This window comes from Triticum aestivum, chromosome 7D, assembly GCF_018294505.1.
Source record: "Triticum aestivum cultivar Chinese Spring chromosome 7D, IWGSC CS RefSeq v2.1, whole genome shotgun sequence".
Classification (NCBI taxonomy): domain Eukaryota; kingdom Viridiplantae; phylum Streptophyta; class Magnoliopsida; order Poales; family Poaceae; genus Triticum; species Triticum aestivum.
In genome coordinates, this window is record NC_057814.1 from 535947780 (window position 1) to 536091958 (window position 144179).

General features: G+C 46.5%; 1 protein-coding gene across 13 annotated transcripts; it reads left to right on the plus strand.

The window, feature by feature from the left end:
- The first annotated feature begins 24493 nt into the window (after window positions 1–24493).
- On the plus strand, window positions 24494–73522 carry LOC123164386 (uncharacterized). Of its 13 annotated transcripts, none has more exons than XR_006482367.1 (8): window positions 24496–24956; window positions 25026–25142; window positions 27034–27112; window positions 27191–27355; window positions 32832–32997; window positions 71236–71355; window positions 71448–71644; window positions 73039–73522. XR_006482367.1 is itself a non-coding variant. In XM_044581829.1 (5 exons), exons 1-4 carry the CDS (start codon window positions 24852–24854, stop codon window positions 27196–27198), a joined length of 309 nt encoding a protein of 102 aa, XP_044437764.1. In that variant the 5' UTR covers window positions 24500–24851; the 3' UTR covers window positions 27199–27355; window positions 55817–56279. The 13 variants fall into 13 exon arrangements, 1 of the variants encoding a protein (XP_044437764.1); XR_006482368.1 differs by having other exon boundaries at window positions 71476–71644; XR_006482366.1 differs by having other exon boundaries at window positions 24494–24956; window positions 32600–32997; window positions 71236–71644.
- Window positions 73523–144179: the final 70657 nt, after the last annotated feature.

The window sequence follows — 144179 nt, forward strand, 5'->3', positions numbered from 1 at the left end:
CGGAGGCACACCGCCCCTACTACTCCCACCGCTGGCCAGGCCATCCCTCTACTCACCCACACCCCCTGTTATTCTGCGGCGACGGCAGCTCACACCGCAGCCGAACGAGTGAACCTCATACTCCTCTACACGTGGGCATCCACTGCGCGTCTTCCCCGGCTTCGCGTCGTCCCTTCCTAGGCCTCGTCGTCGTCCACCACCATGGGCTCTCGGCGCGTCGTGGTCACGTGGTCAAGGAACGACTTCCATCGGACTGGACTGTACGTGGAGAGGCTGACAGCTGGGTCCACGGCCGCAGCAAGGAAGCGCCTCCTTATTACACGGAAAATAATTATTCCTCCACCTGACAGCTGGGACCCACCGGACGGGCCACTGTATTTCGCGAAAAAAACGTTTCCCCCCTGACTGCTGGGACCCACCAGCTACATCTTCGCACGCAAGGAAGTGCATCCGAGAAAACAAAACGATTCGCCCCCCTGACTGCTGGGACCCACCAGCTACATCTTCGCACGCAAGGAAGTGCGTCCGGGCAAAAAAATGATTCGCCCCCTGACTGCTGGGACCCACCATCTACATCTTCGCACGCAAGGAAGTGCCTGACTATCGGGACCCACCTGGTCGAAGCGTACGCAGCTTTGTCATTCTAGTCGCGAACGTGTACGTACATACTGGTGGATGTAGAGGCGCGCACGTGTCGTAGTAGAGGCGCACACGTAGCATGTACATGTACATACAGCGGCCAGTGTGCAAGAAAGAAATTACGGCCACGTACATACATACGGGCGGGGTCTCGGACGCCTACTCGCGCATATGTACGGCCAGGGCTCGTGTACATGGCTGGCTTGGAATGGAGAAACAACGTCGTCGTCGTGTTCATGGGGAGCCAACCGGGTGGGTCGGAACGGAATGCGTCGTCGTGTTCATCAGGAGGGCTTGGACAGAACAAGCGATGGAAACGAGGCATGGCGTACCGCAGAACGGAGTAAACGGCCTTGTGTTCGACCGGCCACGTTCGAAACGGGATCATGTTCATCGGGAGGGGTCTGGCGTACCGCAAAACGGATGAAACGGACTTGTGTTCGACCTCCTACGGTCTAAACGGGGTCTTGTTGATCAGGAGGGGTGCAGCACGGATGAAGGACTTCTGTCGCAAACGAGGCCTTTCATCAGGACCGTGCGTACCCAACACGATTTGTCATCTCCACCATGCTCCTCGCATCCACGGGCTCTGTCATCCTGTGACGCCCCCGATTTGACCGTACACTAATCATGCACGCAAATGTGTACGACCACGATCAGGGACTCACGGGAAGATATCACAACACAACTCTAAAACATAAATAAGTCATACAAGCATTATAATACAAGCCAGGGGCCTCGAGGGCTCGAATACAAGTGCTCGATCATAGACGAGTCAGCGGAAGCAACAATATCTGAGTACAGACATAAGTTAAACAAGTTTGCCTTAAGAAGGCTAGCACAAAAGTAGCAACGATCGAAAAGGCAAGGCCTCCTGCCTGGGACCTCCTAACTACTCCTGGTCGTCGTCAGCGGCCTGCACGTAGTAGTAGGCACCTCCAGTGTCGTAGGTGTCGTCGTCGACGGTGGCGTCTGGCTCCTGAACTCCAACATCTGATTGCGACAATCCGATATAGAAAGGGGAAAAGAGGGAGAAAAGCAACCGTGAGTACTCATCCAAAGTACTCGCAAGCAAGGAGCTACACTACATATGCATGGGTATATGTGTAAAGAGGCATATCAGTGGACTGAACTGCAGAATGCCGGAATAAGAGGGGGATAGCTAGTCCTGTCGAAGACTAAGCTTCTGGACATCTCCATCTTGCAGCATGTAGAAGAGAGTAGATTGAAGTCCTCCAAGTAGCATCGCATAGCATAATCCTACCCGGCGATCCCCTCCTCGTCACCCTGTTAGAGAGCGATCACCGGGTTGTATCTGGCACTTGGAAGGGTGTATTTTATTCAGTATCCAGTTCTAGTTGTCATAAGCTCAAGGTACAACTCCGGGTCGTCCTTTTACCGAGGGACACGGCTATTCGAATAGATAAACTTCCCTGCAGGGGTGCACCACATAACCCAACACGCTCGATCCCAATTGGCCGGACACACTTTTCTGGGTCATGCCCGGCCTCGTAAGATCAACGCGTCGCAGCCCCACCTAAGCACAACAGAGCGGTCAGCACGCCGGTCTAATCCTAAGCGCGCAGGGGTCTGGGCCCATCGCCCTATGCACACCTGCACGTTGCGAACGCGGCCGCGAGCAGACCTAGCAACCCACACGATCACGGCGGTTACGTCAAAGCGGTCCAACACGGCGCGCGCCACTCAGTCGCTGACGTCACGAGGGCTTCGGCTGATACCACGACGCCGGGATACCCATAACTACTCCCGCGTAGATGGCTAGTGCGTATAGACCAAATGGCCAGACTCAGATCAAATACCAAGATCTCGTTAAGCGTGTTAAGTATCCGCGAACGCCGACCAGGGCCAGGCCCACCTCTTACCTAGGCGGTCTCAACCTGCCCTGTCGCTCCGCCACAAAGATCCACTTGCGGGTACTCCTACGAGCCGACCCGACTTTAGTCATCACATGTGTCATGTATATAGTATATAAGTATATACCCGCGATCACCGCCCAGGTGATCACGGCCCGATAGTGTAGCACAGCAGACGGACAAGAATGTAGGGCCACTGATGGAAATCTAGCATCCTATACTAAGCATGTAGGATTGCAGGTAAAGGTATCAACAGTAGTAGCAAGGATAGGCTATGCATCAGAATAGGATATCGAAAAGCAGTAACATGCTACACTACTCTAATGCAAGCAGTATAGAGGAGAGTAGGCGATATCTGGTGATCAAGGGGGGGGCTTGCCTGGTTGCTCTGGCAAGTAGGAGGGGTCGTCGACTCCGTAGTCGAACTGGGCAGCAGCAGTGTCGGTCTCGTAGTCTACCGGAGAGAAGAGGGGGAAGAAACAGTAAATACAATGCAAACATAAGCATGACGATGCGTGACATGACAATGAGCGGTGCTAGGGGTGTCCTAACGCGACAGTAGGTGGTACCGGTGAAGGGGGGGACATCCGGGAAAGTATTCCCGATGTTTTGCGTTTTCGGACAGACGGACCGGAGGGGGAAAGTTGCTAGTTCGATAGGTTAGGGAGGTGTGGTGGATGAACGGACTGCGTATTCGGATTCGTCTCGTCGTTCTGAGCAACTTTCATATAGAAAACATTTTCATCCGAGTTACGGTTTAAAAGATATGAATTTTCAAAGTTTATTTGAATTTCTGGAATTATTTATATTAAGCAAAAATGAATTATGACGTCAGCATGAGGCAATGCTGACGTCAGCAGGTCAACAGGTCGGCTGACCAGTCAAACCAGACAGGTGGGTCCAGTGGGACCCACCTGTCATTCACTATTTAGGTTAATTAGGGTTTAGCTAATTAATTATTATTTAATTAAATTAAACAGGATTAATTAACTTAATTAATTTATTTATTTAATTAATGAATTAATTAAAATTATTTTTATTTCTTTATTTATTTATTTATTAATTTTTATTAATTAATTTAGTATTATCTTTCTTATTATTAATATTTTATTTATTTAATTATTTATTAATTAGTTTTTTGTTTATTATTATCATTATTATTATTATTACTATTATTTATTTATTTATATTTTAATTTTATTTATTTATTTTTATTAGTAAACGTTCTGGCGCTGGGGGCCCGTTTGTCATTGGGCCAGGGGGTCGGGCCCAGTGGCCAGTAGCTCAGGTGGGGCTAGGCCCACCTGGCGGTGGCCCAGAGGGGCGAGGCCCACTGGCAGTGGCCCAGAGGGCACTGCGGCTACGGGCGCAACGGCGTAACGGCGTCGGGCGTCCGCCCGAACGGGACGGCGAGGGGGCGCGGCGGACGAAGGCCGTCGGGGCGCGCGCGGGCGAGGCTCGCCGGCCGGAGCAGCGCCGCAGCAGGGGACGGGCAGAGGCGGCCACGCGCGGCCACGGGCGCGTACGGGGGCGAGGTGCGGGGCGAAGCCAGAGGCCAACGCCGGTGGGAGGCAACGGCGGCGCGGCTCGCGCGGGCGCGCGTCGGTGCGGTCGGGCGTGGGGAAGAAGCTGCGAGGGGGGGGCGCGGTCGAGGCTATGGGCCTGCCCGCGACGGCGAGGGCGCGAGGACGAGGGGGGGCAGGCGGGGCGTGGCCGATGCTGGCGCGCGGTCGGGGCGCGCGCGGGCGAAGGCCGTGCGGGCGCGCGTGCGTGGCCAGGCGCGGCGGGGCGCGTCTGGGCGCGCCGGAGCGCGAGCGGGGCGGCGGTGACCGAGGGGAGAGGGGCGGGCGACGGAGGCCGGTGGCCTCACCGTGGGATGCAGGGTCACGGCAGTGGGGGTCGAGGGGGAGACGGGGGCGACGGCGATGCGGTGTCGAGGCGCAGGCCGGCGAGGAGGAGGAGGCAGGCCGGCGATGCAGTGCTCCGGCGAGGCGAGGGCGCGGGGTCGAGCGCGACGGCGACGGCGACGGCCTCCTCCTCGATCCAGATCGGGGGGGCAGGGGAGGGAGGTGAGATATTTCGGGGGGGAGAGCGAGTGGGTAGGCTGTCGGTGGGGGGGAGGGGATAAGGTGAGGGGGGTTGGGCCGGCCGGCTGGGCCTGGGGTGGCCCAGTTGGGCCATGTCCAGTGGGGGGGGCTTTTGTTCCCTTTTTTTTGTTCTTTTTTCTGTTTTGTTTTGCATTTTCTTTTATTTGTTTTCTTTCACCCTTTTAACCCATTTTAAAATACTTAGGCATTTTCTTAAAAGGAGTTTTCTCCACAATAATTACCAGTGTATTATTTGGCACCCATGGAACATTTTTGTTTAAACTTTTGAAAACTTTTATTTTTCACTTTAATTATATTTGAAGTTTGAATTAGGAGTTTGAAAGAAAGGTGATTCCAATGTGATCAAGCCCTGTTTAGCAACGTGATTAGCTTAATCACAGAGAGTTACTGTAGCATGATTCTCGGGGTGTTACAAATCTCCTCCACTACAAGAAATCTCGTCCCGAGATTTAGGAGGTAGAAGGAAACAGTGTGGGGTATTCTTCGCGCAGACGATCCTCTCGTTCCCAGGTGGCCTCATCTTCAGAATGGTGCGACCACTGGACTTTGAGAAACTTGATCGCCTTCTGACGTGTGTGTCGTTCAGCTTGGTCGAGAATTCGGACCGGATGCTCCTTATAGGAGAGGTCTTGCTGCAATTCGAGCACTTCGTGATCCACAGCTCGGATTGGATCCTTGAAGCAACGGCGGAGCTGTGACACATGGAACACATCGTGAACCTGAGAAAGGTTCGGCGGTAGCTCCAGTTGGTATGCCACTTTTCCACGCCTTTCGAGAATAGTGAATGGGCCAATATAGCGAGGAGCTAGTTTGCCCTTGATCCCGAAGCGGTGAGCACCCTTCATAGGTGTGACTCGAAGATAAGCCTTTTCGCCAGGTTGATAGACCATGTCTTTATGATGACGGTCATACTGACTCTTCTGACGTGACTGAGCAGTCTTGAGATTCTCGCGAATAATGCGGACTTGTTCTTCGGCATCTTGGATAATATCCGGACCGAAGAGTGGACGTTCCCCAGTTTCTGACCAGTTCAGGGGGGTTCGGCACTTTCGTCCATATAACACTTCGAAGGGGGCCATCTTCAGACTAGCTTGATAGCTATTATTATAAGAGAACTCAGCATACGGGAGAGATTCCTCCCATTTCTTGCCGAAGGAAATAACGCAAGCTCGAAGCATGTCTTCGAGAACTTGATTGACGCGTTCAACTTGTCCTTGCGATTGAGGATGAAACGCAGTACTGAATGACAGATGAGTTCCCATTGCTTCTTGGAAACTTGCCCAGAATCTTGAAGTGAATAAGCTGCCACGGTCTGAGCTGATAACCAATGGAATACCGTGGAGTGAAACAATCCTGGACATATAGAGCGTTGCCAACTGGCTAGCAGTGATCGTTTCTTTGACCGCCAGAAAATGTGCAACTTTGGAAAGCCGGTCAATGACGACAAGAATAGCATCATTACCTTTCTGCGATTTGGGAAATCCAGTGACGAAGTCCATCTCAACATGGTCCCATTTCCATTCAGGAATAGAGATAGGTTGCAGAGTTCCAGCAGGCCTTTGATGTTCTGCTTTGATACGACGGCAAACGTCACACTCAGCAACATAACGAGCAATGTCTTGCTTCATATTAGTCCACCAGAATCTTTGACGGATGTCTTGGTACATCTTTGTACTACCCGGATGGATACTTAGAGGCGTATCATGAGCTTCTTTCATAACTTCCTGTGTCATATCCAGGTTTTTCTCTGTACATGGCACCACTAGGCGGCCCTTGAAGTATAGGGTGCCATCTTCAGAAATGGTGAAGAATGAGGGCTTTCCTCCTGCGAGGTAGCGCTTAATCTTGTAGGCTTCAGAGTCATACTTCTGTAGCCTTTTGATGCTGTCCTCGAGATCTGGTTTAGCAACTAGGGTATTGAGGGAACCCTGGGTAACAACGTGGAGGTTCACCTTGCCAAATTGTTTAGGAGGGGGAGCGAGTGCACCCGGAGGAACAATATGGAGGTTCAGCTTCCTGAATTCTTCAACAAGCGAGGGCTGAACTTTATGAACCTGGAGGTGGTTGCAGTAAGACTTGCGGCTCAAGGCATCAGCCATTACATTAGCCTTGCCTGGCGTATAGGAAATACCCAAGTCAAAGTCTGCAACAAGCTCCATCCATCTCTGCTGACGGAGGTTCAGATCTGGTTGAGTAAACAGATACTTCAGACTTTGGTGGTCGGTGAAGATCTCGCAACGATTACCGAGAAGGTAATGTCGCCACTGCTTCAGCGCATGAATGACAGCAGCAAGTTCGAGGTCGTGAACTGGGTAGTTCTCTTCGTGAGGGCGCAATTGTCGAGAGGCATAAGCAATCACTTTGCGGTCTTGCATTAGGACACAGCCTAACCCTTGACGGGAAGCGTCGCAGTAAATGACGAAGTCCTTCTTAGTATCAGGTGGAGCTAGAACTGGGGCAGAAGTCAACTTGTCTTTGAGTGCCTGGAAACTTTCCTGACATTTGTCTGTCCATTGGAACTTGACACCCTTATGCAACAGGTTAGTCAGAGGCCTGGCGATCTTAGAGAAGTTCTCGACGAATCGACGGCAATAGCTGGCGAGACCGAGAAAACTTCTGACTTGCTTAACGTTCTTGGGAGGAGTCCAATCAAGAATAGCCTGAACTCGCTCGGGGTTGACGGCAATACCATCCTTAGAGATGACATGCCCCAGATAGGTTACTTCCGGTAGCCAGAATTCACATTTAGAGAACTTGGCATATAGTTGATGTTCTCGTAGTTTTTCCAGCACAAGTCGAAGATGTTCAGCATGTTCTTCTTCGTTCTTGGAAAATATCAGGATATCATCCAGATAAACCACGACGAACTTGTCGAGGTAATCCATGAATATGTAGTTCATCAGACGAGAGAAGGTGGCTGGAGCATTGGTTAAACCGAAAGACATGACGGTGTACTCGTATGAACCATAGCGAGTCACGAAGGCGGTCTTTGGGATATCCTCTTCGCGAACACGGATCTGGTGGTAGCCCAACCTCAAGTCGAGCTTAGAGAACACTGACGAACCCGCCAGTTGATCATACAGATCATTGATCCGAGGAAGAGGGTATTTATTCTGAATGGTAGCTTGGTTTATAGGACGGTAGTCTTGAACTAACCGGTTTGTTCCGTCCTTCTTCTTGACAAAGAGAGAAGGTGCTCCCCAAGGAGAGCAACTTGGGCGAATGAATCCTTTGCGAAGAGACTTGTCGATTTCCTCCTTAAGCTCAAGGAGTTCATGCGGCGGCATTTTGTAGGGTCGCTTGGCTATAGGAGTGGTGCCTGGTTTCAAGTCGATGATGAATTCGACAGCTCTAGCAGGGGGAATCCCTGGAAGTTCTTCAGGGAAGACGTCGAGGAATTCACGCACGACGGGAATGTTTTCAATGCCCTCGAGTGGTGCAGCGTTCAATGCATTCAATGCATAGAGCCTTGCCTCGGCATTTTGCACCAGATGGGCTTGGTAAGTAACTATCTCATCTGAAGGGTGTAGCAGATGGACGGTCTTAGTGGTGCAAACGATTGAAGCAGTATGCGCTTTTAACCAATTCATTCCCAGAATGAGATCAATGCTACAGGACTTCAGTACGATGGGAGAGACAAGAAATTCCAGTCCTTCAATTTCAACAGTAACATCGCGACTAACCATAGAGGTTTGACATTGGCCCGCAGGGGTGTGTACCACTAGCGGAGTGTTTATCTCTTCGTAATGAATGCCATGCAGGAATGCAAATTCTGCTGATATGAATGAATGGGATGCTCCTGTATCAAATAAAACGGATGCTGGTACTGAATTTACGAGGAGTGTACCCATCACAGTAGCAGGCTGGTCTTGAGCTTCGCTGAGATCAACGTGGTTGGCATGAGCACGACCATAAGACTTAGCATTGTTGTTGCGGGGCTGGTTGTTACCACGGCCAGCTGCTGGAAGGGCCAGTTGATTCTGGTTCTGATAGCAGTTCCTGGCAAAGTGACCCGGTTGACCACACTTGAAGCACAGACCATTATCGGGAGTGGGAACAGGAGCCCCAGGTGGGGGAGCTGGTAGCTTTGACTGCTTAGATGGTGGAGGAGGCAGACGCGGTGCAGCATAAGATTTCCTGGGAGCAGGTGCATTTGGACGATACATGCTGTTTGGGATCCATATCTTACGCTTCTGGGAGGGCGAGCCCGAAGATGAGCCCGTGTCACGGTTGCGCCTCTGAGAGCTCTGGTATTCCTGCAGACCAGTCTCGACATTGATGGCCTTATTCACCAAGGTGGCGAAATCAGCAAAGTCATGCACTAGAAGTGCGAGCTTGATGTCAGCTTGAAGGCCATCACGGAACTTCTCCTGTCTGCGTGCATCAGTTGCAATGTCTTCTTCAGCATAGCGGGACAAGTCCAGAAACTCCCGCTGATAAGCTTCAACAGTTTTGTTGCCTTGGGTGAGGTTGCGGAACTCACGCTTCTTCCGGTCCATGACTCCCTGAGGAATGAAGCGGGCACGGAAAGCAGCTTGGAAGTCTGGCCAGGTGATGATTGTTCCAGCTGGCAGAGTACGCCTGTGGCTGTCCCACCATTGAGCTGCGGGTCCCTTCAAGAAGAAGGAAGCAAAATTGACATAGCTGGCAGGGGCTACATCAGCAGACTCCATCTCATAGGTGATGTCACGGAGCCAGTCATCAGCATCCAGAGGCTGAGTTGAGCTGCGGTAGATGGTTGGGTTGAGGCGTATGAAATCTTGAAGAGTCACTTGGGCTGGCTGCTGGTTCATATTGGGGCGAGGAAACTGAGCCATCATATTTTCCATGAATTGGCGGTTCAGTTCGAACTGTTGGATCATACCAGCCATGTACTCAGGTGGTGGTGGGGCATCGCCACCGCGACCACGACCACCTGGTCTAACCATCCTGCTAATATATAACAGGGGTAGTTCAGCATTGAGAAAATTTGCAATGACAAGAATCATTCATGATGAAACATGCATAATTGAAAGGAGCACGATAGCTACTGCATAGTAGTCGGCATAACTTACAAAAGGGGTCATGCATAGAGTTCAGTACATAGAGTTCAGTACATGGACTAAAACATCATAGGCGGCACACAGGCTCGCGACGACTGAAACTAATACTACCATCAAGCCTACATCAGTCCCAAGAGGTACTGTGGAGGTAATCGTAGCCCGACAGCTGGTAGTGAGGCAACGGATAGCCCTCCACGTCAGCAGACTGGGGGCCGCGGATACTCAGGTGTAGAGCCCGACGCTCAGGTGGCAGAAGAGGACCAAGTGCGGGAGAGTAGCCTCCCACCTCTGGCCAACCGACACCGTGGGGCATCACGGTCCTGGCTGGGTAGATCGCAGTACGCGGTACCTGTCCAGACCGGACAAAGGGGTGCAGCAGCGTCAGAGCACGGTAAAGGTGCTGACGGGTGGTGTACATCTCATGGCGAAGAGCTCGGTTAGCTCGATCCAGCCCATCAGCATGCAGAACCAGGTGCTGATGGTAGAAGGGCTCTCGGGTGACAGTGGAGTAGGCAGCAGTATAGTATCCCTCCGCACCAGCATCAGAGGCGATAGCAATGTGCCTGAAAGGGGAGGTGTCCAACTCCCGATACTCTCCACGAAGACGTGTCAGAGCAGCATAGGCAGCATCGTGGACAGCCATATCGATGGTCACACCAACACCATGTGCGGTGTGCAGCACAGTAGTGGAGTCATACTCCCGAGAGTAGAGGTGGACGATGGCACGGTACTGCTCCTGGTTAAAGTCCTGGTACTCCTCGTAGACTGTGAATTCAGGGTGCCAGCGATAACCCAGATAGGTCATCATCTCAGCTAGCACCGCAGGTGATCCCGAGGCACCAATGGCCGTCGTGTGGCGCACGACCTGCCTCGAGGGTTCCATCTGAAAGCAAAGACGTTTCAAAGGAGTCAAATGACAGTGTGTGAATTGTTCAAAATACTATTCTAAGAAACAACTATGGCTTATCCATCTTAGGGGTGAACGCGGTCACGGGATCCTAGTGTTAGAGTTAGTAAATTCGTTTAACCCGAGTAGAAGAGAGTTCAGAGTCCCAGAGTAAAGGTCGAGGAGTAAAAGATCCTAGTACCACCCAATGGCGATGTGGGCCCATAAGCCGCACAGCCATGTTAGTAAAAGTTTTTGCAATGACTAGACTCGACTTCGGCCAAGGAGTGTGGAAGGGGGGTTCCTACAGGCAGTCGGCTCTGATACCAACTTGTGACGCCCCCGATTTGACCGTACACTAATCATGCACGCAAATGTGTACGACCACGATCAGGGACTCACGGGAAGATATCACAACACAACTCTAAAACATAAATAAGTCATACACGCATTATAATACAAGCCAGGGGCCTCGAGGGCTCGAATACAAGTGCTCGATCATAGACGAGTCAGCGGAAGCAACAATATGTGAGTACAGACATAAGTTAAACAAGTTTGCCTTAAGAAGGCTAGCACAAAAGTAGCAACGATCGAAAAGGCAAGGCCTCCTGCCTGGGACCTCCTAACTACTCCTGGTCGTCGTCAGCGGCCTGCACGTAGTAGTAGGCACCTCCAGTGCCGTGGGAGTCGTCGTCGACGGTGGCGTCTGGCTCCTGAACTCCAACATCTGATTGCGACAATCCGATATAGAAAGGGGAAAAGAGGGAGAAAAGCAACCGTGAGTACTCATCCAAAGTACTCGCAAGCAAGGAGCTACACTACATATGCATGGGTATATGTGTAAAGAGGCATATCAGTGGACTGAACTGCAGAATGCCGGAATAAGAGGGGGATAGCTAGTCCTGTCGAAGACTAAGCTTCTGGACATCTCCATCTTGCAGCATGTAGAAGAGAGTAGATTGAAGTCCTCCAAGTAGCATCGCATAGCATAATCCTACCCGGCGATCCCCTCCTCGTCACCCTGTTAGAGAGCGATCACCGGGTTGTATCTGGCACTTAGAAGGGTGTATTTTATTCAGTATCCAGTTCTAGTTGTCATAAGCTCAAGGTACAACTCCGGGTTGTCCTTTTACCGAGGGACACGGCTATTCGAATAGATAAACTTCCCTGCAGGGGTGCACCACATAACCCAACACGCTCGATCCCAATTGGCCGGACACACTTTTCTGGGTCATGCCCGGCCTCGTAAGATCAACGCGTCGCAGCCCCACCTAAGCACAACAGAGCGGTCAGCACGCCGGTCTAATCCTAAGCGCGCAGGGGTCTGGGCCCATCGCCCTATGCACACCTGCACGTTGCGAACGCGGCCGCGAGCAGACCTAGCAACCCACACGATCACGGCGGTTACGTCAAAGCGGTCCAACACGGCGCGCCCCACTCAGTCGCTGACGTCACGAGGGCTTCGGCTGATACCACGACGCCGGGATACCCATAACTACTCCCGCGTAGATGGCTAGTGCGTATAGACCAAATGGCCAGACTCAGATCAAATACCAAGATCTCGTTAAGCGTGTTAAGTATCCGCGAACGCCGACCAGGGCCAGGCCCACCTCTTACCTAGGCGGTCTCAACCTGCCCTGTCGCTCCGCCACAAAGATCCACTTGCGGGTACTCCTACGAGCCGACCCGACTTTAGTCATCACATGTGTCATGTATATAGTATATAAGTATATACCCGCGATCACCGCCCAGGTGATCACGGCCCGATAGCGTAGCACAGCAGACGGACAAGAATGTAGGGCCACTGATGGAAATCTAGCATCCTATACTAAGCATGTAGGATTGCAGGTAAAGGTATCAACAGTAGTAGCAAGGATAGGCTATGCATCAGAATAGGATATCGAAAAGCAGTAACATGCTACACTACTCTAATGCAAGCAGTATAGAGGAGAGTAGGCGATATATGGTGATCAAGGGGGGGCTTACCTGGTTGCTCTGGCAAGTAGGAGGGGTCGTCAACTCCGTAGTCGAACTGGGCAGCAGCAGTGTCGGTCTCGTAGTCTACCGGAGAGAAGAGGGGGAAGAAACAGTAAATACAATGCAAACATAAGCATGACGATGCGTGACATGACAATGAGCGGTGCTAGGGGTGTCCTAACGCGACAGTAGGTGGTACCGGTGAAGGGGGGGACATCCGGGAAAGTATTCCCGATGTTTTGCGTTTTCGGACAGACGGACCGGAGGGGGAAAGTTGCTAGTTCGATAGGTTAGGGAGGTGTGGTGGATGAACGGACTGCGTATTCGGATTCGTCTCGTCGTTCTGAGCAACTTTCATATAGAAAACATTTTCATCCGAGTTACGGTTTAAAAGATATGAATTTTCAAAGTTTATTTGAATTTCTGGAATTATTTATATTAAGCAAAAATGAATTATGACGTCAGCATGAGGCAATGCTGACGTCAGCAGGTCAACAGGTCGGCTGACCAGTCAAACCAGACAGGTGGGTCCAGTGGGACCCACCTGTCATTCACTATTTAGGTTAATTAGGGTTTAGCTAATTAATTATTATTTAATTAAATTAAACAGGATTAATTAACTTAATTAATTTATTTATTTAATTAATGAATTAATTAAAATTATTTTTATTTCTTTATTTATTTATTTATTAATTTTTATTAATTAATTTAGTATTATTTTCTTATTATTAATATTTTATTTATTTTAATTATTTATTAATTAGTTTTTTGTTTTATTATTATCATTATTATTATTATTACTATTATTTATTTATTTATATTTTAATTTTATTTATTTATTTTTATTAGTAAACGTTCTGGCGCTGGGGGCCCGTTTGTCATTGGGCCAGGGGGTCGGGCCCAGTGGCCAGTAGCTCAGGTGGGGCTAGGCCCACCTGGCGGTGGCCCAGAGGGGCGAGGCCCACTGGCAGTGGCCTAGAGGGCACTGCGGCTACGGGCGCAACGGCGTAACGGCGTCGGGCGTCCGCCCGAACGGGACGGCGAGGGGGCGCGGCGGACGAAGGCCGTCGGGGCGCGCGCGGGCGAGGCTCGCCGGCTGGAGCAGCGCCGCAGCAGGGGACGGGCAGAGGCGGCCACGCGCGGCCACGGGCGCGTACGGGGGCGAGGTGCGGGGCGAAGCCAGAGGCCAACGCCGGTGGGAGGCAACGGCGGCGCGGCTCGCGCGGGCGCGCGTCGGTGCGGTCGGGCGTGGGGAAGAAGCTTCGAGGGGGGGCGCGGTCGAGGCTATGGGCCTGCCCGCGACGGCGAAGGCGCGAGGACGAGGGGGGCAGGCGGGGCGTGGCCGATGCTGGCGCGCGGTCGGGGCGCGTGCGGGCGAAGGCCGTGCGGGCGCGCGTGCGTGGCCAGGCGCGGCGGGGCGCGTCTGGGCGCGCCGGAGCGCGAGCGGGGCGGCGGTGACCGAGGGGAGAGGGGCGGGCGACGGAGGCCGGTGGCCTCACCGTGGGATGCAGGGTCACGGCAGTGGGGGTCGAGGGGGAGACGGGGGGCGACGGCGATGCGGTGTCGAGGCGCAGGCCGGCAAGGAGGAGGAGGCAGGCCGGCGATGCAGTGCTCCGGCGAGGCGAGGGCGCGGGGTCGAGCGCGACGGCGACGGCGACGGCCTCCTCCTCGATCCAGATCGGGGGGCAGGGGAGGGAGGTGAGATATTTCGGGGGGGAGAGCGAGTGGGTAGGCTGTCGGTGGGGGGGGAGGGGATAAGGTGAGGGGGGTTGGGCCGGCCGGCTGGGCCTGGGGTGGCCCAGTTGGGCCATGTCCAGTGGGGGGGGCTTTTGTTCCCTTTTTTTTTACTGTTTTGTTTTTTGTTTTCTCTTATTTGTTTATTTTTTTTTGTTTTATTTCATTTAAAAGTATTTAGACATTTTATAAAAATGTGATTTCTCCACCATAATTACCAGTGTATTATTTAGAACCCACTGGAACATTTTTGTTTAAACTTTTGAAAACTTTTATTTTTCACTTTAATTATATTTGAAGTTTGAATTAGGAGTTTGAAAGAAAGGTGATTCCAATGTGATCAAGCCCTGTTTAGCAACGTGATTAGCTTAATCACAGAGAGTTACTGTAGCATGATTCTCGGGGTGTTACAATCCACCGGCGACCTCCTCCAGCCTCCACCTGCCACTGTTCATTCACGGGCTCCTGTTCATCCAGCCTCCACCGCGCGCTACTCCATCGGCTAATGTTCAACCACCCCTCTCCACGGGCTCCTGTTCAACCACCCCTCCACGGGCTACTGTTCATCCACCCCTCCACCATCTACTGTTCATCCAGCCCTCCACGGGGTCGTCCTGTTCATCCAGCCCTCCACGGGGTCCTGTTCATCCAGCCCCAACCGGCTCGATCGATCGGGGTCCTCTTCATCCAGAGGCAACGCCACGGGGTCCTGTTCATCCACCCCCACCGCTCACTGTTCATCCAACCCCCCCCCCCCCCCGCAACGCTCACTGTTCATCCAGAGGCAGCATCGATCGGCTTCAGTTAGCAGTAGTAGCGAAGGAATCGCTCGATCGGGTTCAGTTAACAGCCATCAATCGATCACTCGGGTTCAGTAACACATAGCCTGCAGTGCAATCGCCCGGGTTCAGTTAGAGCCCAACGCCTCGCTCGGGTTCAGTTAGAGCCAACGCCTCGCACACACGCGCGTACGTGTACGAGAGAAACGCGCATCGCTCGGCCCCCAACCACCCACCGTAACCCGGAACTCGCCGAAATTTTCCTCGCCCTCGCTTCTACCACGGTTTTTTCCGTCATGGACGGCCCAAAGAATGTCATGCAGTTGCGTCTCCGGCCCGCCCAGGACAAAAAGCCCATTTTTCTGTCATGATTTGTTGTCATAAAAGTAGGAGCCCGCCACATCTATGATGATACTGGGTTCGTCACAATTATCGTCATAGAAGTGTCATAAGTATGACAGAAAAAAATTCGTTCGGGCCAAAATGTCACGGATGTGTCTTTTTTTGTAGTGAGTTGATTTATCAGCCATTTGCAAAGATATTTCAGTAGGTGTCAACTTATTCATTTCAAGTCTACGGTATAAAGAGAGAGGTATAACACTAACACCGGCTCCAAGATCACATAAGGCAGTTTTAACATAGTTTCTTTTAATGGAGCATGGTTTAGTTGGTACCCCTGGATCTCCTAGTTTCTTAGGTGTTCCACCTTTAAAAGTATAATTAGCAAGCATGGTGGAAATTTCAGCTTCCGGTATCTTTCTTTTATTCGTAATAATATCCTTCATATATTTAGCATAAGGATTTACTATAAGCATATCAGTTAAGCGCATACGTAAGAAGATAGGTCTAATCATTTCAACAAAGCGCGCAAAATCCTCATCATCCTTTTTCTTGGATGGTTTAGGAGGAAAAGGCATGGGTTTCTGAACCCATGGTTCTCTTTCTTTACCATGTTTCCTAGCGAAAAAATCTCTCTTATCATAACGTTGATTCTTTGATTGTGTGTTATCAAGATCAACAGCAGGTTCAATCTCTACATCATCATTATTGCTAGGTTGAGCATCAACACGAACATTATCATTAACATTATCACTAGGTTCATGTTCATCACCAGATTGTGTTTCAACATCAGAAATAGAAATATCATTAGGATTCTCAGGTGTGTCTACAATAAGTTCACTAGAAGCATGCAAAGCCCTATCATTTTTCTTTTTCTTCTTTTTAGAAGGACTAGATGCATCTAAATTATTTCTCTGAGAATCTTGCCCAATTCTCTTAGGGTGGCCTTCAGGATACAAAGGTTCCTAAGTCATTTTACCAGTTCTAGTAGCCACTCTAACAGCAAAGTCATGTTTATTGTTTAATTCATCGAGCAAATCACTTTGAGCCTTAATTACTTGTTCTGCTTGAGTGGTAACCATAGAAGCATATTTACTAATGAGTTTAAGTTCATCTTTAACTCTAGCCATATAATCACTCAAGCGTCCAATCATGTAAGAATTACTCTTTAATTCTCTACCAACATAAGCATTGAAGTTTTCTTGCCTAGCCATAAAGTCATCAAATTCATCTAAACATTGGCTAGGGAAGTTAGTGGACGAGATTTCAACTTTATCATATCTACAGAGAGAATTTACCTTTACTACCTGTGTCGGGTTATTAAGACAATGTGTTTCTTCAACAGGTGGTAGATTAAGACCATGTATTTCTTCAATAGGAGGTAAATTCTTAACATCTTTAGCTTTAATACCTTTTTCTTTCATAGACCTCTTTGCCTCTTGCATATCTTCAGGACTGAGAAATAGAACACCCCTCTTCTTTGGAGTCGGTTTAGGAATAGGCTCAGGAGTTGGCTCAATTGGCTGAGGAATTGGCTTAGGAAGAGTCCAATTATTTTCATTAGTCAACGTATTATTCAATAGCAATTCAGCTTGATCGACCATTCTTTCCCTGAAAACACAACCAGCACTACAAGGATTCCGGTCTATTGCAACAAAAAATATTGCTACAACTATCTTTTGTTGCAATAAAATGCTATATCACCACAAAATTCCAGTTCATGGTAATAGGATCTACATATTGCCACAATTTCGTTTCATCGCGCTAAGTCCTTGTTTTGTTGCAATATAGAAGCCATCTATTGCCACAAGCTGCATTGGCGTTGTAATATGGTAGTGATATTGCGACAGTTTGTTCCGTTGCATGAATTGGTCATCTTGTTGCAATAAAGGCTAGGTATTGCAACAAAGTACATCTTTGTGGTAATATTTAGACATATATTGCAACAACTCTGACATGTGGCGCTAGTCATGGATACTATTGCAACAAAGCATGTATTGGTTGTAATAGGGTGACTTTTTGCCTCACCTTCGTTGCGTTGCAATAACTATTACATATTGCGACAAATTGAGCATTCATGGTAATACGTACAAACATAATGCAACAATCCTCTAGTGTTGCCAAAAAAGGGAGTAGGATAGTGCAACGGTATTCTCGACAGCGCTCCTAATTTTTTTTCCTTTATTTATTATACTATTTAGCATGATCTGATTAAAGGGGCGTACTAGTTTACAGAGGTATTAAGACATTAGGTACCACAACTTGCACCCAAGTTACATTTTAGTCACATATCTTGCAAAGTGGGCATCGGTGGTACCACGACTTGGAGGAAGGCTCGCTTACGCATGTGTGAAGCGTTGCACACTCGCGGACGCCCTTCACTTTAGGGTTTCTTGCACCGCCAGGGTCTCCTCCACTCGCCCTACTGACCTCCCCCGGTAGCAAGGTCGTCCTCGGCACCAGAAAGACGGCAAGCTCAGGGCCCTTCTCACAAAGGTGAGTCATGAGAACTGAGCAACAAATCCTCACATTCTCTTCCTAATTTTTCTGTATCTGCTTGATGTGATGGTATGTATTTATGTGTGCTTTTAATAAAAAAAGGAGATTCAATATAAATTATGTGTTAAACAGAGAAATTGAGCAAGGCTGCATACTAGCTATTTTTAAACACTCCCAGGTTCCATTTAAACAGCTCTTCAACCACCAATTGAGCAGCATAACAACTGTATCCCAGCCTAATTTCCAGCAAGAATTCATCAGCAGATCAACAACACTACATCAAGATTTTAGTAGGATATAACAAACCATCTCAATTTCCAGCAAGAATTCATCAGCAGATCAACAACACTACATCAAGATTTTAGTAGGATATAACAAACCATCTCAGCGAGATATATAACACGTGTTTCAAAATTACAACACACAAGTTTCAGCGGCCGTACTTGTATAGATTGTATCTCATGTATCAAAATGACAGCACACGCGTGTATCTTCTTGTAGTCCAGCCCAAATCTCGGATCACCTTCCTTACTTTTCTGAGATTTGTAGGAATGTAGTGACCCTTTGGCAACACCTGCGTGAACATCTGCAGAAGTAAGTCACATGCTCTATTGGTCATCCCAGACACGCACTTGATTTGGTAAAGCTTCACAATGAAAGATAACTTCGTGAAATCCTTGCAACCTGGGTACAACTATTTTTTTGCCTCTTTCAATAGTTCGAAGAAGACCTTAGTTGTTGCATTTGGCTCCTGGTTCCTTTCATCACCGCTAGAATCATCCACATGAATGGCTCCCACACCTTCACCAATGTTTGCATTGCTTTGCATGTTTGTGCCCCTTATGAGAGTATTGAGCATGTCACATACCCCAGCACCATCATCTACAGCGTCTTCATTATCAGAATCTTCAGACATGCTTCCCTCATCCGATTGTTCACCATGGTATATCCAGTGAGTGTAGGTTGGATCCATCCCATTGAACAGCAAGTCACTATGAACATCCCTTTTCTTTTTCTGAACAATATTGAGACATCTCCTACATGGGCATGGGACTGTTGAGTCTGGGTGAGCACCATCGAAGGCAAAATTCAAGAAATCATTCATGCCAGTTTGCCACTCAACAGAATCTCTTTCCCTGTCCATCCAGCTCTTATCTCGTGTCATTTTTGCCTTACCGTAAAGCCAGTCCTGTTAAACAAACATAACAGCTGCTTTAGTAGCTGCATTACAGTCAATAGCATTACTAGATGCATTACAAGACAAGACAACAGGGATACATACATACCAGTATTACTGTCACATGGTAAAGCAAAATTTATCTATACATTGTAAAGCAAAATTTGGTTGATGGAAGAAGAAATAGTATTACTGTCACATGGTAGTATATGTGACATGAGGGTAAATAAGTTCAGTTTAGTAGTTGGCTACATAATGCAAAAACAGAAATTCAGAGAGAGACAGTGAAGAGATCACGGCTCAAAAGTTTTAACTGCTATTAACTTTGGCAATAACCTTACTTTAAATGATAGGGTTATATCTGACTATCACATCTTTAACCATTTGCAGGGTCATGTATCAGTAGAACAGCATAAAAAGTATATTATCTCTTATGACAATCATAGTAATTAGTAACTTCAAAATAATTTTCAGTAAGTAACACATGTTGGTTTCCAGAGCTGTAATGCTCTATATTGCATTGCAATTTCAGTATATAAAAGTTTAGTCGCATAAACAACCTGCATAACAAGGACCCAAAACTAATTTCATAGTATCAGTTTCATATACTCAAACATAATCGTTCTACATATATGCACTCACATGACCTTCCAAGTGTCTTGATTATTTGCGGAACTTTCTTTTTGTCACAGTTGGTGTTTTCCTGGGTTTTTTTAGTTGACAACTAGTTGTGATGTTATATGTAGTTAAGAAATATCAACCCAAGTATGGCACTGTCTTTGAGAAGAGTACTGAAGCCTGGAGTTATTACAGGAGATGCAGCAGCTCAATTCGTTTGGGTTCAGAATCATTGCGGTTGATGCAGATAAGAAGGGCGGAACAGGTGGCGCGGCTGATGCTAGACCTCCTGTGCTCAACAAACAAATGAATAGTACAGGTGTTTTTGGGTCCAATCCTGAAGGAGGGTTCTAATCAAGATTCTGAGTGCCCGGCTGTAGGACCTAGTTGGCAAGCATCTCATACTGACTACTGAGCGAGCTTCGGAGGAAAGATGCCAAGGTACTGCCTTGCAAAGACCTGAGGTGTTCCATCAAGTTGGACAACTGGGATCGTATCAAGGGAAACAAGCTCTCACTGCCAAGAACTAATTGGTCAGGACATATCAGTTATTTGTTTTGCAGTAATGTATTAGGTGGAGCAATTTAATTAGCTTGGCTAACTTGGTACAGTATGTTGCCTAGGCCACAAGTATGTTGATTAGTGTTTCATGTTAAGATGCCCATTTATAGCGTTGTCGATTTAAGTGTAAATCATGAAAGGGAAAATTTGCCATTTGCTTTGTTTGTCCACCACCTGCATCATGATCTGCTCTTCTGCTCAAGAACATAGCATACCTTTATGCTACTGACCTCCACGAATGTGTGGTTCTACATACCAATAAAACAGCAAGCAAGGGAAAATCAGTCTGCTACTTTCAACCTAAAATCAGCATCCTTATGTTGTATGTATAGCACAGTACTAATGCCCATGTGATGCTGCACTTGCAATGAAAAAAACAGAGGGAAACATGAGGGGATAATCATACTATTGTTGTTCTGGAGGTATTAGCCACAAGTCAGTCGAGCTCGATGGTCGCAAGGGAGGCAGGCGAGCCAGTCCGGGCGGCGCTGAGCAAAGGGGCGGTTGACCAGGGGAGAGCTACTGCAGGGCGTCTGATCCAGCTGAGATCCAGCGAGAGCTGCTGCAGGATCGACCAGCCGAGATCCAGGGAGGAGGAGGCCGACGGGCGGAAGGCGCCGAGCGGCGGGTGGCGGAGCAAGGTTAGAGGGAGAGGGGAGCGGCAGGGAGGCGCTGGCGTGGGCTGCTTCGTCGCGCCGCCATGATGTGGCTGCTGGATGCGGCCAGCGCTCGGGTCGCGCGGCGGCGGAACAGGGATCGAGGTACGACTCGGGTCGCTATGGTTTTTTTAAGGACCAGGGTCCGGCGCATGAAAAAGAAAGAGGAAAAGGATCGTGGGAAAAAAGGAGCGAAAAAAGGATCGAAGGAAAGGGAGGAGGAGATCTCGCGCGGCGCAACCCACCAGACAGACGAGGGCGTCTGATCCATCGCGCGGACGCGGACGCGCTCCACCAGATAGCGTATATTACTTTTTTTTAATGTCTGATAGCGTATAGTATTACTTAAATATGTCCAGGCAAAAAAATTTACTAAAATATGTGATCGACGTAGCCCTTCTTTTTTTGTTTGAAAGAAGATAGTAATTCTATCAAACTTTGATTATCTGCAACTTGTAAACCACAAATCCAAATGACCTCATTATTTTTGAATTTTTTTAAATTAAACTAATTTTTATATAGTAATTTGGTTGCATACTTTTACCTACTTAAGCAGTGTAGGTAGCATATGTCGGCCAACAATTGACACGTATCAACATCCTGCACCACCCATGTGATCACTAACATCGCCTTCGATGATCGGGTCGCCCTCGACGACCGATTCGACTCTGGTCGCGGCTCCGTCGAAAGCTTCCAATACCGTGCGCTCCATTCCCGAGCCCTCCGTCCATCTACCCAGGAGTCGTTGCAATAAATCAGTATAAATAAGAAATATACAAATATGCAAATTTTTGACATATCCCAACCTAAGGCGACAGGGCTCGTTCGCCCCCTTGCGTGTGGATCCGAAGTAGGACAGATCCGACAGGGAAAGCGTTGGGATGCAGGGTTGTTTAATTTACATAGGTGAATCTCTATGCTTATCATTTGAACAAAAGCGGCATAATTATGTTGACCTGCTCTGGTGTGGGCAAACCCTCGACGGATTGTCCGGTAAAATGAAAGATACTGAGATCACCCCATCTCAAGATCGGAATGTAAGATCGAGACTGATATAGATCGACCGTCTCATCAACCCTTCCCATCAGTACTTATGTTTCGAGACAAGAGTATAACCTAATAGTTTTAAAGTGAGGGTCGCATGAGGTTTCTGTGACATGTAGTTCAGACCTGGCCAAATTTTTCCTGCTTTGACCGACAGTTGACCAAGGCACAAATTTTTGACATATCCCAACCTAAGTGTAGATCCATGATGAAACAACACCTTCCTAATTGGCTGCGGGTGGTTGGCGGACCGGGATTGCGGCGGAGGGGTTGAACCACCGTGGTACATACCCAGTCCGTTCACTGGTTGACGGTGAAGGCGTCCATGGACGTCGTGTTCCTCCCACTCCTTCCATCTTACTCTCGGTGAAAACTTGATCTTCGGACCGGACGGTGGCGACGTTCGTGGTCGTGCCCTTCCTGGAGGCATCGTCTTTGAGTCCTCGGTACAGCATCTCCGTCGCACATCTTCCAAGATGATCGCTCCTCGCGCTGGTGATCTCCGTTTGCTCTAACCGGATCCCTTTTTTGGACATCTTATAGGTGCTTGGTAGTCGTTGAGGTTGTGTGCCGGTGCCCGTCATTCATGTATCTTGCCTTGGGTGTGTGTGGCGTCCGTTTGTATCGGTTGCTTCGATGTATGTGATGGTTGTTTTACAATATAAACATGGTCTTCCTTGGATTGGATTATATTGGATCAGCGTCGTCCTCGCACTAGAAGCACCGATGAGTTGGTAGCTCGAGAGAGCTAGTTACGGTTAGATAGCTAGATCAGTTAGCTAGGGTTTGCTAGTTGAAAAATGCCGAATATATGTGGTGGCATTGGATTATGTTGGATCGGCATCGTCCTCACACTAGAAGCCCCGGTGAGTTGGTAACCCAGGAGCGCTGGTTACGGTTAGCTAGGGTATGCTCGTTGGGAAATGCCAAATATATTGGCGTGAAGACCTCAGGGCAGCGGTGTAGACCATGTGCCACACGCAGTATGACTCGAAGGGGCGATGCAGCGGCAGCGCGAGTGTCGATGCAGCCGGAGGGACCATGTGCCACGAGGCTACGATCCGAATGGGTTATGCAGTGGCGGCGGGCGAGCCGGTGCAGTCATGGGGAACCACGGGGCGGTGGCAGCCCGATGCTCGATCGATGGAGGGGCGCATTGTACTAGGGAGAGTCTTCACGAGACCTGCGGAGGCGCGCGCCACCGACGGGCCAGATCAGCCGCACGGCGTAGATGAGGCAGATCATGGGTGGCCGGGCCCGCGCGAGGTCGACGACGCCGCTTGGTGGAGGCGGGGGTGGCGGCGAAGTCCAAGATGAAGCCGACTACGATGGATGGCGTCGGACGACGTGCAGACGAGCGTGTCAGCTCGGGCAGCAAGGCTCGAGTGACCAAAGCAGCAGTCGCGCCCGAGCTGAGGCAGCTGGCGAGCAGGACGCAGCTGGCGAGCCCAATGCATCCGGCTATCCTATATTTCCAATCCAATCATGATACTTAACATGATTAACATGATGATCCCCTATCTATGTGTGTATAAACTACTTGATCTAGGACAGAGATGATGATAAGATAGATGAGCTATGGCTCTATTCTCCCCATATGTGTGAAAACCACAACACCTTCCATGGAGACAATCTATATATGTTTTTGGTGTAGGTATTTTCATGCGAGGTTCTAGTATGCCCTGATAGGGGATAGCTACTATTTCTGCCATGTGATTCTCACAACGCCAATCTTTCCCTTGCGAGGTTCTACTTTGGCATGGTCATCGGGTCTTCCTTGGATTGGATTATATGGATCGGCATTGTCCTCGCACTAGAAGCCCGGGTGAGTTGGCAGCCCGGGAGCGACAAATTGTCAAGATTGGATCTGAGCTCTCTCGTTCGGGTTCCTCGGTCCTCACGGTGTCATGTCGGCGTCGACACTACGAACCACACCGACCAGAGTCCATCGAACGAACACTACCTCAGGTTATTCCTTTCTCCCAAATCTCCTCCTTATAGATGTGCATCGCAGCACCTACAGGCGAGCGAAAGCGGCGTCCTGGAGGAGGCGACACTCGGAGAGGCCGGGGATGAAACCGGCGAGGTCCTTGTAGTCGGTGAGCGTGGCCCAGATGGCCTCGAGCGACGCGCCGACCCGCACCCGCGCGTGCACCAGCCGCTGGTTCTTCTTCGCCGGCAGCTTCCGCACCTTCTCTCGAACCCGTACCGCTCATCCGGTCATCCCACTACAAAAAACATGTTAATCCATGATGAAATTGTGATGACATTGCCAGAAACTGCATTATTTATGATGATTTTTCTGGTTCGTCGCAAAATCCGTCATATATAAGCAACATGAGGATGGCACCCCAAATCATAGACCCATCATGACAGACAAAGAGAGACCGTCACCATAATCGTCATGGTTCGAACAATTAGTTCCGTTCTTACACACCATTTAGGCCGTGATGGATGGATGGTGCTGACGTGGCAATCCAGCGAGAGGAAGAACTTGCGATGTGATTGGTGGAGCGAGCTAACCCACGGATCACAAATCCAGACCGTCTACTCTTCCGTGATCCAATGGCAAGCAGTCAACTCCTATGTAGATCTCCGCCAGCTTCTTCCTTCCCCTTTGTCCGCCCCGACTTCCCTGATCTCGCCGTCCTCCTCTTTCAGATCCTCCCCCTCCCCATCCACGACCGCGCGACCTCCCCATCCATGGCCATCTGCCCCTATGCATCCCGCAACCGCCGCGGCGACATCCTCGTCCCCAGAGGCGGGGACTTCCCTTAAGGCGAACCTAGTGCACGTGGCGCCGGTACCGTTGATGCGGGTCGGGCGGCGGTCAGATCTGCCACGGCCAGAACCGGCGTCCTCTTCCTCCCTATCCAGCTTCCTCCCATGGCTGAGAAGAGGGCTTCGTCAAGGATCCCATGACGGAGGTCAACGTGGGAGGCTGCTTCCTCCGATCCCAGATCGACCATCCGTCGATGGAGGCCATGAGAGCCACGTGGGCACACACATGGCTGCGCTTCAAGGTCAACCCTCGCCCATCCTTTCTCTTCGATTTGATTTGATCTCCTCCCCTGATTTCCTTCGCCACGCAGCTGCAGCTCGATAGATGCAGGGACGCCGCCATGGAACAGTCAGGGCCTCCCTTCTCTTCCCGTTTAGTCCGATCCGCCACTGCCAGCCATTTCCGGCGCCCTTGCACCAAAGCGGTGGTAAGGCCACGACCCTTCCTTCCTCCTTGCAGCGTTTTAGCCCCCCCACCCTTCCTATAGCTAACAAACTAGTTTGCTTTAACGATCCTATCATATCCTATCCATGGAGTAGCTTGGATTTGGTTTCAGTTTACTATGTACATGCAGGGATGGTTGGTTTCAGAGATGGTCTAGGCCCTATTTTTTCAGCTGTAACAAAATCATCAACTGAGCTAGCTTTCAACCCTTTTTTGCCATGGTTTTGGGTTGGTCCTGCTTACGCCAAATTGATCCATTGGCTTGGTTCAGTTTATATAGAGCTCTCCATGCCCAAGAATAAGAAAATCTTGCTGCCAATCTGATGCTACAATTGTGTCTTTTTTACTGTTATATTATCTGTGCCACTGAACATTCAAACTTTAACCTTTGCTTGTGTAAAATCAGACTTTCTTCTATTGTGAATGGAGTGTTTGGTTGTTGTGCTGGAAAAGTAGTTCATTCATCGCTCATTTGACATGTGCAAGCAATGTGTACAGACTGCATTTAGATTCCAACCCAACTAGATTATAGTTTAAGCGTTTTAGACCAAGCCATCTTGGTTTGGCGGCCATGGGGAGACGAGGAGGAGGGGCAGCAGGAGGCGGTGGACGACATGGCCATGGCAGTGCCCCCTTTCCGTCGTAGAACTACCACGCTGACTGCCGCTGTGCATCACATTTGTATGTAATCAAGTCTATACTCATGTGAGGCATATCTAGTCACTCTCGCCTCCGGCAGGGATGCAATAGCCTCACCTTCATACTACAGCAACCCAGGGGCGGATCCGGCATAGGTATATGACAAAAAGTACTGCGTACATGCTTGAGTTCAGACTTCAGAGAGTACGCGGAGTGAGTTAACAACTCAGTTTCAGTCCAGATAAACTAGTCTAAGCAAGCCAACAGTTCACCAATCCCCTCCAAAGTTCCAATTTGAAATTGCATTCATGTGTAGCTTCTGTTTGGATTTAGAGATGTATCTTTGTAAATAGAACTGTCCTGATGTAATTGATTCCATTAATAAAAGAATAACAAATGAATTTTTTAAAAGCAAATGTAGGTGGAAACGGAAAAAAAAGAGTTGATGTTAGGGTGAATTTTTTAACACCCAAAGCTGAATTCTTGGATCCGCCACTGCAACAACCCCGGGGATGCAACATGCCCCCTCGCTGGCGGTGGTGGCGGCACTCATGCCGAGCTGAGAGACGGTCGACCTGCTGTCATCAATGCCGTCACGGCCTCGGCCACGGTGACCACAGCCATAGCGGCCACGGCCACGACCACGACTAATTTATTTTTGTATTTTGGAGTGTCCCACATTTGGTGTAAATAGTACCAAGTTTTCCTTTTCACTATGTAAAATATTACCAAGCTAATACCAGAACCACTGTCCGGACTTCTTAAAAGCGTATGTGCCTATACTAAAGCATACTGCCACATTCAGCTTATTTAACCTTGGCAGTTTGCTTACCACATTCGGGCTAGGTTACTGCATCTGTATGTATTGGGAGTAGCCCTGTCAGGATGGGCTCTAATTGGTGTGTCATGTGTATGCCTCACAACTTTAGTATACACTTGATTACATTTTATTGATGTACACATATATATGCTCCGTTTGATCTTTGAAGCCTAGCTTTCAATTTCTAAATCAAAATTGTAGACATATGTTATGCTAAAAGACTTCTGTTCTGCATGCTTTTGTTCTGCACGCTATAACACAATTTGATTTCATTTAATCTTTGAAGCCTAGCTTAGTTTTGCTTACAACAGCTTCAGTATAGACTTGAATAGATATTTTTCCGGTTACTTTTTTATGCCTGCTTTAAGTATCGTGTTTCTTCTGAAATTGACTCAAATTATGGTATTACGTACAGAAGGGCACAATGATGAATTCAACGCAAGATCCTACTGGTGATCCAACAGATGGGAGCCCAACAGACGCAAACACATCAGGTGATTATGTCATATGCTTGCGAACTTGTCAGATTTGTTTGCTTACTTGCATTGCTGAAAGTGCACTTCTATTTGCAGATGCCTAAGAAAAGGACTGGCAAATAAAATAGGAATCCAAACTTGCAAAATTCTCTTTTACAGAACGCTAGTACTACTGGGACTCTATGTACAAGGCACAATGTAATTGCTCCAAATACGCTCATACAAGTTGCAACAATGAATACTCGAATGTTTCGAGCAATGGTAAGTCACAAGCTTGGTTTGTCTTCATGTTGGCCTTTATTTGATACGTTAATGGCCTTCATAATGTGCAATCATCTACTTGCTTGCACTATTGTACTTTTTTTGTTGCTGAAGCACATACAGTAGGGAAGCTAGAAATAGAACAGTTTTCTCACCATTAGAAATTGTGAACTTGTGCCAGCATGTAGTTGTTTCGGAGAAATTTAGTATCTCTTACATATATTGTCATGACCCATTCGCACATAAAACTCTATAATATAAAAGTTAGTATTCATGTGTTTTCCGCATTGTTTTTTAGTATCTCTTAGGCTCTGACTCATGTCATTCCATCATTTCTTTATTGACATCAAGTTCCTCTTTGTCTTAGTTGATAGCATCAACACTATAACTTAAAAACATGTCAATCTCCCTCGGACCAACATTTTTCCATCCCTGGAAAATGGCTAAACCATCACAGATGACTGCAAGCGACGAATCTATCACCAAGTATACTAAAGCTTTGACAAAACACAGGAAATGCAAACCTAGGAATTAATACCAACAAAAGTAGGTACACACATTTTATCATTGCTTCTGGCAAATCCCCCTCTCACTTCATTTCAAGAGTGTGAATCACACAAATATGTGAAAATGATAGGTGATTTCTCTTGGACAAAAATCATGTCTTTCGAGCATCACCCAAGGTTTTTTTTGATTCATCCCCATAGGTTGAATTTAAAAGAAAGGATAAACTCGCAAATATGTAGAACATTCAGATGATAGAACAAGATGCGACCTATATCATACGAGACATTTGAAATCTACTAAAAAATACTCGCTTCATTGTCGATTCCATTTCCACCTTTCAAACTAAAACTAGATAGAAATATTTGGGTTATTCCACCATCCACTTCATTCCATTCCCGTCGTCTGTCCCAATCTCGCATCTTGGCACAACACAACAGTAATTCATACCAGCCACGTTGGGGACCGGGGCATGTCGCAAAGCCGGTGGATGACCTGGCAGAGATAGCTAATTGTTTTTTGAAAAAATAATGAAACTGACGCGGTTGTATGCGAATATTTATAGAATTTATCAAGAACATTCTACATGATTGTAATGATAAATAAACACTTGTTTAAAACATTGTTACACCCCTTTCATGAAATCAGCATAAAAATCTATAACAAACATAGGTGAAATGCTTGTAATACTCATGTCAAACAATTTCTGCATGAAAAACCAACATGTCTCTACGCGGTCCATTATTAGATATACATGAGTTGTTCTCCTTGGTAACAATACATGGAATTTTTTATCATGCGGCAGCTATGAATTTTCAATACACTAGTATACACTAGTCTAACTTGAGTTGCTTACTTAAATTGATAGGATTTCCTATCTTATGGCATCTTAAATGTTTCTAAGAATTTGGTGATTGAGATATTGTGGCAAATATGTTCCCTCGTGTAATAACACAAGAGAACCGTCAGATTTTGGTTTGATGCTTCTTCACCAATTTATTAGCATGATTCACTAATCATGATTTTTACAGTCAACCTTTTCCACACACCTAGTGTAGCTAATTAACCAATGTTCACATATTTGTTCCATACAAGCTTAATTACTTTTGCATCTTACAATTTTAAGGTCTTTGGGATTGTAACTAACATCTTTAGAGGAATGTCTCTTCACTGCGAAATCCACCATTCAACCAAAAACTTCTGTTGAGGTTGTCTAGATTGGTAAAGGGAAGCATAATATGACTGGATTTGTACAGGAAACATCCAAAACAAAAAAAGGTCTATCGGTTTCTAGACACATGCCTAAAGGCATAAAAAATCAAAGCTTGCTACAAAATACATAGTCAACACCTTAAACAGGTGATCTAATTAAGGACAAGTAAGGTGGAGTTATTAATTTTGGGAAGCTGTTTGGCGTCGTTTGCTTGCAAGATGGTGGCGCTCAGAGATGGAGTTATTAATTACCTTGTATATCTAGTGCCTCCCATAAAAAAACCTCAAGATGGAAGCTCACTGAAGGCACTCAATATTTCAATTTTATGACTGATGATGAAGTGGTCAGTGCAATCATCTATCCTTAATAACAGCGTACGGGGCTCCAACCCTCATCCACAGCCAAAATAAACAAAGGTCGATCGATTTCCGCCAACATGCCTAAAGGCATAAATTGTTCCATGCTTGCTAGAAAATTAATAGTCAACGCCTAAATAGGTAATTGCAAGAGAAATAGGGAGATTAAATGATCTATTTTGGGAAGCTGTTTGGCCCCGTTGGCTTGCAGGAGATGCACTTAGAGGAGTCAAAAGACATCTACACAACCAACAATTACCTTGTATATCTAGTACCTACTACAAAAAAAATTCTCAAGAAGGAATCTCACTAAAGTCACTCTCTATTCCTACTCTATCACAGCGTATGAAGCAGCAAGTGCGTTCTATTTGTCCTTAATAACAACGTACTAGGATCCATCCCTCCTCCACCAACTGCAAATATGTGTTTACATCTATTCTCATAAAATCATTCGCACATAAAACTCTATAATATCAAAGTTGGTATTCATTTATTTTTCCCAATGTTTTCGGGTATCCAGTAGGCTCTAACTTATATTATACCGTCATTCCTTTATTAACTACTACATAGTCCCATCAACATCAAGTTCCTGGCTATCTTAGATGATTGCATCAAACATGTCAATATCCCTTAGAACTACCATTTTCCTTCCCTAGTAGATGGCTAAACCATCGTAGATGACTCCGAGCAATGAATATATCATCAAGAATACTAGAACTTTGACAAAAGACATGAAATGCAAACATAGGGTTTAATTACAACAAAAAAGGTACCCATTTTATCATTGCTTCTAGCAAACCCCCTCTAACTTTATTTCAAGAGTGTGAATCACACTAATATTTGAAAATGCTAGTTGATGTCACTTGGGCCAGAAATCATCTCTCTCGAGCATTGCCCAAGGTTTTTTCAATATCGTCACCCTAAGTTCAATTTAAAACAAACGATGAACTCGGAAATATGGAGAACGTTTGGATGACAGAACAGGACGCGACCCATATCATACGAGACAATTGAGATCTACTAAAAAATAACAGCCAAATTTTAGTTTGATGAATCTTCACCAATTTTTTAGCATGATTCACTTCATGATTGTACAATCAACCTTTTCCACATACCTAGTGTTGCCAATTAACCAACATTCTCATATTTGTTTCATACATCACAACTATATGAGCTGAATTACTTTTTAACATTTCAAGTTTTAAGATATTTGGGCTTTTAACTAACTCTCTAGAGGAATGTGTCTTCACTCTGAAATCCACCATTGGACCCAAAACATGTGTTGAGCTTGTTGGGATTGGTAAATGGAAGCATGATTTGACTGGATTTTTTCAGGTCACATCCAAAACAAACAAAGCTCTATCGGTTTCCGCAAACACGCCTAAAGGCATAAAAATGTTCCATTTTCTCTACAAAAGACATATTCAACGCCTTAACAGGTGATTTCATGAGAATTAAGGTGATGTTATCTATCTTTGGAAGCCGTTTGGCCCCACTTACTTGCAAGATGGCGGAGCTTAGAGCAGTCAAAAGACGCCCGCACAACAAAGAATTACCTTCTATATATAGTGTCTGCTATCAAAAATTTCCCAAGATGGAAGCTCACTAAAGGCACTCACTATTTTGATCCTATCACTGATGATGAAGTGCTCGGTGCAATCCATCTATCCTTAATAATAGCGTACGAGGCTCCAACCCTCCTCCGCCAACTTCAAATATGTGTTTTACATCTATTTTCATTAACTCATTGACACATAAAACTCTATAGTATCAAAGTTAGTATTCATGTGTTTTTCAGATTATTTTTTATTATCTCCTAGAGTCCGACTCATGTCAGTCCTTCATTTTTTATTCACTACTACATTGTTCCTTCTACATCAAGTTCCTCTTTGTCTTAGTTGATACCATCAAAGCTATAACTTACAAACATGTCAATCTCCCTCAGAACAATAATTTTTTGATCCCCATAGAGGGCTAAACCATTCTAGATGACTCCATGCGATGAATCTATCACCAAATATTCTAAAGCTTTGACAAGAGACTTGGAATGCAAACGTTGGGTTTAATTCCAAAAAAAGATGTACAATTTTTTTATCATATCTTCAAGCAGACCCCCACTAACTTAATTTCAAGAGTGTGAATCACTCAAATATGTTAAAATGGTATGTGACGTCTGTTGGCTGAAGATCATGTCTTTCGAGCATCACCCAAGGGTTTTTCGATATCTTCACCCTAGGTTGAATTTAAAATAATGGATGAACTCAGAAATTTGGAGAAAATTCGGATGACAGAACATGACGCGGCCCATATGATACGTGGTAACTGAGATGTACTCAAAATTACTCGCTCCACTATCGTTTCCATTTCCACCTTCCAAACTAAAACTAGATCAAAATCCTAGGTTCACTCCACCATCTGTCGCATTCCATCCCCTTTATCTAATCTAATCTCGCATCTTGGCATAACACAACCGTAAGTCATACCTGCTGCGTCAGGGACCCGAGTATCTCCAAAAGTCGATGGATAACCAGTCAGAGATAGATAATTGTTTTTGAGAAAATAATGTAATCAACGAGGTTGTATATGAATATTTATGGAATTTGTCCAGAACATTCTACATGATTGTAGCAAGGAATAAACACTTGTTTAAAACATTGTTACGTATATTTCATGAAAATAGGATAGATAATCTATAACAAACGTAGGTGAAATACTTGTAATAGCCATGTGAAACCACTTCGGCTTGACAAATCAACAGGACTGTGCGCGGTTCATTATAAGATATACATGAGTTGTTCTTTTTTGTAACTACATATGGACTTTATTATCACGCGACCGCTATGACTTATCAATGCACTAGTAAACGCTATTCTAACTTGAGTTGCTTACTTGAGTTTATGGTATTTCTTATCATATGTCATCTTAAATGTTGCAAAGAATTTGTTCATTGAGACATCAAGCCAAATATGTTCCTTGGTGTAACAACACAAGATAACAACAAATTTTAGTTTGATGCCTCTTCACCAATTTATTAGCATGATTCACTAATCATGATCGTACAATCAACCTTTTCCACACACCTAGTGTTGCCAATTAACTAACGTTCACATATTTGTTTCATACATCACGACTATATGAGCTGAATTACTTTTTCATATTTCAATTTTTAAGGTCTTTGGGCTTTGAACTAACATCTTTAGAGGAATGTGTCATCACTCCGAAATCTACCATTCGACCAAAAAGTTCTGCTGAGGTTATTGGGATTGGTAAAGTGAAGCATGGTTTGACAAGATTAGTTTAGGACACATCCAAATCAACCAAAGGTTCCATGGTTGCTACAAAAGACATAGTCAACGCCTTAACATGTGATTTTAGGAGAACTAATGCGAAGTTATCTATTCAGGGAAGTTGTTTGGCCCCGTTTGCTTGCAAGATGTGACGCTCATGGCAGCCACGCCCCCACAACCAAGAATTGACTTGTATATCCAGTGCGTGCTATAGAAAAAATCTCAAGATGGAAGATCATCGAAGGCACTCAATATTTATATTCTACGACTGATGCAGAAGTGGTCAGTGCAATCCATCTATCCTTGATAACAGCGTACAAGGCTCCAACCCTCATCTGCCAACTTTAAATATGTGTTTTACATCTATTTTAATGACTCATTGGAACATAAAACTCTATAATATCAAAGTTAGTATTCATATGATTTTCGCATTGTTTTTGAGTATCTCGGAAGCTCTGACTCATGTCATTCCATCATTTCTTTATTCACTACTACATTGATCCTTCTACATCAAGTTCATCTTTGTCTTAGTTGATAGCATCAATGCTATAACTTACAAACATGTCAATCTCCCTCGGACCAACAAATTTCCTTCCCTGGTAGATGGCTAGACCGTTGTCGATGACTCCAAGGGATGACTCTATCACCAAGGTGCAAACCTAGGGTTTAATTCCAACAAAAATAGGAACACGCATTTTATCATTGATTCTAGCACACCCCCTCTAACTTCATTTCAAGACTATGAATCACACAAATATGTGAAAATGGTAGGTGATGTCTCTTGGCCAAAAATCATGTCTTTCGAGCATCACCCAAGTTTTTTTTCGATATCATCACCCTAGGATTTTTTAGATGATGAACTCAGAAATATGGAAAACATTCGGATGAATGAATGGGACATAACCCATATCATATGAGACAACTAAGATCTTCTCAAAAATACTCACTCCATTGTCGTTTCCATTTCCACCTTGCAAATTTAAACTAGATAAAAATCCTATGCTTATTCTACCCTCCGCCGCATTCCATCCCTGTCGTATGGCCCAATCTTGCATTGGGACAACACAACATAAGTCATACCGGCCGCATCGGGGACCCGAGCGCCATCCAAAGCCGGTGGATGACCCAACGTACATAGCTAATTGTTACCGAAAAAGTAATGAAACCACTTCATCGTATGCGTATATTTATGGAATTTCCCAGAACATTCTACAGGATAGTAGCAAGGAATACACACTAGTTTAAAACATGATTACACCCCTTTCATGAAAATTGGATAGAAATCTATAACAAACAATAGTTAAATACTTGTAATACTCATGTGAAACCACGCTTGCTTGACAAACCTACATGTCTCTGCTTTGTAACTATACATAGACATTTTATAAGGCAACAACAATGAATTATCCATACACTAGTATAACTTGAGTTGCTTACCGAATTTAATTGTATTTCCTATCATATGACATCTTAAATGTTGCTACGAATTTGGTGATTGAGATGATGAGGCAAATATGTTGCCTGGTGTAATAACACAAGAGAGCTACTTCAGTTTGATGCTTCTTTAGTAATTTATTAGCATGATTCACTAATCATGGTTGTATAGCCAACATTTTCCAACTTGAAGTGTTGCCAATTAACTGACAACCGCACATTTGTTTCATACATCAGGACTATATGAGCTGAATTACTTTTATATATTTCAGGTTTTAAGGTCTTTGGGCTCCAACGTAACATCTTTATAGGAACATATCTTCCATTATTGGACCCAAAAACTTTTGTTGAGGTTGTTGGGATTGGTAAAGGGAAGCATAATTTAATTAGATTTTGTTCAAGACTCATGCAAAACAAACAAAGGTCTATTAGTTTCAGCCAACATGACAAAAGGCATAAATTGTTCCATGCTTGCTAGAAAAGATGTAACCAACGCCTTAGCAGGTGATTTCAGGAGAACTAAGGCGAAGTTAAATGATCAATTTTGGGAAGCTGTTTGGCCCTATTTTCTTGCAAGAGGGTGGCACTCAAAGCATCCAAAAGACGTCCAGCATCCAAGAAATACCTTGTATATATAGTGCATCCTAAGAAAAATTCTCAAGAAGGAAGCTCGCTAAAGTCACTCACTATTATGATTCTATCACTGTGAAGTGGCCAGTGCATTCTATCTATTCTTAGTAACAACTGACTAGCTTCCACCCTCTCACTTGCAAACTTGTAAACCCCCCTCTCACTTCATTTCAAGAGTGTGGATCACACAAAAATGTGAAAATGATAGGTGATGTCTCTTGGACAAAAATCATATCCTTTGAGCATCACCAATGGTTTTTTAATTCATCGCCATAGGCTGAATTTAAAATAAAGGATGAACTCGCAAATATGGAAAACATTTGGATGACATAATAGGATGCAACCCATATCAAACGAGATAATTGAAATGTACTGAAAAATACTCACTCCATTGTCGTTTCCATTTCCACCTTCCAAATTAAAACTGGATAGAAACTCTAGGGTTATTCCACCATCCGCCGCATTCCATCCCTATTGTCTGGCCCAATCTTGCATCTTGGCACAACAAAACGGTAAGTCGGACCAGCCACATTGGGGACCCGAGCATCTCACCAAGCCAGTGCATGACCTGGCGGAGATAACTAACTGTTTTTGAAAAGATAATGAAACCGACGTGGTTGTATGCAAATATTTATGGAATTTATCCAGAACTTTCAACATGATTGTACTGAGGAATAAACACTTGTTTAAAACATTGTTACATCCCTTTCATGAAACTAGGATAAAAATCTATAACAAACATAGGTGAAATGCTTGTTATAGTCATGTGAAACAACTTCTCCATGACAAACTAACACTGTCTCTACGCGGTTCATTATTCGATATCCATGAGTTATTCTCCTTTGTAACTATACATGGACTTTTTTACCATGCGACAGCTGTGAATTTTCAATACACTAGTATACACTAGTGTAACTTGAGTTGCTTACTTAATTTGATAGTATTTCCTATCATATGACATCTTAAATGTCTCTATGAATTTGGTGATTGAGATATCTAGGCAAATATATCCCCTCATGTACTAACACAAGAGAACTGTCAAAATTAGTTTGATACTTCTTCACTAATTCATTAGCATGATTCACAAATCATGATTTTTACAGTTAACCTTTTGCACACACCTAGTGTTGCTAATTAACCAATGTTCGCATATTTGTTTGATACATCAAGGCTATATGAGCTTAATTACTTTTGCATCTTACAATTTTAAGATCTTTGGGCTTGGAACTAACATCTTTACAGGAATGTCTCTTCATCGTGAAATCCACCATTCGACTAAAAACTTCTATTGAGCTTGTCGTTATTGGTAAAGGGAAGTATAATATGACTGGATTTGTACAGGACACATCCAAAACAAACAAAGGTCTATCGGTTTCCGCTACTTCTTGAGCTTGAGTTGGTTTTTCCCTTGGAGAGGAAAGGGTGATGCAGCAAAGTAGAGATAAGTATTAACCTCAGTTGAGAACCAAGGTATCAATCCAGTAGGAGGAACATACAAGTTATCAATGGTTGCACCTACACAAACAAACAAATACTTGCACCCAACGCAATAAAGGGGTTATCAATCCCTTCACGGTTAGTTGCAAGGATGAGATCTGAGATACAAAAGATAAGTAAAAGATCAAAATAAGATAAAGGTAAATAAATTGCGGCAAGGTATTTTTGGGTTATTGAATTTGTAGATCTAAAAATAATATGATAAAAGATGGACCCAGGGGCCATAGTTTTCACTAGAGGCTTCTCTCTTGAAAGAAAGTATATGCTGGGTAAACTAATTACTGTTGAGCATTTGACAGAAAAGCGCATAGTTATGACAATCTCTAAGGCAATGATCATGAATATAGGCATCACGTCCGTGACAAGTAGACCGACTCCTGCCTGCATCTACGACTATTATTCCACACATCTACCGCTATCCAGCATGCAACTAGTGTATTAAGTTAACAAGAACGGAGTAACACCTTAAGCAAAATGACATGATGTAGAGGGATAGGAAACTATATAAATACCTGTCATGTCCCTTTCTATCACTGGGAATAAGCACCGCAAGACTGAACCCATTAAAAAGCACTGCTCCCATGGCAAGAAAAATCAATCTAGTTGGCCAAACTAAATCAATAGACCAGAGAGAAACACAAAGCTATATTAATTATGCATAAAAGAGTTCAGAGAAGACTTAAATAATATTCATAAATAATCTGATCATAAACCCACAATTAATCGGATCTCAACAAAGGCACCGCAAAAGAAGATTACATCGACTAGATCTCCAAGAACATCGAGGAGAACATTGTATTGAAGATCATAGCGAGAGAAGAAGCCATGTAGCTACTAGCTATGGACCCGTAGGTCCGTGGTAAAATACTCACACGTCATCGGAAGGGCAACAAGGTTGATGTAGAAGCCCTCCATGGTCGAATCCTCCTTCGGCAGGGTACCGAAAAGGCCTCCAGATGGGATTTCACGAGGACAGAAACTTGCGGAGGAGGAAAAGTATTTTGGTGTGCCCTCTGGTCTACGAGGAATATTTGGGTATTTATAGATGAAGAATTATGGTTAGAGGAGCGACGAGGGGCCCACAAGCATGGGGGCACGCCCCCTAGGGCTTGCCCCCTAAGCTTGTCATCGCCTCGTGGCCCATCTGGCCTCCTCTCGAAGCTTCCAGGGTGTGTTGTGGTCCAAGAAAAATCGTCAAAAAGTTTCATTCCATTTGGACTCCATTTGGTATTGATTTTTTGTAAAGGCAAAAATAAGGAAAAAACCGCAACTGGCACTTGGCACTAGGTTAATAGGTTAGTCCCAAAAAATGATATAAAATAGCATAATAATTCATATAAAACACCCAGAGATGGATAATATAATAGCATGGAACAATAAAAAAATTATAAATACGTTGGAGACGTATCAAGCATCCCCAAGCTTGATGGCATGTTCGAGTTGCACTTTCTGACTTATACTTCATGCATGTGTGCTTGTGTGCTAAGCAGGATCTGCATATATGGGTTGTTATGGCCACCATGTAAAGCTTTGATCGTAGCCGTTTTCTTTGCATGTCGTCTAGTTTGAAATTGTGCATGGTGTGGTTACATATCCTTATGCTTTTATGATTGCATGCATGTCGAGTCGTATTCGTGGTTGCCAATGTCCTTGATAGAAACCATGAATATTTCCTTGTATACACTGAGGTCTATCCTTGTACTCTTGGGTATATCAGACAGATTTAATAGCAAGATATTTTTACCTGACATGTTGCGCTGGTCACACATGTCAATACTGTATGTAAGTTTATGTCTTAAATCTCAGTCGTTGATACAAAAAATGAACAACCACTATAATTTAATCTATGTGGACAGACATAATCGCTTGTTTGTCTTTCTTTAATAATAATATAAAATAGATAGATGTGCCGTCACTCCAAATTCCACCACTGAACCCAAAATAAATAGTTGAGGTTGTTGGGAACGAAAGCATGCTTTGACTGGATTTGTTCAGGACACAACCAAAATAAACAAAGGTCTATTAGTTTCCGCCGACATGCCTAAAGGCATAAATTGTTCCATGCTTGCTACAAAATTAATAGTCAATGCCTAAATAGGTAATTTCGGGAGAAGTAAGGAGAAGTTAAATGATCTATTTGGGAAGTTGTTTGGCCCCGTTTGCTTGCAAGAGGTGGACTTAGAGTAGTCAAAAGACATATGCACAGCCAAGAATTACCTTGCATATCAAGCACCTACTATAAAAAAAATTCTCAACAAGGAATCTCACCAAAGGCACTCTCTATTTCTATTCTATCACTGAGTATGAAGCGGCAAGTGCATTCTATTTGTCCTCAATAACAACGTACTAGGCGCCACCCCTCCTCCACTAGCTCCAAATATGTGTTTACATCTATTTTCGTGAACTCGTTGGTACATAAAACTCTAATGTCAAAGTTGGTATTAATTTGTTTTCCCCAATGTTTTCGGGTATCCGGTAGGCTCTGACTTATATTATTCCGTCATTCCTTTATTAACTACTACATAGTCTCATCTACATAAAATTCCTGGTTATCTTAGAGAATAGCATCAAACATGTCAATATCCCTCGGAACTACCATTTTCCTTCCCTAGTAGATGGCTAAACCATCGTAGATAACTTCGAGATATGAATATATCATCAAGTATGCTAGAACTTTGACAAAAGACATGAAATGCAAACGTAGGGTTTAATTACAACAAAAAGAGGTACACCCATTTTATCATTGCTTCTTGCAAACCCCCTCTAACTTTATTTCAAGAGTGTGAATCACACTAATATGTGAAAATGGTAGGTGATGTCTCTTGGGCCAAAAATCATCTCTCTCGAGCATCGTCCAAGGATTTTTTGATATCATCACCCTAGGTTGAATTTCAAATAAACGGTGAACTCCGAAATATTGAGGACATTTGGATGACAAAACAGGACGCAACCCATATCATACGAGACAATTGAGATCTACTAAAAAATAACATCCAAATTTTAGTTTGATGAATCTTCACCATTTTTTAGCATGATTCCCTTCATGATTATACAATAAAACTTTTCTGCACGCCTAGTGTTGCCGATTAACCAACATTCTGATATTTGGTTCATACATCATGACCATATGAGCTGAATTACTTTTTAATATTTCATGTTTTAACTAACATCTCTGGAATGCACCATTGGACCAAAAACATTTGTTGAGCTCGTTAGGTTTGGTAAAGGGAAGCATGATTTGACTAGATTTGTAGATGACACATCCAAAACAAACAAAGGTCTATCGGTTTCTGCAAACGCGCCTAAAGGCATAAAAATGTTCCATTTTTGCTACAAAAGACATATTCAATGCCTTAAGAGGTGATTTCAGGAAAAGTAAGGCAAAGTTATCTATCTTTGGAAGCTCTTTAGCCCCACTTACTTGCATGATGGCGGCGCTTAGAGCAACCAAAAGACGTCTGCACAACCAAGAATTACCTTGTAAATTTCGTACCTGCTATAAAAAATTCTCAAGATGGAAGTTCACTGAAGGCACTCACTATTTTGATCTTATCACTGATGATGAAGTGGTCAGTGCAATCCATCTATCCTTAATAATGGAATACAAGGCTCCAACCCTCCTCCGCCAACTTCAAATATGTGTTTTACATCTATTTTCATGAACTCATTGGCACATAAAACTATCTAATATCAAAGCTAGTATTCATGTGTTTTTCGCATTATTTTTGAGTACCTCCTAGACTCCGACTCATGTCATTCCTTCATTTTTTTATTCACTACTACATTGTTCCTTCTACATCAAGTTCCTCTTTGTCTTAGTTGATAGCATCAACGCTATAACTTACAAACATGTCAATCTCCCTCGGAACAATAATTTTTTGTCCCCCATAGAGAGCTAAACCATTGTTGATGACTCAAAGCGATGAATCTATCACCAAATATACTAAAGCTTTGACAAGAGACATGAAATGCAAACATAGGGTTTAATTCCAAAAAAATATGTACACAAATTTTATCATATCTTCTAGCAAACCCCCACTAACTTCATTTCAAGAGTGTGTTTCACGCAGATATGCTAAAATGGTAGGTGATGTCTGTTGGCTGAAAAGCATGTCTTTCGAGCATCACCCAAGGTTTTTTCGATATCATCAGCCTAGGTTGAATTTAAAATAAAGGATGAACTTAGAAATTTGGAGAACATTCGGATGATAAAACAAGACACGACCCATATGATATGAGATAACTGAGATCTACTCAAAAATACTCACTCCATTGTCGGTTCCATTTCAACCTTCCAAACAAAAACTAGACTGAAATCTTAGGGTTATTCCACCATCTGCCGCATTCCATCCCCTTTGTCTGACCCAATCTCACATCTTGACACAACACAACGGTAAGTCATACGAGCCGCATCGAGACCCGAGACCTCCAAAAGTCGGTGGATGGCCAGCCGGAGATAGCTAATTGTTTTTGAAAAAATAATGAACTCAACGCGGTTGTATGTGAATATTTATGGAATTTTTCCAGAACATTCTACATGATTGTAGCGAGGAATAAACACTTGTTTAAAACATTTTTACTTCCATTTCATGAAACCAGGATAAAAAATCTATAACAAACGAAGGTGAAATACCTGTAATAGTCATGCGAAATCACCTCGGCTTGACAAGTCAACATGTCTCTACGCGGTTCATTATAAGATATACATGAGTTGTTCTTCTTTGTAACTACACATGATTGTACAATCAACCTTTTCCACACACCTAGTGTTGCCAATTAACTAACTTTCTCATATTTGTTTCATACATCATGACTATATGAGCTGAATTGCTTTTTCATATTTCAAGTTTTAAGGTCTTTGCGCTCTGAACTAACATCTTTAGGAATGTGTCTTCACTCCAAATTCTACCATTCGACTAAAAAGTTATGCTGAGGTTGTTGGGATTGGTAAAGGGAAGCATGATTTGACAAAATTTGTTCAGGACACGTCCAAAACAACCAAAGGTCTATCTATGTCCCCAAACATGCCTAAATGCATAAAAATGTTCCATGCATGCTACAAAAGACATAGGCAACTCCTTAACATGTGATTACAGGAGAAGTAAGGTGAAGATATCTATTCTGGGAGGCTGTTTGGCCCCAATTGGTATCAAGATGTGACACTCGTAGCAGCCATAAGATGCCTGCACGACCAAGAATTACCTTGTATATCTGGTGCTTGGTATAAAAATACTAAAGATGGAAGATCATCGAAGGCACTCAATATTTCCATTCTATGACTGATGCAGAAGTGGTCAGTGCAATCCATCTATCCTTAATAACAGCGTACAAGGCTCCAACCCCTATCCGCCAACTTTAAATATGTGTTTTGCATATATTTTCAGGACTCGTTGGTACATAAAACTATATAATATAAAAGTTAGTATTCATGTGTTTTTCGCATTGTTTTTGAGTATCTCATCGGCTTTGACTCATGGCACTCCATCATTTCTGTATTGACTACTACATTTTTTCTTCTACATCAAGATGCTCTTTGTCTTAGTTGATAGCATCAATGCTATAACTTACAAACATGCCAATCTCCCTTGGACGAACAATTTTCCTTCCCTGGCTGATGGCTAAACCATCGTCGATGACTCCAAGCGACGAATCTATCACCAAGGTGCAAACCTAGGGTTTAATTCGAACAAAAATAGGTACACGCATTTATCATTGATTCTAGCAAACCCGGCTAACTTCATTTCAAGAATGTGAGTCACAAAATATGTGAAAATGGTAGGTGATGTCTCTTGGCCAAAAATCATGTCTTTCGAGCATCACCCTAGGTTTATTTTTTAAAAGGGTGAACTCGAAAATATGGAGAACATTCAGATGAATGAATGGGACACGACCCATATCATGCGAGACAACTAAGATCTACTCAATAATACTCGCTCCATTGTCGTTTCCGTTTCCACCTCCAAATTAAAACTGGATCAAAATCCTATGCTTATTCCACCCTCTGCCACATTCCATCCCCGTCGTCTGGCCCAATCTTGCATCTTGCATTGGCACAACACAACGGTAAGTCATACCAGCTGCATCGGGGATCCTAGCGCCTTCCAAAGCCGATGGATGACCCGACGTAGATAGCTAATTGTATTAGAAAAAGTAATGAAACCACTTGGTTGTATGGGGATATTTATGGAATTTGCCCAGAACATTGTACATGATTGTAGCAAGGAATAGACACTGAAAACATTATCACATCCCTTTCATGAAAATAAGATAGAAATCTATAACAAACATGAGAGAAATACTTGTAATATTGATGTGAAACCACGTCTGCTTGACAAACCTACATGTCTCTCCTTTGTAACTATACATATACATTTTATAATGGCAGCAACAATGAATTATCCATACACTAGTATAACTTTCGTTGCTTACCAAATTTAATTCTATTTCCTATCATATGACATCTTAGATTTTGCTATGAATTTGGTGATTGAGATGACGAGGCAAATATGTTGCCTGGTGTAATAACACAAGAGAACAACTTCAGTTCGATGCTTCTTCAGTAATTTATTAGCAAGGTTCACAAATCATGATTGTATAGCGAACCTTTTCCCACACGAAGTGTTGCCAATTAACCAACAATCACACATTTGTTTCATACATCACGGCTATATGAATTACTTTTATATATTTGAGGTTTTAAAGTCTTTGGGCTCCAACCTAACATCTTTAGAGGAACATTTCTTCACTCTCAAATCCATTATTCGACCAATAACTTTTGTTGAGGTCTTTGGGATTGGTAAAGGAAGTATAATTTAGCTATATTTGTTCAAGACACATGTAAAACAAACAAAGGTCTATCATTTTCCACCAATATGCCAAAAGGTATAAATTGTTCCATGCTTGATCGAAAAGATGTAGCCAACGCCTTAACAGGTGATTTTAGGAGAACTAAGGTGATTTAAATGATCAATTTTGGGAAGCTGTTTGGCCCTGTTTGCTTGCAAGAGGGTGGCACTAAGAGCAGCCAAAAGACGTCCAGCATCCAAGAATTACCTTGTATATCTAGTGCCTCCTAACAAAAATTCTCAAGAAGGAAGCTCACTAAAGGCACTCACTCTTTTGATTCTATCACTATGAAGTGGCCAGTGCATTATATCTGTTCTTAGTAACAACTTCCTAGGTTCCACCCATGCCGCACCAACTTAAAATATGTGTTTTGCCTCTATTTTCATGAACTGAGTTGCTCATAAAAATCTATCATATCAAATTTGGTATTCATGTGTTTTTCGCAATGTTTTTGTGTATCTAGTACACTCCGACTCATGTCATTCCACCATTCCTTTGTTGAATACTACATAGTTCCATCTACATAAGGTTCCTCTGTGTCTTAATTAGCTGATAGCATCAATGCAATAACTTAAAAACAAGCCAATCTCCCTTGGAAAATGAATTTTCCTTCCCTAGTAAATGCTGTAACCATCGTAGGTGTCTCGAAGCGACGAATCTATCACCAAGTATAATAAAACTATGATAAGAGACATGCAATGCCAACATACGGTATAATTCCAACAAAAAGTGGTGCATAAATTTTATCATGGCTTCTAGCAAACCCCCCTCTAAATTTATTTGAAGAGTGTGTGTCGGTGCACAAAAGAGGGGTCCTATTTTGTACCCCTTTACTTGTGCGTGGGCAGTTGGAGCCGCGCCTGCGGCCACACTTAGCGGGGCAGAGGAAGGGAGCAAAGCCACAAGGAAACCAGAGCAACACCAAGCCATAAACTTGAAGAGCAGAAGGGCAAGGTGAACTCCCCCGGCAAGGCCCTTGCCGGGGCGGCCTCCAAAGCCCCGGCAAGAACCTTGCCGGGGAAACTTGCCCAACGCCAGCAGGGCTGCCACCCTTGAGCCTAAGAGTTTCGACGCCCTCAACCACATTGGAACCAAAGCTCGGGACGCGCCTCCGTGGTGGCATGCAGATCTTCATGAAGACCAAGAACATGCAAGACTAGATGAGTATCAGAAGACGAAGATCCTCGGCAGGATCCTTGCCAAGGATACCAAAGAGACCCACCCCTGGCAAGATCCTTGCCGGGGACGCCCACGACGCCGCGGAAAGACCCTTGCCGGGGCCCCGGCAAGACCCTTGCCGAAGACATCCGTGGGGCCGCAGCCAGGCCCACATCTGCCAAAACTCCACCGCCGTTCCCATGCAGCGGCCAGCCCACCAACTAGGCGAGCACCTGCGTGCCAACATCCGGCCTCTAGGCCAACTTAGCAAGCACCTATGTGGTGGCATGCAGTTCTTCGTGAAGAATCTGCCACTGCACCAACTCAGCAGCCAGCCAGCCAGCGTGGCGCTACACGCCTCGTCAGCTCGGACGCGCGTCGAAGCCAGGCGAGGCAGCGACAACTGGGACGAGCTTCCTTGCCGTCCCCGATAAAGCAAGAAGGGCATGTCGGCAGCGCATTAAAATGCGTTTGTCCCATGGTGCCAGGAGATAGACTCGACTACTGTACAACTTTCCACCTCCTGTGTGCCACTGTGGCATCCCCTTTTTGACTATAAAAGGAGGCCCGCGGCGTACTGAGGAAGGATTCGGATCTTTTGGACTAGACACACACCGTAGCTAGTTCAAGAACTCAAGAACACTCAAATATACACCAAAGCAGGACTAGGGTATTACGCATCCTCGCGGCCCGAACCTAGGTAAATCTTGTTGTGCTAGCTACTGGACCCGCTCTTTGCACAACCTCGTGCTTGCCAACCGGAGAAGGGATCCCCGTGATCCCATAGGTGTCGTTTCCCCCGACATCTTTGGCGCGCCAGGTAGGGGGTGTAGTTGTGAGAATCTGGCCTAGCAGTTAGTATAGCAGTTCTTCATCACCATGGCTCCCAAGAAGAAGATGATCACGGCGATCGGTTCATCTGGAGCCGAACGTCCCGCACCACTACGGGCGAGCGATGAGGCAGTCATGGACGGAGGCCGAGGCACGGCCCGCGAACACCCACATTGCTCTGGCAGCCAAAGCCTGGCAAGCGGCGTCATTCGTGCACGAGACAACGAGCCGCACGCCACCAAATCCGAAGACGGAGCCGTGCCCCCCGCAGGCGGCGCGGGGCCCTCCAAGGGCGGCGTCGTGCCACCTGCAGGCGGCACAACGACTTCGAAGACGCCTGCGCCTACGCCCGCAACGCGCTCTTCTCAGGTTGTGCGTGACGAGCCACGCCACCACGCTAGTGACCCCGGGCCCCGCCGCGGGAAGAGTCCTATGCATCATTCACGGGAAGTAGAAGACCAGCATGCGCGCCGAGGCGCTGGCAAAAATGGCGCGCAGCCGCAAGGCCGTGATAGAGCTCCTTCTAACGTGGTTAGAAGTCAGAGTGCGTCATGGTCCACGCAGCTTTCGCCGCCACCCACGCCAGCAGAAGCTTTGGCGCACGCGCAGTTGCTCCTGGACTTCCCTCTTGCTGCGAAAAAGCTCGACAAGTGGAGGGTGACCATTCGAAGCCTCGTCAGCGTCGCCAGCAAAGACGAGCCGCGACCGGCTACGCTCTCAGGCCGACGCTCTGTCGAGCCACCGCATGCCAGTGGTGGAAGGACCGGAGGTGCTGCAGCCACGGTGCACTCTCCCCTCCACACCAGTTACCGCGCGTGCCGGTCCGTCGAGACGACACTTGTGATAACATTTCCATAGCATGGTCCGACCCACGGACCCACCGGGATTAGCGCCAAGTTCTTAGGGAGCGAGCCCATGAAGACGCTCAAACCACCATCGAGCAACGGCGCGACGTGCGCCATCAGTCAGATAGGCGGGCGGGGCCCACTATGGACCACCCAGCACCGGGGGGCTCTTGTGGCCTACCTTACAAGGTGGGTTGCCCAGCCTTTACCCGTGAGCTGCGGCAGTTCGAGGGGCCCACTCACCGCACGTTCAAGCCTGACGTCGGTGAGAAGTACAACGGCAAGACTCACCCGTCAGAGTTCCTTAGCATCTACACCATTGCGATGCAAGATGCCGGAGCTCATGATGACACGGTGCTTGCCAATTACTTCCCATTAGCACTTAAACCAAACATCATGTCATGGTTGATGCACTTGCCAGTGGATTCTATTTCTTCTTGGTCGGATTTGTGCCATGAGTTTGTTGGCGCCTTTATGGGAGGCCACCAAGCTCATGGCCAGGCAAGCGACTTGCATATCATCCCCCAGAAAGAAGGCGAGAACATGTGCAAGTACATACAAAGGTTCAGCCGAGTGCAAGACAACATCCTGGATGTTAATCCCGCTGCTATCATCATCGCATTCCATCAAAATGTGCGTAATCGCAAGATGCGTGAAGAGCTGACGATGAACAAGGTCAAGGATGTGGCGGAACTCTATTGTATAGCCGATAGATGTGCTCGGGCTGAAGAGGGAAGGAAGTACCCCGGCGAATATGCCAGTGCGGAAACCGACTCATCAGACGAGGATGCCATCGCCCCGGCAAAGAAGGGCCGATGCCGCAATAGGAAGCGCAAGGGCAAGGCCGTGCTTGCCGTCAAGGGATCCGACGACACCGGCGCTGCCAAGAAGACCAAGGCAGACGACCACGGCAAGGAAGCTCCCGGGTGCGCCGCCTGCTGGGCCTTGGCGGCTGGAGGATCCATCACACCAAGGGCCACGACCTCCAGAACTGCCGACAAGTCGAGCAGCTCGCAGAGAAGCAGAAAGCCGAATATGAAAGGCGGGACAAGGAGAAGGGCCAAGATGGTGCTGAGGGAACCGGGAAGAAGCGTGGCGGCCAAGTAGGCCGCCGCGGCAAAGATAATCAACAAGAAAGGCCCGCTGCATCTCCACCTTCTTATGTCCCTTGCTCCCCCAGCCGTTATGGCGCCTAAATCTACCAAGGGCAAGGGAGTGGCCAAGGACACCGGAGCGGCGGAGCCGCCGGAGAGCGCGTTGGCGGCGCAGCGGATGCAACTGGCCTGCTTCCCCTCGAGTGTCGACGTGTTCGAGCTCCGGAAGGCCTTCAAACCCCTGTGGGGGTGCAAGATGGGGGGGAGAAGACGGGGCATCCATCCACGCGTGTCATCCCCGCCAATTGTGTCGAGGCCGCCCCAAATCGGTATCCAATCTTCGTTGACTACTTCTCTTGTGGCCTCTGCCCCCCTTCTCTGATTTCTTCAACGACGTCATGCACACCTATGGCTTCCACCTTTTGGATTTTACTCCAAACGCCGTGGCATGCATGGCTCTTTTCGCGCACCTCTGTGAGGGCTTCGCCGGGTGCATCCCAACACGACGCTCTTCCGCCACTACTTCTCCCCTCGGATCCAACCGGGGGGCGCCATCTCCGGTTGCATCACCTGGATCCCACGGTCCAAGGGGGCGTACCCGGAGGGCGCCACGAAGGAGAGGTGGGAAGAATGGCGGGGCCGCTGGGGTGCTGGATTGAAGAGAAGGACCCTCCGGACTTTTGCCGGGTCCGCGACGCGCCGCCTGTTCGCCGAGGCGACTGGAGCGACGTCGACATCAACGAAGAGAAGCTCACGATCGCCACCACCAGGACCCTTCGTCTCACCAAGGTCGGGCTCACCCTCGAGATGATCGGGGCGGATTTCATCCGCCGCCGAATCGCTCCTCTGCATAACAAGGGGAGGCCGGCCTGGCTCTTCACGAACGCCGCCGACATCATGAGGCTTCGCCCCGGCCTCAACCATAATTTCACGGTGATGGGGCATGCTCACTTTTGCCAGCGGCTCTTCCACCTCGACGTGAACCGCCATGGCGAGGTCGAGCGGACCGGCAAGGCTGCGAGGGCCGCCGTGAAGGCCAGTAAGGTCGCCAAGGGGCCCTTGTTCAAGTTGCCGGCAGGAGTGGTTCCACTGAGCAACAACTCTCGCCGGACCAAGATCATCGCTATGATGCCGGACTTCAACACGCATGGCCTCGATCCGAGCTGGGTCGAGCCGGAGGAGATTCAGGTGCAGGAGTTGTTCGACACCTTGCACGAGGGGTACGTTACCATGGAGCCGCGGCTTGTCCAGGACACCACCCAGGCGGAGCTGGACTACAACGCCGCCAGGGCGATGGAGGCGAAGCTCGTCGAGGAGGCCGGCAGCGCCGGTGGCGTGGAGGACAAGGCTGCGGTGGAAGCGGAGGAGAAGGAGCTCGCCTAGTGGGTGGAGGCCGCTGGGGAGGTCAGCAGCGCCGACACCGGGGATCCTCTCATCGAGGATGTGGTCGACGAGTCGTCGTCGGAGGAGGCCGAGGCTGTTGAGCCTTCGGCCATGGGGAGAGGGCGAGTCCTGCGGCGGGCCACCTCCGGCGAGCCGGTCCGGCCCAACAAGGCCGCGCAGCGGCCAAAGGCTCCGGAGGAGTCCGCGTGTCAGACGAGGGCCGCGGCGGCGAAGAAGGTGGTGGAGGATGCGGTGGCGAAGAAGAAAGCGTGTGCCTCCTCTTCATCCAAGCGCGTCCAGACTCCGCCCTCCTCCCCTCCTTCGGCGGACGTCGACACGGGGGTCACCTTCGACTTCGGGTCTCTTAGCCTGAGAAGGAAGAGGAAGGCAACAGAGGAGGAGGTGGATGACGAGTAAGTATCTTGTTCCTTTTTTTCTTTGTCATCTCTGTCTCCTCAATCTGTGCCGCTCGTATTGACTTGTTTTCACCTTTGCAGGGATGCGGAGACGCTGGCCCAGAGGGCGAAGAGGGCCAAGGTCTCGGCGGGTGGCCAGCCCCCGGCGGGTACTTCGAGGGCGCCATTGGTGGTGTTGAGCAGCCAGGACTGCAGCCCCCGGCACAGCCCCCAGCGTGAGTTCACCACTCACCCCTCGTTGATGTGTGTTGGGGGCCTGATCTCTTGGCGCTGACCTTTGCCATGGTCGCAGGAGGAGGACAGCGGCAGGAGGAGCCGCAGAGGGCTACCCCCAACACGCCGCCCCCATTGACCACACCGCCCCGGGGGGCATCCCCGGCAAGGGCACCAAGTGTCGAGCCCATGCACATGGAGGAGGAGGAGAACTCGGGCGCCGGTGGCACTGCCTTGGCACCAGATGTTGGCGGAGAGGGGGCATCTGCTTCCCAGCCTGGCACCGGTAAGCTGTTTGCCTTTCGTTTCTGCTCTTTTTCTTTTTCTTCTGGGTCTTGGTCTCAGCCTTGCCCCATCCCCTCCTTGGCGTCCAGATCCCTCCTCGGCGGGCCCAGAGGACATAGACACCGTCATTGAGGACGTCGCCAAGGCCACCGCGGTGGATGCCGAGAAGGTTGCCGCCGAGGAGGCCGCCAAGGCGTCTACCGGGGAGGCCGGCGAGGCTGCTGCCGAGGAGGAGACGGTCGACGACCAGCCTTCCTCCTCCGCTGGCTCTGGCTCTGGCAAGTATCTAAGGGTGAGCGACGATCTGTTCGTCCACCTTCCTGGCGCGTCGAGCACCAGGGCACCCGTCGAGGGAGAGGTGTTTGACGACGAAGTGCTTGCCGCCGCTGGGCTCGAGGTCGTCGACAAGCCGAGCGCTGGTGGCGACGGCTCCCAGGAGGAGCGGCTCCTCCACCGCGCCCGCCTGGACAAGGCCAAGTCCAGGATGGCAGTGGCGGAGAAGGCGGAGGCGGAACTCTAGGTGTGCGTCGCCGAGGCGCAGACTTGGTTTCGCCAAGCCTGCGAAGAGCTGAAGACCCCCCAGGGCGAGCTGGACAAGTGCGAGGTGGAGCTCACCATGCAGCGGTCCGACATCGAGAAGGCCCAAGAGACGGCGGAGAACATGGCCGCCGCAACCGAGGCTGCTCGGACCCAGCACCAGGCAGCGCTGAACTCCCAGGAGGAGGATCTTGCCAAACGCGAGGCGGACATCGACGCCGAACTCCACGCCCAGGACGAGGAGGTGGAGAAAATTGTCGCGCAGCGGACCCAAGAGCTGGAGCAGAGGCACAGGGAGGCGCTCGATGCCCAGGCTCTGGTTCATGCCGGCAAGGTGAAGGAGCTGGAGGACGAGCGGGACGGGCTGAAGGACCAGACCCTGCAGTTGGCCGAGGAGAAGAACACGCTCAACGGTGCCCTGGCGGAGGCGCAAGGCACTGTCCTTGGCAAGGCTGAGCAGCTCTCCAAAGCCAACGACTCCATCAAGGACCTGAAGATGAAGCTGGAGGGCCTTGAGGGGATTCTCTCGGAGACCAAGGCCCGGGAAGGGACCCTGGCCAAGGAGCTGGAGACCGAGAAGCAGCTGCGGAAGAACGAGACCGCCTACCACAAAGATTTCATGGATGGTCAGAACCGCTGGGTCGGCCTTCTCGTGGACGTCGCCGGCAGGATCACCGTGCAGCTTGCTACCATGGGGATGCCAAACGTGAGGTACGCCCCAGAGCGCAGCGGGACTACCAACGCTAAGCTGACCCTGTTCTTCGAGGGTGTTCTCGGGGCCCTGGAGCAGTTTCACTCCAACATTGCGGCTTTATTGGCCGACGGGAACCGAAGGCTCTGCCGGGGTGCCATGACCAAGGTCCTCACCAAGGTGGCGTACTGGAAACCCACCCTTGACTTCGATGCCGCGCTGGAGAGCCTGCCGGAGGGTACTGACCTCGTGCCGCTCAAGGAGCGTATCAAGCCCATCATCAGCCTCATCGACGGAATTCAAAGGGTGGAGGGCCAGCGCCGGGACTAGGCACCCCGTTTCTTATCGCCGCTGCAGGTTCATGACCAAGACAATTTCTATCTTTAGTTAGAACCGCAGCAACAATTTGATGTAATATAACTCTGCAGTACTTTTGGATCAGTGCATGTTATTTCCCTGTTCAATTTCTTTCTCTGTATGTCCACCCTACGTTAATCGGGTAGGCTTGCCGGCGCGTAACCCAGGGTGGCGTCTTGAGGACGGATCCTCAATGGCCTCCCAGGTGTGCTTGCTGCCGCGCGAACCACCTTACTGCCCTTAACGCGCCCGCTCGTACTGTCGAGCTTGACTCGAGTCAGAATCGAGAGCGTTGCCAGTTGCAGAAGGCTACCCTGCTACTTTCGCCGCCGCCGCTTGAGTTGTCGAGCGGACTCAAAACAGAACAAGGGCGTTGCCAACCGTTGGAGGGCCCCTTTGCGTACAGGTTTTCCATACAAAGGACGAGATCTTCGAGGGGGATAACCTTATATAGAAAGGAAAGAATTAAAGTTTGGCGTGACTTAGCTTTTCTGTCGTGCACGGGCGTCCATCGCATCTGTAGGTGCTGCCGTTTTCTCCTGGTCTTCTTCTTCTTAGGAGCCATGGCGACGAAGAACCGCTAGGCCAACTGCTGGACCAGATTTTCACAATTGCGCCCCCTACCTGGCACGCCAAAGATGTCGGTGAGAAACGGCACCTATGGGATCACAGGAATCCCTACTACGGTTGTAGGGGCGCGGGGTTGTGAGAAGAGCAGGATCAACAATCAGCACAAGGATCGTTTACCCAGGTTCAGGCCGCAAGGATGCGTAATACCCCAGTCCTGCTTTGGTGGATGTATTTCAGAGAGTTCTTGAGCTCTCGAACTAGCTATGGGGGCTGCGTAGTCCAAAAGAGCCGAATCCCTCTCCAGTATGCCATGGGCCTCCTTTTATAGTCAAAAGGGGCTGCCACAGTGGCACACAGGAGGTGGAAAGGCGTACAGTGCTACGAGCTTATCGCTCGTATTACAGGACAAGGCGCATTTAATGCGTCGCTTAGGTGTCCCTTTGCTTTACCGGGGACGGGGGCGAGGCCCGTCCCGTCCGCTACAGCTCCGTCCCGCTTCGACACGCGCCCAGGCCAGCAGTGTGTGCGGTGCCATGTAGGCAGGCAGGCAGCTGAGGTGGCGCGGTGGTAGGATCTTCACGAAGATTTGCATGCCACCACGCAGGTGTTTAGCTGAGTTGGCCTGGAAGCTGCATGTTGCCACACAGGTGCCTGCCCAGCTGGTTGGGTTGGCAGCTGCATGCGAATAGTGGCGAGGTCTTGACTGATGCGGGCCTAGCTGTGGCCCCGCTGATGCCCTCGGCAAGGGTCTTGCCGGGGCCCCGGCAAGGGTCTTGCCGCGGCGTCGTAGTCGTCCCCAGCAAGGATCTTGCCGGGGGCCTTGTGGTTTTCCTCGGCAAGGATCTTGCTGAGGGTGGTCGTCTTCTGGTCCTCACCTAATCACATATGTTCATGATCTTGACGAAGATCTGCATGCCACTACAGAGGTGCCTCCCGAGCCCTGGGTCCAATCGTAGTTGTTGGTGATGTTGTAACCCTTGGGCTCAAGGGTGGCTCACTCCGTTGGCGTTGGGCAAGTTGCCCCGGCAAGGCTCTTGCCGGGGCCGCGGAGGTCGCCCCGGTAAGGGTCTTGCCGGGGGAGTCCACCTCGCCCTCTTGCTCTTTGGTGTTGCTGGTCTTGGCATTGCCTTGTTTGTCTTGTGCCTTCGTCTTCTCTCCGGCTCCCCTCCTCTGCCCTGCTACGTGCGGTCGTGGCGCGTGGCTCTAACTGCCCGTGCACAAGTAAAGGGGTCAAAAGGAGAGCCCCTACTTTTGTACACCGACAAGTTGAGGCATGTAATGGAAATGCTAGAGATTGTAATAAATTCATGAAATCAATAAAGTTCATGTGTCATGATTTCATACGTTGAATTTTACGAGTTGTTACTCTATGAAGAAAGATTTTGGCCATTTTCGAGGATATGAGAAATATTGTCTATGGAAGAATTTGTGCATTTCAAGGGTGGTAATACCCTGTGAGGACACTTGACCCCTGGAAAAGATAATGACATTCACGGAGTGGACTTCAGACAAAGTAAGTACAAGTTTTATCTCGATATGTGGGATACCCCAAGAATATGAAGGGATGAAGTACTATTGGATATAAAGGAGGTATAATGTTGGTAATATGGAGCAATTGTAACCCCAGGATGAGTTAAAGCTATAAATGTGATGTGGTGGGCCTATAACCCACAGGCTCCAGGACCTGCCAAGAAGCAAGCACACTCTTGCTGAAGGAAAAACCCTGGAAGAAGTTACGACTTTATCAACAGACGATCTTATAGGAGTTATGCAAAACCTGGGAGTTGTGAAGAAACGATAGATGTTTGTTTGGCTTGCAGAATCCATGGATTTATCCGAACTTAGTTCGTCGACAAGAGAAATTCTGCAATGCTTGCGAGGATGACTGAGTGTTGGAAAGTGAGATTCACTAAACCATATACAAGGTAATGATTTGGGTGCGGAATGAATTGATCACCATGCCGACTTACTCTTATTATTCGCCTCTGCTATATGGGATGGTAAATCTGAGTGATTTGCCTATAGTAGAGAGATGACGATATTAAGCCTAATTGAACCTTAGAATGGTATGACAATTTTCCCTTGTACAAGGCAGTTGTTGCCAATCGTAGGTCATACGGTGAGAATGAAGCCCAGACCCATTTCCTGCAGGAGAAACCATAAATTGTTGACCACCATGAGATATCGATAGTTGTTTAGTATTGGCACCAGACCCATCAGCTAAGAAGACCCAGTCGCAGGAGGACCGTACCAAGATAGAAGGACAGAAGAATTGAGGAAAAGGTTATGCCACTACCGGAAGAGCCAGAGTAGGAATTTCCCGAGAATATGAGAAGATCGACACTGCTAACAATAAGGATGTACGACCTGAGTTTTGATAGAACCGTAACGATGTTTCTAAGGGTGGTAGCACCGGAGACCTTCGTGCCAATCGATGGATTTTTGAGGAGACCCCCGAACCTAACCTATTTCTTGCTAGCCTCTCCGAATCTCGAGGGCGAGATTCATTTTAAGGGTGGTAGGTTTGTAACATCCTAAAATTCTAAATTTTGGAATGCTATATTAAATAAATAGTTTTGATTGTTTGTTTGATTGTGGTGTGGTTGCTTGTGTGAAATTGAGTGAAATTTGAAACTTTTTGAAAGTTAACGAGGGGGAATAAAATGACTTTCCCAAACTTTCACCTTGCATTTATGATCTCCATGAATTCAAATTCATTTCATCACAAAACCCTAGAGAGAAGATGATATGACTTCTTCCATTTAATTAAATGAAAAAGGGTTTTGAAAATATTTGAATCTCATTTGGAAATATTTCAAATTCACAAACTTTATGCAACTCAATGATTTTGATGAGAGAAGATAAAATGACTTCTTCAAATCATATGAAATATGAGTTGGAAGTTTAAAAGAATCAAATTGAAAGTCCCTTCGAAGTTATTTTGAAACCCACTTTCAATTTGGAGTTATTTGGTTCTTATTCAAATTATTTTTCTCCAAAAATAAAATATTTGGAAAATAGGGTAAAATGATTCCCTACAGTAGAAAAATGGAGAGAAATAAGTTTGAAATCATTTCGGTATTTTAAAATATTTTATTTGGTTTTTAAATGAACCAGTAGTAATGTTTGCTTTATTTAAATTTTTGTTGAATTTATTTGCCGCTAAAAAATGTTCATGTTTTAGAAAATCTTTTTTTGAAAATTTTGATATATAATATGCCTATATTATATTTTATTTCATTGGGTTTTCTTTTCTTTTGTTGTCTGTGATTTAAAAAAAAAGAAACTGCCGAACTAGGCCGGCCCAGCTAGCCAGCCAGGCCGTGGCCCAGCCAGCCCAGTGCGCCACCGCCCGTCTCTGAGCTCGGGACGAAGTCCCAAGCGAAGCCGCCGCCGCACCGACCTCGGCGTCTGTGCTCCGGCCGGACTCCGCACCGCCCCCTTGCCCCTTCCATAAGCTACCGCCTCCCCGGGCCTTAAAAAGCCGGACCCCCGACCCCCTCGCCTCCTCATCTCGCAGCTTCCGCCGCACTCGCCAACCGCCGCCGCCGCCGCTGCTGCACTTCGCCACCGCTGCCGCTCATTTTTCTCCACCGCCGCCGCCCCACGTAGCTGCCGCCGTCGCCGCCTCACCTCGCCCGGCGTCGCCGGAGAACCGCCTCCGTCAACGAACCGCCGTGGACCGGTAAAACCGCCACCCTGGTCCGATCCGGTTTTCTTTCAGTTTTCGGTTTTTCTCTTAAAACCCGATCTGTTTTTTTAGTTAGATCTAATTAGCGAACGTTTTCTGTTTAGAAAGTTTTAGTGGACATTTTTGTTCTGTAGTTCTGTTTAGCGAACGTCCATTATTTATATTTTTCTTTTTCTGTTTATTTTAAGTCAGGGACCTTTTCACGAATAAAAGTTTTACAGATTAGCCCCTACTTTTCAAATGATCGCAAATTTTTGCTTCTTTATCCAAATCCAACGAAACCAGCGCCAAATTCTTTGTTATGATCTCCTCTATCCAGTAAACCAACTCAATTATATTTTTGAAAGTTTTAAAATTTGGTTTCAAACATATTCAAATTCAAACTTGTTTTGGCTATAACTTGAGTTTTATAACTCCGATTTAATTGATTCTTTTTTCAAATCAAAGTTCTTGACATGTACCTTCTGTTAAGATCAAAATCACATAATTTTGCTGCTGTTAAAAATATATTTGTGTCCATGAGTTTTGTTTGATGGTTTGAAGTTTTCCGAAGTATTTTCTTTGTTTCTTTCGAATCTCTGAGTGATTGCTTATGTGTGGTTATAATTGCTTCCTTACGATAGATTGAATGGTGTGTGACGAGTGGAACTATGAGGAATTATGAGTGCAAAGGATCTTCATCAACAGTACAAGGCAAGTTCACACTTTGATCATACTCTTCCTATACCCAGTTTTACTTGCATTAGATACACCCCTCAAAAATTTGCATGTGTAGGATTTGGGTACATGTGGTTTGCTATGTAGTTCATGAGGTAGGAACCTATGATCCTTGAAACACCCCGGGTATATTCGTTATGACTATATATAGCTTAGCCATGCTCGTAGACGGGGATTGGTATGTGTGATTCATGAAATATGAGAGAGATATAATAATTAAGGGTAACTTTAAGGTGGCAACATTAACACACATATGGGTGGAATGGTTGGGGCACCCTGGAGAACCCAATGGCTTGCCCGGGCACCTGGAGAATCCAGTTCTTGCCCAAGGGGATCCCAGAGTACCCGTGTGATTACCCTATGGAATGCCACCCAGGCTCAATGGGATCGTACAATTTTTCATGCCTAGAAACTTCCGTGTGCAGCCACAAGCCATTATGGGCTCTGGCATAGTTGAGTAAGTTGTGTGACCTCTTTTAGTGGTAGACTAGAAGATGTAGGGAAAAGTAGGTGTAACTGTCTACCCAGAGTAAAGAGTTAATGCTTCAGAAAGACTGTGTCTCAATCTTCCGATCATGGAGGTGGTCGAGTCTTGTGGGAAAAAGTGCGCAAACATCTGCAGAGTGTAAAAACTAATCATGATTAGCCGTGTCCCTGGTTATGGACAATTTGAGTATCTAGAAATGGATTATTGGTTGATCTCATCACGTTACTTAATTAATGTATTTGGTTATTAATAATTTGGGAATTTTGGGATTGAGTTGGAGGAACCTTCTCAATAATGGCATAAATTTGGTAATAAATAAAATTTATTCCTTTGTTGTAGGGAAAAATTAGCTTTATGCAAAATTAAATCTAGAGCCTCCACCAGCCAAATATGCATATAGAGATAGACATTTTCATTATTACTCTATGGTGTGAAATTGCCAGTACATTCAATGTACTGACCTACATGGCTGCAACGTCTCATGTTGCAGGATTCTTACGAGAAAGTGATACGTTAGGGTTATGATGTCTACATTCAACTTTGCCGTTGGTGTTGTTGGGACTCCACAACCTTGTTGTTAGTTCCGCTTTATGGATTGAGGTAATAGTATTTACGTTACTTTATACATGTGATTTACCCCTGTTATAAATCCTCAACTACTGTGTGTGTCAACATACTGATCCAGGGATGACACTTAAGCACAGAGACTTCGATCCATTCGTGTCGGGTCGCTACAGCATAGTTATGACGATATCTAAGGCAATGATCATGAATATAGGCATCACGTCCGTGACAGGTAGACCGACTCCTGCCTGCATCTATGACTATTACTCCACACATCGACGGCTATGCAGCATGCACCTAGTATATTAAGTTAACAAGAACGGAGTAACGCCTTAAGCAAGATGACATGACGTAGAGGGATAGGTCCAATCAATTTTAAAAAGACCCATCTTTTTATCCTTAATGGAAACAATACAAATACATGTTATGTCCCTTTCTGTCACTGGGAATAAGCACTGCAAGATTGAACCCATTACAAACCACCTCTCCCACGGCAAGAAAAATCAATCTAGTGGGCCAAACCAAATTAATAGATCAGAGAGAAACACAAAGCTATCTTAATCATGCATAAAAGAGTTCAGAGAAGATTCAAATAATATTCATAGATAATTTGATCATAAACCCACAATTCATCGGATCTCAACAAAGGCACCGCAAAAGAAGATTACATTGAATAGATCTTCAAGAACATCAAGGAGAACATTGTATTGAAGATCGTAGAGAGAGAAGAAGGCATCTACCTACTAGCTATCGACCCGTAGGTCTGTGGTAAACTACTCACACATCATCGGAAGGGCAACAAGGTTGATGTAGAAGCCCTCGATGGTTGAATCCTCCTCCGGCAGAGTACCAGAAAAGGCCTCCAGACGGGATCTCACAAGGACAGAAACTTGAGGTGGCGGAAAAGTATTTGGTGTGCCCTGTGGTCTACGAGGAATATTTGGGTATTTATAGAAGAGGAATTAGGGTTAGAGGAGCCACGAGGGGCCCACAAGCATGGGGCGCCCCCCCTTGGGCTCGCCCCCTGAGCTTGTCATCGCTTCGTGGCCCATCTGGCCTCCTCCCGAAGCTTCCAAGGTGTGTTGTGGTCCAAAAAAATCGTCAAAAAGTTTCTTTCCATTTGGACTCCATTTGGTATTGATTTTTTGTAAAGGCAAAAACAAGGAACAAACAACAACAACTGGCACATGGCACTAGGTTAATAGGTTAGTCCCAAAAAATGATATAAAACAGCATAATAATGCATATAGAACACCTAAGATGGATAATATAATAGCATGGAACAATAAAAAATTATAGATACGTTCGAGACATATCAAGCATCCCCAAGCTTGATGGCGTGTTCGAGTTGCACTTTCTGACTTATACTTCATGCATGTGTGCTTGTGTGCTGAGCAGGATCTGTATATATGGGTTGTTATGGCCGCCATGTAAAGCTTTGATCGTAGCCGTTTTATTTGCATGTCGTCTAGTTTGAAATTGTGGGTGGTGTGGTTACATATCCTTGTGTTTTAATGATTGCATGGATGTCGAGTCATATTCGTGGTTGCCCATGACTCCTTGATGGAAACCATGAATGTTTCCTTGTATACACTCCTGTCTATCCTTGTACTCTTGGTTATATCGGCCATATTTAATAGCAACATATTTTTACCTGACATGTTGCACTGGTCACACATGTCAATACTGTATGTAAGTTTATATATTAAATCTCAGTCGTCGATATAAAAAATGAACGACCGCTATAATTTAATCTATGTGGACAGACATAATCGCTTGTTTGTCTTTTTTAAATAATAATATACAATAGATAGATGTTCCTTCACTCCAAATTCCACCACTGAGCCCAAAATAAATTATTGAGGTTGTTGGGAATGAAAGCATGCTTTGACTGGATTTGTTCAGGAAACAACCAAAATTAACAAAGGTTTATCGGTTTCCGCCGACATGCCTAAAGGCATAAATTGTGCCATGCTTGCTACAAAATTAATAGTCAATGCCTAAATAGATAATTTCAAGAGAAGTAAGGAGAAGTTAAAATTTTAGGAGAAGTAAGGAGAAGTTAAACGATCTATTTTGGGAAGTTGTTTGGCCCTGTTTGCTTCCAAAGGGTGCAGTTGGAGCAGTCAAAAGGCATCTGAACAACCAAGAATTACCTTGTATATCAAGCACCTACTAAAAAAATCTCAACAAGGAATCTCACTAAAGGCACTCTCTATTTCTATTCTGTCAATGAGTATGAAGCGGCAAGTGCATTCTATTTGTCCTCAATAACAACATACTAGGCTCCACCCCTCCTCCACCAACTACAAATATGTGTTTACATCTATTTTCATGAACTCGTTGGCACATAAAACTCTATAATATCAAAGTTGGTATTCATTTGTTTTTCCCAATGTTTTCGGGAATCCGGCAGGCTCTGACTTATATTATTCCGCCATTCCTTTATTAACTACTACATAGTCTCATCTACATAAAATTCCTGGTTGTCTTAGATGATAGCATCGAACATGTCAATATCCCTCGGAACTACCATTTTCCTTCCCTAGTAGATGGCTAAACCATCATAGACAACTTCGAGATATGTATATATCATCAAGTATGCTAGAACTTTGACAAAAGACATGAAATGCAAACGTAGGGTTTAATTACAACAAAAAGAGGTACACCCATTTTATCATTGCTTCTTCCAAACCCCCTCTAACTTTATTTCAAGAGTGTGAATCACACTAATATGTGAAAATGATAGGTGATGTCTCTTGGGCCAAACATCATCTCTCTCGAGCATCGCCCAAGGCTTTTTTGATATCATCACCCTAGGTGGAATTTTCATATAAACGATGAACTCCGAAATATGGAGAAAATTTGGATGACAAAATAGGATGCGACCCATATCATATAGACAATTGAGATATACTAAAAACTAATAACCAAATTTTAGTTTGATGAATCTTCACCAATTTGTTAGCATGATTCCCTTCATGATTATACAATCAACCTTTTCTGCACACCTAGTGTTGCCAATTAACCAACATTCTCATATTTGTTTCATACATCATGACCATATGAGCTAAATTAAATTTTAATATTTCATGTTTTAAGGTATTTGGGCTTTTAACTAACATCTCTAGAGGAATGTGTATTCACTCTGAAATCCACCATTGGACCGAAAACATTTGTTGAGCTCGTTAGGATTGGTAAAGGGAAGCATGATTTGACTAGATTTGTACGGGACACATCCAAAACAAACCAAGGTCTATCAGTTTCTGCAAACAAGCCTAAAGGCATAAAAAGTTCCATTTTTGCTACAAAAGACATACTGAACACCTTAACAGGTGATTTTAGGAAAAGTAAGGCAAAGTTATCTATCTTTGGAAGTTGTTTGGCCCCACTTACTTGCAAGATGGCGGCGCTTAGATCAGTCAAAAGACGCCTGCACAACCAAGAATTACCTTGTAAATCTAGTGTATGTTATAAAAAATTCTCAAGATGGAAGCTCACTGAATGCACTCACTATTTCGATCTTATCACCGATGATGAAGTGGTCAGTGCAATCCATCCGTCCTTAATAATAGTGTACAAGGCTCCAACCCTCCTCCACCAACTTCAAATATGTGTTTTACATGTATTTTCATGAACTCATTGGCACATAAAACTCTATAATATCAAAGTTACTATTCGTGCATTTTTCGCATTGTTTTTGAGTATCTCCTAGACTCCGACTCATGTCATTCCTTCATTTTTTGATTCACTACTACATTGTTCCTTCTACATCAAGTTCCTCTTTGTCTTAGTTGATAGCATCAATGCTATAACTTAAAAACATGTAAATCTCCCTCGGAACAATAATTTTTTGTCCCCCATAGAGAGCTAAACCATTGTTGATGACTCCAAGCGATGAATCTATCATGAAATATACTAAAGCTTTGACAAGACACATAAAATGCAAACTTGGGTTTTAATTCAAACAAAAGACGTACACAAATTTTATCATATCTTCTAGCAAACCCCCCACTAACTTCATTTCAAGAGTGTGACTCACACAGATATGTTAAAATGGTAGGTGATGTCTGTTGGCTGAAAATCATGTCTTTCGAGCATCACCCAAGGTTTTTTCAATATCATCACCCTAGGTTGAATTATAAAATAAAGGATGAACTTAGAAATTTGGAGAACATTCGGATGATAAAACAAGACACGACCCATATGATATGAGATAACTGAGATCTACTGAAAAATACTCACTCCATTGTCGGTTCCATTTCAACCTTCCAAACTAAAACTAGATTGAAATCCTAGGGTATTCCACCATCTGCCGCATTCCATCCCCTTTGTCTGACCCAATCTCACATCTTGGCACAACACAACGGTAAGCCATACAAACCGCACCGGGGACCAGAGACCTCCAAAAGTCGGTGGATGGCCAGTCGGAGATAGCTAATTTTTTTTGAAAAAATATTGAAATCAACGCGGTTGTATGTGAATATTTATGGAATTTGTCCAAAACATTCTACATGATTGTAGTGAGGAATAAACACTTGTTTAAAACATTTTTACTTCCATTTCATGAAAATAGGATAAAAAATCTATAACAAACACAGGTGAAATACTTTTAATAGTCAGGCGAAACCACTTCGGCTTGACAAGTCAACATGTCACTGCGCAGTTCATTATAAGATATACATGAGTTGTTCTTCTTTGTAACTACACATGATTGTAAAGTCAACCTTTTCCACACACCTAGTGTTGCCAATTAACTAACATTCTCATATTTATTTCATACATCATGACTATATGAGTTGAATTGCTTTTTCGTATTTCTAGTTTTAAGGTCTTTGCGCTCGGAACTAACATCTTTAGAGGAATGTGTCTTCACTACAAAATCCACCATTCGACTAAAAAGTTATGCTGATGTTGTTGGGATTGGTAAAGGGAAGCATGATTTGACAAAATTTGTTCAGGACACATCCAAAACAACCAAAGGTCTATTAGTGTCCCCAAACATGCCTAAATGCATAAAAATGTTCCATGCATGCTACAAAAGACATAGGCAACGCCTTAACACGTGATTTCAGGAGAAGTAAGGCGAAGTTATCTATTCTGGGAGGCATTTGGCCCCGATTGCTTGCAAGATGTGACGATCATAGCAGCCAAAGATGCCTGCACGACCAAGAATTACCTTGTATATCTAGTGCTTGCTAAAAAAACTCAAGATGGAAGATCACCGAAGGCACTAAATATTTCAATTCTATGACTGATACAGAAGTGGTTGGTGCAATCCATCTATCGTTAATAACAGTGTACGAGGCTCCAACCCTTATCCGCCAACTTTAAATATGTGTTTTGCATATATTTTCATGACTCATTGGCGCATAAAACTCTATGATATCAAAGTTAGTATTCATGTGTTTTTCACATTGTTTTTGAGTATCTCATCGGCTCTGACTCATGGCACTCCATCATTTTTGTATTGACAACTACATTGTTCCTTCTACATCAAGTTCCTCTTTGTCTTAGTTGATTGCATCAATGCTATAACTTACAAACATATCAATCTCCCTTGGACCAACAATTTTCCTTCCCTGGTAGATGGCTAAACCATCATCGATGACTCCAAGCGACGAATCTAACACTAAGGTGCAAACCTAGGGTTTAATTTGAACAAAAATAGGTACAAGCATTTTATTATTGATTCTAGCAAACACGGATAACTTCATTTCAAGAATGTGAGTCACAAAATATGTGGAAATGGTAGGTGATGTCTCTTGGCCAAAAATCATGTCTTTCGAGCATCACCCAAGTTTCTTTTATATCATCAACCTAGGTTGATTTTTCAAAGGATGAACTCAAAAATATGGAGAACATTCAAATGAATGAATGGGACACGACCCATATCATACGAGACAACTAAGATCTACTCAAAAATACTCGCTCCATTGTCATTTCCGTTTCCTCCTCCAAATTAAAACTGGATCAAAATCCTATGCTTATTGCACCCTCTGCCGCATTCCATCTGCACCGTCCGGCCCAATCTCACATCTTGCATTGGCACAACACAATGGTAAGTCATACCAGCTGCATTGGGGACCCGAGTGCCTTCCAAAGCCGGTGGATGACCCGACATAGATAGCTAATTGTATTAGAAAAAGTAATGAAACCACTTGGTTGTATGGGGATATTTATGGAATTTGCCCAGAACATCCTACATGATTGTAGCAAGGAATAGACACTTGTTTAAAACATTATGACATCCCTTTCATGAAAATCAGATAGAAATCTATAACAAACAAGAGTCAAATACTTGTAATGCTCATGTGAAACCACGTCTTCTTGACAAACCTACATGTCTCTACTTTGTAACTATATATATACATTTTATAAGGCAACAACAATGAATTATCCGTACACTAGTATAACTTGAGTTGCTTACCAAATTTAATTGTATTTCCTATCATATGACATCTTAAATGTTGCTATGAATTTGGTGATTGAGATGACGAGGCAAATATGTTGCCTGGTGTAATAACACAAGACAATAACTTCAGTTCGATGCTTCTTCAGTAATTTATTAGCATGATGCACAAATTATGATTGTATAGCCAACCTTTTTCCACACGAAGTGTTGGCAATTAACCGACAATCCCACATTTGTTTCATACATCACGGCTATATGAATTACTTTTATATATTTGAGGTTTTAAATGCTTTGGGCTCCAACCTAACATCTTTAGAGGAACATTTCTTCACTCTCAAATCCATTATTGGACAAAAAACTTCTGTTGAGGTCTTTGGGAATGGTAAAGGGAAGGATAATTTAACTAGATTTGTTCAAGACACATGTAACACAAACAAAGGTCTATTGTTTTCCACTGATATGCCAAAAGGTATAAATGGTTCCATGCTTACTAGAAAAGATGTAGTTAACGCCTTAAGAGGTGATTTCAGGAGAACTAAGGTGATTTAAATGATCAATTTTAGGAAGCGGTTTGGCCCTGTTTGCTTGCAAGAGGGTGGCACTCAGAGTAGCCAAAAGACATCCAGCATCCAAGAATTACCTTGTATATCTAGTGCCTCCTAACAAAAATTCTCAAGAAGGAAGCTTGCTAAAGGCACTCACTATTTTGATTCTATCACTATGAAGTGGCCAGTGCATTCTATCTGTTCTTAGTTACAACTTACTAGGTTCCACCCTTGCTGCGCCAACTTCAAATATGTGTTTTACCTCTATTTTCATGAACTTGGCTGCACATAAAAATCTATCATATCAAATTTGGTATTCATGTGTTTTTTAGAATGTTTTTGTGTATCTAGTATGCTCCGGCTCATGTCATTCCATCATTCCTTTATTGAATACTACATAGTTCCATCTACATAAGGTTCCTCTTTGTCTTAATTAGTGGATAGCATCAACGCAATGACTTACAAACAAGCCAATCTCCCTTGGAGAATAAATTTTCCTTCCCTAGTAAATGCTTTAACCATCGTAGATGACTCGAACCGACGAATCTATCACCAAGTATAATAAAACTATGATAAGAGAAATGCAATGCCAACCTATGGTTTAATTCCAACAAAAAGAGGTGCACAAATTTTATCATGGCAACTAGCAAATCCCCCTCTAACTTTACTTCAAGAGTGTGAATTAGAGAAATATGTGAAATGGTAGGTGATGTCTCTTGGCGAAAAATCATGTCTTTCGAGCATCACCCAAGGTTTTTTAGAGATCTTCATGCTAGGTTGTATTTAAAAAAAGGATGAACTAGTAAATATGGAGACCATTCAGATGATAGAATGCGACGCAACCCATATCATAGAAGACAACGGAGATCTACTCAAAAATACTCGCTCCATTGTTGCTCACATTTCCACCTTCAAAATACAAAGTTGATCGAAATCCTAGGGTTATTAGACCCTCTGCCACATTCCATCCACTTCATACGACACAATCTCACATCTTGGGACAACACTACAGTAAGTAGTACCAGCCACGTGGGGTAACCGAGCAACTCCCAAAGCCGGTGGATGACACGGCGGAGATAGCTAATTGTTTTTGCAGAAATAATGAAACTGATGTGGTTGTATGCAAATATTCATGGAATTTGTCCAGAACATTCTAAATATTGTAGCAAGGAATAGACACTTGTTTAAAACATTGTTACATACCTTTCGTGAAAACGGGATAAAAATCTATAACAAACATAGGTGACGTACTTGTAATAGTCATGTGAAACCACTTCTGCTTGACAAACCAACATGTCTCTACATGATTATTATAAGTAATACATGAGTTCTTCTTCTTTGTAACCATACATGGACTTTTTATCACGCGACAGCTATGAATCTTCCATACACTAGTATACACTAGTATAAGGTGAGTTGCTTACTTAATTTTATTGTATTTCCTATCATATGATATCTTAAATGTTGCTAAGAATTTGGTGATTGTGATATCTAGCCAAATATATTCATTGGTTTAATAACACAAGATATCAGCTAAATTTTACTTCGTTGCCTCTTCACCAATTTATTAGCATGATTCACTAATCATGATTGTACAGTCAACCTTTTCCACACACCTATGGTTGCAAATTAATCAAAGTTCACATATTTGTTTCATACATCATGACTATATGAGCTAAATTATTTTTTCATATTTCAAGTTTTAAGGTCTTTGGGCCCGGAACTAACATCTTTAGAGGAATGTGTCTTCACTCTGAAATTCACCAGTCGACCAAAAAGTTATGTAGAGGTTGTTGGGATTGGTAAAGGGAAGCATGATTCGACTAGATTTGTCTAGAACACATCCAAAACAAACAAAGGTCCACCGGTTTCCCGAAACATGCCTAAATGCATTAAAATGTTCCGTGCTTGCTACAAAAGACATAGCCAATGCCTTAACATGTGATTTCAGGAGAAGTAAGGTGAAGTTATCTATTTTGGGAAGCTGGTTGGCCCCGTTTGCTTGAAATATGGTGGTGCTCAGAGCAGCTAAAAGATGCCCGCAGAACCAAGAATTACCTTGTATATCTAGTGCCTACTATAAAAAATCTCAAGATGGAAGCTCACTGAAGGCACTCAATATTTCGATTCTATGACTGATGATGAAGTGGTTAGTGCAATCCATCTATCCTTAATAACAACGTACGAGGCTCCAACCCTCATCCGCCAACATCAAATATGTGTTTTACATATATTTTCATGACCCATTGGCACATAAAACTCGATAATATCAAAGTTAGTATTCATGTGTTTTTCGCATTGTTTTTTAGTATCCCTTAGGCTCCGACTCATGTCATTCCATCATTTCTTTATTGACATCAAGTTCCTGTTTGTCTTAGTTGATAGCATCAACGCTATAACTTACAAACATGTCAATCTCCCTTCGACCAACATTTTTCCTTCCCTGGAAAACGGCTAAACCATCGCAGATGACTCCAAGCGACGAATCTATCACCAAGTATACTAAAGCTTTGGCAAGACACACAAAATGCAAACCTAGGGATTAATTCCAACAAATGTAGGTACACACATTTTATAATTGCTTCTGGCAAATCCCCCACTCACTTCATTTCAAGAGTGTGAATCACACAAATATGTGAAAATGATAGGTGGTGTCTCTTGGACAAAAATCATGTCTTTCGAGTATCACCCAAGGTTTTTTTGATTCATCGCCATAGGTTGAATTTAATAGAAAGGATGAACTCGCAAATTTGGAGAACATTCTGATGATAGAACAAGATGCGACCCATATCATACGAGACATTAGAAATCTACTAAAAAATACTCGCTTCATTGTTGATTCCATTTCCACCTTTCAAACTAAAACTAGATTGAAATCCTTGTGTTATTCCACCTTCTGTTGCATTCCATTCCCGTCATCTGGCTCAATCTCGCATCTTGGAAGAACACAACGGTAAGTCATACCAGCCACGTTGGGGACCGGAGCGTCTCGCAAAGCCGGTGGATGACCTGGCGGAGATAGCTAATAGTATTTTGAAAAAATAATGAAACCGATGCGGTTGTATGCGAATATTCATGGAATTTATCCAGAACATTCTACATGATTCTAATGATAAATAAACACCTCGTTAAAACATTGTTACATCCCTTACAGGAAACTAGCATAAAAATTTATAACAAACGTAGGTGAAATGCTTGTAATACTCATGTCAAACAACTTCTGCATGACAAACCAACATGTCTCTATGAGGTCCATTATTAGATATACATAAGTTCTTCTCCTTGGTAATTATACATGGACTTTTTTATCATGCGGCAACTATGAATTTTCAATACACTAGTATACACCAATCCAACTTGAGTTGCTTACTTAACTTGCTAGGATTTCCTATCATATGACATCTTAAATGTTTCAATGAATTTGGTGATATATCGAGGAAAATATGTTCCCTCATGTAATAACACAAGATAACTGTCAAATTTTAGTTTGATGCTTCTTCGCCAATTTATTAGCATGATTCACTAATCATGATTTTTTACAGTCAACCTTTTCCACACACCTTGTGTTGCTAACCAACCAATGTTCGCATATTTGTTTCATACATCACGGCTATATGAGCTTAATTACTTTTGCGTCTTAGAAATTAAGGTCTTTGGGATTGGAACTAACATCTTTAGAGGAATGTCTCTCCACTATGAAATCCACCATTCGACCAAAAACTTCCGTTGAGGTTGTCTAGATTGGTAAAGGGAAGCATAATATGACTGGATTTGAAGAGGACACATCCAAAACAAAAAGGTCGATTGGTTTCCACACACATGCCTAAAGGCATAAAAAATCCATGCTTTCTACAAAAGACATAGTCAACACCTTAACAGGTGATTTAATTAAGGACAAGTAAGGTAGAGTTATTAATTTTGGGAAGTTGTTTGGCGTCGTTTGCTTACAAGATGGTGGTGCTCTGAGTAGCTAAAAGATGCCCACACGACCAACAATTACCTTGTATATCTAGTGCCTTCTATTAAAAAAATCTCAAGATGGAAGCTCACTAAAGGCACTCAATATTTCAATTTTATGACTGATGATGAAGTGGTCAGTGCAATATCTATCCTTAATAATAGCATACGGGGCTCCAACCCTCATCCACAGCCAAAATAAACAAAGGTCTATCGGTTTCCGCCAACATGCCTGAAGGCATAAATTGTTCCATGTTTGCTACAAAATTAATAGTCAACGCCTAAATAGGTGATTTCAGGAGAAGTAAGGAGAAGTTAAACGATCTATTTTGGGAAGTTGTTTGGCCCCATTGGCTTGCATGAGGTGCACTTAGAGCAGTCAAAAGACATCTACACAACCAACAATTAACTTGTATATCTAGCACCTACTATAAATAAAATTCTCAAGAAGGAATCTCACTAAAGGCACTCTCTATTCCTACTCTATCGTTGAGTATGAAGCGGCAAGTGCATTCTACTTGTCCTCAATAACAACGTACTAGGCTCCACCCCTCCTCCACCAACTTCAAATATGTGTTTACATCTATTTTCATAAAATCATTCACACATAAAACTCTATAATATCAAAGTTGGTATTCATTTGTTTTTCCCAATGTTTTCGGTATCGAGTAGGCTATGACTTATATTATTTCGTCATTCCTTTTTTAACTACTATATAGTCCCATCTTCATCAAGTTCCTAGTTGTCTTAGATGATAGCATCAAACATGTCACTATCCCTTAGAACTACCATTTTCCTTCCCTTGTAGATGGCTAAACCATCGTAGATGACACCGAGCAACGAATATATCATCAAGCATACTAGAACTTTGACAAAAGACATGAAATGCAAACATAGGGTATAATTACAACGAAAAGGTACACCCATTCTATCATTGCGTCTAGCAAACCCCCTCTAACTTTATTTCAAGAGTGTGAATCGCAATAATATGTGAAAATGGTAGGTGATGTCACATGGGCCAGAAATCATCTCTCTCTAGCATCGCCCAAGGTTCTTTCAATATAATCACCCTATGTTGAATTTAAAATAAACGAACTCGGAAATATGGAGAACGTTTGGACGACAGAACAGGATGCGACCCATATCATACGAGACAATTGAGATCTACTAAAAAATATCAGCCAAATTTTAGTTTGATCAATCTTCACCAATTTTTTAGCATGATTCACTTCATGATTGTACAATCAACCTTTTCCACACACCTAGTGTTGCCAATTAACCAACATTCTCATATTTGCCTCATACATCACGACTATATGAGCTGAATTACTTTTTAATATTTCATGTTTTAAGATATTTGAGCTTTTAACTAACATCTCTAGAGGAATGTGTCTTCACTCTGAAATCCACCATTGGACCCAAAACATGTATTGAGCTTGTTGGGATTGGTAAAGGGAAGTAGGATTTGACTGGATTTGTTCAGCACACATCCAAAACAAACAAAGGTCTACCGGTTTCCGCAAACAAGCCTAAAGGCATAAAAATGTTACATTTTTGCTACAAAAGACATTCAACGCCTTAACAGGTGATTTCAGGAGAAGTAAAGCGATGTTGTCTATCTTTGGAAGCTATTTGGCCCCACATACTTGCAAGATGGCGCATCTTAGAGTGGTCAAAAGACGCCTGCACAACAAAGAATTACCTTGTATATATAGTGTCTGCTATCAAAAAATTCTCAAGATAGAAGCTCACTAAAGGCACTCACTATTTCGATCCTATCATTATTGATGAAGTGGTCAGTGCAATTCATCTATCCTTAATAATAGCATACGAGGCTCCAACCCTCCTCCGCCAACTTCAAATATGTGTTTTACATCTATTTCCATGAACTCATTGGCACATAAAACTCTATAATATCAAAGTTAGTATTCATGTGTTTTTCGCATTATTTTCGAGTATCTCCTACACTCCGACTCGTGTCATGCATTCATTTTTTACTCACTACTACATTGTCCCTTCTACATCAAGTTTCTCTTTATCTTAGTCGATAGCATCAAAGCTATAACTTATAAACATGTCAATCTCCCTCAGAACAATAATTTTTGTCCCCCGTAGAGGGTTAAACCTTTGTAGATGACTCCAAGCGACGAATGTATCACCAAATATTCTAAAACTTTGACAAGAGACATGAGATGCAAACATAGGGTTTCATTCCCAAAAAAGATGTACACAAATTTCATCATATCTTCTAGCAACCCCCCCCCCCCCCCCCAGTAACTTCATTTCAAAGTGTGAATCACACAAATATGTTAAAATGGCATGTGATGCCTGTTGGCTGAAAATTATGTCTTTCGAGCATCACCCAAGGGTTTTTATATATCATCACCCTATGTTGAATTTATAATAAAGGATGAACTCAGAAATTTGGAGAACATTCGGATGACAGAACGGGACGCGACCCATATGATACTAGGTAAGTGAGATCTACTCAAAAATACTTGCTCCATTGTCATTTCCATTTCCACCTTCCAATCTAAAACTAGATCGAAATCCTAGGGTTATTCCATCATCGGTCGCATTCCATCCCCTTTATCTTACCCAATCTCGCATCTTGGCACAACACAATGGTAAGTCATACCTGCCACGACGGGGACCCGAGTATCTCCAAAAGTCAATGGATAACCAGTCAAAGATAACTAATTGTTTTTGAGAAAATAAGTAAATCAACGCGGTTGTATGTGAATATTTATGGAATTTGTCCAGAACATTCTACATGATTGTGGCGAGGAATAAACACTTGTTTAAAACATTGTTACGTACATTTCATTAAAATAGGATAAATAAATCTATACAAACGTAGGTGAAATACTTGTTATAGTCATGCGAAACCACTTCGGCTTGACAAATCGACAGGTCTGTGTGCGGTTCATTATAAGATTTACATGAGTTGTTCTTTTTTGTAACTACACATGGACTTTATTATCACTCGGCAGCTATGACTTACCAATGCACTAATATAAACTATTCTAACTTGAGTTGCTTACTTGAGTTTATGGTATTTCCTATCATATGACATCTTAAATGTTCCAAAGAATTTGATCATTGAGATATCAAGCCAAATATGTTCCTTGCTGTAACAACACAAGATAATGACAAATTTTAGTTTGATGCATCTTCACCAATTTATTAGCATGATTCACTAATCACGATTGTACAATCAACCTTTTCCACACACCTAGTGCTGCCAATTAACTAACGTTCGCATATTTGTTTCATACATCACGACTATATGAGCTGAATTACCTTTTCATATTTCAAGTTTTAAGGTCTTTGGGCTCTGAACTAACATCTTTATAGGAATGTGTCATCACTCCGAAATTCACCATTTGACCAAAAACTTCTGCTGAGGTTGTTGGCATTAGTAAAGGGAAGCATGGTTGACAAGATTTGTTCAGGAAACATCCAAATCTAACAAAGGTCTATCGGTTTCCCCAAACATGCCTAAATTCATTAAAATGTTCCATGCTTGCTACAAAAGACATAGTCAATGCCTTAACATGTAATTTCAGGAGAACTAAGGCGAAGTTATCTATTCAGGGAAGTTGTTTGGCCCTGTTTTCTTGCAAGATGTGATGCCCACATCAGCCAAAAGACGCCCGCACAACCAAGAATTGACTTGTATATCTAGTGCCTGCTATAAAAAATCTCACGATGGAAGATCACCGAAGGCACTCAATATTTCTATTCTACGACTGATGCAGAAGCGGTCAGTGCAATCCATCTATCCTTGATAACAGTGCACGAGGCTCCAGCCCTCATCCGCCAACTTCAAATATGTGTTTTACATCAATTTTCATGACTTATTGGCACGTAAAACTCTATAATATCAAAGTTAGTATTCATATGTTTTTGCATTGTTTTTGAGTATCTTGTAGGCTCCGACTCATGTCATTCCATCATTTCTTTATTCACTACTACATTGTTCCTTCTACATCAAGTTGATCTTTGTCTTAGTTCATAGCATCAATGCTATAACTTACAAACATGTCAATCTCCCTCGGACCAACAATCTACCTCCAAGCGAAGAATCTATTACCAAGGTGCAAACCTAGGGTTTAATTCCAACAAAAATAGGAAAACGCATTTTATCATTGATTCTAGCACACCCCATCTATTCATTCCAAGAGTACGAATCAAACAAACATGTGAAATGGTAGGTGATGTCACTTGGCCAAAAAACATGTCTTTCGAGCACCACCCAAGGTTATTTTTTCAATATCATCACCCTAGGTTAATTTTTTTAGAGGATGAACTAGAAAATATGGAGAACATTCAGATGAATGAATGGGACAGAACCCATATCATACGAGACAACTGAGATCTACTCAAAAATACTCGCTCCATTGTCGTTTCCGTTTCTACCTTCCAAACTAAAACTAGATCAAAATCCTATGCTTATTCCACCCGCCGCCGCATTCCATCCCTGTCGTATGGCCCAATCTTGCATTGGGACAACACAATAGTAAGTCATACCAGCCGCATCGAGGACCCGAGCGTCTTCCAAAGCCAGTGGATGATCCGACGTAGATAGCTAATTGTTATAGAGAAAGTAATTAAACCACTTGGTTGTATGCGGATATTTATGGGATTTGCCCAGAACATTCTACATGATTGTAGCAAGAAATAGATACTAGTTTAAAACATTATTACGTCCCTTTCATGAAAATCGGATAGAAATCTATTAAAAACAATAGTGAAATACTTGTAATAGTCATGTGATACCACGTCTTCTTGACAAACCTACATGTCTCTAATTTGTAACTATACATAGACATTTTATAAGGCAACAACAAAGAATTATCCATACAATAGTATAACTTGAGTTGATTACCGAATTTAATTGTATTTCCTATCATATGATACCCTAAATGTTGCTATGAATTTGGTGATTCAAATGATGAGGCAAATATGTTGCCTGGTGTATTAACACAATAGAACAACTTCAGTTTGATGCTTTTTTAGTAATTTATTAGCATGATTCACTAATCATGGTTGTATAGCCAACCTTTTCCCACATGAAGTGTTGCCAATTAACTGACAGCCGCACATTTGTTTCACACATCATGACTATATGAGTTGAATTACTTTTATATATTTCAGGTTTTAAGGTCTTTGGGCTCCAACGTAACATCTTTAGAGGAACATGTCTGCCATTATTGGACCCAAAAAAATTTGTTGAGGTTGTTGAGATTGGTAAAGGGAAGCATAATATAATTGGATTTTGTTCAAGACAAATGAAAAACAAACAAAGGTCTATCAGTTTCAGCCGACATGACAAAAGGCATAAATTGTTCCATGCTTGCTAGAAAAGATGTAACCAACGCCTTAGCAGGTGATTTTAGGAGAATTAAGGGGAAGTTAAATGATCAATTTTGGGAAGCTATTTGGCCCTATTTGCTTGCAAGAGGGTGGCACTCGGAGCAGCCAAAAGATGTCTAGCATCCAAGAATTACCTTGTATATCTAGTGCCTCCTAACAAAAATTCTCAAGATGGAAGCTCGCTGACGGAACTCACTATTATGATTCTATCACAGTGAAGTGAACAGTGCATTCTATCTATTCTGAGTAACAACTTACTACGTTCCACCCTTGCTCCGCCAACTTCAAATATGTGTTTTACATCCATTTTCATGAACTCGGCTGCACATAAAAATCTATCATATCAAATTTGGTATTCATGTGTTTTTCGCAATGTGTTGGTGTATCTAGTAGGATCTGACTCAAGTCATTCCATCATTCCCTTATTGACTACTACATAGTTCCATATACATAAGGTACCTCTTTATCTTCTTTGATAGCATCAATGCAATGATTTACAAACATGTCAATCTCCCTTGGAAAACCAATTTTCCTTCCCAGTAAATGCTCTAACCATCGTAGATGACTCCAAGCGACCAATCTATCGCCAAGTATACTAAAACTATGATAAGAGACATGAACTGCCAACCTAGGGTTTAATTCCGATAAAAAGAAGTACACCAATTTTATCATGGCTTCAAGCAAACACCCCTCTAACTTTATTTCAAGAGGGTGAATTTGGCAAATATGTGAAATGGTTGGTGATGTCTCTTGGCAAAAAATCATATCTTTCGACCAACACGCAAGCTTATTTAGAGATCATCATCCTAGTCTGAATTTCAAAAAAGGATGAACTAGGAAATATGGAGAACATTTGGATGGCAGAATGGGAGCGACCCATGTCATACAAGACAACTGAGAGCTACTCAAAAATACTTGCTCCATTGTTGTTCCCATTTCTAGCTTCCAAATTAAAAGTGGATCGAAATCCTAGGGTTATTCCACCCTCTGCCACATTCCATCCACGTCATCTAACCCAATCTCGCAACTTGGTACAACACAACTGTAAGGAGTACCAGCCGTTTCGGGGACCCGACTAAGTCCCAAAGCCGGTGGATGATGCAGAAGATATAGCTAATTGTTTTTGCAAAAATAATGATACCGACACTAGTATAACTTGAGTTGCTTACTTAATTTTATTGTATTTCCTATCATATGATATCTTAAAAGTTGCTAAAATTTGGTGATTGAGATATCTAGTCGAATAGGTTCCTTGGTGTAATAACACAAGATATGAGCCAAATTTTAGTTTGATGCCTCTTCACCAACTTATTAGCATGATTCACTAATCATGATTATACAGTCAACCTTTTTCACACACAAAGGGTTGCCAATTAACCAACGTCCGCATATTTGTTTCATACATCACGACTATATGAGATGAATTAATTTCTCAAATTTCAAGTTTGAAGGTCTTTGGGCTCTAAACTAACATCTTTAGAGGAATGTGTCTTCACTCTAAAATCCACCATTTGACCAAAAAGTTACGTTGAGGTTATTAGGATTGGTAAAAGGAAACAAACAAAGGTCTATCGGTTTCCCCAAACAAGCCTAAATGCATAAAAATGTTCCATGGTTGCTACAAAAGACATAGTCAACGCCTTAACATGTGTGTCGGGGAACAACACCTATGGGATCACAAGAATCCCTACTACGGTTGGCGGGGCGCGGGGTTGTGAAAAGAGCGGGATTAGGAGCCAGACACAGTTCGTTTACCCAGGTTTGGGCCGCGAGGATGCGTAATACCCTAGTCCTGCTTTGATGTGTATTTGAGAGTGTTCTTGAGCTCTTGAACTAGCTATGGGAGCTGCGCGGTTCAAAAGAGCTGAATCCCCCTCCAGTATGCCATGGGCCTCCTTTTATAGTCGAAAGGGGCTACCACAGTGGCATACAGGAGGTGGAAAGGTCTACAGTGCCGTGAGCTTGTCGACCGTATTACAGGACAAGACGCATTTAATGCATCGCTTAGGTGTCCCTCAGCTTTATCATGGACGGGGGCGAGGCCCATCCTGCCCGTCGCCGCCTCGCCCAGGAGAAGGCGGAGAACTTGGCCGCCGCAGCCGAGGCCGCTCGAACCCAGCACCAGGCCACGCTGAACTCCCAGGAGGAGGACCTCGCAAAACGCGAGGCGGCCGTCGACGCCAAACTCCACGCCAAGGACGAGACAGTGGAGAAACTCGTTGTGCAGCAAACCCAAGAGCTGGAGCAGAGGCACAAGGAGGCGCTCGATGCCCAGGCTCTGGTTCACACCGACAAGGTGAAGGAGCTGGAGGTGGCACGGGACGAGCTGAAGAAGCAAGCCCTGGAGCTGACGGGGGAGAGGGATGCGGCCAAGGGCGCCTTGGCTGACACGCAGGCCGCAGTCCTTGGCAAGGCCGAGCTGCTCTCCACGGCCAACAACTCCATCGGGGACCTGAAGCTGAAGCTGGAGGGCCTTGAGGGGACGCTCTCGGAGTCCAAGGCCCGGGAGGGGACCCTGGCCAAGGAGCTGGACACCGAGAAGCAGCTGCGGAAGAACGAAGCCGCCAACCACGAGGATTCCGTGGAGGGCGTGAACCGCTGGATTGGCCGTCTCATGGACGTCACTGGCAGGATCACCATGCAGCTGACTACCATGGGGGTGCCAAATGTGAGGTATGCCCCAGAGCGCAGCGGGACTACCAACGCCAAGCTGACCCTGTTCTTCGAGGGCGTCCTTGGTGTCCTAGAGAAGCTTCACTCCAACCGGGCGGCCTCTGTGGCCGATGAATCCCGGAGACTTTGCCGGGGTGCCATGACCAAGGTTCTCACCAAGGTGGCGTACTGGTATCCTGACCTCGACTTCGACGCCGCACTGGAGAGCTTGCCGGAGGATGCTAAACTCGCACCGCTCAAGGAGCGTATCAAGCCCGTCATCAGCGGTATCGATAGAATTCAGAGCGTGGAGGTCCAGCGCCGGGATTAGGTACCCCGTTCTTATCGTCGCTGCAGGTTCATGACCAAGACAATTCCTATCTTTAGTTAGAACCGCGGCGACAATTGATGTAATATAACTCTGCAGTACTTTTGATACTATGCATGTTATTTTCCTGTTCAACCCCTCCTTTTATGTCCACCCTACGTTTATCGGGTAGGCTTGCCGGCACGTAAACACAGGGCGGCGTCTTGAGGACGGATCCCCAATGGTCTGCCGGGTGTGGTTGCTGCCGGGCGAACCACCTTAGAGCCCTTAACGTGGCTGCTTGAACTGTCGAGTTTGACTCGAGTCAGAATCAAGAGCGTTGCCAATTGCGGAAGGCTACCCTGTCACTCTCGACGCGGCCGCTTGGGCTATTGAGCGGACTTGAAACAGAACAAGGGTGTTGCCAATCACGGGAGGGCCCCTTTGCGTGCAGGTTTTCCATACAAAGAACGAGATCTCCGAGGGGAATAGCCTGATATAAAAAGGAGATATTTAAAGTTCGGGATGACTTAGCTTTCCCGTCGCCGCACTGGCACCCTTCGCGCTTGCAGGCAGCGCCGTCCTCTTGGCCATTTTCTCCTCCAGAAGCCGTGGCCACGAGAAACTGCTAAGCCGTTTGCTAAACCAGATTCTCACAACTGCAGACCCCTACCTAGCGTGCCAAAGATGTCGGGGAACAACACCTATGGGATCACAAGAATCCCTACTACGGTTGGCGGGGCCCGGGGTTGTGAAAAGAGCAGGATTAGGAGCCAGACACAGTTCGTTTACCAAGGTTCGGGCCGCGAGGATGCGTAATACCCTAGTCCTGCTTTGATGTGTATTTGAGAGTGTTCTTGAGCTCTTGAACTAGCAATGGGAGCTATGTGGTTCAAAAGAGCCGAATCCCCCTCCATTATGCCATGGGCCTCCTTTTATAGTCAAAAGGGGCTGCCACAGTGGCATACAGAAGGTGGAAAGGTCTATAGTGCCGCGAGCTTATCGCCCGTATTACATGACAAGACGCATTTAATGCATCGCTTAGGTGTCCCTTATCTTTATCGGGGACGGGGGCGAGGCCCGTCCCGTCCGTCGCTGCCTCGCCTTGCTTTGACACGCGCCCAGGCCAGCGATGCATGTGGCGCCATGTAGGCAGACAGGCAGCTGAGGTGGCGCGGTGGTGGAGCCTTCACGAAGATATGCATGCCACCACGCAGGAGCTTGCTGAGTTGGCCTGGAAGCCGCATGTTGCCACGCAGGTGCCTGCCCAGCTAGTTGGGCTGGCAGCTGCATGCGAACGGTGGTGGAGTCTTGGTCGATGCGGGCCTGGCTGTGGCCCCGCTGATGTCCTCGGCAAGGGCCTTGCCGTTGCGTTGCAGTCGTCCCCGGCAAAGTGCTTGCCGGGGGTCTTGTGGATTCCCTCGGCTAGAATCCCGCGGAGGATCGCCGTATTCTGGCCCTCATCTGATCTCACATGTTTATGATGTTGACAAAGATCTGCATGCTACCACAGAGGTGCCTCCCGAGCCTTGGTCCCAACGTGGTCAATTGGGTCGGAACCCGTGGGCTCAAGGGTGGCTCGCTCTGTTGGTGTCGGGCAAGTTGCCCCGGCAAGTCTCTTGCCGGGGCCACGGAGGCTGCCCCGGCAAGGGCCTTGCTGGGGGTCCACCTCGCCCTCTTTCTTTTTGGTGTTTCTGGTCTTGGCGTTGCCTTGTTTGTTTTGGGCTTCAGCTTCTCTCCGGCTTCCCTCCCTTGCCCTGCTAAGTGTTGCTGTGGCGCGTGGCTCCGACTGCCCATGCACAAGTAAAGGGGTACAAAGGGAGAGCCCCTACTTTTGTACACCGACAGGAGCCCCCGGGCCTGGGCCACACATAAGCGCGACGGGTTGTTGGGCCAGACCCAGAATGGTGCACGGGCAGGCGGGGCGGATTTTTACCGCAATAACTGTTCCGTCCGCTGTGCTTCCCCACGACCCGTGTTGAACGCGCGACGTGGGGGGGGGGGTCGTGCGTGACGTGGGGGTCATGCGTGATGCGGTTCCCGCATGCATGCGTCACGTCGTAGTTAATGGGAAAGGATGCGGCCCGCGCCTTCCCCGTAAAAAGGGATAACCACAGGCGCGCTGCTCACTTTACCCTCCTTCCTGCGTCTTCTCCAATCTCAGAGCTGCCGCCTCCCCCTTCGTCCTCTTTCTCGAGCTTTTTGCCTTTGCCCGCAGTTGCTGCATCTTTGCTGTACTCTGTCCCTCGCCCCTCGCAGTCGCCATGGCCCCCAAATCCACCAAGGGCAAGGGAGTGGCCAAGGATGCCGGAGTGACGGAGCCGCCGGAGAGTGCGTTGGCGGCGCGGCGGACACAGCTTGCCTACTTCCCCTCAATGGTCGATGTGTTTGAGCTCCAGGACTGCTTCAAGCCCCTGTGGGGGTGCAAGACGGGGGGAGAGACGACGGGGCATCCGGCCACACGCGTCATCCCCGCCAATTGCGCCGAAGCCGCCCCAAATCGGTATCCATTCCGTTGATTACTTCTCATGCGGCCTCTACCCCCCTTCTCGGATTTCTTCAATGACGTCATGCACACCTATGGCTTCCACCTTCTGTATTTTACTCCAAATGCCGTGGCGTGCATGGCTCTTTTTGCGCACCTCTGCGAGGGTTTCGCCGGGGTGCATCCCAACACAGCGCTCTTCCGTCACTACTTCTTCCCTCGAATCCAACCGGGGGGCGCCATTTCCGATTGCGTCGGCTAGATCCCATGGTCCAAGGGTGCATACCCGGAGGGCGCTCAGAAGGAGAGGTGGGAAGAATGGCGGGGCCGGTGGTGCTGGATTGAGGAGGATGATCCACAAGATTTCTGCCAGGTTCGCCAGGCGCCGCCGGTTCAGCGAAGCGACTGGAGCAATGTTGTTGCTGACAACGCGAAGCTCACGGTCGCCACCACCAGGATTCTTCGCCTTACCGAGGCCGGGCTCACCCTTGAGATGATCGGGGCGGATTTCATCCGTCGCCGAATCGCTCCGCTGCACAATAAGGGGAGGCCGGCCTGGATTTTCACGAATGCCGCCGACATCATGAGGCTCCGCCCCGGCCTCGACCACAACCTCACAGTGATGAGGCACGCCCATCTCTACCAACGGCTCTTCCAGCTCGACGTGAACCGCGATGGCGAGGTCGAGCGGTCCGGCAAGGCCATGAGGGCCGCCACGAAGGCCGGCAAGGTCGCCAAGGGGCCCTTGTTTAAGTTGCCGGCGGGAGTGGTCCCGCTGAGCAACAACTCTCGCCGGACCGACATCATCGCCATGATGCCGGACTTCAACGCGCATGGTCTCGACCTGAGCTGGGTCGAGCCAGAGGTAATTCAAGTGCAGGAGTTCTTCGACACCTTGCATGAGGGGTACGTCACCGCCGAGCCGCGGCTCGTCCAGGACACCACCCAGGCGGAGCTGGACTACATCACCGCCAGGGCGATGGAGGCGGAGCTCGCCAAGGAGGCCGGCAGCGCCGGTAGCATGGAGGACAAGGCCGCGGCGGAAGTAGAGGAGACAGAGCTCACCCAGTGGGCGGAGGCCGCTGGGGAGGCCAGCAGCACTGGCACCGGGGCTCCTCTCGTCGAGGATGTGGTCGACGAGTCGTCTGAGGAGGAGGCCGAGGCTGTCGATCCTCCGGCCACGGGGAGAGGGCTGGTCCTGCGGCGGGCCACCTCTGGTGAGCCGGTCCGGCCCGGCAGGGCCGTACAACCGCGGCAAGCCCAGGAGGGGTCCGGGAGCCAGACAAGGGCCGCGGCGGCGAAGAAGTTGGTGCAGGTCGCGGTGGCGAAGATGAGAGCGACCGCCTCTTCTTCGTCCAAACGCCCTCGGAGTCCATCAGCTTCCCCTCCTCCGATAGATGACGACGCAGGGGTCACCTTCGACTTCGGGTCCCTCAACCCAAGGAGGAAGAGGAAAGCAGCAGAGGAGGAGGTGGAGGACGAGTAAGTATTGTTCTTTTCTGTCATCTCCACCCCCTTAGACCGCGCCACTTATCTCGACTTGTTTTCATCTTTGCAGGGACACGGAGACGCTGGCCTAGAGGGTGAAGAGGGCCAAGGCTTCGGCGGGCGGCCAGCCCCGGTGGGCGCTGCTGGCGCGCCGCTGGTGGTGTTGAGCAGTCCAGACAGCAGCCCCCAGCACAGCCCCCAGCGTAAGTCCATCACTCGCCCCTTGTCAGCGTGTGTTGGGGGCATGGTCCCTTGGTGTTAACCTTGCCGCGTTTGCAGGAGGGGGACAGCAGCAGGAGGAGCCACAGAGGGCCACCCCCAACACGCCGCCCCCATCGACCACGCCGCCCCGAGGGGCATCCCCGGCAAGGCCGCCAAGCACCGAGCCCATGCACACGGAGGAGGAGGAGGCGAACTCGTGTGCTGGTGGCTTTGCCTCAGCGCCAAACATTGGCAGGGAGGGGACCTCCGCTTCCCATCCCGGCACGGGTAAGCCACTTGCCTTCCGTCACTGTTCTTTTTTTCCTGTTCTTTCTGAATCTTGATCTTGGCCTCGCCTCATCCCCTTCTTGGTATCTAGATTTCCCCTCGTTGGACCCAGAGGACGTCGACACCGTTATCGAGGATGTTGCCAAGGATGCCGCGGCGGAGGCCGAGAAGATTGCTACCGAGGAGACCGCCAAGGGTGCTGCCGAGGACGCCGCCAAGGGGCCTGTCGAGGAGCCTGGCAAGGCCACTGCCGAGGAGGCCGGCAAGGGGCCTGCCGGGGAGGCCGGCAAGGCCGCTGCCAAGGAGGAGATGGTTGAGGGACCAGCCTTCCTTCTCCGCTGCCTCTGGCTCCGGCAGGTATCTGAGGGTGGGCAACGACCTTTTTGTCCACCTTCCAGGGGCGTCGAGCTCCAGGGCGCCCGTCAAGGGAGAGGTGTTCGACGAGGAGGTGCTTGCCGCTGCCGGGTTTGAGGTTGTTGACGAACCGAGCACCGGGGGCGATGGTTCTCAGGAGGAGCGGCTTCTCCAGGCCATGGGCGCCAACTTCTGGAAGCTCCAGGCGCTTCACCGCGCCCGCCTGGACAAGGCCAAGTCCAGGATGGCAACGGTGGATAAGGCGGAGGCGGACCTCAAGGTGCGCGTCGCCGAGACGCAGACTTGGTTCCGCCAGGCTTGCGAGGAGCTGAAGGTCGCCCAGGGTGAGCTAGCCAAGCGCGACGTGGAGCTCACCATGAAGCGGGCTGACATCAAGAAGGCCCAGGAGACGGCGGAGAACTTGGCCACCGCAGCCGAGGCCGCTCGAACCCAGCACCAGGCCGCGCTGAACTCCCAGGAGGAGGACCTCGCCAAACGCGAGGCGGCCGTCGACGCTAAACTCCGCGCCAAGGATGAGGAAGTGGAGAAACTTGTCGTGCAGCGGACCCAATAGCTGAAGCATAGGCACAAGGAGGCGCTCGATGCCCAGGCTCTGGTTCACGCCGACAAGGTGAAGGAGCTAGAGGTGGCGTAGGATGAGCTGAAGAAGCAAGCCCTGGAGCTGACGGGGGAGAGGGACGCGGCCAAGGGCGCCTTGGCTGACGCGCAGGCCGCAGTCCTCGGCAAGGCCGAGCTGCTCTCCACGGCCAACAACTCCATCAGGGACCTGAAGCTGAAGTTGGAGGGCCTCGAGGGGACGCTCTCGGAGGCCAAGGCCCGGGAGGGGACCCTGGCCAAGGAGCTGGACACCGAGAAGCAGCTGCGGAAGAACGAAGCCGCCAACCACGAGGATCCTGTGGAGGGCGTGAACCGCTGGATCGGCCGTCTCGTGGACGTCGCTGGCAGGATCACCACGCAGCTGGCTACCATGGGGATGCCAAATGTGAGGTACGCCCCAGAGCGCAGCGGGACTACCAACGCCAAGCTGACCCTGTTCTTCGAGGGCGTCCTCGGGGCCCTAGAGCAGCTTCACTCCAACTGGTCGGCCTCCATGGCCGATGAGTCCCGGAGACTTTGCCGGGGTGCCATGACCAAGGTCCTCACCAAGGTGGCGTACTGGTATCCTGACCTCGACTTCGACGCCGCGCTAGAGAGCTTGCCGGGGGATGCTGACCTCGCGCCGCTCAAGGAGCGTATCAAGCCCGTCATCAGCGGTATCGATAGAATTCAGAGGGTGGAGGGCCAGCGCCGGGATTAGTCACCCCGTTCTTACCGTCGCTGCAGGTTCATGACCAAGACAATTCCTATCTTTAGTTAGAACCACGGCGGCACTTGATGTAATATAACTCTGCAGTACTTTTGATATGATGCATGTTATTTTCCTATTCAACCCCTCTTTGTATGTCCACCCTACGTTTATCGGGTAGGCTTGCCAGCGCGTAAACCCAGGGCGGCGTCTTGAGGACGGATCCCCAATGGCCTGCCGGGTGTGGTTGCTGCCGGGCGAACCACCTTACAGCCCTTAACGTGGCCGCTCGAACTGTCGAGCTTGACTCGAGTCATAATCGAGAGCGTTGCCAATTGCGAAAGGCTACCCTGCCACTCTCGACGCGGCCGCTTGCGTTGTTGAGTGGACTCGAAACAGAACAAGGGCGTTGCCAATCGCGGGAGGGCCCCTTTGTGTGCAGGTTTTCCATACAAAGAACGAGATCTCCGAGGGGATAGCCTTATATAAAAAGGAGATATTTAAAGTTCGGCATGACTTAGCTTTCCCGTCGCTGCACTGGCGCCCTTCGCGCTTGTAGGCGGCACTGTCCTCTTGGCCATCTTCTTCTCCAGAAGCCGTGGCCACAAGAAACTACTAAGCCGGCTGCTAAACCAGATTCTCACAACTGCAAACCCCTACCTGGCGCACCAAAGATGTCGGGGAACAACACCTATGGGTTCACAAGAATCCCTACTACGGTTGGCGGGGCGCGGGGTTGTGAAAAGAGCGGGATTAGGAGCCAGACATAGTTCGTTTACCCAGGTTCGGGGCGCGAGGATGCGTAATACCCTAGTCATGCTTTGATGGGTATTTGAGAGTGTTCTTGAGCTCTTGAACTAGCTATGGGAGTTGTGTGGTCCAAAGAGCCGAATCCCCCTCCAGTATGCCATGGATCTCCTTTTATAGTCGAAAGGGGCTTCCACAGTGGCATACAGGAGGTGGAAAGGTCTACAGTGCCGCGAGCTTATCGCCCATATTACAGGACAAGACACATTTAATGCATCGCTTAGGTGTCCCATAGCTTCATCGGGGACGGGAGCGAGGCCCGTCCCGTCCGTCGCCGCCTCGCCTTGCTTCGACACACGCCCAGGCCAGCGATGCATGTGGCACCATGTAGGCAGACAGGCAGCTGAGGTGGCGTGATGGTGGAGCCTTCACGAAGATCTGCATGCCACCACATAAGAGCTTGCTGAGTTGGCCTGGAAGCCGCATGTTGCCACGCAGGTGCCTGCCCAGCTGGTTGGGCTGGTAGCTGCATGCGAACGGCGGTGGAGTCTTGGTCGATGCGGGCCTGGCTGTGGCCACGCTGATGTCCTTGGCAAGGGCCTTGCCGAGGGCCCGACAAGGGTTTTGCCGTGGCGTTGCAGTCGTCCTCGGCAAGGTGCTTGACAGGGATCTTGTGGATTCCCTCGGCTAGAATCTCGCCGAGGATCGCCGTCTTCTGGCCCTCATCTGATCTCACATGTTTATGATCTTGACAAAGATCTGCATGCTACCACAGAGGTGCCTCCCGAGCCTTGGTCCCAACGTGGTCGATTGGGTCGGAACCCGTGGGCTCAAGGGTGGCTCGCTCTGTTGGTGTCGGGCAAGTTGCCCCGGCAAGGCTCTTGCCGGGGGGTCCACCTCGCCCTCTTGCTTTTTGGTGTTTTTGGTCTTGGCGTTGCCTTGTTTGTCTTGGGCTTCGGCTTCTCTCCGGCTTCCCTCCCTTGCCGTGCTAAGTGTGGCCGTGGCGCGTGGCTCCGACTTCCCGTGCACAAGTAAAGGGGTACAAAGGGAGATACCTACTTTTGTACACCGACAATGTGATTTCAAGAGAAGTAAGGTAAAGTTATCTATTTTGGAAAGTTGTTTGGCCTTGTTTGCTTCAAAAATGGTGGCACTCAGAGCAACCAAACGATGCCCGTGCAACCAGGAATTACCTTGTATATCTAGTGGCTGCTATAAGAAAATGTCAAGATGGAAGCTCACTGAAGGCACTCAATATTTCGATTCTATGCCTAATGATGAAGTGGTCAGTCCAATCCATCTATCCTTAATAATAGTGTATGATGCTCCAACCATCATCCGCCAACTTCAAATATGTGTTTTACATATATTTTCATGACCCATTGGCACATAAAACTCTATAATATTAAAGTTAGTATTCGCGTGTTTTACGCATTGTTTTTTAGTATCTCGTATGCTCCGAGTCATGTCATTAGATCATTTCTTTATTGACCACTACATTGTTTGTTCTACATCAAGTTCCTCTTTGTCTTAGTTGATAGCATCAACGCTATAACTTACAAACATGTCTATCCCCCTCGGACCAACATTTTTCCTTCCCTGGAAGATTGATAAACCGTCGTAGATGACTCCAAGCGACGAATCTATCACCAAGTATACTAAAGTTTTAACAAGACAGATTTAATGCAAACCTAGGGATTGATTTCAATAAATGTTGGTACACACATTTTATCACTGCTTCTAGCAAACCCCCCTCTCACTTCATTTTAAGAGTGTGAATCACACAAATATGTGAAAATGATAGGTGATGTCTCTTGGTCAAAAATCATATATTGTGAGCATCACCAAAAGTTTTTTTATTCATCGCCATAGGCTGAATTTAAAATAAAGGATGAACTCGCAAAAATGGAGAACATTTGGATGACGGAATAGGATGCGACCCATATCATACGAGACAATTGAAATCTACTCAAAGGTACTCGCTCCATTGTCGTTTCCATTTCCACCTTCCAAATTAAAACTAGATAGAAATCCTAGGGTTATTCCACCATCCGTCGCATTCCATCCCTGTCGTCTGGCCCAATTTTGCAACTTGGCAAAACACAGCGGTAAGTCGGACCAGCCACGTTGGGGACCCGAATGTCTCGCAAAGCCGGTGCATGACCTGGCGGAGATAGCTAACTGTTTTTGAAAAGATAATGAAACCGACGCAGTTGTATCTGAATATTTATGGAATTTATCCAGAACATTCTACATGATTGTACTGAGGAATAAACACTTGTTTGGAACATTGTTACATCCCTTTCATGAAACTAGGATAAAAATCTATAACAAACATAGGTGAAATGCTTGTAATAGTCATGTGAAACCACTTCTCCATCACAAACCAACATGTCTCTATGCGGTCAATTATTCGATATACATGAGTTATTCTCCTTTGTAACTATACATGGACTTTTTTACAATGTGGTAGCTATGAATTTTCAATACACTAGTATACACTAGTCTAACTTGAGTTGCTTACTTAAATGGATAGTATTTCCTATCATATGACATCTTAAATGTTTCTATGAATTTGGTGATTGAGATATTGAGGCAAATATATTCCCTCATGTAGTAACACAAGAGAACTGTCAAAATTTGTTTGATACTTCACCAATTTATTAGCAAGATTCACAAATCATGATTTTTATAGTCAACCGTTTCCACACACCTAGTGTTGCTAATTAACCAACGTTCCCATATTTGTTTGACACTCAAGGCTATATGAGCTTAATTACTTTTGCATCTTACAATTTTAAGATCTTTGGGCTTGGAACTAACATCTTTACAGGAATGTCTCTTCACTGTGAAATCCACCATTCCACTAAAAACTTCCTTCCGTGCCAAGATATAGCTAGTGGGTCCCAGCTGTCATTGGGAGGATTCATTCTTTTTGGCGTAATAAGGAGGTACTTGCTTGCGTGCGGCCATGGACCATGTGGGTCCCAACTGTCAGGCTCTCCATGCACATCCCTCTTCCTATGTTGTCATTTGTTGACAACATTGGCCACGCCGTGCCGAGAACACCAGCGCGATGGACGACGACGAGACCCAGGAAGGGAATGACTCGGAGGCGGCGAAGCCACAACAATGCAGGGATGTGGGTGAGTAGAGTGATTGCCTGGCCTGCGGTGGGAGTAGTAGGGGGTGGTGAGGCCTGCGCGGCAGCACAGCCGGCCAAGGGAGGCGGGAGCAGGCGGTCCCGCCGGCGCTGGATTTGGTGGCTGGAGCAAGAAGATCGGAGATTGAAGAAGCACGACGGTCGTTGGATTGACATCCAACGGTTACGTCTGCTACAATGTTGACGTATATAATAAGTAAAAAAATCTTTCATACGTGTCAACTTAATAGGCCCACAAGTCAGACCATTCCCTATTTTTTTAATAATTTATAGCTCATTGCAACTTCTTATGTAATTTATTGCAGTCCGTTTTTTTGTTGGCCAGGGCCAGGGTTAAAAATTTAAATGAAATTTCACATATTTCGGTGGGGTCCACACTATTTTTAGTACGAAATGTCGAGCCAGATTAAAGTAATTTGAAGATATATTTAAATTAGGTTAAAGCCCAGTGAAATTGGAATATGAAAATGTGAAAATTTTCAGAAATTATAAAGTAATTAACAATTTGTCGCCTGTTTTTTATATTTACAGCCCATTTCATATTACTTTCAAGATTAGCAGCCGTCTTGAAAGAGTTGCAGCCCATCAGGGCATAGAAACATAAGTAGGCCTGGATTGGGTATTCTTTAGAAAAAATAAACTGGGCTCATTTTCACGAAGAAAAAATAGTTGGGCTGGTCATGTGGTGAACATAAAATATAAGCCTGGGCTAGACGGGCCACAGCCCAGTTGAAACCCTGCTCCGTCTCAACGATAACAAAAAAATATTGCTTGAGCAGCTACGTCCCAGGTGTCAGCCGATCTTGTGTTGTTCTCTTATCTATTGACTACATACGCTGACAATGTCGTGGGTCCCTGATCTCAGGAAAACACTAGGAGGAAGCATTTTCTTTTTCTATACGCTGACAATGGAGTATATAACAAAAAATGAGGAACTTCCTTCCGTACGGCCAGGGACATGGTGGGACCCTACTGTCATCCTCTCCGCATACAATCCTCTCCCGATTTCTCTTGTTTGATGACCATGTTGACAACGCGAGAGGGCGGCACTGCGGCGAGCGCACCAAAGCACGCGGAGGACGACGGCGAGGCCTCGGATGTCGGTGTTAACGATTTAGGAGATGGTGGGGCGGCAATGCATGCGCTGAGGTGCAGCCAGCCGTGGGAGGCAGAAGTAGGCGGCCCCGCCGGCGCTGGTTTTGGTTTTAGCAGCTGGAGGAAGACAGGACTGAAGAAACACAACAGGCTGTAAAAGCAGCAGGAGTACTTAACAACCTTAACTGAAACCAGCAGGGGCACTTAACAACCATAGTTGAAAGCAGTATGAGTACTTATATAGGTTCAACCGTACAAAGCACGCCTCGAACAGTGCTACTTTGCCTACAGTTACCCAAGGGTGAGGCCACCAAGCCCCAGGACAAGGCCCAGGTGCCACCCCGTGCATCCACAACCTTCTAAAAGCGGCTTCATCTTGCAATGTGGTCAATAAATAGGATATTCGCTTTAGAGCCATGGAAAAGCATGAGCATAACCTTTTGTCCTATTCTCCAAGATGGACGGGCCTTCATTACTTAAGACCACCCAGGAATACGTATTTTTTCACCTCCAAGGGGAATGGAGTAGGTCGACATAAACATCGTGTTGTGACCAAGCAGAAGTCTGACCCGACCATGGTTAGGCATCTGTATAGGAACAATGGAACTTGGCAGTTTCTGTTTCAAGAAGATCACGACTGTAAAACTGTGTATAAGCAAGAGTTTATGAACAACATATATAACAGAAAACAGCTCGTACCATAAGTTTCTCGACACAGTTGGACCTGTTAAACGTGTGCAGCAGTGGCACACATATCCCACGTGGCCTTCCACCATTGAAACGCCCGACAAGGACCTCAAGACGATCAATAAAGTGTAGGAACTTGTGGATGTCGTCCTAGTCAACTTTAGTGCCATCAGTAAGAGTCGAGTTCTTATAGAATAACAAACAAGTAGCGTGCTTAACTTTGAAATAACCTACACGTGCCACCAATGATAAGAAATACTAGTTAGAAGTAGCATCTTCGTGAGAGAAGGGAATCACAAATCGTTGCTACTTCAAAAGTTAAATTGTGATTAGTTAGACAGAATAGGTGGATTAAGAAGTAATCGAGGCACAAGCAAGAACCAGATACAAAACTAACATGGATGAACTACTGGAACGACATCGGGGTGGAAGATCACAGTGACGATGAGACCAGGTTCTGCTATTTCCATCAACATTCGTGCGCCAACTTTCAGTCTGTAACACTTGAGAAAGTTTATCCAAGTTCGGCCATAAAAAAGCATCGATCTTCTTGGTTCATGAACCCAACTCGGAACTTATATCCATGGCTTGTCTTCAATGTGACCATTAAACTAGTGTATTCAGTTATGGCAAGGCCGACCATCTTGAGTACATGTGTCCTGGCAGAGCAAGGAATGCACTGCAGGAAAAATAATATGAGAACACAATGTATTCGCTATCCAAATCTAGAAATAATTTCCTCCTTCACGTCTGTGTTGCCCATGGTACTAGTACCTTTTATCCAAATACAGCAATCCATATTTCCAAATTAGTCGACAGCATGTTCAAAAACTCCCACCCTCCCGGATAGAAAAGAGGATTCTAGGAACATACTGTGTGCGTTTTAAAAATCCTGTGTTAGGATGAGAAGGAACAAGTGTGGCGTCTCACCGAGGGCGCAGAAACCTATAGGCTCCTCGCACTTTGGGCACTGCAATGAAACACACTAGATTCAGTAGGAAGAAAAATGCATCAACGGCGGCGGCAGCCATCCTAGGATTACCCGCAACCAAGGGACTTGGATTTATCGGGGATGGATAAAGAATTCGTACCCGGTTCTCCATGAGAAAACCCTATGCAATCACCGAGAGGGGGTTTTCTCTAAACAAGCAGACGAGGGAGAAGGGGATTCAAGCCCAGTGAAATATTGCTGCTTCGTCCGTGCAGCTTACTGCTAAAGCTGGAAAGGTGGGTTTTTTTGTGATTTGAGGGCTCATTGGGCATTACTGCGGCGCTACGACCGGGGTGAGTCTACAGTGTAGTTGTGCACTCTAATTTGGTGCATGGCACGTGGACCCGGTTGCCGGATGCCCCACATATCAGCGGAAGGAAGTAGAAAGGCAGGAGTAACTAGTTACAGATAAATATATTTTTGACAGAGATACTCCCTCTGTAGAGAAATATAAAAATCTTTTATATCACAACTTTATACATAAGAAAAATCAAGGGGAATATATATATAACATAATATGGGGGTTCAGCTGAGAATATAATACTCAGACAGGCTCACGGTTCTGGACTTTGGGCCACAGGCCGGTGGGACTGCATGTTTGGGGGCCCATGTGTTCTAACTCAGCGCATTTCATATTGCAAGCGATCGGTACGGCACTGGTTTTAGATGTTGTCTCAAGGCGAATACAGAAAATTCAATAAAGCATGGCAGTTGTTAGAATGAAATCGCACAACAGTTCCTAACGAGCAATCAGAGTTGCAATTCTATCAACGGTATCCTATGTGATAAATAATACTGTCGTACTACTTATACACACAGGACACTTGTTTCACCATGCCATATTATTACATCAAAATCTCTTGGAGGATAGATCAGTTCGGCAGTTGCGTGCTGCTACTGAAGAATTTCAAACTTGATTTGGACTAGCTCTCCTTGCCGAGAAAGTTCGACTTTGACATCATCCCCTACCGCAAGATTTGATTTATATTTGAACCTTGACCATCCTTTAGCATCAATTTTCATGCGACCATCCTTTGTACTTACGGTATATTGAGCAGGTTCATTCACACCAAGGCTGCACATGGTAAGAGAAACTTGGCCACAGTCGCCTGGAATGTTGAACGACTCCCTCGTTGCTCTAGGAATTCTTTGTTGGCAAACAAGAAGACATACACAAACAGTTAGATCAACACATTGAATCATTTGAAACAACATGGAAAGAAAAAAAGAACGAAGCACTTGGGCGGCCAATGCTTACCAAGAAGGTGGACATGTTAGTTTTTGTAAGGACTTTGGTATATGCAGTGCGAACTACAGCCTAGTCCGTTGCCAGTGCAACTGCTGGTTCCGTTGCCGCTGCATGGGCCGAAGCAGATGCAAGTGCAACTTCAAGTGTTGGTGCAGGTGCCGGAGCCGTTGCTGGTGCCCGTGCCGGTGCGACTGGTAGTGCCGCTGCTACTGTCGGAGATGGTGCTCCTTGTGGAGCTGGTGCCGGTGTCGGAGCAGGTGCGGGTGTCGATGCCCGATCCTCCGGTAGATTAGCCTGATCCGCTGACGCGGTCGGTGCCCAATCCTCAGGTGGATTAGACTGAGTTGCTACTACTATCAGTGCTAGAGCAAGTGCCATCGAAGAAGTTGCCGGTGCTCGATCCGTTGCTGAAGGTGGTACCGATGTGCGAGACAGCAGCGATCATCTCTGGTCTGGTATGATCAGCTTTCTAACTTGACTAGGCTCCGTGAACTTGATCCAGTCTTTTTGTTCATTTCTTTTAAACGCGAGAAGGACTAATTATGGCGTGTTTGTTAAACCAAACTGCAGTTCATCATCGGGCTTCAGATTGTACTCAGACAACAGACTGATCCAATTGTGTCCAGTAATATAGGTGATGGACAGTGCCTTCGTTACTGACACGACATAAGAAGTGAAACCTGCAAAAATAACCATCATCGAGCAAATCAAACGGTTTATTCTATGACAAATTTCACATGGCAAAACCTGCATCATAAAATTGCAGCAAAAGTAAGAAAACATGACATTAAATCAATAAGATTTAGATAGTAAATCAATAAGATTTACTTGATGTGACATGAGTGAATCCTTACCAGAAAATCACTATGTTCAAGTTCTAAACAGAAGATTGATCGTCAAGTGGCTAGCTTCTTGGCGCTCTCGACGAGCTAGACGCGGCGTGCTTCCAGCGTCTCGGCGTCGGCGTCTTCTGGGATGGGCACAGTTAGGTCTTGCAACGCTGCCTCGAACGGGTCTCGAGCACCGTCCCCGCCCGAGCGCTTGCCCTGGCTGATGACAAGCACCTCTGTGACAGTGCTTCCGCCGTTGTGCTCGCAAGGAAGCGGCTCGTCGTAGACCACCACGTTGGTGGGGAACGCGTCAAGTGACGCCGTGTCGGAGTCGACAAGCATCGGGTTAGTGGAACCAACCGACTCCAAGTCCACAGCAGGCTCGCTGACGACGTGGAGCTGGTCGAGGAGGCTGACGAGGCGGCTCTCGGGGCCATCCGTGCCCACGTCAGATGCGGGCTCGTCGGAGAGGCGAATCTCGCCAACAAGATCGGCGAGGCAGCTCGCTGTGCAGGAGACCTCCGCGCCGTGCAGCGCGTCGGCGCAGACGCCGTCTGGCGTGTCAGGCTGGCTGCGCTCAACATGAAGGAACAGGGTTCCCGTCCAGAGCAGGTCTCCGGACGACGGTGCACCTCGCCCCATGGTGGGCGCCAAATGTCGGGGGTTGGGTGCGACATATGCCAAGGGATGGCTTGTCATGGTGGGAGCGAGTAGAACGTCGCCGGTGCCCGGAAGCGGGATGAGACATAGACACGAACGCCGGCGTACTTTACCCAGGTTCGGGGCTCTCCTAGGAGATAACACCCCTAGTCCTGCTCTGCGGGGTCTCCGCATGATCACTAAGGCACTAGTGAGTACAATGGTGCTCCTGGAGCTGTATGCTAGAGGTAGGAGAAAGCAGGGCTAGCTCTCTCCTCTCTCTATGTATGTGTCTAGGTCTAACAGGTTGGGAACCCTTTGCATGGGTGCCCTGGGGGGTTTATATAGGCCTACCCCCCAGGGGTACAATGGTAATCTGGCCGGGTGTTGGTCCTAGCTGTCAGTGTCTTTGTGTAACGCCCACGATGCGGCTATACCTCCCACGTGTCGAGGCACGACTTAGAGGCATAACCGCATTGTGGTTTTGTCGCAAGAAGGGTCATCTTCACACAATCCCATGTAATGAATAAGAATGGGATAAAGAGTTGGCTTACAATCGCCACTTCACACAATACATAAATATTATTCATACATCATCCAAAATCCACACATAGACCGGCTACGGTCAAATCCAAATGAAAATAAGATAACCCCAAATGCTAGATCCCCGATCGTCCCAACTGGGCTCCACTACTGATCATCAGGAAAAGACACATAGTAACGACCACGTTCCTCGTCGAACTCCCACTTGAGCTCGGTTTCGTCACCTGCACTGGCATCGTCGGCACCTGCAACTGTTTTGGTAGAATCTGTGAGTCACGGGGACTCAGCAATCTCACACCCGCGAGATCAAGACTATTTAAGCTTGTAGGAAGGCAAGGAGTAATATGGTGGAGCTGCGGCAAGCAATAAGCATATATGGTGGCTAACATACGCGAATGAAAGCGAGAAGAGAAGCAAAGGAACGGTCGTCAACTAGCAATGATCAAGAAGTGATCCTGAAACTACTTACGTTCATGAATAACTCAAACCGTGTTCACTTCCCGGACTCCGCCGAGAAGAGACCATCACGGCTACACACGTAGTTGATGTATTTTAATTGGGTCAAGTGACAAGTTCTCTACAACCGGACATTAACAAATTCCCATCTGCCTCATAACCGCGGGCATAGCTTTCGAAAGATAATACCCTGCAGGGGTGTCCCAACTTAGCCCATCATAAGCTCTCACGGTCAACGAAGGATAAACCTTCTCCCGGAAAGACCCGATTAGTCTCGGAATTCCGGTTTACAAGACATTTCGACAATGGTAAAACAAGACCAGCAAAGCCGCCCGAATGTGCCGACAAATCCCGATAGGAGCTGCACATATCTCGTTCTCAGGGCACACCGGATGAACACTACGTACAACTAAAACCAATCCTCGAGTTTCCCCAAGGTGGCGCTGCAAGTGGCTCTAGTTTGGACCAACACTCGGAGGAGCACTGGCCCGGGGGTTTAAAATAAAGATGACCCTCGGGCTCTAGAAAACCCAGGGGAAAAAGGCTTAGGCGGCAAATGGTAAAACCAAGGTTGGGCCTTGCTGGAGGAGCTTTATTCAAGGCGAACTGTCAAGGGGGTCCGATAAATCACCCAACCGCGTAAGGAACGCAAACTCAAGGAACATAATACCGGTATGACGGAAACTAGGGCGGTAAGAGTGGAACAAAACACCAGGCATAAGGCCGAGCCTTCCACCCTTTACCAAATATATATAGATGCATTAATTAAACAAGAGATATTGTGATATCCCAACATATCCATGTTCCAACATGGAACCAACTTCAACTTCACCTGCAACTAGCAACGCTATAAGAAGGGCTGAGCAAAAGCGCTAACTTAGCCAAACAACGGTTTGCTAGGAAAAGATGGTTAGAGGCTGACATGGCAATATGGGAGGCATGATATAGCAAGTGGTAGGTGGCGCAGCATGGCAATAGAACGAACAACTAGCAAATCAAAAATAGAAGTGATTTCGAGGGTGTGGTCATCTTGCCTGCAAGACTCTCAGAGTTGTCGAAAGCTTGATCCTCGTAAGCGTACTCAATAGGTTCCTCGTTCACGAACTCGTCTCCCGGCTCTACCCAAAACAAGAACACAAGCAACGGAACCACAATCAATCACGGGAAATGCACAAGCAACATGATGCAAAACATGTATGATATGCAAGATATGATATGCGATGCATATGCGTGCTCCGGAAGAAAAATGATGAACAAGGCAGTAACTTGGCAAACCAAGCATGCCACTGGAAAGATGAGATGATTTTGGTTGAAATCGATATAAAGATCACCGAAAACGGATGCACGGTTTGCAAATGGCAAGCAAAACAAGAATGACACGAATCTGCGATTAACAGCATGATAGCACTTAGAATGCAACAAGTAACAAAGCTACAGCACCCCAACATAGCAACAAAGCATATGTCATTAATCTACAGGAGGTGCTTGACAAAAGAAGAACACTGAATTACGGCTAGATCACAACATAACAAGCTCAAACAAGCATGGCAAAAGTGCAAAAGATAACAGGTTCACAGACTTAGTAAAATTACTGGACATGTCTGAAACAGCATCAGGTAGCAATGTTTAGAGCAATAAAGACACATGCTACAGGAACCTAACATGACAAAACAAGGCATGGAAGTATTCTACTAAATGCATATGACAAAAGTCCCTTACTGACCACAAGCCAAAAAGGACCAGAAGATATGATGGAAACCATGCAAACATAGCAAGTTTCGTTAACAGGTTCCAGACTTAGCAGAAAACAGAGCATGGCAGAAACAATAATATGAAGGCATCTTGGTGAGCTTGAAGCACTCACTACAGAGCAACGCATGACAAAACAAGCATACCTACAGCAAGATGCCATGTTTATGAAGCTATCCATGGCAAGAAAAAATACATAGCATGTATGGATCAACTACAACAAGCTTGGCAAAATTGAATATCAAGTTAAGAATCTGCCAGAAATATTTTATAGCAAAAGTAGAGAAAGAATGAGTCATGCTATGGCACTCCATAATTGACAACAAGGGCAGGAATGGATCAATTACAACAATATCTATAAGACATCCTTACCGAACATCCCCAAAATATGCATGGATCTCTCTGTAGCCACATGGATACATAGCAAAAAAATAACAGCAGTCAAAGACTTCGAGAAATTACTGTCCCTGAAATCAGAAACATTACGGAGCCTAGTTTGCATGCTTGTTCTAGTCACCACAGAGATCACAAAAATACACGGCATACACCGCTGGAAAGATGATATGGCATACAACAAAACACATGTAGAGCTCATACCCATAAGATGCACAGATTAAAAGCAACAAATCTCCAAGTTCTGCTAAGTAACAGCAGTTAACAGCAACTAGCACTCTTGCACCAGAGATTTGGGCATCAAGCTGGACTCTAATGAACATGGTGCAATTGAACAAAATGTAGAGCATCACGAGACGAACAATTAGATATATTACACGCACGAAACGGAGCTACATGTAGAGAGTTATGCCATGATGAACAGGTGCACATATTGTCAAACTAAAAGACTTGGAGAAAAAAACGGGGAGGCAGAAAGTCAACCCTGGCTTTGTTTAGATCGGATCGGGAGCCCGAGGCGGCGGTGGTCGGAGCTGGGCTGCTGCCGGCGGCGGCGCGGAGGAGGAGGAGGCGCCGGGGCCCGGGGGAGATGGCAGCGAGGAGGAAGGAGGGCGGCGGCGGCGAGTGGCGGACGGCGGCGAGCAGGGTGGCGGACGCGGCGGCGGAGCGAGGCGGCGGACGCGGCGAGTGGGGAGGCCTCGGGCGACGGGGAGGAGGGCGCCGGGCGGCGGGCAGCGCACGGGCCGGCGGGGGCCGGCGGGTGGCGCGGCGAAGTGGGGCGCCCGGGTGGTGACGTGGCGCGCCCCGATTGGACGAGGGCGGCGGCGCTGGTTCGTCCGGCCGGAGCGGACGCGTCCGGCCGCGGAGAGGGAGATGGCTAGGGTTTGATCTGCGTATTGTTTCGGGAGGGGAGATGTATATATAGGTAGAGGGAGCTAGGAGGCTCCAAATGAGGTGCGGTTTTCGCCCACACGATCGTGATCGAACGACCTAGAGCATGGAGATGACTTAGAGGGGTTTGGGCTGTTTAGAGAGGGGTTTTGCTGCAACACACAAACGGACTTTGCGGTTGCTCGGTTAACTGTTGGAGTACCAAACGACCTCCAAATGGAACGAAACTTGACCGGTGGTCTCCCGGTGGTATACCAAGGCCACTTGACAAGCCTCGGTCCATTCTGAGAACGTTTGACACCCGCTCACGAAAGAAAACAAGAAGGGTGCGCCGGAGGAGGTGGGAGTGCCGGATTGCAAAACGAACAACGGGGAAAATGCTCAGATGCATGAGACGAACACGTATGCAAATGCAATGCACATGATGACATGATATGAGATGCATGACATGAACAAAATGCAGAACGACAAACAAAACCCGACCACGGAGAGAATATCATAACATAAAGCCGAAAATGGCAAGAGTTGGAGTTACAAATATGGAAAGTTACATCCGGGGTGTTACACTCTGGTCGTCGGCTTCTCCACCGGCCGCTGGGGCCCGCCGCCTGGTGGGCCCTGCCGACTGGTCTGGTGCGGAGCCGCCAGGCTGCCCCCGCCGCTTGCGGGTCTGGTCAGCGGCTTGTTACTGTAGCCGTAAGGCTAATGACGCCAGCTTGGTCGGGGGGCGTGGCTACAGTCCCGCCGTCTGGTGGGAGATCACTGTAGCCACTCCGCGTCTCGTCTGGTTAATGGCGCACGGACTCCGAGGGAGGAGCGGGCCGCCTGCTAGAGGCTGGCCTCCCTCGGGTCCGACTGGTCAAGCTCTGCCGTCCTCCGGTCTCTCGCTGCCTGGTAGGGCCCACCACCTATAGGCCGTACCGACAGGCCGTCGTGGGAGCAGGGCTCCGCCTGAAAGGGGTGATGTCAGGGGTGGAGTGGCAACAGTGTCGCGTCGTGCAGAGATCACCGCCTGTACGGGGCACTGTGGCCAAGCCTTGCCCTGGACGTGGGGGTGATGGGCTACGTTTTAGCCACATCCTGTCTTGTCTTCTTAATGGGGGCACAGACTTTGAGGGCATCGCGGGCCGCCTGCTAGGAGCTGGCCTCTCTAGAGGCCGCCTGTGAGGAGTCGGCCCGTCTTGGTGCCGCCTTCTGGTGCTTGGTCGTCTTCTGGCAGCCGGCCGCTTGAGTCAGCCGGCCGCCAGAAGGCGGCGCTTCATTCTGGACACTTGAGGGGCGCAGCCGGCCCGATGTCTTGAAATGCTCAGGGGCTCGGGTTAGGCTACCCATGGCCGATTACTCCGACAACCCCGCATAACTGACTAGACCATGGACTTCGTGAGAGATGTCTACCAGCACCATCACCATCTCGTCAACCTTGGAGAACCAAACAGAGTGGTATTTTCACTCATAAACATGACGATGAAGACAATCCGCATCAGATTTATCGGGAACCACACCCTTCGTAATCGAAGGCACAACCAGGAAATTGTTGTGGTGAAGTACACCCTCAAGAAGACGCTTTTGACAACAATGCTACAGGCAAACACTAGTTCACGACACATGGCCACAAGGACATAGCAGCTACATAGTTTAGCAGTAGAACTCACCCTCGGGTCTTCCAGTTCACACGACATGACTCTGAGAACTTCATCTCCACCACGGACCTGGTTCTAATTCAAACAGAAACCAAATATTTTATCACTACCTCCTTTCGGAAATATAAGATGATTTTCGATATTTTACTCCATATAAGACTACATATATGCATAGAAATGAGTGAACAAAGACACTAGAACATGTCTTCAGAGGCATGAGAGCAGGGATTACTTGCAATATCCATAACAGAAGTTACTGAGGCTAATATACTCTCTTCAAAGGTAACTTCATAAAGTAGTTGAGAGTAATCTATAAGAAATCAGTGTCAACCTCTTGCATGTTTTGGTCAAAAGAGGAATTTAGAACCGTCATTTGGCACACAAAAATCACATGCAAGATCACCCAGAAAATTGTACTACTAGTACTAGTACTATGTGTTAGATGAAAAAACACGATCAAGATCGAGAAAAAGATCGTCAAGAAGAGATATTACCTGGACTTTCTTAATGAGGGATCCCGGAGAGGGGGCCTTGGACAGGGCGATGGCCTTGAGCTTGTCTGCGATAGTCTCGGCGGGGTGCTTGCACTTCTTCGTACCCTGAGCCTCGACCGCTTTGGCCAGAGCCATAGACATCACTTTGGCCGGTGCTCCAGGGTCCATCAAACTGTCAAATAGATATAAAAGAAAAGAAACCATAATCACAAACCCAAAAGAAGAACAGAGAGCAAGTTATAGGATCAGTCTCGGAGTTGCAAGACCGGGCCTTGGCCAGAATCAACACCATTGATGCGCTCACATTTCCTTCTTTGGGAGAGAAGAACAATGGCAGAAGCAGGTCGGGGTTTTCTTGAAGAAATGAGGAACAAGATGAGGGAGAAGCGAGTTGGGGTTTTCTTCAAGAGAGGAAGCTGAGGGAGAAGAGTGAAATGATGGTTGCTTCGTCCGTCCAACTTACTGCTGGAAAGGTGGGGGTTTCGTGATTTGACGGCTCATTGGGCATTACTGCGGTGCTTCGATCGGGGTAGTCTACCGTGCAGTTGGGCACTCTAGTATGGATGAATTTAGTGCATGGCTAGTGGACCCCGATGCTGGTTGTCCCACACGTCGCCGAAAGTGAGTAGCAAGGTTCCCGACGACCGTCAAGGAGGATCCGCATGGTAGAGCGTGTCCACTGTTTCTGAAGAAAAAATGATTACAGCAAGTGTGTCCACTCTTACGACGGAGGAGTGCGAAACACGGCAGCCACTTGAACTTACACAGTGCTCCTACTACTAGGCATGTGCAGTGGTTCATACATCAGTACTACATAATCTTGTTGCTAGTGTAGTAAGATATGACGATAGCAAATGATGTTGTGCGCATGTCAACTATATGAACAGTAATGTAACATACCCCTTTTTTGTCTGTCCGGTCGAGAATGAATAGTGAGATCAATGTTAACAGAACTAGGTCTACAGCGCACGGAGAGTATGGTGTTACATTACTCCATGGAACATGAACCATATGAAGCATGAATCAGTGTTATGCAGGGTGTATGAAGGTGCATGGGATGGGAGCAAAAGTTTCCTTCTCGACCCACTTTTGGGTGTTTGGTAGAGTGCATGAAGGTTGCATGAGTCCACACTAGTAGGTTAGCACAAATACACTAGGAGCATGCATGAAGAGGGGTGCTGAGATGAGCATGCACGAAGAGGGAACAACTATATTGAGATGAGAATGCAACCAAACACACCCACACGCTTTGTGCTACAGTGACTTATCTGCACCGTCTGAGTTTGATCCAACGGTCATGTTGCGCCGAGACATGGACATGCCCATGCAGAGGACGCCTAAACACCACCGAAGTCCCTCTACTTCTCGAGGCGCACGATGTTGGTGTTGCAGGGTGGCACCGCCCGCAGAACCCGCTCGCGGTTGATGGGAGCCAGCTCGTCAAAGACGGCGTCCAATGGCACGAATGGATTCTGGTGACGAAGCCATGAGAGGATAAGCCCTGCAACGGCGACGGCAGCCCGTAACCCCTCCTTGTCTAGCTCTGGCCCCACCATCGCGTGAAGACGGCTCAGCTCCTCGGAGATATAGGTGAAGGAGACCAGGTCAGGAAGCCGCAGCTTGTTGAAGTCGACGGGGTGGTCGAACGGGTTTAGCCCGACACCAGGCATGATTGCACTGGCACGACGGTACGCATCGCTCAGCCGCAACACATGCATGGCAACATGGTCCACCAAGTGGTTGAGGCGATCATGGACCTCGTCACGATCGACCCGGTCGCGCTCCAGCCGGCTCGTCTGACCGCCTATCATAACTCCCGCTTTCTGCAGCAATGCCGCCGATGCCTCGAGCATCTTTGTGGTGGACGCCTACCGCTTTTGAAGCTCCATGAACTCCCGCACATAAAGGAGGAGCATGGTACTCCTCTCCTCCTTGAGCTCACGGAGCTCCACGTCCTTGGCCCTGAGCTCCGCATCCTTGGCTTGGAGCTCCTGGGTCAGGCGCCTCACCTCAGACTCTGTGATCGTGCACCGCCATGGAACCAGGTAGAAGCAATAGGGAGAGGAAGCAAAGGGGGCGAAACGGCTGAAAGGCAATGCAATCCGCGGGAAGGCGGAGGGAGCCAGCCGAGGATCAGGCTGAATCTTTTGGTTTTCACCATGGGAAAACACCAGTCGACGACTTTTCACATCAGGGAGCAGTGGGTTTTACAGGCGGAGTCATCATGACTAATTGCTGTCGCGCCTACTCCCATCAATCAAACAAATAAAAATCCTGCCGCGGCTGCCGCACCCAAAGATCAGAGCAACACCACGGTGCATATTTAAATTTACCTGTCGGCAAGGAGATAAAAAGGGGTGAAAAAATGAATGTGGCGGCGGCCTAGCTAATCGGTCGCACTAGCCCAACTAGCTAGCCACCGTGCTTCACTGATGTACTTGGCGGGAAAGGTGGTCTTTCGTGATTTGACGACTCATTTACTTGCTTCGGTGCTATGACCTAGGAGGACCTAGAAAACGTGCGGTAGGGCATCCCACGTGTCGGCAAGGAAGAAAATATGCATACACCACCCGGTCAGGAGGACCCAGAAACCGCGCGGTAGGGTGTGCCACGTCTCGGCACGGAGGAAAAATGTGCGTGTAAAAATATACTGTATCAGACGTACTACCTATGGTTCGACCTCGGGACCCAGCCAATTGGTCGAAAACAGCCCACTAGCCACACAACTTCATCATGCTAACGTGGCACGGAGGATAGGTGTGGTTAGCTCCATCTCTACCAGCCACAACGTCTCTTGTTCTAGGCGATTCTTCTATTTTCCAAACTTTTTTAGTTATAATAGCACCACGGCAAGCTTGCGCCGCTCTTCATGTGTGTCCGTGCGTCTAAAGGTTAGACGATGGAAAGGAGAGAGAGATTGTAGACATGGGACCCACCAGTAAGTGAGTCAACGGTCATGCACGTGTTGACGAGCCACTCCCTCTACTCTACTAAACGCAATACTATATAAAATCAAGTTATGGGACAAAGCCAACAACTGTTGTTGTTTCAGGCCATCGACTTATGCTTTGTAGTCCAGGTTGCCAGTTTGAATCCCGTCTTTCAGATTTGTTAGTTTTAGGTCCAAATTTGATCAATGACAAGTGGGACCCGTGTGTTGTTTCGATCTTTCAGTGCAGGATGGTTTTTTGCACAAAGACTTTGCGCGGTTAGACAAGCAACGGCACAAGTTACACGTATTTTGCAAGTTTAGGAACAAAAATGACAGCGGCATAGAATATCACATCCACCCTGCAGCTTAGATGCTATGGTGATACGAGTTTTTACGTTGTTCGAACTAAGATCCAATGGCTTGGGAGTAGTCTTTGTAATTATGCGCAATTTCCAAACTCTCCAAGGGTTTTTTTGCAAATAAAACATTCAGGCCTCCTGTGTGCCGCTGCACCTTGGATCCAACGGCTCCCAGTAGCTCATATTAGGTGCTCCCCGTAGCTTAATCAGCCGCTACAGTGATACGAGCATCTAGGTCGTATGATCTGTGATCATATGTCACATGCATAGTACTTGTACTTTCTGCGCAATTCCCAAACTCTCTCAGGCGTATATTGCAAAAACATTCAAACCTCCTACTGTGAGTCATTAGATCTCCGGGAACTCGTATCACCATAGAATCTACGGTGCGGGAGCACCTCATATTCTCCCGTGTGAGAAAACATCAGGTGCTCTCGCAGCTTGGATGTTATGGTGTTACGAGCTTTGAGGTCGTTCGATCTGAGATCCAATGGCATCTGAGCAGTCTTTGTGCTTGTAAGCAGTTTCCGAACTCTTTAGGGGCTTTTCCAAAAAAACATTTGAACCACCAAGGAGTTGTTGGATCACAGATCCAACGGCTCCGAAGAGCTTGTATCACCAAAGCATCTAAGGTGTGGTAGCACATGATATTCTTACATACAGGAGAAGATGAGGTCCTCCGTCATCTAAAATGCAACGGTGATACGAGCTTCGAGGTCGTTGGATATGGGATCCAAGGGCATCTGAGTAGTTTTTGTACAAATTGTGTGCAATTCTCAAACTCATTAAGGTTTCCTGCAAAAATATTAAGACATCTTGTGAGGTGCTATATCTCAGATCTACAAGCTCCAATCAACTCATATGAGCATATAGCATTTAAGGTGTGGGGGCACATGATATTCTCCTGGGGAGGGGGGTGCACAACCAATCGGTGTTTGGGAGGGTGGGGACAAATATAATGTTCAAAAAATATAATCTAATCAATCCTAAATAGAGCTTCACAATTTTATCTAAGGTCGAGGGGTTAACCCCTAACAATCTACATAGCTCCGCCTAAAAACAACATTTGCATGTATGTAATACTAGACTTAATATTCATGTTTCAGTTTCCTGTTCATTTTAAATATTGAATTGAGGACCATGCATGTCTTACATTTTACTCCCTTCGTTCCTAAATATTACTCTTTTTAGAGATTTCAGATGGACTGCCACATACGGATGTATATAGACATATTTTAGAGTGTAGATTCACTCATTTTGCTCTGTATGTAGTCACTTGTTGAAATCTCTAAAAGACAAATATTTAGGAACAGAGGGAGTATTTTTTAATTCGTGTCATACATGCATGGTTTGGAAAAATAGATGCACTATACTTACTGGATTGTTGTTGTATTCGTGTGTGTGTGTGTGGTCATATGCTTGATACATACAAAGTTTTCTCACCACCATAACATTCATCTTTTAAATTTGAATTTGCAATGAAAAACTTACTAGGGACACCATGAAATGTGAAATCCGCATTGAGATCACTATATCACAAACTCACTCCTGTTGTTCTATGTTGACACCAGGAAAAAATTGAAAGGAAGAAGAGGCGACAAATATCATTTTGTCCACAAAGGTGACACGTTTCCCTAACGGAACCATGAGGCTTCTTGTGAGAAGCTATGGTTTGTGAGAAGCTTATACCACAACCTACCCCAAATGGGACAATATTTTTTACACCAGCATGTTGATGCCATTCCATGATAGCATGCCAAGGTTCATGAATTTCAAACGGGTTTTGGATTTACTAGAATTACAAAAGCAAGTACCTCAACATTTTCCGGAGGGCCACGGTGCCGTGTTGTTCGAAATTCATCCCCATTTCTTGCATGGGACATAAGCATAAACCCAAGGACACATATATGATTTTACAACCCATGTTGGTGCACCGGAGCATGTGCATGTGCTTTAATTTTGAATTGTGCACCTAAAATGGATAGAAAACCAATTTAATGTACAAATTTTCCAAACGAACCCTGAATAATTCCAATTTTTTTACGACACACATATAGTTGCATGTTCACTACAGATATAAGGTCTAGCAATTCAAACACCGTCCATCGCCGCTGTGACCCCATTATGTAATTCAAATCAAGATGAAAAATCAAGTAGATCCCACACAGTTTATTATCACCAACCGTGTGAGATGTAGTACAAAATATCCTCGAGCATCGTCGGTGTTTAGTATGCCTATGGCTTATGAAAGAAGGTGCATCGGCTACAGCCCACAGCCGGCGTGTCAAGCACACTAGCTCGCTCCCCAAATATCATTTCACTGTTCAATTGTCACCGGTGAAAGATGGGGACGTGGACCCGCCTCGTGAGGGAAACTTCGGCGGCCAACTCCAGCGAGAGCGCAGTCGTAGCCGCCATGCGCGTCCTAACAAGGTGCATGAGCGCGGCCGCAATCTGCGACCGGGCGGCCAAGGCAGCCCAAACGGCCGCTGTTGCTTCTCAGGTGGCGGCAGTAACATCTGCCTCAGGGATAGCAACTGGCAAGAGCGGCACAGCAGCTATCCATTCCGCAACGGCGGCCTTAGCCCTAATGCAGGCCGCCCACGACCATGTCGAGGCTGCCCACGCCCAGCTCATGGCGGTTACCGCATGATACGTCTCCATCGTATCTACTTTTCCAAACACATTTGCCCTTGTTTTGGACTCTAACTTGCATGATTTGAATGGAACTAACCCGGACTGACGCTGCTTTCAGCAGAATTGCCATGGTGTTATTTTTGTGCAGAAATAAAAGTTCTCGGAATGACCTGAAACTTCACGAAGAATATTTTTGGAATTTATAAAAAATACTGGCGAAAGAATCAAGACCAGGGGGCCCACACCCTGTCCACGAGGGTGGGGGCGCGCCTGCCCCCCTGGGCGCGCCCCCTTTCTCGTGGGCCCCCTGAGGCTCCACCGACCTCAACTCCAACTCTATATATTCACGCTCGGGGAGAAAAAAATTAGAGAGAAGGATTCATCGCGTTTTACGATACGGAGCCACTGCCAAGCCCTAAACTCTCTCGGGAGGGCTGATCTGGAGTCCGTTCGGGGCTCCGGAGAGGGGAATCCATCGCCGTCGTCATCATCAACCTTCCTCCATCACCAATTTCATGATGCTCACTGCCGTGCGTGAGTAATTCCATCATAGGCTTGCTGGACGGTGATGGGTTGGATGAGGTTTATCATATAATCGAGTTAGTTTTGTTAGGGTTTGATCCCTAGTATCCATTATGTTCTGAGATTGATGTTGCTATGTCTTTGCTATGCTTAATGCTTGTCACTAGGGCCCGAGTGCCATGAGTTCAGATCTGAACCTATTATATTATCATGAATATATGTGAGTTCTTGATCCTATCTTGCCAGTCAATAGTCACCTACTATGTGTTATGATCCGGCAACCCCGAAGTGACAATAATGGGGACCACTTCCGGTGATGACCGTAGTTTGAGGAGTTCATGTATGCACTAAGTGTTAATGCTTTGGTCCGGTACTCTATTAAAAGGAGGCCTTAATATCCCTTAGTTTCCAATAGGACCCCGCTGCCACGGGAGGGTAGGACAAAAGATGTCATGCAAGTTCTTTTCCATAAGCACGTATGACCATATTCGGAATACATGCCTACATTACATTGATGAACTGGAGCTAGTTCTGTGTCACCCTATATTATAACTGTTGCATGAGGAATCACACCCGGCATAATTATCCATCACTGATCCAATGCCTATGAGCTTTTCACATATTGATCTTTGCGTAGTTACTTTTCCGTTGCCACTGTTACAATTACTACAAAAACTGCTATTGTTACTTTTGCCACCGTTACCGTTACTTCCATACTACTTTGCTACTAAATACTTTGCTGCAGATATTAACTTTTCCAGGTGTGGTTGAATTGGCAACTCAACTACTAATACTTGAGAATATTCTTTGGCTCCCCTTGTGTCGAATCAATAAACTTGGGTTGAATACTCTACCCACGAAAACTGTTGCGATCCCCTATACTTGTGGGTTATCACCGCACAAATCGAATGAAGCTTCTCCGACAACGGTCGGCAACCCACGGCCAAAGAGTTGGCAATCGCCGAGAGCGTTCGAGCAGCCATCCGTTCCTCCACCGCATACCTTGCGACGACGGAGCCCGTCCAAGCCCAGATCGCGGCCACCCACGCCCAGCTCATGGCGGCCTTTTCCAAAGAGATTGCGGACGCGGCTGGCGAGATGCTTGCCGAGTATGGGGCGATGGATGCCATGGAGCCCCTTCCCCAGGAGACTATCGGGCGCGAGCTGGACATGGAGGAGGCGGCGGAGATCGACGAGCACCAGCTGTAAGTGCATCTAGTGCCCCTTAGTGATTTTGGTGTATTGAAAACTTATAGGTTAAGGGCCTAATGCATTTGTGAGTGTACACAGGTCTATAAGTCTATGAGGAGTTTGATATTTACAGAGAAAGTCGACCCCTAAAAATGAAGTTCTTCGACTGAAGACTTTGGATTTCTGAAGACTTTGAAAGTGAAGAAATTGGTGTGATCTTGAAGACTTGGTATTCATTCAAGGAACATGAAGCATGAAGATTTTGTTTTCGTAGTTTCATTTTCTCTTTCTTGAGTCATAGGAAACACCGTACTATTAAAGGGGTCGAGGAAATACTAAGGAAAAATCTCCATGTGATGCTCAACTCAAAATCCTAGACCTACCAATCCCTTCGAGTGAAGCCATTGGAAATCTCATACAGTTCAGTCAATTTCTCCAGTGACAGGGACGAAGTTCTTCTGGTCTCTGAGGAATTCGCCAATGCGGATTGCCTACAAGTGAGGAGCATGATATCCCTAAGGAATTTGATAGTCAAATTTCCGACCCTTGCTGTGCTATGCGCCAGCTGTCCCAAAATATCTACCCACCTAACGGTCATATCATTGAAGGGCATTTATGTCTTATCATGTCGGGCTGCTCCCTAGGCTATAAACAGCCGCCCCTACAACCACTAGCTGGTTGGCTGCTCCGAGAGAAACTGACACTTGTCATTTGAGAGCATCCCATCCTCCGAGGACTTTGAGCGAAAATCATCAAGTGAGGAAACCCAAACCCAAACACCTACAAACCCAAAGTGATTGAGCATCACTGACGAGATTGATCCTGCGTGGATCTGACGCTTGTTACCTTTGAAGACTGTGCATCTTCCACACGGTTAGGCGTCATGGTCTAGAGCATCCAAGAGGAAATTGTGGATCGCCAAGTGACCGAGTTTGTGAAGGTTTGGAAGTCACCTAAAGACTTACCATGAGTGATTGGGCGAGGTCTGTGTGACCTTAGCTCAAGGAGAATACGGTAAGGACTGTGTGTCCTCAGGTTTAAATACCTAGCCGCTCCAACCAGACATACAACTGTCACAGCAGTTGGAACTGGTCTACCAAATCATTGTCTGCACCAAGCCTACTGGTTCTATTTCCTCATTACAGTTGTTGTGTGCTTGTTCATATCTGTTTGAAGAATTTGACTAAAGACTTTCTCAATTTCCTCAGTTCAATTTCTTCCGTCTGTTTGTCTTCATCCTGTGTTATCATGTGTTTACGCTTTGTGTACTCTGTGCTTGTTTCATTTCATCATGATGACCATGTTTATGTTCTGCCATGTTTGCATCTGAGTACTTATTCCGCTGCAAGTAGTTCTTCGCTTAGGAATTTCCTCACCCTGAAATTCCTCAGTGAGGAATTCATAAAAATCGCCTATTCACCTCCCCTCTTGTCGATATAACGCACTTTCACCAGCTGTAGTAGTACTCTTTGTTTTGTTTAATTAAGAGTGTCGGTCTTTAATTTGTTAGAGTAATGTTTAGGCCAGCAAACTCTGTTTAATTGCTGAACTTGCTCGATTAAGAAGTGTGGGTGTGTTGTGTACCCAAATTATGCAATGACGTGGATGACCACTGTAACCAGGGAAATTGGAACCAAAAATTTTGATGTTCAAACTCATCACACACGGGTTAAGCTATCTGAATCGTTTGTGATGTTCACATATCATACACAGTTCTGAATAAGGGATCGTGTCTGATGACACTTTGCGCGCCAGTTTTTTCGCTGAACCGATTCAAAATTTTCGGCTTCCGCGGAAATATCTACCTCCCCGCCCCCTCTCCCTTACCAAAAGACACATTTCCCCTATTTCTGCCTTCCTTTCCAAGTTGAAACCCTCACTCCTTGCTTGCAGCGCCGCCTCCTCGCTGGCGACCCTCTTTCACGCTGCTCGGCCTCGTCTATCCAGGCAGGTAATCCACACCCGACCCCCATCCTCCTCCTCCTTCCACATCCCACATGCCCGACCGCCGGCGCGACACCTTCCACCCAAATCACCAACCCCTCCACCAAATAAGCGTCGCCCTAAGCCATGGTGCACGCAGCGTATAGCCAGGAGCTCAAGGAGCATTTGGCAGCGGAGAAGCAAATCGTGGCCGCACGCGCGGATGAGGTCGGGATGACTGCCATTCGTGCCGACCCCCAGATCTTGGAGGAGCACCTTGCCATTTGCTAGCTATGCCGGTTAAGCATGCTCGGTTTACCCGTTGCATGTGCTGCTCCTACCTTTCCTTAACAAATTCGAATGAATTGTGCTATCTAATTTTACCATGCAATCTGTTGCTCTACTGTATATGTTCTATATGTCGTGTAGTGTGGTGCTCACTTATTAACTGTTTGGTTAATTAGTTGTCGTCGTCAATTAACTATTTTGTTCAATTCTGCAAATGTGATGTTCAATTCTTTAGGCTGCAATTTTGTATTATCTCCCATGTGAGAAATAAATCAAATTTATGTTTACAAAATACATGAGAAACGAATACAATTGCTATATTTCCAAGTTGTCAAGCATGCTTGGTTTGTTTATACATTGTGCAATGTGGTGCTTAGTTAAAGTTTGGTTCATTTGTGTTGTGGTGTTTAGTTAACTGTTTGGTTCAATTCTGCAATGCGATGTTCAATATTTGTGGGTGCATTCTGTTATTGTATACCATGTGATAAGTAAATCGAATTTGGCTGTACTAAATACATGAGAAACAAATACAATTGCTATATTTCCAAGTTGTTAAGCATGCTTGGTTTGGTTAGCTGTCTGATCTTCTATTAGGAGTATGCTATATTGTGCAATGTGGTGCTCAGTTAACGTTTGGTTCATTTGTTGTGGTGTTTAGTTAACTGCTTGGTTCAATTCTGCAATGCGATGTTCAATTGTTGTGGGTGCATTCTGTTATTGTATACCATGTGAGGAATAAATTGAATTTGGCTGTAGTAAATACATGAGAAACAAATACACTTGCTATATTTCCAAGTTGTTAAGCATGCTTGGTTTGGTTAACTGTCTGATCTTCTATTAGGACTATATTATATTGTGCAATGTGGTGCTCAGTTAATGTTTGGTTCATTTGTTGTGGTGTTTAGTCATCTGCTTGGTTCAATTCTGCAATGCGATGTCCAATTGTCGTGGGTAGAATTTTGTATTGTTGTGCATGTGACTAATAAATCGAATTTGGCTGCACTTATTACATGAGAAACATATACAAGTGCTATATTTCCTAGTTCTTACTCATGCTTGGTTTGGATAAATGGGCTTTCCATGTGGCTTGAATTAATCTGATGAATCTGCAATGTGCTTATTTTTCATCAACATATTTTACTGATAGCATGTGAACTCTTACTTAACCTGATGACTAACTACCTTATATGTGTTGCAGGGAAACAATGGGAAGCACTGAGGTTTACAATCAAGGTTAGCACGTGCATGGTCCGTTGTCTAATAGCACATTATTGTGCAATTGCAGGAACCATTCTAATATTTAGGTTTTTAACAATTTGGTCTTGCACATTTGGTCCTGCTGTCAGAGGTTTTGACCCACTGTTCGACCCTTTTGCATATGGGGAAATGAGTTGTCCATGAATATCAATCAAGTCAAGAAACTCAAAAAGATTGTTAGGATAAAGAAATTAGCGACAATAAACAACAAGATCTTTGTCTGCACAATGAAGGAGACATCAGTTCACTACAAGATGGTACTAACTATTATACCTTGCCTTTTTTTTATTCCTTTGCCCCATTTCCAATATCGAGAAGATATTTATGCACATCCTTGTTTTCAGGCCTTTCCAAAGCAGTTCACTGATGATTACCTCTCAAACCACCTCTATGGTCAGGAGGCGAGGAAGGTTTCCATACAACACCCACGGTTCAATATTGAAGTGTTCCTGAAGAGGACGAAGGAAGGACGGTCAATCATCCACAGGCACTGGCCTAAAGTTGCAAAGACCTTCAACATGAATGAAGGCTCAATATTCGCCTTCTGCTTCAGCAGTTTTCCGGATGAGATGCATCTGTCTATGTTTCGTCTATGATGCTAATTTAGAAAGGTTCTACATGTTGCATGTGAAACTTGGTGCTGGTGCAGTTGTGTAATGGTGTAACTGAGTGCTGAAGCTATATCATGTTGTACTTTTATGTATTTCAATTATAAAATCCTGCTTCCTTAATATGGAAATGAAATACATTATATGCTTAATATGAATGTCAATCAGATTAATAAACGGATTATTAATAATAGGGCAATTAGCCTGCTAATTGGGTTTTGCTATTGCAAACGGTTATTGAGAAAATACCGTGGGCGATGACCTCAGGCAATGCACACAGTTTCTAGGAATAAACTTTGTTCGATCAATGAACAATCACACACGACCTTCTCTTGAAAACTGTTTGCGTTAGGCCACCTTGCGCAAACGTTCACCACATAAAAATTGTGTGTGATGGACAGCCTTTGCCACACAGTTTCTTCTACGCACCGTGTGTGATACATTCGATAACGCAAACGATAAAATTGTTAATATCATGCGTGATGTACCTGCGAACGGAAACGTTTTCCTTGGAGCGACTATGTGGGATGTATATACGAACGAAAACATTTAGCGGGGACTGACTGTGTGGGATGTACTTACGACCGGAAATGATTTCGCCTGTATAATTGTATTTTTTAGCACTACTGTACGTATAACCGTATTTGATCGCTTGCCGGTCGCACACGACCTCATTTTGCCGAGCGTGTGTGCCAGGAGGGCATATCCCCGACGGTTGCTGGGTCGTGTGGGAAGGACCCACCTATCGCCCACACTCACTTGGCGACGGTTCCAAATGTCGTCGCGCAAAGGGGTTAAAAACTGTTTCTATAGCACCTCGTTGTACCAGTGTTATACCAAACCTGCCCCAAATGGGACAATATTCTTACCATAGCATGTCGATGCCGTTCCATGATATCATATCAAGTTTCATGAATTTCAGACGAGTTTTTGATTTACTAGAATTTTAAAACTATGTATCTCAGTGTTGGCGGCCGAGCGATAGTGTCAAGGTGTTTGACATTCATTCTCATTTCTTGCAGGTGACCTAAGCTTGCAACCAAGGACACACATTTGATTTTTCAACCCATTTTTATGCACTGGAGCATGTGCATGTAGTTCAATTTTGAATTATTCACATAAATGCCTAGAAAACTAAGATAACGTATAAAAATGTCCAAATGATCCCCGAAAAATTCTAAAATTTAACACGGCACTCCTGTTGGTCTATGTTGACACCAAAGAAAAAATTGAAAGCAAGAAGAGGCGACGAATATCGTTTTGTCCACAATGGTGACATGTTTCCCTAATGGAACCATGAGTCTTCTTGTGAGAAGCTCTAGTTTGTGAGAAGCTTGTACCATAACCTGCCCCAAATGGGACAATATTTTTCACCCTAGCATGTTGATGCCATTCCATGATAGCATGCCAAGGTTCGTGAATTTTGGATGGGTTTGGATTTACGAGAATTACAATAGCAAGTACCTCAATGTTTGCCGGAGAGCCACGATGCTGTGCTGTTTGAAATTCATCCCCATTTCTTGCATGGGACATAAGCATAAACCCAAGGACACATATATGATTTTACAACCCATGTTGGTGCACCGGAGCATGTGCATGTAGTTTAATTTTGAATTGGGCACCTGAAATGGCTAGAAAACCAAGTTAATGTATAAAAATGTCCAAACGAATCCTGAATAATTCCATTTTTTTATGACACACCTATAGTCACATGTTCACTGCAGATAAAAGTTCTAGCAATTCAAACACCCTCTATTGCCGCTGTGACCCCATTATGTAATTCAAATCACGATGAAAAATCAAGTAGATCGCGCACAGTTTATTATCACCAACCGTGTGAGATGCAGTACAAAATATCTTGGAGCACCGTCGGAGTATAGTACGCCTATGGCGAGAAGGTGCATTGGCTACAGTCCACAGCCGGCGTGTCAAGCTCACTAGCTCGCACCCCAAATATCATTTCATTGTTCAATCCTCGCCAGTGAAGGATGGGGACATGGACCCGCGTCGTGAGGGCAACTTCGGCGGCCCACTCCGGCGAGAGAACGATCGCAGCCGCCATGCATGTGCTAACAAGGTGCATGAGCGTGGCCACAATCTGCGACCGGGCGGCCAAGGTAGCCCAAACGGCCGTTGTTGCTTCTCAGGTGGAGGCAGCAACATCTGCCTCGGGGATAGCAACTGGCGAGAGCGGCACAGCAGTTGTCCGTTCTACAGCGGCGGCCTTAGCTCTGATGGAAGCCGCCCACGACCATGTCGAGGCCACCCACGCCCAGGTCATGGCGGTCAACGCACAAATCGAACAAAGCTTCTCCGACAACGATCGGCAACCCATGGCCGAAGAGTTGGCAATCGCTGAGAGCATTCGAGCAGCCGTCCGTTCCTCCGCCATAAACCTTGCCATGACGGAGCCTGTCCAAGACCAGATCGCGGCCGCCCACACCCAGTTCATGGCGACCTTTTTTCCAAAGAGATGGCGGACGCGCATGGCGAGATGCTTGCCGAGTATGGTGCGATGGATGCCATGGAGCCCCTTCCCCAGGATACCGTCGGGCGCGAGCTGGACATGGAGGAGGCGGCAGAGATCGACGAGCACCATCCATAGTAGTACTCTTTGTTTTGTATAATTAAGAGCGCCGGTATTTAATTTGTTAGGGTAATTTTTAGGTCAGCTAGCTCTATTTAATTGCTGAACTTGCTCGATTAAGAAGTATGGGTGTGCTAAAGTCTCCTTTGTGTACCCAAATTATGCAATGACATGGATGACCACTGTAACTAGGGAAATTTGAACCAACATTTTATACGTTCAAACTCATAACACACGGGTTAAGCTATATGAATCGTTTGTGATGTTCACATATCATACATAGTGTTGAATAAGGGACCGTGTCTGATGACACTTTGCGCGCCAGTTTTTCGCTGCACCGATTCGAAAAATTTGGCTTCCACGGAAATATCTACCTCTCCGACCTATCCCCCTTACCAAAAGCCACATTTCCCCTGTTTCGGCCTTCCTTTCCAAGTTGAAACCTTCACTCCCAGCTTGCAGTGCCGCCCCCTGATTGTGGCTTCAACTACGTCGGTATTTCCCCAAAGAGGAACGGATGATGGAGCACAGCTACGGTATGTATTTCCCTTAGTGATGAGACCAAGGTTATCGTGTTGGGTAACGTAGTAATTTCAAAAAAATTCCTACGAACACGCAAGATCATGGTGATGCATAGCAACGAGAGGGGAGAGTGTTGTCCACGTACCCTCGTAGACCGACAACGGAAGCGTTATTACAACGCAGTTGATGTAGTCGTACGTCTTCACGATCCGACCGATCAAGTACCGAACGCACGGCACCTCCGAGTTCTGCACACGTTCAGCTCGATGACGTCCCTCGAACTCCGATCCAGCCGAGTGTTGAGGGAGAGTTTCGTCAACACGACGGCGTGGTGACGATGATGATGTTCCACCGACGCAGGGCTTCGCCTAAGCTCCGCAACGGTATTATCGAGGTGTAATCTGGTGGAGGGGGGGCACCGCACATGGCTAAAATATCGTATATCAAGTGTGTATAGAGGTGCCCCCTGCCCCCGTATATAAAGGAGCAAGGGGGGAGGCCGGCTGCCCTAGGCGCGCCAAGGAGAGGGGGGAGTCCTCCTCCTAGTAGGAGTAGGACTCCCCTTTCCTAGTCCAACTAGGAAAAGAGGGGGGGAAGTAAAGAGAGGGAGAGGGAGAGGGAAAGAGGGGCTGCGCCCCCCTCTCCTAGTCCAACTAGGATTCCTCATGGGAGGGGGCGCGCCACCTCCTGGCTGCTGCCCTCTCTCTCCCCTCAAGGCCCACTAAGGCCCAATACTTCCCCGGGGGGTTCCGGTAACCCTCCGGCACTCCGGTTTAATCCGAAACTTCTCTGGAACACTTCCGGTGTCCGAATATAGTCGTCCAATATATCAATCTTTATGACTCGACCATTTCGAGACTCCTCGTCATGTCCGTGATCACATCCGGGACTCCGAACAACCTTCGGTACATCAAAACATATAAACTCATAATGAAACTGTCATCGTAGCGTTAAGCGTGTGGACCCTACGGGTTCGAGAATTATGTAGACATGACCGAGACACCTCTCCGGTCAATAACCAATAGCGGAACCCTGGATGCTCATATTGGTTCCCACATATTCTACGAAGATCTTTATCGGTCAAACCGCATAACAACATACGTTGTTCCCTTTGTCATCGGTATGTTACTTGCCCGAGATTCGATCGTCGGTATCTCGATACCTAGTTCAATCTCGTTACCAGCAAGTCTCTTTACTCGTTCTGTAATACATCATCCCGCAACTAACTCATTAGTTACAATGCTTGCAAGGCTTATAGTGATGTGCATTACCGAGTGGGCCCAGAGATACCTCTCCGACAATCGGAGTGACAAATCCTAATCTCGAAATACGCCAACCCAACAAGTACCTTTGGAGACACCTGTAGAGCACCTTTATAATCACCCAGTTACGTTGTGACGTTTGGTAGCACACAAAGTGTTCCTCCGGTAAACGGGAGTTGCATAATCTCATAGTCACAGGAACATGTATAAGTCATGAAGAAAGCAATAGCAGCATACTAAACAATCGAGTGCTAAGCTAACGGAATGGGTCAAGTCAATCACGTCATTCTCCCAATGAGGTGATCCCGTTAATCAAATGACAACTCATGTCTATGGCTAGGAAACATAACCATCTTTGATTAAAGAGCTAGTCAAGTAGAGGCATACTAGTGACACTCTGTTTGTCTATGTATTCACACATGTATTATGTTTCCGGTTAATACAATTCTAGCATGAATAATAAACATTTATCATGATATAAGGAAATAAATAATACTTTATTATTGCCTCTAGGGCATATTTCCTTCAGTCTCCCACTTGCACTAGAGTCAATAATCTAGATTACACAGTAATGATTCTTACACCCATGGAGTCTTGGTGCTGATCATGTTTTGCTCGTGGAAGAGGCTTAGTCAACGGGTCTGCAACATTCAGATCCGTATGTATCTTGCAAATTTCTATGTCTCCCACCTGGACTAAATCCCGGATGGAATTGAAGCATCTTTTGATGTGCTTGGTTCTCTTGTGAAATCTGGATTCCTTTGCTAAGGCAATTGCACCAGTATTGTCACAAAAGATTTTCATTGGTCCCGATGCACTAGGTATGACACCTAGATAGGATATGAACTCCTTCATCCAGACTCCTTCATTTGCTGCTTCCGAAGCAGCTATGTATTCCGCTTCACACGTAGATCCCTCCACGACACTTTGTTTAGAACTGCACCAACTGACAGCTCCACCGTTCAATGTAAATACGTATCTGGTTTGCGATTTAGAATCGTCCGGATCAGTGTCAAAGCTTGCATCAACGTAACCACTTACGATGAGCTCTTTGTCACCTCCATAAACGAGAAACATATCCTTAGTCCTTTTCAGGTATTTCAGGATGTTCTTGACCGCTGTCCAGTGATCCACTCCTGGATTACTTTGGTACCTCCCTGCTAAACTTATAGCAAGGCACACATCAGGTCTGGTACACAGCATTGCATACATGATAGAGCCTATGGCTGAAGCATAGGGAACATCTTTCATTTTCTCTCTATCTTCTGCAGTGGTCGGGCATTGAGTCTTACTCAATCTCATACCTTGTAGTACAGGCAAGAACCCCTTCTTTGCTTGATCCATTTTGAACTTCTTCAAAACTTTGTCAAGGTATGTGCTTTGTGAAAGTCCTATTAAGCGTTTTGATCTATCTCTATAGGTCTTAATGCCTAATATATATGCAGCTTCACCGAGGTCTTTCATTAAAAAACTCTTATTCAAGTATCCCTTTATGCTACCCAGAAATTCTATATCATTTCCAATCAGTAATATGTCATCCACATATAATATCAGAAATGCTACTGAGCTCCCACTCACTTTCTTGTAAATACAGGCTTCTCCAAAAGTCTGTATAAAACCAAATGCTTTGATCACACTATCAAAGCGTTTATTCCAACTCCGAGAGGCTTGCACCAGTCCATAAATGGATCGCTGGAGCTTGCACACTTTGTTAGCTCCCTTTGGATCGACAAAACCTTCCGGTTGCATCATATACAACTCTTCTTCCAGAAATCCATTCAGGAATGCAGTTTTGACATCCATTTGCCAAATTTCATAATCATAAAAAGCGGCAATTGCTAACACGATTCGGACAGACTTAAGCACCGCTACGGGTGAGAAGGTCTCATCGTAGTCAATTCCTTGAACTTGTCGAAAACCTTTCGCAACAAGTCGAGCTTTATAGACAGTAACATTACCGTCAGCGTCAGTCTTCTTCTTGAAGATCCATTTATTTTCAATTGCTTGCCGATCATTGGGCAAGTCAACCAAAGTCCATACTTTGTTCTCATACATGGATCCCATCTCGGATTTCATGGCCTCAAGCCATTTTGCGGAATCTGGGCTCACCATCGCTTCTTCATAGTTCGTAGGTTCGTCATGGTCTAGTAACATAACCTCCAGAATAGGATTGTCGTACCACTCTGGTGCGGATCTTAATCTGGTTGACCTATGAGGTTCAGTAAAAACTTGATCTAAAGTTTCATGATCATTATCATTAACTTCCCCACTAATTGGTGTAGGTGTCGCAGAAACTGATTTCTGTGATGATCTACTTTCCAATAAGGGAGCAGGTATAGTTACCTCATCAAGTTCTACTTTCCTCCCACTCACTTCTTTCGAGAGAAACTCCTTCTCTAGAAAGGATCCATTCTTAGCAACGAATATCTTGCCTTCGGATCTGTGATAGAAGGTGTACCCAATAGTTTCCTTTGGGTATCCTATGAAGACACATTTCTCCGATTTGGGTTCGAGCTTATCAGGTTGAAGTTTCTTCACATAAGCATCGCAACCCCAAACTTTAAGATACGACAACTTTGGTTTCTTTCCAAACCATAGTTCATAAGGTGTCGTTTCAACGGATTTTGATGGTGCCCTATTTAGAGTGAATGCAGCCGTCTCTAAAGCATAACCCCAAAACGATAGCGGTAAATCAGTAAGAGACATCATAGATCGCACCATATCAAGTAAAGTACGATTACGACGTTCGGACACACCATTATGCTGTGGTGTTCCGGGGGGCGTGAGTTGCGAAACTATTCCGCATTGTTTCAAATGTAGGCCAAACTCGTGACTCAAATATTCTCCTCCATGATCAGATCGTAGGAATTTTATTTTCTTGTTATGATGATTTTCAACTTCACTCTGAAATTCTTTGAACTTTTCAAATGTTTCAGACTTATGTTTCATTAAGTAGATATACCCATATCTGCTCAAATCATCTGTGAAGGTGAGAAAATAACGATATCCGCCACGAGCCTCAATATTCATCAGACCACATACATCTGTATGTATGATTTCCAACAAATCTGTTGCTCTCTCCATAGTTCTGGAGAACGGTGTTTTTGTCATCTTGCCCATGAGGCACGGTTCGCAAGTACCAAGTGATTCATAATCAAGTGATTCCAAAAGTCCATCAGCATGGAGTTTCTTCATGCGCTTTACACCGATATGACCTAAACGGCAGTGCCACAAATAAGTTGCACTGTCATTATCAACTCTGCATCTTTTGGCTTCGACATTATGAATATGTGTGTCACTACTATCGAGATTCATTAAAAATAGACCACTCTTCAAGGGTGCATGACTATAAAAGATATTACTCATATAAATAGAACAACCATTATTCTCTGATTTAAATGAATAACCGTCTCACATTAAACAAGATCCAGATATAATGTTCATGCTCAACGCTGGCACCAAATAACAATTATTTAGGTCTAATATTAATCCCGAAGGTAGATGTAGAGGTAGCGTGCCGACCGCGATCACATCGACTTTGGAACCATTTCCCACGCGCATCGTCACCTCGTCCTTAGCCAATCTTCGCTTAATCCGTAGCCCCTGTTTCGAGTTGCAAATATTAGCAACAGAACCAGTATCAAATACCCAGGTGCTACTACGAGCATTGGTAAGGTACACATCAATAACATGTATATCACATATACCTTTGTTAACCTTGCCATCCTTCTTATCCGCCAAATACTTGGGGCAGTTCCACTTCCATTGACCAGTTTGCTTGCAGTAGAAGCACTCAGTTTCAGGCTTAGATCCAGACTTGGGTTTCTTCTCCTGAACAGCAACTTGCTTGTTGTTCTTCTTGAAGTTCCCCTTCTTCTTCCCTTTGCCCTTTTTCTTGAAACTAGTGGTTTTACTGACCATCAACACTTGATGCTCCTTTTTGATTTCTACCTCCGCTGCCTTTAGCATTGCGAAGAGCTCGGGAATAGTCTTATTCATCCCTTGCATGTTATAGTTCATCACGAAGCTCTTGTAGCTTGGTGGCAGTGATTGAAGAATTCTGTCAATGATGCAATCATCCGGAAGATTAACTCCCAGTTGAATCAAGTGATTGTTATACCCAGACATTCTGAGTATATGCTCACTGACAGAACTATTCTCTTCCATCTTGCAGCTATAGAACTTATTGGAGACTTCATATCTCTCAATCCGGGCATTTGCTTGAAATATTAACTTCAACTCCTGGAACATCTCGTATGCTCCATGACGTTCAAAACGTCGTTTAAGACCCGGTTCTAAGCTGTAAAGCATGGCACACTGAACTATCGAGTAGTCATCATCTTTGCTCTGCCAGACGTTCATAACTTCTGGTGTTTCTCTTGCAGGAGGCCTGGCACCTAGCGGTGCTTCCAGGACGTAATTCTTCTGTGCAGCAATGAGGATAATCCTCAAGTTACGGACCCAGTCCGTGTAATTGCTACCATCATCTTTCAACTTAGCTTTCTCAAGGAACGCATTAAAATTCAACGGAACAACAGCACGGGCCATTTATCTACAATTAACATAGACAAGCAAGATACTATCAGGTACTAAGTTCATGATAAATTTAAGTTCAATTAATCATATTACTTAAGAACTCCCACTTAGATAGATATCCCTCTAATCATCTAAGTGATTACGTGATCCAAATCAACTAAACCATGTCCGATCATCACGTGAGATGGAGTAGTTTCAATGGTGAACATCACTATGTTGATCATATCTACTATATGATTCACGCTTGACCTTTCGGTCTCCGTGTTCCGAGGCCATATCTGCATATGCTAGGCTCGTCAAGTTTAACCTGAGTATTCCGCGTGTGCAACCGTTTTGCACCCGTTGTATTTGAACGTAGAGCCTATCACACCCGATCATCACGTGGTGTCTCAGCACGAAGAACTTTCGCAACGGTGCATACTCAGGGAGAACACTTTTATCTTGAAATTTTAGTGAGAGATCATCTTATAATGCTACCGTCAATCAAAGCAAGATAAGATGCATAAAGGATTAACATCACATGCAATCAATATAAGTGATATGATATGGCCATCATCATCTTGTGCTTGTGATCTCCATCTTCGAAGCACCGTGCTCGTGATCTCTATCTCCGAAGCACCGTCATGATCACCATCGTCACCGGCGCGACACCTTGATCTCCATCGTAGTATCGTTGTCGTCTCTCCAACTTATTGCTTTTACGACTATCGCTACCGCTTAGTGATAAAGTAAAACTATTACATGGCGATTGCATTTCATACAATAAAGCGACAACCATATGGCTCCTGCCAGTTGCCGATAACTCGGTTACAAAACATGATCATCTCATACAACAAATTATATCACATCATGTCTTTACCATATCCATCACAACATGCCCTGCAAAAACAAGTTAGACGTCCTCTACTTTGTTGTTGCAAGTTTTACGTGGCTGCTACGGGCTTAGCAAGAACCGTTCTTACCTACGCATCAAAACCACAACGATAGTTTGTAAAGGTGGTGCTGTTTTAACCTTCGCAAGGACCGGGCGTAGCCACACTCGGTTCAACTAAAGTGAGAGAGACAGACACCCGCCAGTCACCTTTAAGCAACGAGTGCTCATAACGGTGAAACCAGTCTCGCGTAAGCGTACGCGTAATGTCGGTCCGGGCCACTTCATCTCACAATACCGTTGAACCAAAGTATGACATGCTGGTAAGCAGTATGACTTATATCGCCCACAACTCACTTGTGTTCTACTCGTGCATAGAAGCAACGCATAAAACCTGGCTCTGATACCACTGTTGGGTAACGTAGTAATTTCAAAAAAAATCCTACGAACACGCAAGATGATGGTGATGCATAGCAACGAGAGGGGAGAGTGTTGTCCACGTACCCTCGTAGACCGACAGCGGAAGCGTTATTACAACGCGGTTGATGTAGTCGTACGTCTTCACGATCCGACCGATCAAGTACCGAACGCACGGCACCTCCGAGTTCTGCACACGTTCAGCTCAATGACGTCCCTCGAACTCCGATCCAGCCGAGTGTTGAGGGAGAGTTTCGTCAGCACGACGGCGTGGTGACGATGATGATGTTCCACCGACGCAGGGCTTCGCCTAAGCTCCGCAACGGTATTATCGAGGTGTAATCTGGTGGAGGGGGGCACCGCACACGGCTAAAATATCGTATATCAAGTGTGTATAGAGGTGCCCCCTGCCCCCGTATATAAAGGAGCAAGGGGGAGGCCGGCTGCCCTAGGCGCGCCAAGGAGAGAGGGGGAGTCCTCCTCCTAGTAGGAGTAGGACTCCCCTTTCCTAGTCCAACTAGGAAAAGAGGGGGGAAGGAAAGAGAGGGAGAGGGAGAGGGAAAGAGGGGCTGCGCCCCCCTCTCCTAGTCCAACTAGGATTCCTCATGGGAGGGGGTGCGCCACCTCCTGGCTGCTGCCCTCTCTCTCCCCTCAAGGCCCACTAAGGCCCAATACTTCCCCGGGGGGTTCCGGTAACCCTTCGGCACTCCGATTTAATCCGAAACTTCTCTGGAACACTTCCAGTGTCCGAATATAGTCGTCCAATATACCAATCTTTATGACTCGACCATTTCGAGACTCCTCGTCATGTCCGTGATCACATCCGGGACTCCGAACAACCTTCGGTACATCAAAACATATAAACTCATAATGAAACTGTCATCGTAGTGTTAAGCGTGTGGACCCTACGGGTTCAAGAATTATGTAGACATGACCGAGACACCTCTCCGGTCAATAACCAATAGCAGAACCTGGATGCTCATATTGGTTCCCACATATTCTACGAAGATCTTTATCGGTCAAACCGCATAACAACATACGTTGTTCCCTTTGTCATCGGTATGTTACTTGCCCGAGATTCGATCGTCGGTATCTCGATACCTAGTTCAATCTCGTTACCGGCAAGTCTCTTTACTCGTTCTGTAATACATCATCCCGCAACTAACTCATTAGTTACAATGCTTGCAAGGCTTATAGTGATGTGCATTACCGAGTGGGCCCAGAGATACCTCTCCGACAATCGGAGTGACAAATCCTAATCTTGAAATACGCCAACCCAACAAGTACCTTTGGAGACACCTGTAGAGCACCTTTATAATCACCCAGTTACGTTGTGACGTTTGGTAGCACACAAAGTGTTCCTCCGGTAAACGGGAGTTGCATAATCTCATAGTCATAGGAACATGTATAAGTCATGAAGAAAGCAATAGCAGCATACTAAACGATCGTGTGCTAAGCTAACGGAATGGGTCAAGTCAATCACGTCATTCTCCCAATGAGGTGATCCCATTAATCAAATGACAACTCATGTCTATGGCTAGGAAACATAACCATCTTTGATTAACGAGCTAGTCAATTAGAGGCATACTAGTGACACTCTGTTTGTCTATGTATTCACACATGTATTATGTTTCCGGTTAATACAATTCTAGCATGAATAATAAACATTTATCATGATATAAGGAAATAAATAATACTTTATTATTGCCTCTAGGGCATATTTCCTTCATATCAAACTAGTAGGATAACCAGGCAACACTACGTGAACGGCACCTGCGCACAAAGAACAAATACTTGCAACCCGACATGTTAAAGGGGTTGTCAATCCCTTTCGGGTAACGACACTAGAAATTGTCAAATGGACGTGAGAAAGTTGTAATGGATTGATAGATGCAAATAAAAGCAAATAAAATTCAGCGAGGTATTTTTTGGTTTTTGATAATATAGATCTGAAAATAAAAGATGCAAATAAATAGAAAGGCAAATAGCAATATAGATCAAAAAGTATATGATGAGAAAATAGTCCCGGGGGTCGTAGGTTTCACTAGTGGATTCTCTCGAGAAAAATAGCATACGATGGGTAAACAAATTACTGTTGGGCAATTGATAGAACTTCAAATAATTATGATGATATCCAGGCAATGATCATTATATAGGCATCACGTCCAAGATTAGTAGACCGACTCCTGCCTGCATCTATTAGTATTACTCCACACGTCGACCGCTATCCAACATGCATCTAGTGTATTAAGTTCATGGAGAAACGGAGTAATGCAATATGAATGATGACAGGATGTAGAAAAGATCTATTCATGTAGGAATTAGACCCCATCTTGTTATCCTTAATAGCAACGATACATACGTGTCATTTCCCCTTCTGTCACTCGGATTGACCACGTTAAGATCGAACCCATCATAAAGCACCTCTTCCCATGGCAAGAAAAAACGATCTAGTCGGCCTAACTAAACCAAAGATTCGGAGAAGAAATACGAGACTATAAGTAATCATGCATATAAGAGATCAAATAATTCAAATAACTTTCATGGATAAAAACATAGATCTGTTCATAAACTCAAAGTTCATTGGATCCCAACAAACACATCGCAAAAACAGTTACATCAAAATAGATCTCTTTGAGACCACTGTATTGACAATCAAGAGAGAGAGAGAGAGAGAGAGAGAGAGAGAGAGCGAGAGAGAGAGAGGAAGCCATCTAGCTACTAACTACGGACCCGTAGGTCTACAATAAACTACTCATGCATCATCGCAGAGGCACCAATGAGGATGATGAACCCCTCCATGATGGTGTCTAGATTGGATCTGTGGTTTCTGGAACTTGTGGCGGCTGGAATTGTATTTCGTCGACTCCCCTATGGTTTTTGGGTATCTGGGGTATGTATAGAGCAAAGAGGCAGTGTGGGAGGTGGCCGTGGTGGGCACAACCCACCTGGGCGCGCCTGGGCCCCCAGGCACGCCCTGGTGGGTTGTGCTCCCCTCAGAGCCCCCCCAGGTACTTCCTTGGCCCATCATGTGTCTTTTGGTCCAGTAAAAATCACCAAAAAGTTTCACTGCATTTGGACTCCATTCGGTATAGATTTTTTGTGAAGTAAAAAACCAAGCAAAAACACTCGGCACTATGTCATTTGGTTAGTCCCAAAAATGATTTAAAGTTTCTATAAAATGATTGTAAAACATCAAAGAATGATAATATAACAGCATGGAACAATCAAAAATTATAGATACGTTGGAGACGTATCAGCATCCCCAAGCTTAATTCCTGCTCGCCCTAGGTGAATGATAAAAATAGAATTTTTGATGTGGAATGCTGCCTAACATGTTCATCACATATTCTTTTCTTTGTAACATGGACATTTGGAATTTTACATGATTCAAAGCAATAGTTTAGTTTTGACATGAAGATTTCAATATTCAAGCATATCAACAAGCAACCATGTCTTTCAAAATATCAACACTAAAGCAAGTTATCCCTAGCCCATTATGCTCAATCATTGATCCATTCATGAAACAGAGACGCATATTAGCTACACCCAAAGCTCAAGTACGATCATAGTGCCCCTTTGTTGGTGCTTTACAAGAGAAGATGGAGACTCAAATAAAAATAAAAATTGCATAAAGTAAATAGAAAGGCCCTTCGCAGAGGGAAGTAGGGATTTGTAGAGGTGCCAGCGCTCAAAGCGAAAAAGATAGAGATAAAAACATTTTGGGTGGCATGCTTTTCCTGACAACGAAAACGACCGAGTAATTCCCAACACTTTCCAAGCTAGATATATCATAGGCAGTTCCCAAACAGAAAATAAAGTTTATTCCTTTTTTCCACCATACTTTCACATTCCACGGCTAACCGAATCCACGGGTGCGGTCCAAACCAACACTTTCCAAGGAATTTATTATTTGGCAACATAAAGTAAATTCATTTTTCATTTCAGGACTGGGCATCCCTAATACCTTTGTCGTACTCTCGTGCAATGACAAATGAATAAACACTCATCTTGAGAATAACACATCTAGCATGGAAAATATTGGCCACCCCCTGCCGCTTTATGATCGGTACAAGCACACAAAAGAGAAATTTATTTTGAAAATTAGAGATGGCACATGCAAATTTTCTTAGAACGGCAAAAGAATACCGCATTTAGGTAGGTATAATGGACTCATGTGGCAAAACTGGTTCAAGGATTTTGGATGCACAAGTAGTGATCATACTTAGTGCAACTGAAGGCTAGCAAAAGATTGATAAGCATCCAACCAAGGAACGAAATATCTCATAAGTGAGCATTAAGCATAACTAACACCGAATAATGCACCCCAAGTAGGATATAATTTCATTGCATAACTATTGACTTTCGTGCTTGCATACGGAATCACAAACCTTAACATCAATATTCTTACTAAACCATAATTACTCATCAACATGACTCACATATTATATCATCATACCGCAAAACTATTATAAGGAATCAAGTTTATTTGGTCCAATGATCTTCATGAAAGTTTTTATTATATCCCTCTTGAATATCTATCACTTTGGGACTTGTCGGTGTACAAAAGTAGGGGCCTTATGTACCCCTTTACTTGTGCACGGGCAGTTGAAGCCACATTTGCGGCCGCGCTTGGTAGGGCCGAAGAGGAAGCAAAGAACAAGACTACCAGAGCAGCGCTCAAGCCCGAGGCGCGAGGAGCAAAGGGACAAGGTAGGCTTTCCCCGGCAAGAGCCTTCCCGGAGCAGCCTGCGTAGCCCCGGCAAGAGCCTTGCCGGGGCAACTTGCCCAACACCAGCGAGGCCACCACGCTTGAGCCTAAGAGTTCCGACACCATCAACAACCTTGGAGCCAAGGCTCGGGAGGCGCCTGCATGGTGGCATGCAGATCTTTGTGAAGACCAAAGGCCTGCAAGACTAGATGAGAACCAGAAGACGAAGGCCCCCGGCAGGATCCTTGCCGGGGATGACCATGAGACCCCGGCAAGACCCTTGTCGGGGACATCTCCAGGGCCACAGCCAGGCCCACACCTACCGAGGCTCCGCCGTCCCACGGCCGTTCCAACACGGCGATCAGCTCACCAACTAGGCAAGCGGCTGCATGGCGACATGCAGCTTCTAGGCCAACTAGCCAAGCGCCTACGTGGTGGCATGCAGATCTTCGTTAAGACTCTGCCACCGCACCAGCTCAGCAGCCAGCCAGCCAGCCAGCGTGGTGCTGCGTGCCTCGTCAGCTTGGACGCGCGTCGGAGCGAGGCAAGGCGGCGACAGACATGACGAGCTTCCTTGCCGTCCCCGATAAAAAAAAGGGCACGTCGGCAGTGTATTAAATGTGTTTGTCCTACGGTGCTAGGCGATAGACTTGTATACAGTACATACTTTCCACCTCCTGTGTGCCACTGTGGTGACCCCTTTTGACTATAAAAGGAGGCCCGAGGCGTACTGAGGGAGGATTCAGACTTTTTGGACCCTGCACGTCTTGTAGCTAGTCCAAGAACTCAAGATAAACACACCAAAGCAGGATTAGGGTATTACGCATTGCTTGCGGCCCGAACCTGGATAAAATTCCCCTGCGTTGATCTTCAAAACCCGCTCTTTCCACAGCCCCGCGCCCCGCCAATCGTAGTAGGGATTCCCTGTGATCCCATAGGTGTCATTTCCCCGACATCTTTGGCGCGCCAGGTAGGGGTGAGAGAGGCTGTGAAAATCCAATTTTGGAGTCGACTCATCGTTTTCTTCGTCGCGATGGCTCGAGAGAGGAAGGCGACGGTGATCAGCCACGCCCTGGTGCCCTCATCTAGGCGAGGCGGTGCTGTCCGCAGCCGCAACAACCATCCACGTGGCGACAAAAAAAGATAAGTCATGCAAAACCTTGAGCAGTTTCTTCCTTTTTGTAATAAGGTTATTCTCCTCGAAAGATCTTGTTCCTTGTACGGAAAACCTGCACACAAGGAACCCTTCCACTATTGGCAACGCCCTTGTTCTGTTTCGAGTCCACTCAACAGTTCGAGCGGCCGCGCTGAGAACGGCAAGGGACCTTTCCGCTATTGGCAATGCCCTTGTTCTGTTTCGAGTCCGCTCAACAGTTCAAGCGGCTGCACTCACTACAAAACAAAGACACGTCCGTGACATTTTGGGCTGAACGAAAAAATTTCTGTCATACTTATGACACTTCTATGACGATAATTGTGACAAAACCCGGTATCATCATAGATGTGGTGGGGTCCTACTTCTATGACAAAAAATCATGACAGAAAATGGGCTTTTCGTCCTGAGCGGGCCAGAGACGGAGTTGCATGACATTCTTTGGGCCGTCCATGACGGGAAAAAACATGGTAGAAGCGAGGGCGAGGAAAATATCGGGGTGTTCCCGGTTACGGTGGGTGGTCGGGGCCGAGCGATGCGCGTTTCTCTCGTACACGCACGCGCGTGGGTGCGAGGCGTTGGGCTCTAACAGAACCCGAGCGAGGCGTTGGGCTTTGACTGAACCCAAGCGACTGCACTGCAGGCTACGCGTTACTGAACCCGAGCGATCGATCGATGGCTGTTAACTGAACCCGATCGAGCGATTTTTTCGCTATTGCTGCTAACTGAACTCGATCGATGCTGCCTTTGGATGAACAGTGAGCATTGCTGGGGGGTTTGGATGAACAGTTCCCAGTGGGGGTGGATGAACAACACCCCGTGGTGTTGCCTCTGGATGAACAGGACCCCGATCGATCGAGCCGGTTGGGGCTGGATGAACAGGACCCCGTGGAGGGCAGGATGAACAGGACCCCGTGGAGGGCTGGATGAACAGTAGACGGTGGAGGGCTGGATGAACAGTAGCCCGTGGAGGGGTGGTTGAACAGGAGCCCGTGGAGAGGGCTGGTTGAACAGTAGCCGGTGGAGTAGCGCGCGCTGGAGGCTGGATGAACAGGAGCCCGTGGATGAACAGTCGCAGGTGGAGGCTGGAGGAGGTCGACGGTGGATGAACAGTAGCCCGTGGAGGCTGGAGGGGGTCGACGGTGGAGATGAACAGTATCCCGTGGAGTCCCGTTTTGCGGTACGCCACACCCCTCCCGATGAACAGGACCCCCGTTTCGACCGTAGCGCTCCAACACAAGTCTGTTTCCTCCGTTTTGCGGTACGCCACACCCCTCCCGATCAACAGGACCCCCGTTTCGACCGTAGGAGGTCCGTTTCCTCCATTTTGCGGTACGCCAGACCCCTCCCGATGAACAGGATCCCGTTTCGAACGTGGCCGGTCGAACACAAGGCCGTTTCCTCCGTTCTGCGGTACGCCAGGCCTCGTTTCCATCGGCTGTTCCGTCCAAGCCCTCCCGATGAACACGACGACGCATTCCGTTCCGACCCAGCCGGTTGGCTCCCCATGAACACGACGACGACGCTGTTTCTCCGTTCCGACCCAGCCATGTACACGAGCCCTGGCCGTACGTACGCGCGAGTAGGCGTTCGAGACCCCGCCCGTATGTACGTACGTGGCCGTATTTACTTTCTTGCACCCTGGCCGCTGTACGTACGTGTACATGCTACGTGCGCGCCTCTACTACGACACGTGCGCGCCTCTACATCGACCAGTATGTACGTACACGTTCGCGACCAGAATGACAACGCTACGTACGCTTCGACCAGGTGGGTCCCGACTGTCAGGCACTTCCTTGCGTGCGAAGATGTAGCTGGTGGGTCCCAGCAGTCAGGGGGCGAATCGTTTTTTTTTGCCCGGACGCACTTCCTTGCGTGCGAAGATGTAGCTGGTGGGTCCCAGCAGTCAGGGGGAAACATTTTTTTCGCGAAATACGGTGGCCCGTCCGGTGGGTCCCCGATGTCAGGTGGAGGAATAATTATTTTGCGCGTAATAAGGAGGCACTTCCTTGCTGCGGCCGTGGACCCAGCTGTCAGCCTCTCCACGTACAGTCCACGTCCGATGGAAGCTGTTCCTTGACCACGTTGACCACGCCGCGCCGAGAGCACCAGGGCGGTGGACGACGGCGAGGCCTAGGAAGGGGACGACGCGGAGCCGGGGAAGACGCGGCAGTGGATGCCCACGCGTAGAGGAGTACGAGGGTTCACTGGTTCGCTGCGGTGTGAGGCTGCCGTCGCCGCAGAATAACAGGGGGTGTGGGTGAGTAGAGGGATGGCCTGGCCAGCGGTGGGAATAGTAGGGGGCGGTGAGGCCTCCGCGGCAGCACAGCCGGCCACGGGAGGCAGGAGCATGCGGCACGACCGGCGCTGCTTTGGGCGGCTGGAGCAACAAGACCAGAGGTTGAAGAAGCACTACGGCCGTTGGATGGACATCGTACGGTCACTGGAGCTAGAATCGTTCATATTGACTAAGTTGACAAAGCACTCCGTCCCCGTCAACTTAGTAGGCCCACAAGTCAGCCTCCCACCAAGGTGGGTCCCAACCAGCAGGGGGAGTATTCATTTTTTGTGCGTAATAAGGAGGCACTTCCGGTGGGTCCGAGCTGACAGCGGGGGGAACGTTTTTTCGCGCAATACGGTGGCCCGTCCGGTGGGTCCCAGCAGTCAGGGGGGAAACGTTTTTTTCGCGAAATACGGTGGCCCGTCCGGTGGGTCCCTGCTGTCAGGTGGAGGAATCATTATTTTCCGCGTAATAAGGAGGCACTTCCTTGCTGCCGTCGTGGACCCAGCTGTCAGCCTCTCCACGTACAGTCCACGTCCGATGGAAGCCGTTCCTTGACCACGTTGACCACGCCGCGCCGAGAGCACCAGGGCGGTGGACGACGGCGAGGCCTAGGAAGGGGACGACGCGGAGCCGGGGAAGACGCGGCAGTGGAAGCCCGCGCGGAGAGGAGTACGAGGGTTCACTGGTTCGGCTGCGGTGTGAGGCTGCCGTCGCCGCGGAATAACAGGGGGTGTGGGTGAGTAGAGGGATGGCCTGGCCAGCGGTGGGAGTAGTAGGGGGCGGTGAGGCCTCCGCGGCATCACAGCCGGCCACGGGAGGCAGGAGCACGCGGCACGACCGGCGCTGCTTTGGGCGGCTGGAGCAAGAAGACCAGAGGTTGAAGAAGCACTACGGCCGTTGGATGGACATCGTACGGTCACTGCAGCTAGAATCGTTTATATTGACTAAGTTGACAAAGCCCTTGGTACGCGTCAACTTAGTAGGCCCACAGGTCAGCCTCCGAAACGGTGCGCCCCAGATGTCAGGGGGAGGAATCATTTTTTGGGCGGCTGAAGCAAGAATATCCGAGATTGAAGAAGAAGCACGACATCCGTTGGATGGACATCCAACGGCCACAGCTGCCAGAACCGTGTGTTGTTGACAAAGCCTTGCATACGCGTCAACTTAGTTTTTTTAGGGGACGCGTCAACTTAGAAGGCCCACAAGTGTGTGGCAGAGAACATATAGCCCATTTGCGATTTGTAAGAATGTACAGCCCATTTTTTAATTCTAATGGAATTTACTACAGCCCATTTACAGTTTGTTAAAAGTACAGCCCATTTTCTAGCTAGGACAACGATTAATAATTTCAACCAACCGCTCAAAACAGAATTCAAAAAAAATTCCCACATTTTTATGGGATCCGAAATATTTTTATCCGAAATTTCTAGTCAGATTAAATATAATTTCAAAATAAAGTTGTATTACGTTAAAATCCAACGAAATATTGCGCGCGCAACAAGTAATGAAATTAAAATTTTCAAATTCCGAAAATAATATATTTTTTAAACTAATTACGCGTTTGGTGCATTTTTTATAGTTACTGCCCAGTTATTATAATTACATCCCATTTATTATTTCTTAAAGTCCATTTTCTTGTTAAGCCTAATGCATACCTCCTAGGAAAGTTTGCAGCCCAGCGGGGCGGAGAATAACAAGTTGACCCGGATATTGTGTACAACTGTCGGCCCAGTTGCATTGCTGATGTTGAAAAAAAGGCATGTGTAGTACAGTACAACCTAACATGGCTACTCAGCCCACATTCAGCGACGCCGGAAAGGCCCAAACAAGGCTTCTGTACAACTTTTTGAAGTCACTGAGCTCAATTAATAACTTAAGAAAAAAGTTAGATTACAGTGGAACCTAATTAAAAGCTGTCACGAGCAAAGAAATAATTCAACGGGTCCCACTTGTGCGTGTGTGCGTGTGTGTGTGTGTGAGAGAGAGAGAGAGACCCATCGGTTGATGCTCGTAAATACATCTTTCAGCTATATGCATTGCTGATGCTCAGTAAAAACTTATATAGTTGACACAATCATATAGAACATCATAGCACACTGAACTTGCATACAAAAATTTCACGCAGGCGGCACAATCAGGATGGAAGCAGTGGATCGCTACGGGTAGGGCTATGTTGAAACCAACGAACTCGTACATAACGGTTCATCGTCTTTATCAATGACAGGGAAATATCTTGAATGTGTGCAAAGAAAACAGACAGACAACACAATAAGTTCTGCTAGCACATTAAGTTGACGTACAACCCTTTCTAAAAAAAGTTCAGGTACAAAATTAGAACAGGTCACAATCAAATGTACTGGCACATCAGTGCTTCACACCCATAGCTCGGATTTAACTAGTATCTGACAAGATTCAGTTGTTACCTCAAATTAGAGCACATCCAGGCAGCCAGCCCTGCCTCTTCTCCCAAAGAAGCAGTGGCCTCCGCCGCGCGATGGAGTAGGCCCTGTGCCATCCATCGTTCCGAGCAACACGGGGAAAGTCTGACGTTGACTCCTGTAATGGACGTCGTCGACGGACCCTGGCACCAGCGGCGGCGGCAGGACTTCGATTGATGGATTGACCACTTCTTCGACATGCACGAACACTCGATACAGGTACATCCCTAACGTGGTCCGCGGCGGCCTTGGTGGCGACGAATAGTACAACCCCGGTTCCTGCACCGGTATCTCAACACCAATCACCTTCGGTATGGTGGACGGCTTCTTCATCCATGCCATAACCGTCAGAGCCCAGCTGTCTGGAGGAACAAACATACTTACGAGCTCACCTCCAAGGTCGTTGATAAGCTCATTCATGGACTCGCTGTTCCAAGCACGTCGAGGCATGCCGTGGAAGGTAAGCTTTGTTAAAAACTCAAGCTCAGAGGGCACCGAGCCCCATCCTGGGTGCCACCGATCAAAGCTCACCAGCGCGCCATCGCAGAACAAACGCCGGGAAGATTCGAACACACGACTGCAGTCGAAAGTTGTCCGGAACCTGACGAAGAAATCAGCCGGTGGCGGACAGACTTCGACGAGCAAGTCACTTATTTGGATGCCGTGCGCAATGCCAAGAGCTTTGACAAGGTCGTCCGGCGAGACGGGAGGCCGGTCGCCGTTGATGGTTACCATCAGCACTTTGCCGGCAAACTGGTCGTCAAGCGCCGCCATGCCACTGTTGAGCGACAGCACGCAGCGACCGAAGGCAGGACGGACCTCAGGATCTCCGGCTCGGAGATCCGCGTTGACCGGCGACATGATAGTGAGCTTGAGTACAGGGAGTACAGGAGGGGGATTTGGGGGAACTGGAGTAGGAATCGAGATTCCAGAGGTGGGGGAGGGGCGGGAGATTGGGGATGAAAAGGTAGCTTGAATTTCGAACACGCGCCAATATGCTCTCGGCGCGCAAGCGCACGAAAACACCGGTGGCGCCCACATGTCGGCCTAAGAGTCCTTATTCTTTCTTTTTTGGAGAGCCCGGCCTTTTTTTGAGGATCTTTTGAGAGCCCGGCCTGAGAGTCATAATTGACCTGTTTGGCATTGCGTTACTACTCGGCCCATATTCAACGACACCTCACTGGCCCAAACAAGTGTACATCATCGAAAAGACACTGAGCTCAAATTATATAACTTGAAAAAAGGAGATACACTCTGAACACTGGAGAATGGTGATGCCCTCATTTAGCCCACCAGTAGTTCGAGACAATAAACAGTTCGAAACAACGATATATACAACATTCAAACACTGACTAGTGACTACTACTGACATAAACAGCAAGACATGATAGTTCATAAGAAGTCTTGCTACACCACCAAAACGCACCCATCTGCAGCGCTCAGACTCTCGTGATCCAGACGAGAATGACATTCTAAACAGAGCCAACTATTACATAGTAAGAGTGACATAGACGAGGATGACCAAATGACAAGGAATATGCATAACAAAAGAAAGAACTACCCATCCAGAACAAGCAGCAAAGACAACAAAGTCATTCGAAGAGATGATCCAACACCATCATAATTTGCAGCCCCGCTTCAGCGACCAATGATCCGGAGACACCAGTACTCCACCCTTTCGACGCAACAGCCCAATTACCTATCAACCTGAAGGCTTGAACCACATCACTGCCTGTCGTAATTGAGACATCCAAGGATCAAAGTTAATCCGGATGCCTTTGTCATTCTCACCTTCTTTTGGCTGCAGGCTGTATCGTTGACAATCAGGGGAGTTTGCTCCCGAACTCCTAGGGCTCGCCGTGTAGACACAGTTTTCCATAGCAAACAGAGCCTCTCTGCCATCAAGGTCCTTGCCAACGGTGATCTCCTGGTTAATCGGATAATTGAGTCCGAGAAACAGAGAGTGTGAACCAAGGCTGTTTACCCGCCTCCAACTAAAAAATCCTGAAGGCCCCAACAAGCTGGTATCCTGCTCATAGACGTAACAGCCACTGTCCGGATACTCACGTATTTCACGGTGCTTGTATACAGTGGGGTTTTTGCAATATAACTTTTCCGGCTCATGTGTCCGAATGATCATCAGTCTTTTGCCGTCGTCTGATCGAGCGAGGAACCAGTTGTGCTTCCCTGTTTTTGGCAAAGGTGGTGTGATTACAAAGGGCAGTAACTGTAGGGACACTGCATCATATCAAAAAGGACAGGCATTGTTAATGTAAGATCAGCATTGTTCAGAGTATGAGTAGGATAATGCAAGAAACAAGCATTGATATGTCCCTGTTGGAACTGGGAGGAAAATACAGGGAAATGTATACTGGGTTCGAAAATATAGAAGTGCCATGCATGGTTATACTCATGTTATCTCGCAATCGATTCTTCACAGGAAACTACCATGTCATGCATGTTATGGAATCATGTTCTGTCCTCACAAACAAATTCTTCAAGGTAACTAACAGACCATGCATTGTTATATACTCGTGTTCTGTGGGCAAATTTTTGTGAGGATATTATTCTAGCCATTGATTGCTGAAGGGCGAATATAGGTATGTACACATGGTAAGCATTACAGGATTTCACTACTTCCAAATATAGAGTTCTCCATATGCACATTTACTTCCCTAATGTATGGTTAGATGAAACCAACAGTGTGGTGCATGTTTCTACATCATGAAAATGAGGAAACTAACATGGCCATTGATACACACTCATATTTAGTAGTAGTATATAGATTACTGTAAAATAAGGAGAATATCCATATATTCCTAACCGTTTGATTATTCAGGGGTACAAATTGGCTGTAATGACATGATCACAATCGCATGAATTAACTCATTCCAAATATAGCTGATTTACGGCGTCTCTAATACATTGCCATAGTTCTACTCAAATTCTGCTCAAACAGGGATATGCCAATCATCACAAAAAGTTCAAACAGTGTCATGGCGTCATCATTAACATGAGACGGAAACAACTTACACGCGCCGTCCCAGCAATACGTGGTGCCATCTGCTTTGTCGATCGCGTAGATGATGCCATTGTGTTCAATAGCATCACAGAAGTGTGTATCAGCTTTGACGATGATCCACTGCGAGCTGAGTTGTCTCCAGCTAAAGAAGGCACCGGCGTAAAGATAGGCGAGTCCGCGGTCGAACAAGGCAATTAGCTTGAAGTCTGCGTAATTCGCATGTCGTGTGGGCACTTGGCAGATTACAATCTTCTGCAAAACAAGGTCCGTCCAACTGACGTGGTAATCTAGATGACTAGGACCGCGATGGTAAAACTCTATATAATCCAACGGAGGAAGGATAATCTCATGGGAGGTCTGGAAGTTCACGAGCACCAACTTTTTACCGTCTTCTCTGAAGGCAGCCATCCAGTGGGAGTTCATGCCGACCCAGTACATACCTGCCAAGAAGTTTCGGGCGATGGTGATCGGATCGAAGTCGAGGGAAATGATGTACGGCGACCCACTACATACCTGCAAAGAAGTTTCGGCTAATGGAGATCGGATTGAAGTCGAGGGGCATCATGTACGCCTCCGTATCATGGTGAGCCAATCTCGCAAGACCAGATAGCAGCAAGCAGGGTGTCTTGAAAAGCTTTGGCCTCGCTTCGATGATGGCCGTGTGCATGCCCCTCGAGCATGCAGCCAGCCGCAGGGCGCTCAACATATCCATACACGAACAACAGAGGTCGAGGACGTCACTGGGGAGATTGCTCCAATCGCGGCTCATATGGATCCTGCGCGGTTCGCGTTCGGCCATGGTGGAGTTTGGAAGGTGGGGTTTTGGGGGGCTTGATTTACGGGGGAGAAGGCTGTCGGTGCTGGAGCGGCTAGCGAGGGAATAGTGGTACTGGGGGAGGCGAGCGAGGCGAGGGTATGCGGGGGCACAGTGAGATAATGAAGAGTGACCTCAGGATCTCCGGCGAGACGGAGATGGAGATGGAGTGGTGCTAGGGGAGAGGGAGACGAGGCGAGGCATGCTATACAGCGGCGGTGACAGTGACTGCACAGTGCACAAGGTGAGGCTGACTTTGGTAACCCGGACACGCCGCCTGGACTGGTGTCACCTCGGGCGCAGGGTCTTGTCACTTCACTGTGAGGACCGGATGAATAATAGTATTTTGACCATCAAGTGTACCACAGTTGTACTACTACTACTAGTAGGAGTAGTAGGAACATGAGTACACTCCCGTGCTAGCATGCCTCTGGGTTCACTTCATCCTCCAGCTATCATCCATATTGCGAGCAGAACCAAATTCTCGTGCATGCGGAAGCGCGAAGAAGGACTTTTCTTTTTTGAGGATAACCGCATATTCCTTAACCGTAGTAGGAACATGAGTAGTACTCCCTCCGGTCCTCTTTTGTCTGCGCATAACTTTTTTCAGTATTTCTCTAATTAGTCTGCGTATATACCCTTTTGCATGCGCCCATTTCCCTCCATGCCCCGCATTCACAGCATTAATTAGCGTACGCATGAGCAGCTGCAGCCAGACTCCAGCCAATAAACTGCAGCATGCAAGTGGGCCACTCTGTGCGCGTGGGAGAGAGAAAAGGCAACCGAAGAGCCCGTCCAATCCATTGCATGCAGCAGTCAAACCACCGCACCTCTCCTCATGCATGCGCATAACTTCTCCCATTTACTTCTCCATCGGGAACCGATTTTCCTCGGCTTTTTCACTACTCCTTGATCTTCATTTGCATCCAAACCACACTGCATTCACATTGTTTTAACCTCTTCACATCCTCCTGGAGTAATTCCGAAGCCCCTATAAATAATCATCTTCTTCAGTTAGACTAGCCATCTAATCCTAATTCTCCAAACCATAGCCCTCCGGTCCAGCGGTTCCAAATGGCGAAAGAGATCGAGATGCAGGTTTTTAGCGTCCAACATGTCCTCGTCGAAGGCTCGTTGAGCATAGTTGCCACAGTCACCGACCACCCAAGGGTTGTTCGGAAGTGGATCAACAATGTATCCAACTCCCTCCAAAAGGTGGAGATGAATGTCATCGGTCTCGACGCAGAGTACACGGAGCGTGCCACTGGGAAGATCCAACGCGCCGCTGTCCTTCAGCTGTGCCTCGAAGATGATGTTTTGGTGTACCACATCATACACGCGCCCTCCATACCAGGTGAGCTTCACGATTTCTTGTCTCGGGAGGACATATACTTCTGTGGGGCAGCCATCGTAGGGGACAAACAGAAGTTGGAGCCATACAACCTTGATTTGAAAAGCATCGCTGACCTACAAACTAGAATAAAAATTCTTGTGATAAACGGACACCATCCCTATTCGACGTAGCAAATTTTGTGCTAGGAACAAATCTTCAGAAGGGTGACGAGACGCTGGCATTAAGGTCGTCTGGATGGGAGAATTATCCCTTGACGTACGAGCGGATAAAAGATGTTGCCCTCGTTGCCTGTGTGAGTTTCGAGATAGCTTCAAGGTCCAGAGAGCTTGTTGCGAAGCCATCTCCCACAGAAAATGAGAAGAAGAAGAATAATAAGAAGAAGAAGATGCTGCACCAGCAGCAGGGCAATATGGATGGATGAACTATTTCTTCTCTTGTAAAAAAATATTCCCTCTCTATGTATATTGATATAGATGGACTATTTCGATGGTGTGCATGTCTTTGGAACAAGTAGTAGCGTGGGTCCGCTTGACTATAAGGAACTATTTATCCGCCTAGCTTTTTCTACTACTCCTTCCAGTGATCGGTATGCAATGCATGTGTCCGTAGACACGACAGCTTGTCCATGGAAGTTCAACTACGGCGACCATCACGTTTCATCCACTGCCACTCGCGATTCCCACGACGCCGCTCCAACCCACGGCACCACGTCCCCCGACGTGCGCCTCACCCCTCTCGGCCGCACCGCCCCTCTGCCTTTGTGTGCATGACATGTGGGCCACCTTAAATGCGGCGAGCATCAAGTTTCTACCACAGCCACACGCGATTCCCACGACACCGCACGAACCCATGACACCACACGTCCCGCACCATCGAATTTTCATCCAGCGGCTGTGACACATTTCGTCCCGGGCATCAATCCTCAGCTGGAGTACTTCTGTACTACAGGTAGTACCCGCCGGTGTGGCCATCTACGCCTCGTAATGCCCCGACGCCCAGCTGTGGCACCCTCGCCACGGCCACGCCACCACCGGCCGGTTCATCTCGAACGAGTGAGTCGCGAACCACACCACCACCATGAGAATGACATGTGGGCCAGCCGCATTTAAGGTCCGCATGTCATTGACTCATAGGCCGGGCACTAAGCCACTGAAGTTCGGTCCCGTGGGCCCCGAGAGGGAAATGTAACTCCTGCGGCAGGCCTTGTGGTGCTCCCGCAGTACGAGCTCGTGCCAAACCCGGAATTTGTTTCTTACTACTACCAACTACTAGTAAGGTACACGTGCATTGCACGCATGAGATTCTGGTGGTTTGTGCATTATGCTTCTACATGTGGAGTCTTCTAGATTCTACATGTGGCAAAATCTGGTGGAATGTAGATGATATCCAACGGCCAGTAGTGCTCGGATTTGCCATCTTTGTACCGTCGGATTGGCTTCATCCAACGACCAACTTTCAAAGTTATGGTTTGGTTTGCAGCCTAAGGTTGCCACGCCTAAGCTTAGGCGTGCCGGCATGTGTTTGGTTCATTGCTACACTTGTGGCTTGCCACACTTTTCTAGCTACATGGTCCACATGTCATAGACTCAACTTCTTGCCAAATCTTGCCACACTTGTGGTGGCCATTTTGTTAGCCACATTTTTTGTGGCAGACACACTTTGCCTAAGCTTAGTTGTGGCAAAGTTAGTCATGAATGAAGTTCAACCATGGAGTCTTCTAGATTCTACATGTGGCAGAATCTGGTGGAATGTAGATGATATCCAACGGCCAGTAGTGCTCGGATTTGCCATCTTTGTACCGTCGGATTGGCTTCATCCAACGACCAACTTTCAAAGTTATGGTTTGGTTTGCAGCCTAAGGTTGCCACGCCTAAGCTTAGGCGTGCCACAAGTGTGTTTGGTTGCGTTCTCGTCTCAGCATAGTTGTTCCCTCTTCATGCATGCTCAACTCAACACCCCTCTTCATGTATGCTCTCTTCATGCATGCTTCTAGTGTATTTGTGCTAATCTAGTGTGGACTCATGCACCCTCCATACACTCTACCAAACACCCAAAAATGGGTCGAGAAGGGAACTCTTGGGATCATGCACCCTTCATACACCCTACCAAACACACCAGGCATGTGTTTGGTTCATTGCTACACTTGTGGCTTGCCACACTTTTCTAGCTACATGGTCCACATGTCATAGACTCAACTTCTTGCCAAATCTTGCCACACTTGTGGTGGCCATTTTGTTAGCCACATTTTTTGTGCAGACACACTTTGCCTAAGCTTAGTTGTGGCAAAGTTAGTCATGAATGAAGTTCAACCATGGAGTCTTCTAGATTCTACATGTGGCAGAATCTGGTGGAATGTAGATGATATCCAACGGCCAGTAGTGCTCGGATTTGCCATCTTTGTACCGTCGGATTGGCTTCATCCAACGACCAACTTTCAAAGTTATTCACACACTATATAGGGGGTATAGATATAGATGTGCCGGCCCATTGCAATGGATCCAAAGTATATCTGTTTAGTGGAGTGCACTCTAAACACATTATCTATTTATTTTTCTCTAACCTTTCGTAGCCATGCAACCAAGCCACATAAGCTTCATGGGTGCCCCCCACATCATATTATTCATACTACGTTGACAGAAAAAAAGATAAATCACCCAAAACAAGATCTTCCCGTTTTTTGTTCCTACGATGCTGTGCCGTGCACGTACCTACTAGTTGTATAGTGGTAGTACTAGTTGTATAGTACAAACTTGGTACTAGTAGGAGTAGAGTAGTACGGAATGCTCCTACTCTATCAACGAGCCCCATCTGACACCAAATTTCTTGGCTTCCGTGCTACAGCTAGATCTTCCCCTCGTTTCTATTTTCCAACCCGGCGGCGGGCGGGGTGCGGTTTGCCAATAGTCGGTTTGCTCAACGGCGGTCCCACATGAAAGTGAAAATGATAGGCAACACGCCTTCCATAAGCTATGTGTCATGCCGGACGGGCCGTGGAGTACTCCTGATTCCCGGGCGAGTGGGGGGGGGGAGTGCGACGCGAACGCGGCAGGCCTTTTCCTTTTACTAGCAATGTGCCCGTGCGTTGCGACGGATCCAAAGTAGTAGAATAGTAGTACTTGTTCACAAACTTGAAAGAAATCACTCTTGTTTTGATACACTCCTAATATATTACTCCCTCCATTCTTAAATATTTGACTTTTTAGAGATTTCAAATGGACTATCACATACGGATTATATAGACATATTTTGAAGTGTAGATTCACTCATTTTGCTCCGTATGTAGTCACTTATTGAAATCTCTAGAAAGAAAAATATTTAGGAACGGAGAGAGTACTTTTCACTCAAAATATATTTCTCAGGCTGTTTTGATGAGGTGAGGGAGGGATGTGGTTGCTTTCAAGATAATAAGGGGTTTCTGCAAATTGGAGCAGAGAAGTGGGCTATTGTTGCAAAAATGCCACAACTTACCTCACAGCCGTTAGATGCAGATCTAATGGTCAGAAACGACGGATGACAGACACACCACCATCACCAACTGAGTCTTTTATAGGAGTAGGGGTAGAGAAACATGTATAAATTGTAACATTTTGGTTCTGCTCCTTGGCACGATCGATAGATAGAAATAACGATTGGAAACGCTAGGGCGGGGCTATTTCCGCCAGATAAGCAGGGTACGTAGTAGCTAGGTTGGCGCATCGTCGGTTTGGTCACACGCGGTCCGACATGTTCTAGTGTTTCTAGCAAGATGCCCGCGCGTTGCATGAAGTTGATGGAAAAGGTAAGCACAACTTATAAATTGACGGATGGAGTACTAGTTACAGTGATGCATATAATTAAGCAAAGGGATCGCACATGTCGGTATTGACTGGAACGAGAATGCAACAGCACAATAAGAATTAAGGCCACGATGATGATGCGATCGCAGTGGTGGTTACAGACGGCAAGAAGAAAGATGCATCCATCAACGTACGACCTCCTCCTCCTCAACTTAGTGCGCCGGGCCACTGACCGGAGGCTAAGGAGCGGCGGCTTTTGTGGCGAGGTCGAGGTGCTTCTCAGCAAAGGCATCCAAGGCTTCCAGCCGGTTGAGGAAGGCCAACGTTGTAGCCTCCTCACTGACCTTGTAGATACCTATGTACACGATTTATCGTACACGTGGATGTGTAGGTCGATGAATTGTTGCAGGGCGAGGCGCCTCGCGGCGACCGTGACCTCCAGGTGGATATTCTTCGTGGCGTCGGCGGGCAGTCGCAGGGCCACCAGTGCTTGAAAGAGGTTCTGGCCATGAAGGCCGATTAGGGTGGCAGGCAATGACGAGCCCGGGCGCGCGGGCTGGAGGAGTACGGCGATGTCGTCCGCAAGCTTCTTGAGGACGGTGAACTTGTTGGTGGTGGCAACGATCATCTGGTCCAACTGAGAGTTGTAGTTGGCGTCGACGGCGGCCATCCACCAGCCGGTCTCCAACATCGTCTAGAGACGATCCTTAGTGCCATGCCGCAGGCCGACGTCGTGGACCATCTGGCACAGCCGCTGGCCGCTCGCGCGCATCGCTGCCATGGGTCTGGTGTGAGCTCTTTTGCGCTTAGTGTAGGTGCTTAGGCAAATGCTTAGGTGTGTACGATGTGGTAGATGCATTGGAATGGAGGGGCGCCTTTATATGAGGGCAAACTACGTTGCATTCACATCGTGCAGCCTCTTTTCCCGGTCCTCCTCCCATTCCTTCCCTCATGCATTAATTGAAGGAGGATGCATTGGCCATTCAACATTTCGGGAACAGCTACTCCCTCCCTCGTCTGCATTAAAGCCGTATCGGGAATTGCGCCGCCTGCTGTCAAATCGAATTGTACTGCACCGCCCGCTGCACGCCCGGCTAAACACGCCTCCTCGCCTCCATCAAACCCCTCCGTTAAACTCGCATGCAAACCGAGAAACCTACTCCGGCCACACGTCCGTTCATGAGCGGGCCGGAATTAAACGCAACACCGCCGAGCTCCTCCCGTCCGCCCTCAGTTTAAACGAGGCCAGATGCCGGCCAAGCTCCTACCGTTCGCCCTCTATTTACACGAGGCCAGACAAACAGCGGGCAAGAATCGCACCCCTCCGCCGCTCCGCCATCTCCTCCTTCGCCATTTTCTCCACTCTTCCGATGGCTTCTGAGGAGCCGTTCTCCTGCATATTACCCGGCTGGGTGGCCCGCCGAGCCCTCCGGATACGGGCGAGGCCGCTCGGTGCTTCACCAACCTCGCTTGGCCCGACGAAGCCAGTTGCCGCCCCAAGCAGGCGCGTGGTTCAGCAACTCGCCGCTCCAGTTCAGCTCGATGAGGAGTGGCGAGTTGCTCCACGCCGGCACGGCGGCAAGCACACCGGTACGGGCATTGTCGCTGCCGCATCATACCCCACCACCAGTATCTGCGGTGCCGCGCCTCCCGTGTCTGTGGGTGCGCCTCCCGTGCCTGCGGCGGCGCCATGCAGGCAGAGACAGAAGCCGCGTGCGTGGAGAGCGACAAGTCGGTGGCCAGCTTCTCCGTGTCTGCCGCCATCATCGAGGAGAAGTAGAACACGGGAGGCCGCCGCCACTTGGGTCCGATGAAGGCCACCGCCGAGGCGACGACTACGCATTCAGGTGGTTTCTTTGCTTCTTCGTCTCTTCGGAGGACCTTCGTCGACCCCACAATGTGGTTGCCGGACATGAGGAAGACAAAGGGATCCGCGGGCGGCCATCTAGATTATGTACTCCCTCTCCAGCTGGCAGGAAATTTTTGTTCTAAGAATGGAAAATTGTATGTATCTATAACTAAAATAAGTCTAGATACATCCATTTCCAGGACAAGTATTTCCGGATGGAGGGAGTATTAATTATATCAAGAGAGCCGGATTGGCACCGCTTAGTTCATGTAAATGTAATGAAATCCATCATGTTTATATGAAGATCCGGCTTTTTTATACGAAATCCTTCATGCTTATATGAAGTCAGTCCGTGTTTGCACGAATTTCATCTGGTTGGTTAGAGTTGTGAAAATATATGCCGCTGGCGTTTGATGTCGTCCTCCGCGGAAGGAAGCAGGAAGAAATTTGTCGGTTGCCGTTGGAGATGCTCTTATGCTGGAAATAATAGAGTGACATCCAATCCATTTGAGTTAATTGCGTGTATGATTGTCCCTCTATAAAAAGTTAATTGCATGTACAATGTACACGTGACTTGCAGGGTGGCTACAGCTTCATACAGAAAGTTAAAAAGAAACAAGTCCATCCTTAATCTTGTATTCTAAGTACTCTGTGGGTTCCACTGTCAGTACAGTAGCGAAAGAAGTATATATTTAATAAGTAATATATAATATAAAAATCTAAAGTTAAAGACAGAATTCGAACTCATGTCATCGCGTTGCAAGCATCCGGCGCTAACCAGTCCAGCACATTTTTGTTGTAGACCATGCTGGAGATATATCTCCATGTCTACTCTTATACTTCATCCGTTCCTAAATATTTGTCTTTTTCAGATTTCAAATGGACTACCACATACGGATGTGTATGTAGACATATTTTAGAGTGTAGATTCACTCATTTTGCTCCATATGTAGTCACTTGTTGAAATCTCTAAAAAGACAAATATTTAGGAACGGAGGGAGTAGAAAACAGAGTTGGTGATGATGGTGTGCGCGCCACCCTGCAATATAGGCCGTCGGATTTATATCTAACGGATAGGAAGAAAACTATGGCAATTTTGCAAAAATATACCCACACCCCTCTCCACGTTCGCAAATACGGCCTTCCCTCGTTCATCCTTTTCTCTCACAAGATAAACTACTCATACAAATGCATATTGATGTTCCGTGCAATGCACGGGCATCTAGCTAGTTTCTTTTAAAATAGTTACTGCGATAATTGGGTTGAAGTGATATATTTTATGTCTGTCCCGAATGATTTCAGATTCACTAGTAGTAACAAAGAAAAGGTTGCCTTGTTAATTAACATAAAACAAGGTGAAAACTATCACATGAGGCCGGTAAAAACGAGGCACACTGGGTTCAGCGTCATCGTCACTACAGGTGTGCGCGCGCAAGAAGTCTACATATCGAGGGGGCTACTGTGCGAGGCACAGAGACACAATGTTCGAGAGAGAAACCAATTGACAGATTACGATCAGATCGAGTTGTCACCCTTTTGTTGTCATTGTTGGGGTGGGGGGAGGGAGAGAAAGATGTATCGAGAGTGTGAGAGGTAGGCACAGAGGCACAACTAGCGAGTGTGTGTGTATGTGTGTGTGTGTGTATTTGAAAGAGGAGTAGATAGATTACTATCAAGATCGAGGTGCCGCCCTACTGCTTCGGTGCCGGGTAGTGTGTGTGCGTGTGTGTGTGTTTGAGAGAGAAGCCAGTCGATAGATTAGTATCAAGATCGAGGTGTCACCCTACTCCTTCAGTGTTGGGAAGTGTGTGTGTGTGTGGTTGTGTGGGTGTGGGTGTGTGTGTCGGGGGGGCAGTGACACTTACATATCCCTACTCTTATAAAAAACAGAGTTGGTGATGATGGTGTTCCTGCCATCCTACAATATAGGCCATCCGATTTATGCTCGACGGATAGGAAGGAAACTGTGGCAATTTTGCAAAAAAGATACCCACACCCCTCTCCGCATTTGCAAATAAGGCATTCCCTCGTTCATCCTTTTCTCCCACAAGATAAACTACTCAAATAAATGCATCTTGATGTTCGGTGCAACGCATGGGCATCTTGCTAGTAGGGAGAAGGAGTTTCTGTGACACATATCTAGCTATATTAAGGGATAGGTAGATAGCATTTGTGCGAGGCATACTTAAAGCATCACAAAGATAAACAAAATTGTGTGCATGCAAGTGCCAGAAAAAATGAGGCGAGAAACAATGTGTGTGTGTGTGCGCGCGCGCGCGCGTGTGTGTGTGTGTGTGTGTGTGTGTGTGTGTGTGTGTGTGTGAGAGAGAGAGAGAGAGAGAGGGAGAGAGAGAGCGAGCGAAATCTCAAAACAAAAGGTGCTGTGTTGGAATCCCATTGTATGTATTCATATGGTTCCGGAACTCGAGTTAACCTTAGGCATATGTGTGAGAGACATTATTATACTTTCCAGGTCAAAAAAAATTATTATACTTTGAGACATTAGTGGCTGTGGGTGGGCGGAATTAAAGGGGTGGGCATGTTCGACAGAGAGAGCGTGTGTGTTTCTGTGTGAGAGACTTGTAGGACGGGGTAGAAAGACGAATTCTAACCTTGACGGAGGGAGAGAAATACATGAAGTGCGCGTGTGTGATTCCGATGCCCACAGGGAAATGAGATATGTATGCGTGTGAGAGAGATTGCACAATTCATTCACGTATCACTATCTAGCGATCGTGGACGTGCAACGCTTGAACATAAATCAATATCTACTTCGTATCGTGGCCAAAGGTACAATATCGATTCAATGCTATAAAGATTGGACACTCACATATCACATTTTTTCTATTTAAATAAACCTTTTCAGTTGTGCATGCCAAAGTTACAGTGATGTTTCTTCAAACAACCAATGTAGCTATCATGTATATGCACCATTGTTACTCTTGCATTCAAAATCATTAG

What these genes read in the sequence shown, in the direction of transcription:
- LOC123164386 (XM_044581829.1), top strand. Translation starts at nt 24,852, where the DNA reads ATGACGGAGGTCAACGTGGGAGGCTGCTTCCTCCGATCCCAGATCGAC. An exon ending in ACACATGGCTGCGCTTCAAG is followed by an intron (nt 24,957 to 25,025) that starts GTCAACCCTCGC and finishes TTCGCCACGCAG; the next exon opens with CTGCAGCTCGATAGATGCAG. An exon ending in GCCCTTGCACCAAAGCGGTG is followed by an intron (nt 25,143 to 27,033) that starts GTAAGGCCACGA and finishes TATTACGTACAG; the next exon opens with AAGGGCACAATGATGAATTC.